Raw genomic sequence first — 144,179 nt, 5'->3', positions numbered from 1 at the left:
TGGTCCCGGCTATTAGGGGTTTTTATAGGTTGGCTCGGTTTGATTCAAAGCTACTTGGCCAACCAAATCAATTTGGCCGGGTTGGGGAATTGATAACCCAAAACCAACTGACTATTGGTGAAAATTGGCCAATTCGGGTTAATTGGTTTAAAAGATTTAAATTTTAAAAATTAAATTTAAATTTAAAGAACTGTATTGACATTATTAAAAAAAATAAAATTTATAATATAAAATATTTTAAACTAGGAAATATGGGAATTTTCCACTTTTCCATATTAAAAAATATAAATTTAAAATATGAAATATTAATATGTATTTATGGTTGGATTGGGTCAGTTTTGGTTGATTTACAAATGGCCAAACCAAAACCAACCTAACCTCTTAGGTTAGCATAAAAGCTGAATTGGAATAAACCAAAATTAAAAGAACCAATCAATTTGGGTCGAGTTGGGTGGGGTTGGTCGGTTTCATTGGTTTGATGAATAACCATACCAGCTATATGGGGTCTTGGGAGAGGGATAGGCTGTATGGTCTTGACCTTAGGCATTTTTTTCTTGTGGTCGTTCTCAAATTCGGAGCTGCGCATTCTCATGTGCCATGATACTAACTAGGATTATTGATGATACCTGAAACTCCGTGGCCAGACTTGACATCTGATTTGATTGATTATCATGGATTCAGATGATGTATTTATGTACTTAGTTCATATTTGGATATTGCAATCTGCATCTTATTTATATAATAATAAATAAGATTTAGATTTGACTCCACTCCATTCGATTTGATTAAAATTTGAATCTGATTATAATATAATATTTATATAATAATATTTGAAATTATAATATATATATATATATATATATATATATATATATATATATATATAATAAATTCAGTTTCTTTATATTATACTTACATTGATTTATTATATATAAAAATTGAAATTAATTAACTTTTTTATTTTTTTTTGTATTTAAAAAAATTAAAACAAAATTAGATTAAATCTAAATCTGATCCAAGTCTGTTAGGACTTGAATTTGAATAAAAAAAATATAGATTTTGGATGCAAATATTCAAAAATCGGTTCGAATTCGGATTTTGCTAGATCCCATCCAAATCCGATGCATGTACTGCCCTTATCCTAACTTATCTTTTAATATAGCCATTAGTTTGAAATTAGGACATTATTTTGGCTTAAACCTTGTTGAAAAATCTAGTCCGTGTCACGAGAGAATTTTGAGCAACTTCATTTTATAGGTTTATATATAGCGAACATGTCCACAATATTCTCATCTTTCAATATATAGTCCTTGTCAAGCACATAGTTCAATATTTCATCCTCTAAGTGAAGTAATATCTTACTTAAAGATGGGTTGAAGAAAAAAAAATCGCTATACAAGACTAATAAGATAAATAAATGAAACACAAACAAAAGTAATTACGTAAATACAAAATAAGCCTAGCTAGAAGAAATGAACAAATTAAGAATTATAATGTTCAAATTTGACATGGAGAGCAGTAAGAATTTGATTTCATTACAAGCATATTGAATGAATCAACCATGGGCTTAGACATAGTAAGATCTGGGTTGGAGGACATACAAATACGTGACCATGACATGAAAACCCACTCTCATCAACCTCATAGTGTAACAACTCTCAAATCGCTATACAAACACATGACCATGACATGCTCATGTACAGATTTCGAGGAAAAGGGCGAGAACCCAGACCCCATGATCTTCACATGGACACGTGACGAAATCTTATTTGTGTTCACCTGTTATAGATCTAACAGAATAACAAGCTTTCCCACTTGGGGAGGGTTTCTTTTCTTCCTACGTGAATTACTTATATATATATTTTGGGATTTCTAAAAATTAACTAATTTTCATTCTCTAATTAATAACCAGATTGTCTGTCTGAGGAAAAAGAAGAAAATTGTGAGATCTCTAACAGAAAAGGGAGTTTAGGATGAGTCTAATGTCTAAAAGATCAAAAAGTGTAAGAGGCAGAAGGAGAGGTGGTTGGGAGAGAGAAATCCACTTGCATTGAGCCTGCTTAATTATGACTTTATGAGAACACCTGCAAGTGTGCCATGCACAGTGGTTTTTAATGAAAATAAAGAGATGATACCCCAAATCAACCAAAATCTACCAAACTTTCAGCTTTGTGACAGTCTATGCATTGGACTGAAAGGACATCGAAAGCATGGAAATTAATAGGAAAAACTAATAATCAGTTTGGAAAGATTACAGATACTAATATGTGCAGGCAAATACAGGTTTAGTAATATAAAATACAAGGTTTTTTATTAATATATTTGCAAGATTTTTAAAACTGAATTGAACAATAAACCAATTAGGGGTCCGGTTCTTAGATCGAATGGTCTGATCATTCGAACTGAATAGATGGCTCATTCTAACAAAAAAAAAATAAAAAAATAAAAATGACCAAGATTGTTGGACGGTTTGAACGGTTCAACTGCCCTAATCAGTGGTTTGATTATCAAATCAACGGTTTTTGGCGAAATAACAGTTTTGGAGTAAAACGGAACTGATCACCTGACTGGTTCTTGGGTTTTCTGATCCAAGCGTCTGATTCAGTTCAATTTTGAAAACCATGCATATTTGTATTTGTACTCTTTCCAAACTAAGACCAAACGAAAAAAATAAATAAAATGAAAATTTCATTTAATATAGATTTAATTTGTACTCATGAAGGTGTACAATTGGAGAACCTAATTCAGACTGATTTAGGTTCTTCAAGCAAAAAGATTGAAACAAATACAAATTCTAACTAGACCTTAGTGCTTCACCCATTTTTAACCCTTAAAAAAGGAAAAAAGACAATGGACCTTACATACGGATTGATGGGAACTTAAATAAGAGCTTTAGACATTTATGACGAAATTGATAATAAGAAAATCAAGCCCTTACCCAGATCTAACGCTTTAAATTAGGGAAAAGAAAGAGAGCTTTGGAAAATTATCATAGGAAGGAAAGGCCAATGAGAACAGCAGAAAGCTGAAATTGATTATTGGTGTATTATTTTAGGTTAAATTTGAATTGCCAGAAGAGGAAAGAAAACGACCTGATGACAAAACAATTAAATACTTTTTTTTAGTAGAAAACAAAACAATTAAATAGGGTACAGACTACAGAATTAAAAAAAAAAAAACTTTTAACATAAAGATGAACCCAATAAAATACTGAAATATCCCTGGCATTAGACCAGTCCCTTCACTGGATAATAACAAAATATATTACAACCGAAATGAGTTGCAGAAGTGGGCACAGAGTACACTAACTCAAGAATTGAATCATTCTACCATAATGATCTTAAGGCAATATGTATGTTCAGGCAAGTGCTGGTATCCCCTCTGTACATGAATAAGGACATGGCCAATTGGACATGATGGGCATGGAGATGATAGATATGGATCATGATCCTTCTTCAGAATTAATGAAGAATGCGTGGGGAAGAGCTGAGGGGGAAGAAGATCCAAACAAAACCCTGATTTATGATGATGCATAAAAGGTGTTGTATCATTCTATGGCATTCGTACCTATATCTAGCATAAGAAACCATGCAGTATACAAAGAAATTGATGGGACGAGAAGAGTTGGTGGGCCTGGCATTAATGGTTAGATAGGTGAGGGCAGAGAGGGAATTTGAAGGAAACGAGAGAGAGAGAGAGAGAGAGGCAGTTCGGATTAAGAATAAGTGTGAAAGGCACGAGTCAGGAGACGAACCATAAATGAGAGGTAAGAGGTGACGAGGCTTATGATAACCCTCATGATCGTCACGTCGTTTTTATTCGCATCTCCCGATAACTCCCAGAATTCCACGCTTCAGCCCTGGCTTTGCTTTGCCTTTTCTGCCTGTCTGCCTTGCCTCTCTCTCTCTCTCTCTAACCCAGTCAACTTCCTGTGTCTTCCTCACTGTCTTCTATTATATTTTAATCTATACCTCCCCCTCTCTCTTGTTTGTTCAATCCCCATCTCTCTAACTCAAATACCCTCCATACAGCTCACTATACAGGATTCATTCCCTTCCCTTGCAGAGAAACACGTAGAGAGAGAGAGAGAGAGTACCACTGGAACCATTACTACCACCCAAGCCAACACATCATTCTCTTGTCTAATTCCTTCACCTACACCTGCAAAATTATTCAGTTAAATATATAGAAACCATTTTCCTCGTAGATAGAAAGAAACCAGAGAGTAATAGTAAGGGAAAGAGAGAGACACACACACATACACACACAGAGATTGTTATTACTGTTGCTGCTACAATGTGGATGATGGGTTGTAGTGATGGTAGTGGGTTTAACATGCCGGATTCGTTCAACAGTCGGAAACTTCGGCCTCTCATGCCAAGGCTTACAACTAACAGCACTAATTCTGCAGCTGGAATAGCTCCTTGCTTGAGTCGTATTCATGGTACTGATCTCTTTGCGTTGAATACTCATCTGGGTAAGCAGTATTTTTCTCCTTTTTCTTTTCTTCTTCCAATGGTCTCATTTCTTATTTGCTCGTTTCCTCAATGTTTGTTCTTTGGCTGTTGGTGGGTTGTTGTCTGTTGCAGCAACTGTAAACGAGCAAAGTAAGAGAGAGTTTATAAGTGCACAACCAGTGGTGAGCTCCAGGTGGAACCCTACACCGGAGCAGCTACGCACCCTTGAAGAATTGTATCGATGTGGTACTCGAACACCGACAGCTGAGCAAATCCAACACATCACTGCTCAGCTTCGTCGCTTTGGTAAGATCGAAGGGAAGAATGTTTTCTATTGGTTTCAGAACCACAAGGCCAGAGAACGGCAGAAACGCCGTCGTCGCGCTGCCGAAGAACAACAGCACTGTGATACCGAAAACTTGGACAGGAAAGAATCGGGTAATACGCGTTTAAAAATATCTCAATCTTTCTTCTATTTTTTCAACCAGAAAACAATGTTAGACACCAAAAAGCATACAAAATAGAGAGACTACACTAGAGAGAGAGAGAGAGAGATCTTTATATTTTTTTATTGGTCGCTTTAGATATGAAGTGTATTGTTTTGTTTTTCTTTCTGTCTACAGGGTCGAGTAAGACAGGCTTTGGTATTGAGCAGACCAGGAATTGGACCTGGGCTCCCCCTACCCTTGCAGAGGTGAATACATCATCCTTGTTTTGTTCTTAATATGAATCTTTAACTTAAATAATTGCCCACTAGAACAAAAACAGAAATCTCTAAACAGAAACAAGGATGATAATAAGTAATAATAAGAAGATTAAGGTTAGAAAAAAGGCCAAATGGAGAAGAAGAAAGAAATTAAGAAAGAAAGAAATGCATAGAGCAAGTGAGCAACAAAAGCTTTGTATGTTGGGAAAAGGGTTTAAAAAGCTGCCCTCCTTCCTTTCTGTCGGGGACTCTTATTACGAAACAAGTTGAGTCCTTTTGAACTTGTAATTCATTCATTCTTTTATTTATTATATTTTATTTTTAAGTTTTTATTTATTTATTTATTGTTCATTGTTTTGTTTTCGTTTTGGTCACTGGTCAGGAAACTGTTTCAATGCAAAGAGCAGCAGTAGCAGAAAGTAGAACAGACGGATGGATTCAATTCGAAGAGGGAGAATTACAGCAAAGAAGCAGCTCGGTAGAAAGGCATGCCACGTGGCAAATGATGCAGCTATCTTCTTCTTGTCCAAGCACCACTCTCATAAGCAACATAACCACAGCAACAACAGAAATAGACCCAAAACTTGTAAACAATCGACCTCTGGACATTTTCAAAACAACCTGCAGCACGGAACATCTCTCTACCCTCCTCATCAATGGCGAAGATCGCAACGGCGAGGAGGAATGTGGAGAATCACAAACACTTGAGCTCTTCCCGCTGCAAAGCGAGAGAAACAATGGTTCTGATGATGCAGAGAAAGAAACGGAGGTGGCGAATCCAACCATGAATACTAACTTCACTTCTTATCAGTTTTTTGAATTCCTTCCTATGAAGAACTGAAGAAGGAAACTTACCCATGTTGCCAATAGTGGTTGGTCATGGGGTTTACTTTGCTATGTATTTAAGGTAATGGGTTATGTTTAGATTTTGTTGTTATTGGAAATTGGGACTGTTCTTAATTAGTGCTTTTCTTGTTAGATCTCATGGAAGGCGCAAAGGTTGGATGTGGGTATTTAGTGATGTTGGTTTTAAGGTTTCCTTAAATTGCATTTTGACCATGATGGCTGGAATGATGAACAACTTCATTAAGAAATGTTATAGGGTTCTGTTTTCACAGGTCTAACTGTCTTCTAGGCCCTATATATAATTAGATGGGAAAATGAAATGATCACATTGCAGTGACATGCAAACAGGTCCTAATAATGAGAGAGAGAGAGAGAGAGAGAGAGAGAGAGAGAGAGAGAGAGAGAGAGATGGTGATGTAGACTTGGGTCCCCCAACTGAGGAATTTGAATGTGAATTTGACGTTAAAGAGTTTGATGTTGAAGTAGCCAAAATTTTGGGATGGAGAAATATGTTTCATTCTGGTACATATATAGAAAACAATATCTTTTTTCTTTTTATGGTCAAGAATTGTAGAGGAAGGGTGAACAAACTTGGAAAACCAACAACAATTTCAAAATCAACATAAAATCTTAGAATAGAGAACCCAACAGCATACCATTGGTCATAAAATCTAGAAAGACAAAAGAGCGTTAAATCCATTCAATATAAGCAAGGATCCATGTAAAAGATCAAATTCTAAACCTTCATTGGTCATGGTGCAAATTCAATGAGTTGATGCCGACTTTGAATTTACCTTTCAACGCGTAGAGGTTCTTGATGATCAATGTCATGAGTACTGTATCAATCAAAGACTTCATCACTTATTCTGAAATGGAAGGAAGGGGCATCTTTTAGTGCATTAAAACAAAATTTTATCATTTCCATTATGGAATTAAACCCAGCCATCTTCTACCAATATTGATGAGGTATGCCTCGCTCTAAAGTGACACTATGAGGAAACCATATGTAGATTCATCTGAGGAGTTTATTAATTACCCACCTCTTGGATTGACGAACTTCTTTGTGTCACACAAGTAGAGAAGCGCATGAGTTCTAAAGTGATGGACAAGTAGTTAGATCTGTAAAACCTTTGATAATATAACCAGGAAGTGAATAAATTCTGCCCATATGATCATCTCAATGTTATTTATAGGAACTGAATCTTTTAGTTCAGAATCAGCTTAGGCTGAAACTAATTTCTTTTAAATTCAATGTGAGGACATACAATCACTATATCTGTTAGGAATGAACCTTTTTTCTGGATCCATATATGCGTTTCCGCTGTTGTTTGAAGATCATTACTTTGTACATTCAAAACAGGTCGTCCATATGGGTGGTTAAATTTGTATAACTAAAAATAGATTATTGTGTCAATTGCACACTATTGGCTATCCGTATGAAAAATAGATTTCTATGATGTATTCAATACTGAGCTCATTATCTTATTAAAACAAGGTGAGGAAATTAATTTGACAAACAGAAATAGCTAAGTCAACGAGCTTAGATAGCCTAAACGAATGAAGAAGGCGACTCTCTGATTGAAGAGAAATTACTCCAAGTCTCCAACTACAACTAGCATTACAAAAACACAGAGATATACAGTTCAGAATCATGGTTATATGCAGTGCACGATGAACGTTTGTAGCTTTCCTTGCAATAGTGAATATAAATATATAAGAGCTATTGCATATGGGTATTAATAAATTTGGCTGAAATCACTAATTTTTAGACATTAGCACTTCATTCCCAAAGCCGAAAGCAGAGATCCAAAATGTGAAATTTCAATTTTCAGCTAAATTTGAGACCCAGATCATTAGTACATCCATCTTGAATTTTGTGCAGCATAAAATACAATATCCAAGGAGGAAGAGGGGGCTGTCCAACAGTGAAGAGTGAACTCTTTTACATTTTAGAAAACAGACTGTTCTTCAGATGGGTAATCCAATCATTAAGACTTTAAGACAACATTTTGGTCTTTTGTGCAAAAAATCAACCCTTACCGCCCGGAAGGCTGAGATCATGATCCAACTATGTCGTTCTCTGATCCTTGATATTGTATCTACACACTGTTTCACTACTGTGTACGCCATATAGATGCATAGGTTTTAAGAACCCAGATTTTGGAAAGCCTGTTTATCGAGAAAATCAGATGGTCATGAACAGGCGATGAGGAGTGGGCTCATCATGGTCTTAATTAGCGACTGGGTTTATCAGAAATGCTATTCCAGAGAAGAAATTAAAGTGGGGACTGAGCCTCCTGTTGTTTGTCTGACTGCGAGGGGGTTGTCTTATTGAGACAGATGAGAGGGAGCTGACGAACCTCTTTTCTGTGGCAATTAATGTGGCCGCTGAGGCCTCTAGATCTTATAAGATCACGGTCGGCTTCCTCGGCAATACGCATTATATGAGTATATTAGGTTCAGTTTCCTACCATTTTACAACCTTACCACCTTTTTCTCTCTACACACAATCAGACACTGGTGCTGTTTAATGACGCCCACAACCTTTTTCAGTTTTCTCATACGATCAGACAGTGGTGATGTTTAATGACGCCCACAACCCTTTTCTCTCTCTCTCTCTCTCTCTCTCTCTCTCCTCCAATATGGGACCAATAGACCATTCTTTGGTTGATCTCCATTGGTCCCAAAATAGCCTGGTACGTAATACCTAATTTTGGGCACCCCCTGTTATAAACTTATAACACTACTCTACTGTTAATCAAGTTTGGGTTCTTAAGAAGCTCAATAATGCTATTTTCCTAAATTTATAAGGCTAATTTGGTTTATGTTTACTCCAAAAGAGCATACTCTTTGAAATGATATAGTACTCCTTGTCAAATGCATGCAATCTGTTAGTTCTATTGAGTTGATTCGATTCACAAATACAAGTGTTACCAAGGAGTATAATTACTAAAAGATTAAAACGTATTCTATGGTCTAACTTATTAATTGATCATTAAAAAGTTAATGCGAAATAATAGATAATAGCAAAAATGAGGTATATATATATATATAAAAGCATAAATAAGACAATTACTAAAATCAAATAAACTTGGAGAGCATCAGGCCTGCTGATGTTTGTTATTTTCTCCATGCTCCCCATTGGTTGAGATTAATGGTCAGATGTGAATCTTCTATAGCATAATATAATATAGAAATACTCTTACTGAAAAGCTTATCACTTTGTCTTTTAGTGAATAAGATTTTAAAATCCTTGATGGGTGAAAATGAAATTGGGCAGACCACTGTAACCTTAAAAAATTTATTATTTAATATAAGGGTCTGTTTGATTTTTAGTCTGCAGAACTGGAACCGGAATTGGAATGGTCCATTCTCATAGTCTGTTTGGAATGGTCCATCCAACCAAATAGTTGGAACTGAAATAAATCAAGATCCTTATTCCCACGAACCAAATGGAGCCTAAGTTTAGAAATATCTTTTGTATTTACATATTACCATTCGTGGGGAAATATTCCTAATATACAGCCGTAATGTCTTGCGGATGGGAGATCCAGATTCTTATCAAACGGACAGAATTTTTATCTGACGAGTCACAACTGAAACCACATACTGCTCGGTCAATGATATTGAGGAATAATGTGGCTTACTCCAGATTCTTTTGATAAATGCAATTTGCGGCAGGGAATTAAAATAGAAATTAAGCAACAAAAGGACTCAACAGGAACTGATAGGGGTGTCTCATCGTATAAATTAATCCTTCATTGAATAAAACCCATAGCCATATAAAAGCTATACATTTTTTGGCTTCATAATCAGGTGAATGATTTCATATATATATACGAACTCCCCTAAATGCTGCTCTTGTGGTATGGTAGACTTTCCAAGCCATAGATCCTTAATGCGTCTGATTGGTATGGCTGGATTTGGATTTTATGGCATTGAATTGATTCAGCTCATCTAGTCCATCACCATAAGGTGAGGGTTGTCCTTGCATGAGCAGACCCAATAAACATACATAATCATCCAATGGATTAATAAACTTGCTCAGACAGATGGTAATTAAGGTGATTAGAATATCTTAAGCATATAATAAGAAGGGACCACCCTTCTAAGTTCTAAGACAGATGACACGTTATGGGGCCCCAGACCACCAGTTATAGCGTTATGGCCGGGTCCTTTGTAGTATTCTTCTCTATCACCATCATCATTATCATCAGAGTAGATCTAAACCAGTATGGGCCAATGGTTTCGCATTATTACTCGACTTATTGGAAAATTCTAATCTGATTTAATTTATACATGAATCCGATCTTCTAGCTAGCATTCACCCATTTTCATTTTTCTAACAGGAATAAATTTTCGTTGCAATGACCAAGCTAGCATGTATTCATGGGTATGAGACCATATATGACTGGGCTGAGGCCAAATGTCTGGTCAATTCAACTCAAAGGCAATAACCCATACCCATCAAAGGCACACCGACAGGAAAGGAATCGTAATTCATGAATCAGGAAAAAGGAAACATGAGTCCTTGGAGGGGATGATGACAGTAGTTGAGCAAAGCAGTGAGATCACGTTATGCAATAGCTGAGGTAGTCCTAATTCCGTAATTTGGACCCATTACGGCATGGGGCCCCACATCCCTATATACATTAAGCACGAGCACTGGTCCAAACTGTCCTCTTGGGTCTACCAGCAGAAGGCCGGCCCATATGAGGAGAATGGAATGTGAATGTGATCTGAGAGGTTAATAGTGAAACAGTGAATTGAAAGGGTGAGGGAAGGAGTAGTACTGACTACTGATGAGTCTGAGCCTGCGCTGCATACAAATTGACAATACCTAGAGATGGGTAGACAACCTCCTTAAAGCCCCATATATGATGAGGTCATCATGGGATATCTTTTTTCTGTCCCTATCTTGCCACAATCAAAGCTTATGCTTTTCTTTTTCTGTGCTTATAAATGATATATACCCCTACCAATTTCTCTTCTCCCCACTTTTTTTTTTTTACTTTAAAAACTCATTAGGGCTTAGAAATGATTCCTGTGTTTGAGAAAATAAAATGTAGTTATGTAGTTAGCTTGACTTTATAAGCTCTTTTTTGCCGTTTACCATAAGAGGAATCCATTTCATTTTCTTGAGGATGTTTAGACAAGTCAGATGGAATGAAATCATTTTATTTTAATTAGTTTCCCTAGCTCGTCAACCCATTTGAAAGTTCAGCGATCGAGCACTCCATGCATGAGATGGTTGGCTGGGAGCTCTACTGCTCTGACATTGTAACATGGAACTGCATGGAATCCATGGGTTTAAACTTCTAATTTTCAGGGGTCTAGAACAGCTAAACAGGTTGATTATTGGAATAGTACTAATAAAATAAAATAAAAAATAATAACAATCATAATAATAATAATAATTGAAACCATTCTGATCAAATAATTTTGATAATAATGACTTCGGACTAATTTATTAAATAAGTGCTGTACAAAAATTATATATACATTAATTCAGTTTCAGAAACACTACTGAAACTGTCTAACAACATGATGATCTAAATTCCAAAGGAGGCTTAGCAATTGGAAATTCCTCTCAACTCCCAAAAAGCAATCAGTTGGGACATTAATTCCTGGGCAACTTCAACTGTTGAGGGAGCAAAACAAATATTAATCTGGTTAAGTAGGGATCCACACCATTCATCACATAGGGGCGACTAGCTGAATTGTTTACATATTAAATCTCATGGTCTATATAAGCCATATTCACCAACTTAACTAACATTTGTTGTTCAAAGTTTTAACCTTTTATAAATAATCTACTTATAAATTAAAGAAGAAGGGTTTATTTTTCAGACGTGACATTAATGTCTTTTTTTTTGTCTTATATAAATCTTGGGGAGAGGAAATTTCAAGACTCTTTTTTGAGCTCCAAATTAATTTTTCGTATGGAAGATTCTCAAGTTAATTGTTTGGAGATGATCACCGAGTATTTATCAACTAGAAAAAACTCCCTTCTTTATTTACTTGATTTCAAGCAAGCAGACTACTATATACAGTTAGTGAATACTGTGTCGAACAGCAGGTTGGCTTTGAGTAGGGTACTCGTATATAGTTTAATTAACCGAATCGTGGCTATATTTTTAAAATTGAACCGGTCTTTCGTTTTTTTTTTCAATATTTCGACTCAAAACCAAATCGAATCACTTGGTTAATTGATTTTTCATATTTATAATATATATTATAAATAAATATATTTATATATAATACATATATATACACCAATTGGTTCGATTTTTCAGTTTTTATGAACCCTTTAACCCTAACTTTGGGGTCAGTCCGGCAGGTTCTGGTCATATTCCAAACACTACCAAGCCTAGACTCCTTAAAAGATAAAAACAAAAGAAAAAGAAGGAAACCTATATACTAATTAAATTGGATTGAGGTGCCCCAAAAATCCAAAAATCCAACCTCGGGAAGGCGAGCAAGCTAGTCAAAGCCTTCAGTGTAAAGTAGTTGAGTTCAATCAATCCAAACCAAGGTAGGGCATGCAGATCCTTTGATAAGTCAAGTTTTGCCACCCCTTATGAAGACAGATTTCAAACCGAATATCTAAAACTCAGGCTAAAGCAAGCAAACTGGAATCTTCATTTTGACTGTAACAAGGAGATGATCATGTCATCAATTTGTTCTTTTCCTTCCTGAGTGTTTGTTCCAGTTTTGCTTTTACCCTTCATTTAGCAACAAAGTGAGAGAATGCCCAGTCCTTTGTTTGCTGCCCCCCTCCTGTACCTTTATCGATCTGGGTTTTACACTTAAAAAATACGAGAGTACCGATCTAAAGCATTCCCTGAAAATTCCTTTCAGCTTTGTTAGCTTGGACAAGAATTTCTTGTCTCTGCTGCTTGGAACTCTCATCAGCAGGCATTCTTTTTTAGGCCACAGCTATACTTATCTGACCACCACATCATGGGGGGTTGGCCTGTAGCATACAAGGGTTTTAGTGCCCCAAGCCAATGTTTTACTGAAAACAGGATCAGACCAAGCTGGGTTAAATTGGAACATGATTCCAATCAGCAGGTTCAATCTAAATGGCCATTTTTACAGATCTCGAAGCTAATTAAACTAGAATCAGGCCCCTAATTTTCCGGTTTGAAGTTGAGTCCTGTTTTCAATGTCCCACGTCATTGGGTGAATAAGGATGATTCAACTGTTTATGCACCTAATTAGACCCCAAATTAAAAACAAGGCCAGGAATAGTCCACACCCACTCTTTCAATTTTGTTGGGGTGGTGTGGGCGCAGCAGGATCAACCGAACATTGAATGAGTGGCAGAAGAGATGATCTCATTGAAAAATGAACTCATGTTGTTGCTGTATAGTGTTTTGACTGTGTAGGTAGGGGTGCAAGTTGGGCCGGGGCCGGGTTAAGTCAGGTTCCCACAGAATCTCCCCTTCTCTCCTTCACACATATGAAATATTAAAAATCCTTTTATATCTCTTCATAAAACTCTCATGTCTTAAATTTCTCTATTAAAACCTACTAATACTCTTCTCTCATAAAATCATTCTTAATCCTTCTTCTATATTCAATTCCTTATTTCCTATTATATATCTTTGAATCTCTTTTGGTTATTGGTTTTACTTCCCATTATGATGTTACGACTCCATGGGAAACATCGTAAAAATGGTTTGACTTTTGACACAAAAGTGATTTGGGCTCTTTAAATTGATTGATATGGACACACCTTGAGTGATTTAATTTGATATGGGCACACTAAGGATGATTTAGTTTGATATGACCACACCACATTTTGCTTCTTGTTATGTGTATGGGATATTGATGGAAACATGAAGAAGATTTTGGTGCTATTTGGTAAATCTTTTTAGGAAAATCTTCTAACAGCCTAGATGGCCAAAAGCTGTAATGAGCTTTTGAGGTCTCGTCTTTAAAGATTCTGACCGTTTGGTAAGTATGTATCCTAGTCTACCATGGTCTATAGAGTTGTTAAGGCTATATTTGGTTTGAAGGAAAAGGCAAGGGATCCTATACAAGATTTGTAAAGGTTTCTTTACCTTTCTTTTCTTTTTCCTACTTTTTCCTTCAAACCAAGCACAACCTAAATGAAAGATTTTAGGTGACAGAAAGCTTATAGATTTTGGGTATTTTGCGTTTTTGTGACCTTTGTAAAGTATAAGCCTTTCTGGATTCTTGTCTTTCATTGCAAAACGGAGAAGGCCCACATTTTTTGTTTTCCAAACTTTGAAAATCCCAAAAGACCATATGGAAAGACATGCCAAACACCCCCTTTGTTATTTAGGGTAGGACTACAAATGGATGATATAGGGCTCCATGGGATGCATGTGACTTATTATAAAACTTAATTAATTAATATTGCTTACATTTTAAAAAAAGGGTAAATTATAAAGACACTCTTATACTATGGGGTTAGTGACAAATACCCCTTGAGCTTTCATTTGCGACAAACTTTCACTTTGTGACAAATACCCCCTCCATTAGAGTTCCATTAGTTAAATTCAAAAAAATCTCATTCAGCTATTTAAAATTTTTAATACTCAAACTACCATTTTCTTATTTATTTGAATGATTTATGATTCAATTAATTTTTTAAAACATAACATTGGATCCTTCATGTTGCTCCAATGGATCCTTGTAGATTTCTGGCTGGATTCAATATTCAAATATTGAAATGATAGAGATTTCTTTCTGATAGATATAAATTAATGTTTTATTTGGTTTTTCTTGATTTATTGGGAAAAGGAGTGGATAATTTAATATATTTCAAGAGGAAGAGAAACATTCATGTGAGTGAAATGGATCAAGAATTAAAAAAAAAAAAAAAATCTACACCGATGAAATGGTTCTTGTTATCTTAGCTGGTTTTGTTTGGAGAAATTAGAGGTATTTTTGGTCACTTAGGGTTTAAGAGAAAAGGGCGAGAAAAAGAAAATAAGGAAAGTTTAAGTGGGCATTTTTAGTAGTTTAACACATTCCGTGGTCTAACTTAACGGTCATGGGGTATTTGTTCTAAAGTAAAAGTTTAGGGGGTCTTTGTCGCAAATAAAAGTTTAAGAGGGTATTTGTCACTAACCCCATAATACATGGAGAGTATTTATAATTTATAACTGTTATTTATTATTTTTATTTACTGTTCATTAATTAACGGGAATTATTGTTAATAAATATGTTCAAGCTTTTGGTTAGGTTAATTAAGCTAATTAAGTAAACTAATCTAATCAAACTAATTGAATTATGTGGGCCGATTTCATCTAAGTCAAAAGGGCCGGATTTGGGACCGTTGACAAGTAAGGCCAACAAAGAAAGGTAAACTAAATGTAAAGTGTTTCCAGGGAGAAGGGAAGACACGTAGTTGTACCAACATTGCAAAGGGAGGAGGGAGCTGCATATAAACAGCTAATCGCTTTGGTTTCCAATATGGAAAAGCCTAAGATTTCAAAGTTCTAAGCACCTTAAATATTATAGAAATAAATAAATTCAATGAATATGAAGGCCCACATACGGGAAATTATAATAAAAAACATAAATAAATAACACTAGTGCTAGTACAAACTAATTAATATAATTGAAAAATGACAAAACTATTTGTTTTAAATTTAGTTATTATTAATTTAAGACCCTTAAATTCCATTAGAAAAACAAAGATGAATAAAAAATTATAACACTAAATAAAAATTAAAACAATTTCATAACAACTAAACATTAAAATAATTTCATAAAAAAATTATAACACTAAATAGAAGCATTATTTCTTATACATGTGTCTACCCACTCTAAAAGAAGTATGAGCTTCAAATAGTAGTTACCTTCATTAGAAAAAAAAAACTATTTCAAATAATGTAGGGTCTATAAAATGGGCTATTGTTTATGAATAAAATTTGATTTAATCTCTTAAATTAAATAAAAAACCCATATATAAAAAAATATTAAATAAAAAATTGACCGAAATTTATAATATAAATAATGGGTGTCAAACAAAATTGATCAAAATATAAGGCGGACATTCTCTAGTTTTTAATTATATAATATTTATACATAAAGTTAAGTCTGGGCTTCATATTTCTTAACCCCAACCTAAACATCAACCCAACCCCAGGCAACCTGACTTGTTGGTATGGTTCAGGCTAACCTAACCCAAATTGCAGACCAATGTGTGACAATTAGAAAAGCACAAAGGACGGATGGTTAATAATTTCCAAATTGTACTGAATTTTGGGGTGGGCAATGGTCTAAATAGGCCCCATCAAGTGATGAATCACAATCTTATAAACATGGGGCACATAGCAAGTAATCTGAGACTAGACCCATTTATTCTTGGAGCACAAACCTCATATAGCTCTGAGATTTGTTGGGACCCGTGCAATGAATATCATTGTCAAGCAAAATTGAACCAGAAGGAGATCTAAGACATTTTCCATTAAGCCAGTCGGTCCAAGTCCAACTCAAGCATTCCTTTTGGGTTTGGTCTATACCGGTTCGGCTATAATCCAAGTTGCCCCCCAATGAGAATGACCAATTTCCTATGCTTTATATTAACTTTCTACATCACAAAAATATATAATATCTAATCACAAACATAATTTGAATGTAATCACTTGCAAATGAAATTTAAGTGAATTTTAAATTGTAATTAAATTGAACTTCAAATTTTAATTGTATAAATTATAGTTTAATGGAATGCTATAAATCATTCAGGTTAAGCCTTGTGTTAACCATATGGGGTTGACTATATAAATCCTATTTCACCATTCCATGTTAAATTATGGGCAATAAATTCATTTCTTATTATTTATACTCAAGTTTTTTTAGTCTACTCTACTGCAATACGGGGTTCAGCCCAACGAAGTAAGCAATTACTAAGTTGGTTTCGTCAATCCATCTTAGTTCGTTTTTTCAAGTTAGCGTTATTGCAGAATTTCTATCTTAGTTTATATTTACCAAATTAGCATTACAGTGTGATTTCTGAATTTGTATTCAATTAGAACTTTCTTTTGAAGAGTTTTAGTAAGATTCTTAAAAGGAATTTTCAAAATTGATTAGGAAACTTCCTTATAGGAGGCATAAGGGTGTAAATAAGTTTATATAAAGAGTATCTAGGGTAAAGATAGGGGAGTGTTTGTTTGATTTTCTCTTAAGTATTTAGTGAAGAGTTGTTCTTCATAATTATTTCGCTTTGGTTATTTTCTTTGAAGCTTCTTTGAACATGGTTTGCTTTCCGTACTACGCCATTTAGTATCAGAGCTCATGTTTGATCATTCTTTGGATTATGGTTCTTAAGAAGAAACAAGTGGCTTACATCATGGAGTAGGAACTCAATAACAAAACACAAGAAGATGTGGTAGAGTTGAGAAAACATGTCGATGCACTTGCTCAAGAGTTGAAATCGCTACGAGAAAACGACTCCGCCACAAGTGTCTCCATTCGTTCTTTTTCATCATCAAGTCAAGCATCCAAGTCAGTTGTAGTTGCGGGTGGTGATTAGAAATAATGAGAAATGGATTTCAATATTGCGATCCTAAAGTTTCATGGTGGTTTCTCTACTTAGCAAGCAACCAAAATGGCTGTAGTTGCAAGTGGTGTATAGAAAAGATGGGAAACATATCTCAAGTTTGAGTTTCCAAATTTCCATGGAGGTATGACTTCAGAAGAATTCATAAACTAGAGTTCCATGGAAGAGTTATCGGTTTCAAAGCCTAAAGGTAAAATTAAATCTTATGACATTGTTGATTGTGTTAATATTGTTGAGGATTGTAACGACGATCTTGTGTGACCATTCTCCTCAACAACATCTATTGAAAATCAACATATTGATTGGAACAAACCTCCAATCTACGATGAAGAACCAATTACTAAGGATGAATATTCCATCATTCATTATGAAATTCTCAATAGTAGAGACAATAGTTATCATCTTGAGGGTTATGATCACATTGTCTTCATGCATGTACATGAAGATCCTTATTGGCAAGCATTGTTGCAATACTCAAAAGGGCCAATACATTCAGATTTTGCGAAGTACAAGAAATATTTTTCAAAATATAAGATATACAGTGAAGAAATCTCAATTCATATTTGAGGCTTACATCGCCAATTATCTATTAGAGGGTGAGAAACAAAGAAGCATGACGGAAGTGCAATAACAAATGTTGGCAACCTCTCAAATGGAAACTTGAATCACGGGTCGGATTCTCTCCAACCCGAAGAGGACGGTGCAGTACAGGATTAGCACGATGGAAGTGCAACAACGATGTAGTATGGGATTGCAAAATTTCTTAATTCGTATTTACTAAGTTAGTGTTACAACATGATTTTTGAATTTGCATTCAATTTAGACTTTCTTTTTGAAGAGTTTTAGTAAGACTGTTAGGAGTGTTCAAAATTGATTAAAAAACTTCCTCATAGGAGGCGTAAGGGTGTAAAGAAGTCTATATAAAGAATAGTTAGGATAAAACTAGGGGAGTTTTTGTTTGATTTTCTCATAAGTATTTAGTGAAGAGTTGTTCTTCCTATTTATTTCGACTTAGATTCTTTTCTTTAAAGCTTCTCTGAACATAGTTTGCTTTCCCTACTATGCCAGGTTCTTATCATCCAACTTGTAACTGATCACTTTTCAACCAAACCATCTCAATCTACCAATAGGGCTGCAAATGGATTGGATTAAATTTAGATATCAGAATACAATCTGACAAGAATTTAAGAAATTTAAATTTGACCCCATATGAATGTATATAAATCGTGGATTTGAACTCTATTCATTTATATATTTGATTTGATTAAAATTAATACTAGTAAATCTTTACTTAAAAAATTAATATTAATCAATAAAGCTAAATACAAAATAAATAAATAAAAATACCATAAATGGACAAAATTATTTAAATTCCAAAATTCAATGTAAGCTAAAAGAAATTTAAAACTAAAAAATAATATTTTGTATATGTATACGTATAATCAGATTTGATTCTAACAAATTGATGAGCAATATTCGAATGAATCCGATTGATTAATGGACCATATTTTCAGATCCAGCTCAATCCAATTATAGCTAAACATTTATCTGAATCCAACTTAAACGAATCAGATTCAAATGGACGAACCATTTACAGCCCTAGCCTTAGCCTGAAATTGGGATAGGTGTTGCTAAGGGTGTCAATGGACCAGTTTTGGACTGGACCCCGTCCAATCCAAAATCAATTTGGACAGATTGAATGAATGAAAAAGACAATGAATTGGACCAATCTAGTTCAAAATATTTATTAGATTGGATTGGACCCGATGCATCCATAATAAATTTATATTAAATTTAGTTGGATTAAGTCAATATCTAGTCCATTGATATAAGATAAGAATATAGGTGTCAATGACCGAATTTGGGTTGAAACCAATATAAATTAAAATAAATTTGAACAAATTAAACATTCCAAACATTGAATTGGACCACTCTAAAATGGTCCAAATTATTCATTGGACTGGATCAGATTGGACCAAATCCAATCCAATCTAGGTGTTGCCCAGGCCAAGTAAAAGTTGGGGTCTAAGGGACTAGCTAGGGCTGCATGGGACTGGGCTAAGCTGAGCTTAAGATGACCTGGGCAAATTGCAAACCTATGTCTAACTGTTTTGCATTGTTAGAGTAGAAGCAAACGACGTCTGTCATTTGGTACTCTGGTGTGACTGACTTTGGAAAGTATGATAGCATCGATACATTCGAATATGATCTCACATCGTCTGTCCCCACTAAAGGAATGCTGCCACGCCGCTTTAATTTTGAAACTCTAATTTAACGGAGTCCGGACTTAAACGGCAGTCTAGACTCCGAAAAAATATTAAATTTTATTAACCCGCCTAATTCTCTTCCGTTTTGTACCTCTCATAAACTATTTTTTTCTTCTACTCTCTTCACCGCCACTACAACCGGTTGCCGCCTAATTCTCTTCCTCCTCTCCTTTCACCGATCACTCCTCCCCCTCCTCCTCCTCTTCTCTCTCTCTATCTCATTCTTTTCTGAATGAATTTTTAAATTATTCTTATGATTTAATTAATTGACTAAGTTTATTTTTATGATTTAACTAATTGATTAATACTTTCCTAGCATTCGTTAATATTCTATCAAAACCCGTACTTATGTAACACCATATAAGTTTTTTAAAATCCAATATTATCCTCATCCCCTTTTCCTCCGACCTTTCTCTTTTCCCTCTGTCTTTCTCTTTTTTGTCTTTGTTCGAAGCTCAACCCCAAAGGGCAAATGATTTCTTAGAACCCACTTCTAAGCAATATAACCAGACCCGTCACCCAAGCTAATGTCATTATAGAGAGGGAGGGGGTCAGAGCGTGACTATCAAACCCACACCGTAGTTAAGGTCAGGCCTTTGCGTACAATCTCCGGAGCGTGACTGTCAAACCCGAGGTCAAGGCCCAGAAATCTAGTGCTATATGGATTTTTTGGTTGCCCCACATCGAACCCCATCTCACTGGCCTAAATGAATGTCTGTCATGATCGCTACAGTGAACAAGAAGAACAGAGGGCTTTCTTTATTATCGATGGAATCTAAGAAGCCCCATGTCACTTTTATGCTTTCTTCCTCATCCATTAAGATCTCTTCAAAATTGATTCTCAGCCTGGGCCGTGCCGATAAGTTCCAGGTTTTCAATCCTTTTGGTTTCGCGATTACTGGCTCCGGGAGTGCTTCCAAGAGCCTTTCCAAAACGGCGACTTCGAGTTTCCCCGTTACGACGACGATGAGACTTTCCTCCCCGAAATCGTTCCTCCCTTCGATGGCCATGGCAACAAGCAGGAGGAGGATAAGAGGAACTATTGCAGGGATCTTGTTTCGTTGGGAGCATTGAAGTGATGCAGGGATCTTGTTCGTTGAAAGCCCCTAAGATTGTGAATGTGAAGGTCAACCCTCACCCAATTCAACAGCCGAGGTAGAGAGAGAGAGAGAGAGAGAGAGAGTTTCTGGCATGGTTTGTTTGTCAGAGTAAGAGTGGGATAGGCTAGAGACATGAAATCAACTTCCTGTAAAGAGATGTTGCTAAGTTTAGTTTTTAGAGTTTCTTTGTAGATCCGAGAGATGCTCAATCTGAGATTTGGTTTGTTTTTCTCCCTATTTTCTGTTTTATGAGCTTCTTCACTCTATGATTGGTGACGCTAACCATTGAAGAGACTCTCAGATTCCCATGCTAATCTTACCAGTTAAGTCGAAAAATAAAGATTGGTCTTTTTCGCTTCTTGGTTTGTCTGAAACCTCTATTGTGTGGGAAGGGGGAGAGAGCGGAGGGGAAGAAGGAGAGAGAGAGGAGACAACTACTTGCAAAGTGATTTAACGAAGGGCAAAACGGAAATTTCAATCTTTCCATTAATCTTTAAACGATCATGATAATTTTTTGAAACGGCAAGGGTAGGGTAGACAAATTTTAAACAGTAGAGATATACTTAGTGAATTAGCTAAATCATAAACTTCTTTCTTCTCCATCGAGTATTAGGGTTTTCTTTCTTTAAGATCCAGCAGCAACCAACCAGTTGGCCGGTTAGGAGCTATACCACTTTCTGGCGTGAAACTTCTGCAACCAATTTTCATGTTCTATCTTTTTTTTTTTTTTTTTTGATAGGTTACTCTCTCCTGCCAGAGCTCGAGGACCCTTGGAGTTCAAATCCATGTGTCCTGTTGCAAACTCTAACTCTAGTTCACCCCTCTGCCCTTTCTACTTAGGGAACAAGCACCATTGTCTGCAGGAGATCTTCATTGAAACTCCTATTCATTCTTACTTTTTGTAGGGTCTCTCGCCTAGTGGGGTTGGTGGCGTCCTTGTAGCTTATTCTGGATTTCATTTTCTTAGTTATGAATTGATGGATTACATCTATACACCTACCGATCTAGATGAAAAGAAGGTAACCACTAAACCCTTTTGCATGTTTTCATGTGTAGACATGGGACATCTGTTTTAGTGAAAGTTTCATCTTCAGAATTCCCCTGTAAGAGTGAATGTTTCATAAATAAATATTAAAACGACCTTTTAGGAGAGTTCACAATAAATACTAAAAATTGATTCATATCTTATATGAAAAAAACAGTGTTTGTGGTGGTTATTTGGAGTTTATTGTTTATTAAATCTCATTATCATTGATAAGGACCAAAATTCTAGTTCAGGCTTTAGGGAAGTAGGGTTGCTCTACTGATAATCTTAAGTCTAAAGCAGAGCAGGAGGAAGAGATATGGCCGAGGGGCATCAGTGGTTGTAATGGCGATGAGGAGGGAAGAAGAAAAGAAGAGTTTATGAGATATATGAAAGGGAAGACATTTGAGCAGGTTAATAAAATGGGTAAATTTTTTAATCTATCTCTAAAGTTTATAGCCTATTGTTTCAGTATTTGTCTAAAGTATCATTACTTTCTCACAATTGATTAAATCTCCATTACCATTAACTAAATCTCCATCACCATTAGTGTCCTTTAACGAATAGATTAAAAAGACTATTTTATCCATCTTTTTTCTTTAAATTTTCAACGTCAAAGCTTACTTTACAGTCTCTTCCACGCCTTTGTTCGTCTCGAACTGCTTGACGCTTGTCTTTGCCGCTTCAAAACCCTACTCAAACACTCACCCCATCAGTCGAAAGAGGGAGAGAGCGCCATCATCGACACGGTCATCGTCATCGCCAACGACGGCGGTTGCTGCAACTACTGAACGGTTGCTGAACACATCTCATCTTTTTTCTCTCAAGAAATTTGAGACAAACCTATCTTCGGCTCACAAGTTGTTCTTCTGTTAATATTACTTGTTCGTCGATTCTGAGCGTTGGGCGCCTCATGTACAATCAACCCGTTAGGTTTGTTGAAAGGACCTAGCAACTCGTTCGTCGATTTTTTGCTTCCTATGTGTGTTTCCGCTGTTAATGAGCTGATGCTAGATTCAGGTTCTCTCTCTCTCTCTCTCTCTCTCTCTCTCTCTCTTCCCGCTCTTCTTCTTCTTCTTCTATCTCACCCCCTGTTTTAGTCTGAAAGTAGGTGCGGCATATGATGATTCTCGCTCTTCTCCCCATCGACCTCACCCCCCTGTTCTGAAACGTAAGTGCGGCATAGGAAGATTCAGTTAGAGGTGTCCTGCCAAATTGGTTGTTTTCATTCCAATTCTGGCTTTATACCAGATGGAAACTTCAACATCAGATGTGGTAGCAGCAGAACCTATGAACTCGAAATTTGGGTTTTTGCATCAACTCATATTTCAACAATCGCCAAGTAAGTTGCTCCAACAGCAGAACCTACGAGCTTGAAATTTGGGTTTCTGCAAATACTACATGAGGAAGCAATGAATTGGGTTTTCGGTTACAATCTCCTATCTGCAGTCGGAATAGATTTATCCGAAAATTTCCTCCATGGCGAGATTCTAGTAGTTTCGTTTGGATTATAGGATCTGGAGTACTTGAATCTATCATACACCTTCTGGGTCTAATTCCGGGAAGCTGAGAGAGAGAGAGAGAGCACAACGATTTCTTCGTGTTTTCCCTTACTGGGCAGAGGAGAAAAGGGAGGGTTTCTTCTCCTATTTGGATCCCTGTGTCTCTGTAACTCTAGCTACAGAAGACATTAGCCCCCACTAGAACAGACAAGCAAGCGAGCTCCCGCACTGGAGAAAATTTCAGGTACCTTCTCTCCCTCGCTTTTAGGAATGGGGTGGGAAGGGTATTATCGGAAAATTTGATAAATATATTAGTTATATGATATCACATATAAGATATAACCGAAAGTTAACGGATGATAGAGTTAGTGAATTGTTAGAAACAGTAAAGTAACATAAGTCAATTTTTAAACGGTACGAGTATCCTTAGTCAATTAGCTTAGCTAAGTTTAAGAAATTTATCCTATTAAAATTTAGTGTTTTTTAGAATCCAGACTGCCGTTAATTCAGACGCTGTGAAATTTGAGTTTTAAAAATAAAAGGTGGCGTGGCAACATTTCAAAAATGAAAGGGAATTTTCTGTCCCCTCCAATGAAAATCAGCCACATCTTTCCCCTTTAATCTACCCCAAATCTCTCCGCTTTCATTCTTCCGAAAGTTGTTTCTGTGTCTCTCTCTCTCATTTCTTCTTCTCCCCTCACCACCGCTGCAACTAACTACCGAGTGTGCTCAACATTTTGACTAAGCATTCTACAATTAATCATGAATTTGTATTTGGCTTCGAAGAGATTCATCCTCTTCTATCTCCAATATTTTTCGTCATGCATGTTGGAGCTCCAACGGCTTCTTCCTTGACTTACCCACCACCCCATTTACCTTCCTCTTTCAAAAGAGTTGTAGACATTGAAGATCTTCCAATTCGGTACTTGTTGTTTGGTGCAACTGGCAGGCTGGTCATGATGATGGACAAGGATCGTTGGAGTTCTATCCAAGTAACCATGTCCTGAAAAAAACCACCCACAATCAAGGTGCATTGGTGGTTACAGTAGGATCATCATTAAATTCCTGATCAACAACACATGGTGGAGTCTTGTTCAGAAATAACCCTAAGCAACAAGCAGAGTGTTATGCCATCAAAATCTTCATGAATAAACTAAACAAGAGAAACCAACTATTTTTTTACAAGAATTAATCTCAACTCTGTTCTTGGGACATCACTTATCACTGCCAACAGTTTAAACATTTACCTCTTATTGATTCTTCAGGTTGGGAACTTGGGATGAGATCCGTCTATGTTTAAAGAAATGCCAAGTCAATGGTCCAAAAACTGTGTTCAATCGCAGGGTGACCATGACCCAATGATACACTGATGCTAAACAAGTTAAGCATCAGGGGGAGCTGTATACAGGTTTCTGGTATACAGAAAATTTTCTGGACTCCGTTAACATTCAAATCTAACTGATACACCGGTCAGGATGAGTTGCGGTGGTTTGATTATTCTGTTCTTCTTGGCATTTTAGTACATCAAAGGGAGTTGTATACAGGTTCCCGGAATACAGAAAATTTTCTGGACTCTCTTAACATTCAAATCTAACTGATACACTAGTCAGCGTAAAACGCAAATAGCTGTTAATGCCAATTGCAAATTAATTCAAGACACCTTTTCATTTTCATTTGGGTGCCTAACTCCCTCCCCCTCGTTTATTCCATTCTTTTCAATTTTCATTTTCATTTCTCTCCCCCACCGTCTGCCCTCATCTCCTCTCTTGTCCAATCGAACAGGCTAGAACTGCCCATTCATTGCAAAGGCGTCTCTGATGGCGGTGGAGATTCGGGCTGTGTATCGGTTCTGTGAAGAGCGGTGGATAGAGAGGGGAAGAGGCATGAATGAGAAAAGGAGTAGAGTTAATTGTATTTGATTAAAGTTTGGAGTCGGTACTCATTGGATTCCTAGGGAACAGACAATGCAAACTCATCATTGTTTGCTGTGTGGCAGTGTTAATTCATTGACCTAAACCAATGAAAAGATGGATGAAATGAAGAGAGAGGAGTTAGAATGAAAAGTGCCCAGACAAATTGCCAATATCCACCAACCAGAATTCGTACGCCTCCAGTCCCCCACAGGCCAGCTTCCGCCCCCAGCACCAATCTGGTCGCTGGCTGGTGTTCTCAAAATGGCAGCCTCAATTGGTTCCATCACGGCCTTGGCACTTGGCAGTGGTCCCTTTTAGCTTCAATTCAAAATCAGCTCTGTCCCATACTGTGGTTTTAACTTGCAATTGGTTGACGATATGTGTGTGTTGTGTCCTTTGTAGTGCCTTCAAAGCCAAAGGACCCTCTCTCCAGCCCGGATAGAAGTTTTTTGGCTTTGAAAAGCTTTGTCCTTTCCATGGATTAATTATTCCCTGAAGAGTAAGAGTGGAGCCCAATTTCAACAATCAAAAAATTTTAGGAGAATGACGTTATTGATGCCAATTTACACATAGGCGTTGATGCATAGAGTGTGGGTTGTTGACATTTTGAATGCTTATAGCTCTATAGTGGAAATCAGAAATTTGTATTGGGCCTATTTATACTTTTTCAAAAACTTTTCACCCCAAAACATTTTCTCTTAAAATGGATGCACTATATATGGTGAAAATTTTGTCATCTTTCCCTTCTAATCTGTTTGTATTTGTCTTCTTTCCCTTCTAACCAACCACAGACTTACGGTAAATGGTAAGGAAGTTTTTTGTCAACATCAAGGTTCAAAGTATTGATAGGTATCGGTCAATACGTTTGTATCGAGAGCTTCCCGATACGCCTCTACAGAGGATGTATCAGGGTTTTGACCGGTTCAAGGAGTAGATGGACCTTAAACCGGCCCCTCTGAATCAAATTAAAAAAAAAACTAAAAAAAAAAAAAACTACTGATACTACCAATGTATGAGACGTATCGATATTTTGAACCTTGATCGACATAGAGAAAATATCTCAAATGTTTCAGCTTGAAAATTTCTCATCCATATTGTCTAATCATAAAAAGCCTAAGGAAAACAAGAGGATAAAAAAGGACATAGACTTATTATAAGTTGATTTGGGCATAGTAGAATGCTTCTTCCTGTGAAAAAGGAAGATTCAGAATGAAGGGAAAAAGTTAACTCTATTGATTTGTGATGAGAAATATTTATAGATAAAGTGCAAGTTGCGATGAGGTGACGTCCCTCTATCTGCGATGAGGTTACAAAGCAATGCAGTTTTAATAGTTTTAATTGTTTAAAACGATCTAACAACTGGACTTTAACAAACTTAACAACTTGACAGTTGTCTAAACAAATTACAATTATCTGTTTGTTTAGACTTTAACACGCCCCCTTCAAGTTGGAGTAGGAGGTGGACGGATGCCCAACTTGGGTAAACAGGAGTGGAATTGATCACGACCAAGCGCTTTGGTGAATATGTCTGTAGGTTGTCCCTTGGAAGAAATATGAGCTGTAGTAATGGACTGTGATTGAATGAGGTCCCGTATGAAGTGACAATCTATTTCGATGTGCTTGGTCCGTTCATGAAAAACTGGATTTGCCACAATGTGCAGCGCTGCCTTGTTATCGCAGAAAAGTTGCATAGGTTGTGAATGGTCAAGTCCAAGATCTAAGAATAACTATTTGAGCCAGACCAACTCACTTGTTGTGGCCTCCATGGATCAATATTCGGCTTCCATTGAGGAGCAAGAGGCAATGGATTGTCGTTTGGACTTCCACGACAAAGGAGAGGAGCCCAAGGTGGTGAAGTAGCCTATGATCGAGTGCCTTGTGGTGAGGCATCTTGCCCAATCCAAATCACAATAAGCTCTAATTGTGAAATTTCTAGAAGATGACAAGAATATCCCATGGTCTGGAGAAGATTGGAGATACCGCAAGACGTGCATTCCCGCATCAAGGTGTGGTTGTTGAGGATCAGACATGAACTGGCTGAGTGTGTTGACTGAATTGCTGATTTCAAGTCTTGTGATGGTTAGATACAGCAATCTGCCCACAAGGCGTCGATATTGTGTTAGATCTTTAATTGGAGGGCCAGTATTAGGTTGCAAATGGTGATGCTGTTCCATAGGAAATGAACTAAGTTGACAATCCTTTATGCCTTTGTCTTCAAGGATTCCTTTGAGATATTTTCGTTGATTAAGAAAAATGCCTTCACGTGTCCTGATGACCTCAACTCCAAGGAAGTAATGGAGGGCTCCAAGATCCTTAATAGGAAAACAGTTGCTGAGGTACTTCTTGAGACTCTCAATGTCATTGAGATCATCACCAGCTAGCACAATATCATCAACATAGGCTAATACTATGGGGGAATGACTGGATTTGTGGAGGGTGAACAGAGTGTTGTCAGCCTTAGATTAATTGAAACCCCGTTTCTTCAAGGCACTGGCCAATGTGTCGAACCAGTTGCAGGAGGCCTACTTAAGGCCATAAATAGATTTGTTGAGTTTGTAGACCCAGTTATCTCCTGGTGGGAGTAGTTTGGGTGGTGGATCCGTGTACACTTCATGCAATTGTCCATACAAAAAGGCATTATTTACATCCATTTGATGTAGATGCCAATGGCAGGCCGCAACAAGGGCCAATAAGCATTTCACAATCACCAATTTTGCTACCGGTGCATATGTTTCTGTGTAGTCTACACCTTCAATTTGGGTGTATCCCTTTGCAACTAGACGCGCCTTGTAGCGTTTGATGCTACCGTCAGGATTTGTCTTTACCGTGAAGACCCATCTACAACCCATAGTTGATTTTTTGTTGGGTAGGTTAGCCAGTATCTAGGTTTGAGTGGCTTCAAGGGCTGCTAACTCGACTGCTATTGCTGTTCTCCAGTGATCAGGTTTACATGCTTGTTGATATGTGGAGGGTTCTAGGTTGGGAATATTGTTGGTGACTTTAGGTGGGTCAGGAGTGGCTAAATGAACCTTTGAAGCATGAAATGTTGGACAATCATAGACTGATAAGTGTGCTGGAGGTCGACGCTCCCTCCTAGGTCGAGAGGGAATATTGGTGGAGATGCCGCCAATAGTTGGTATTTTAGATGGATGATCAATGGTGGGCTGAGTTGTATCATGATTGTCTGTAGGTAAATGATCACTGGACTGTAGCAGTTCGGATGCAGCATCATCCAATGTTGGCAATGGTATGACTGGGTTTTGTATGTCACTAGTGGCAGAATTCTGATATGGAAACTAATCTTCAAAAAAGCGAATGTCTCGTGAGACAAACAATCTGTTCTTTCCAAACTATATACACGATATCCCTTTTGTGCATGAGGGTAACCAAGAAACACACATTTTTGAGCACGTGGAACAAATTTGTCTCTACCTTGCCGAAGTGTACTTGCATAACAGAGGCAACCAAATGTTCTGAAGTGATCATAGGTGGGTGTTTGGTGATACAGTAATTCATATGGTGTCTTACCCTTCAAGACTGGACTAGGGAGGTAATTGATGATGTAGGTAGTAGTGAAAATGCAATCTCCCCAGAATCGTATAGGGAGATTGGCTTGAAATCTTAGTGCTCAAGCAACTTCTAGAAAGTGACGATGCTTTTGTTCTGCCACTCCATTCTGCTGGGGAGTGCCTATGCAGGAACGCTGATGGAGAATGCCATGCTCATTAAAGAAATATTGCATAGGCCCTGAACGAAATTCTTGTCCATTGTCCGTTCGTATACACTTCACATGGGATTTGAATTGTATACAAACATAGTTATAGAACATGACTAAATACATGTATGCATCAGATTTACAGTTCATCAAATAGACCCAAGTAGCACGAGAATGATCATCTACAATTGCGAGAAAGTATCTAGAACCTGACAAGGAAGGAGTTTGATAGCCACCCCAAATGTCTACATGTATTATCTTAAAACAACTATTAGACTTAGTAGTACTAATAGGAAATTGTAAATGAGGTTGTTTAACCTTTAAGCAAGTGTCACAACACTGTTCATCAATATGTGCTGACAGTTGTATTGCAGGAATCAATGCCAGTCGTTCATAAGACGCATGCCCCCAATCTTGAGTGCCAAAGGCTGAAAGAGGCATCAAGATTTGAACATGAAGAGTGTAAGGCTGCCAATTGTGTGATCGGTACAAAGTGATAAAGACCGTCACGCATCTTGCCAAGCCCAATTACTTTCTTGGAGATCAGGTCCTGTAATACATAGAAGGTTGAAAAAAAAGTGCCACATAGTTCAATTGAGAAGTGATCTTGCTGATTGATAGTAATTTGCACTTGAAACCAGGAATGAACAAAACATCTTTCAACTGAATCTCAGGTGTTATGTTCACAGAGCCATGAGATTCGGTGATTAGTTTTCTGCCATTAGGTAGATGAATTGCCCTTCCAACCATTCTGGAGTGGCTTTGATCAGAAAAATCTTTAACGAGACTCATGCAGTCCAAGGCACCGCTATCTAACAGCCAACATTCAGCGTTCAAGATTAAACAGGGATCCAAAGACTTGCCAGTAAAATTGGAGGCTGAGGTTGCATGTTTACTCGCACCTAGGAAGGTGAAAAGTTGCTAGTATTGTTCAAAAGATAGTCTAGGAACAAGGGAAGCGCCACTAGGCACTACCAGCCCTAGCGGTGCAGTTTTAATTGTTTAAAACTATCTAACAACTGGACTTTAACTAACTTAACAACTTCATAGCTGTCTAAACGAACTACAACTGTTTGTATGTCTAGACTTTAACACTTCCCAACCCCTTCTCTTGATACTCAGTTGGGGAATGTTGGCAATGTAGCTCCCGAGGGTATGACAAACTCGATAAAATGGCAGCAAGAAGTCAAACAAGGATTGCATTCAAAGGAGCTTGCATCCTGTGAGTCCAAGCGTGTACTTGCAAATGAGAAACAAACATGTCGCCTTATTGGATTAACAGGGATTTAACAGCTTTATTCTATTAATGGTGATCCAACTAGTTGAACCGGTCAAATATCTAGACTTCCCTCTCTCGTTCGTAATCCCCCACTGTATTAGGAATCAACAGTGACCAACGACCAGCAATAAATTCTTCTTCTTCTTCCCTTTTCTTTTCTCATTTCTGTCGACAACAATCCTCCGAAGTCTGAAGGGTGTCCCAAGACTCTTAACAGATTTGGCTGCTGTGACCAAGCTATTGTTGGCAGATTTCTGTCAGTCTACTTTTCTGCCAGTCTACTTTGTTTTTCTTTAGAAGCTGCTAGCTTGTTTGGTATATGAGCTTGACCTCAGTGTTCGCATGGATACTCTCGTTATCCTTCATCTCGGTGATCATATCTGGAACTGGAAATCAGGAAGTCGACCCAATTAGTGAAAATCTATACTACAAGCAAAGAAGAAAAAGGGAAGAAGAATAAGGAGATGAGGAGGAAGAGAATGCTAAACATGGTTGATGTAATTGCCTGTGGTCTGGTGACAGAATGCTGAGAGACGGTGGGAGGAGAGTTCGAATAAGAGAGGAAGTCCAAAAGTTTGTGTTTTGTTGCTTTTTTTGTCATTTAATGGTCGATTCAATTAGTTGGACCATTGTTATCGTGAATCGAAGGATTCATAGGATGTGACTCGCATTTAAGGCTCCCTTTGGATGGAGTACAAATGTAGACATATAGAGTGCAAAACCTTGTGTTTTGTCTGTATTTATACTCTTTCCAAACTGAGCCTATTACAACTAAACAGAATAGGATGAGCTATACACAGGGTATGTGCGGAACCAGTGAAGAGTGGACATATCGGTTGGTGTTTGGAATTCTTGCTTATTGATTCTGTAGCTCATTCGACTCTAAGGCTGCATTTGGCATTCCTTATTTTAAGGATTTATTTTCTTTTTACAGTTAAAAATGCAGTGTTTATAGGGGCTATAACAAGGAGATGAGTCCTTAAAATAAGGAACGCCAAATGCAACCTAATTAAACAACTTTAAACACGTCTATATAGAGAATTTTTTTATATAGGTGATGTAGCGCAATCCGGTCACTCCTAATTGGCGCTCGCGTGGCTCCTGAGAGGTACCTGAGACGAGAGGAAAGAGGAAGAACTCCCGGGGGTTTCTTGGAGGGAACGCTCCGATACTTAAGTCAGTATTGTGTGCAAGAAGGAAAAGGAAAACGAAGGCTAAGAGTGCAGGTTGCGCAGATGATTCGAAGATACCTTGTTTGTTCCTTGAGAATAAGCCCCTTATAATTGAATTCCGTTGCTTCAGGCCCTCTGACTTCTGACAGGGCAGGTATAACTGCCATTGTCAGTCTGCCACAGCCGTTGCAAGCAAGGCTGAGGTGGCACGCGCGGGGCCGTCGTTGCAGGGTATGTGTCTATTAGGTGCGGGACACCTTTCTAAAGGTGGCAGGTGCGGCGCGAGGGACATGCCTGCTGTCCACAGATTTGTCGGGTACGGCGATCGAGCAGGAAGACCTCCTGTGGTATATCGAACTACCCTCCCACGAATTACCCTGAGTCGGGTTGTCCTTTGAGTGACGGGCCGCCTGTAGCCGGTTATGCCGAGCTAGCTGACCCGAGGTGTCTGTGCCTCGGGGTGTCCGGAGAAGGATCGGTGCGTTCTTGCCTAGGAGTGGCCCGAGGTCCATTGGGGGGAGCTCGGGTCTTAAAAGGGGTCAGGGCGCCCCGAACTTGGAACCCCCCAAAGTGCCTTAACCCCGGGGTGGAGGTGCGGGTAAGGCGGCTTCCAGCGAGTAGTTTACCTGCCGAGTTGCCGAGCTGAACTCGGTGGGACTCTCCCTCCTAGTTGTGCTCACGCTCGTTGCGCTATCATGCTAAGTCACTGTTTGAGCAAGGTCACGCCTACGTGTACCCGTGCTGCGAGGTCGGGCCAAATCACCCTCCATCAATAGGTATGAAGGAATTTCTTACAACTTTCAGATCTACTGGTGGGCTTCTTGGGCAAAGAAGGATAGGTTGGGCTCAATTCGAAAAGAGTACAAATATATTTGTACAATGCAAATACATACAAAATATAAGGTTTTACACTCTACATTATTTATATTTGTACTTCTTCCGAACTGAGCTTTTATAATGAAACACTTTAGAATTAGAAAGAAACTAAAGAAATTCTGCTATTACAACATATAGTTAATTTATTGAGAGAGAGAGAGATAGAGAGTGCTACAACAATAGTTCAACAAACCAGGCTTTTATTCATCAAATTAGCTCTTCTAACTTTTAATTGCAAAATACAATGGAACTAAGACATACCCATATATCCCTGGGAAACCTAGAAATATACTCCAACTCCTAAAACAATATTAATTAATAGTCTTAGAAAATTATAACAGAAGACAACTACAAGATGGACATAAAAAAAGAAAAAAAAATTAAAAACTCTATAATTCCACCAAAGACCTTATAACTAAAATTGTCATAATTTTTCTCATGAAAATAACGTTCACAAGATTTTGGTCTCATTGAAAAACCCATCTAATAGCAGCACTACTGAAACTGAAACCATTCATATTTGTTGACCCCCACCTTAAACATTCTAATAATGTTTACCTATCTAGGACAGTATGGCAAGTAATGGGGGTTCCATAGTTGGGCAATAGCTAAGGGTATATATGTTGTGCTGGGCCAAGGGAACTCAGCCTATGCTCAGATTTGTCTTCATCCTCTTCCTTCAGGGCTTCAGTCATCTGAGGCCAAGGCCTTAGGCCTGGGCTCAATGTTAGAATAGTAAGGGCCCATGGACTTCTTTTCTGGGCCGACCTCAACCATTCTTTTCTGTGAAGGGATGGGGACTTGGTGCGCCCTCCTAGTATAAGAACTCCATGGCTACAAGCTCGGGAATGAGATGGATGCAGGTGCATATGGTTGAGTCTATAACTAACAAGTAACAATGAGTGTCCTAGCAATGATAAAGCTGCAGTCTGTAACTAACAATGAGCCAGGCTTTTGATTTGATTCGAAGAGTGATTATAAAGTACGGATCTCTTGCAGTGTTGTTGTACTTTTCCTAAACTTTCATTTTATTTGCTTCTCTTTTCCTTTTTTTTTCTTGGGTTTAAATTTAAGGAAGGTCTTAATGCAGTCGCTAGTTATCCAACAAGTGAATTTGGATTAACTGAAACTAATGACGAGATTACATGTCAGTAATAAATTCATGGGTCTTACTGTTAAAGATGCGGGTCCCATGAATTTTTTTACTAGCGTAAAATCTTATCATTGATTCTACAGAAAACAGCTAAACCTTGTTTCCAACAAGTAAGGGATAATGTCACACATTTTTTTTTTAATTGGGTTAATATGAAGAAAAGTAGAAATAGGTTAGCAGGAGATTTGGAATCCCCTAAACTGATCTTTGAATTGGGCTATCCTAACGAGAACATATCATTTTTCTGGGGGCACTAAGAGCACACACTAGACCTACAGTTTTGCGAGATTGATCCCGATTTCTTATTTCGGAGGGATGCCAACTGATTGAAATCTCCTATCCATAAAACATTACAATTGCACATAAGAACACTCCTAAACTTGTATGTTGCCATTCACGGACCTGGGATTTGCTCACAACCAAAATTGTCCCAATATACCTATGATATGATCGCATCTCAAGACCCACCATAACATTGGGACCAATCATGACTGCGATATGCAGACACATATCATATTTCGAAGGTGTTGGGACAATTTTTTATTATGAACAGATCTGAACTGTGAGTTTAGGTATTTATCAACAAAATACGCTCTGTTGGCCTTGGCCCCCAACAATCAAAGTTAACTCACCAAATACCAATATCATATGACACGGCACATTTCATACACGCCCCACGACTTTTGTGATAGGTCTCGGTCTCATAATGAGATATGTGGTGTGAGATCACCTTGGTGGATTGTTGAAAGTTGAAACGTGTTTTGTGCAGGAGATGCCAATTAGCATTGCAGGTTGCAGCAGTGCGCGCTTCACATACATATCCACCGTGCATTGAGAACATTTTTCATGAATAATAATTAATAATTATGGGAGATGTTTTTAATGCGAGTTCGGCTTCAACCAAAGGATGATAGGTTCAAATACTGTTTGTCGTTAGTCATCCATCATTCAAATATTTTTTTGAAAAACCTTTTGTTCTCTTCTTTTCCGTGTCTCTCCATTCTCCATCCAAACCTTTCGTTGTGCTATCCTCTTCAACCAGTGAAGGCAAGCTTCTTCCGGCGACCGGTGATAGTGGTCTAGTTGTCTCTCCCTACGGTGATTTATCTGCAACTGAAACCCCAAAAGGCAAAGGCATCACCGGCGAAGGCAAGCTTCTTCCGGCAACCGGCGACAGAGGTGTGGTGCTTTTCTCCCTACGGTGGTTCATCTGCAACTAAAACCCCAAAAGGCAAAAGGCATCAATGGCTTCATCTGCAACGACTTTCATCTGTGAAAAAACTGTGGAATTTGTTGATGATCCTCATTATACAAGGTACACCCTATATATATACAATTTCCTACGCCTGAATTGTGGAGATTCAGTTTCAGTTGGAAATTGCTAATTACAAGTTGTACTAATTGCAAGTTCCCCAAGAAATCTGGGAAACAACTATCCAAATACATCTAGGAAACGTGGAGATTTGGTTTCCCAATACTCCCTCTCAAATTGGCGCATGCAGATTCTGAATGCCCAAATTTCCAAGAAAATATGCGAATTTCTCTTTTCCCAGAGCCTTCGTCAAGATATCAGCCAACTGCTCTGTGGTTCGAACATGGCAAGTGACAATGTTCCCACGCCGTATCTCATCGCGAACAAAATGACAGTCGACCTCAATATGCTTTGTCCGCTCGTGGAACACTAGATTCGCGGCTATGTGCAAAGTTGCCTGATTCTCACAATACAATCTCACTGGTTCATCATGCGCCACCCCAAAAGACAGAAGAAGTTTCTTCATCCACTTCAGCTCACAGCTTGTCGCATCCACCGAATGATATTCGGCTTCTGCAGAGGAGCACGACACAGTATGTTGTTTTTTCGTTTTCCAAGAAACCGACGATTGCCCCAGTAGAACAAAGTAGCCAGTCAACGACCGTCGCATTAGTGGGCAGCTTGCCCAATCAGAGTCACAATAAGCATATAGACGCAAATCGCTATCAGAACAGAACAATATACCTTGTCCTGGAAATCCTTTCATATAACGCACTACGCGTAGAGCTGCCTCCCAATGTTCTTGTCGTGGGCTTTGCATGAACTGAGCTAGGATATGAACACAATTACACAGCTCAGGACGTGTAATGGTTAAGTAGATCAACCGTCCCACTAATCGTCGATACTGATTTGGATTTTCCATAAGAGCGCCCTTTGCCAGTGCAAGATGATGATTCTGTTCAATGGGTACGGATGTTGGTTTGGCTCCCAAGAGTCCACATTCCGAGGTGATGTCTAGGGCATACTTCCGTTGAGACAAAAAGATTCCCTCAGGGCCACGAGCTACTTCAATCCCTAAGAAATATTTGAGTGGACCCAGATCTTTCATATGGAAGCATCGATGGAGATAATTTTTGAATTTTACAATGGCAGCAGTATCATTTCCCCCAACAATCAGTTCATCAACATATATCAGCACGTGCAAACGAATATTGTGTTTGCAATAGGTGAACAGAGAGTAGTCAAGATACGACTGGACAAACCCGAACTATATCAAGATCGTTGTTAACTTCGAGAACCAACATCTGGGAGCTTGACGTAGTCCATAGTGAGATTTCTTCAGTTTGCATACCTTTGTTCGATCCTTAGATGCAAATCCTGGCAGCAACTACATGTATACTTCCTCATTCAAATCCCCATGTAAGAAGGCATTATGTACATCCATCTGATGCAACTCCCACTTCCTAGCGATTGCCACGACTAAGAAAGTGCGGACTGTCGTCATTTTGGCCACAGAAGTGAAAGCCTCATTATAATCTAACCCCTCAACCTGTCTATTCCCGAGAATAACTAGCCGAGCCTTATGTTGTTCAGCCATCCCATTTGAATTATATTTGATCTTATAAACCCATTTACTCCCTATTGCCTTTTTCTCGGGAGGTAGAGTTTCCAATGTCCAAGTACCATTATCCTCTAGAGCCTGGATTTCCTTCCTCATAGCTTCCCTCCATTTCTCACTTTTCATTGCCTCAGAAAAGCTGGTGGGCTTGGCTCCTGCAGTGACTGCAGCTAAGAAAGCTTGATGTCTAGTAGAGAAGTTAGTACATGTCACATAATTCATTATGGGATAGGGAGTCATACCTAAGGACTCTGATTCAGAGTTGGCTTGAGTGTGAATGGGATCTTTCAAACATTGAGTAGTGTAGGTCACGTAGGGTTTCAACAAAACAGACGGCGTGCGATGCCGATGTCCCCTACCAAGTTGCTCTTCTGGTGCCGTTTGTGGTGTTGGATCCACATTAATTCTGTCCTCACTGCCATTAATTCCCACTTCTTGCTCACTCTCTTCTTCTCCGTGCTCCTCCTCTCTTCCATCATCATTATTCTCAAGGCTCCCCCTATCACAGATGTCGATTGCATCACTCCCCCTATCTTTATTCCCTCTGTGCCTGTGTACAACATTATCATCAACTGTGGCATCGACTGGTGCAATGGCTGGGCCAAGTTTGTTTCCTAGAGTGGCTTCTGAACCAGTGACATATGGAAATATATTTTCATGGAAAACTACATCACGGGAGACAAAATATTCACCTCTTTCAACATCATATACGTGCTGCCAACCTTTCTTTCCGTAGGGATAACCCACAAAAACACACTTCCTACTCCTTTCTCCAAACTTATCCTTGTCTTGAGGACTCCAATGAGCATAGCAGAGACAGCCAAATACTCTCATGTGCTCGTATTGAGGTGGCATCCCGAATAGTACCTCATACGGAGTCTTCCCGCCAAGTACAGAAGAAGGTGTCCTGTTTATCAAGTATCCGACGGTTAAGGCACACTCCCCCCAAAACCGAATAGGTAAACCTGCTTGAAACCTCAATGCTCTGGCAACATTCAAAATATGCCTATGTTTTCTTTCCACTTGACCATTCTGTTGGGGTGTTCCAACACAGGAGGTCTAATGCAGAATGCCATGAGTCTCGAAGTATGACTTCAGGCCTTTAAACTCTGTTCCATTATCACTTTGAACAGCTCTGACTTGATTGCCAAATTGGCGTTCTTCCATGGCACAAGAATTCTCAACAATATGTGCTACTTCACTTTTTTCAAGTAGTAGGTAAACCCACACAGCACGAGAATAATCATCAACAATGGTTAGAAAGTAAACGGCACCACAAGAGGTCGGTACTTTATAAGCACCCCATGTATCACAATGAATTAGAGAGAAACAATCATCGACTTTATGTTTACTTTCAGAAAAAATTTCCCTAGTTTGTCTTGCTCTGTAACAAACATCACATGGCTTATCTCTTTCAGGTCTACTATTTAATTTACCTACTTTAGAAAGTGAAGATAATATCTGTTCAGACGGATGTCCGAATTTATGATGCCACAACTCCCATTCACTCATTCTACTTGTTCTATTTGCCCGAACCGGTGCTGCTCCTCTAAAATGATAGACCCCATCACACTGTTCACCCGCTCCAATCAGAGTCTTTGAGGTTTGGTCCTGTATCACGCACAGCTTGTTAGTAAAAGTGACAGTACAATTTATCTCTTGCAATAATTTAGCTACAGAAATGAGGGTGCAGTTCATTTTTGGTACAAAAAGCACATGATGTAAATAAATATTTCCACCCAAATGCACAGTCTCTTCCTTTACTGCAGTAGTTTGCTTCCCATTGGGAAGTTCCACCGGACACGGTGTAATATTCCGAACATCAATCAATAAATTAATTTCTCCAGTCATATGGTGCGACGCCCCGGAATCAATTATCCAATCAGTAGAATTTTTCTTACTGGAAAGTCTTTCAGATTTATGTGAATTCAGAATATTGAGAAGTGTTGTCCATTGGTCTCCACTCAGTCCCGAAAACCCGCTACGGTCATGATCATTTGTGATTCTAACCTTCCGTCCTCCAGTCTCACTTCCCGCTGCTTGGGCAGTGTTTGCTCTTGCCTTGTTTCCTCGTCCTCGTCCACCGAACATGGTGAAAAGTCTGTACGCCTTCTGGTTCGCTGGTCGATGAGCAACGGTCACCTTCAGGTAGTGTGTTTGGTGTGCTCTACAAGCGGTAATTAGAGATTATGACAGTCGCACAAATCCTCCCAACTTCTTGGGTTCGTTGAACTCCGGATGAGGTTTGCGAAAGAAGTGAGGCCACGGTACCTTGCAGAAGAATCCAAGAAAACCCAAGGGCCTACGCAACAGGATCAGATATCGATTGACCGACATAATACACAACAGGAACCATCAACCAGCCTGAACTAGTTTTCAGTTCATGAAAACCAAATCAAACACTTCGCTTCATGCTTCGGCATAGGATCTGTCAATCTCGATCATACTCTGTCGCATTGTGGAAACTAACGGTCTGGAAGGCAGGGTCGAAGAAGTCCTCCCGAAAACAGAGGAGAGAGAACAGTCCGTGTTGAAGATGACGAAACTCTCTCTGGATTTCGTAGAATGCGAAGCCAAACTCTGGTCACTGTCTCAGAGATGGGGACGATGAATCAGTCAGCTTCAAGGGATTGGAAGAGGAAGAATGTTGCCGCTCATTGGAAGAGGGATTGGACGATGAATCAGTAGCTTTGCCACCGCTCAGAAGTTTTGCTGCCGCTGCTCTGGTTCAGACAGAAAAGAGTCCAGTCTTCGCCGCCGCTAGTTCCGCTCGAACAGGGAGAGAAGAGGAATAGTAGCTTTGCCGCCGCTCTTTTCCGCTCAGAAATTTCGCTGCCGCTGCTCTGGTTTAGATGGAAAAGAGTCCAGTCTTCGCCGCCGCTGGTTCCGCTCGAATAGGGAGAGAAGAGGAATAGTAGCTTCGCCGCCGCTGGTTCCGCTCGAATAGGGAGAGAAGAGGAACAGTAGCTTCGCCGCCGCTCTTCTAGGTTGGGTTCGAATGGAGGGGATGAGCTACAATGCCGCTTCTAGGAAACTGGAGTACAGACAAACTCTGCCGACGAATGCAGTGTTGCTCTCAGCAACTTCGTTACCGCTGCTGATCTACAAATTGTAGAACACAGACCTCTCGCTCCCGTTTCTTATTGCTCTGATACCATGAAAAAACTTTGTGGAGTTTGTTGATGATCCTCATTATACAAGGTACACCCTATATATATACAATTTCCTACGCCTGAATTTAGGAGATTCAGTTTCAGTAGGAAATTGCTAATTACAAGTTGTACTAATTGCAAGTTCCCCAAAAAATCAGGGAAACTACTATCCAAATACATTTAGGAAACGTGGAGATTTGGTTTCCCAATAATCTGCGATGGTTTTAAGGCATCAACGGCTTATGAAATACATAGACTCCAAAAACTACCAAGTTTCACAAGGCAAAGCTGCAGTTGAGCTTGTTTCGGGTGCTTCAGCTGGGATACAAACAGCAACAGAGCTCAATAAGGGTACGACCTATAACTTGGAATTTGTACTTGCAGATGTAAACGACTCTTGTGTGGGAGATTTCATTGTGAGGGCGCAAGCAGGATCTACGCCAATGAACTTCACGATGCAGACCAACGGAACCGGCTTGGCCCAAAGCTTCCTCATGACTTTCAAGGGAGATTCAGCTCTAACAAACATCAGCTTCGTTAGCCTAACCACGAGTTAGACAAGAGATTTTGTGTTTTGTGGTCCTGGGATCGACAACGTGGTACTCCGTGCTTCATTTGGGCTCAAACCACAAATGCAGAGTTGGGTGTTGCTTTTATGCTTGGTTTTCCTCGAAGATGTTGTATAGATTATTGAGAAGTAGAGCCAAATCTGAATCTGTTTTACCACTTATTATTATATATTACTGTTATTTTTTTTACAAGTTGTTCCTTGTAACTGAATAATTTGATTTTGAGAACTTGGGTAAAGCATAGCTGGCCTGATTCCTTCGCCTGTAGAGATTGATTGGATCTCATAGGTCCAAAAACTTTTTATAAATTGCACTCCTTCAAAGGTTCTGATGGATTGATTGAAAGAGAATGATTGGTTTAGCAGTTGACTGATGGACATTATTCAATATTTCTGGGTGGATAATGTATTAATGTGGATCAACGAGATCCCCGCTGAAGGAGTGGAATCGCAGGGTATTAGATATAAATGAGTAGTTCTATACATTGAGACATTGTTTCGGTACCAGTAAGGAAAATCGTAATGTTCTTCAGTTTCAAACAAATCTAAAATCTGAACTAATTTCATCGCACGGTTCTGTTACCAATCATCAGAGGATCGATCCTCGATAGTGAATCTATGGTATAGGAATAAAAATCATTTCGTTTCATGTAGCGCCTTAACTCTAAACAACGTTTGCTTTGAATTATTGAAAATATGGAGACACTCTAAACAACGTGTGCTGAAAGCCTGAAACAGGGTGATTATCTTCCATTTCAGAATTTGAGGGACCATGAAATTTATTAGAGAAAAAATGAGGGGAAAAAAGAACGATGATTCAATTATCTGCTCTCTCATTAAGTCATGATTCATGAGCGCACTATCCTATTTATTACTCATTAGTTAGATAATTCAGACAAGTTCTAGAATTTCAGTCCATCATAGTGCAAATTTTCCATTTTCTTGTCATATGAACCCATATCTTCTCTGCACTTGCTCACTCCTTCCATCAACTTGCTTTTGCTTCGCTTTATCGTGTAGCTCATTGATATCTGCACACACGACCAGATCAGACCATATCAGAGACAGATGTTCAGTATGTTGCTGCTTGGACATCCACCTCTTAGAATTTATGATCTTATTGCATTTATCAGTTACTTTCATGATCAGGGGTATAAAATTTGCATCAATATCGAAATGATCGAGTAATAATGAATATGATGGCATTGGAGCTCGTCCTCTGTCATTATACTATTATAGCACCCAGAATTCAGATCGCTGTTCACAATACTTGATTGGCTTTAACTTTCCCAAAGGAAGTTGGTAACATGCTTTGCATATGGCTGTCAACCAGAGCCAAAGTTCCTATTTGGCACACCGTAACACATTGGCTGATAGATGGCAAATTAAGCAATAAGCACTAAACAATAATAAAACCACAAACAAATTAAGCAATTCAATAAACCCAGAAATGATTTTACGTAAGAGAAAAAAAAAACCCAGAAACAAATTAACCCAGAAATGATTTTATAAGAGAAAAAAAAAACCCAAAAATGATTTTAAATAAGAGAAAAAAAGTAACTCAAAAATGATTATAAATAAGAGAAGAAAAAATAACACAGAAATGAAATGATTTTATTATTGTTCTGTTTTAAAATATACCAAAGTAAAATGTAATCGTTGCAGATGAAGCAGTTGATGCCTAAAAACCACCGCAGATGAAAGCCGTTGCAGATGAAGCGGTAGAATGAAGGCACGTTGCAATGATTCATGAGCGCACTACCTTAGTAGGTCTAATGAAGGCACGTATCTATCACTGAGATGCTCTGCGTCCTTCATGGAATGATGGAATGACCCAAATTTCTTTCAGTCAAGGCAACGGGCCAATGGCGTAGGTTGGGATACGTTTTGTCCCCCTGGATGTGTGGATGAAAAAGGAAAGATGAACAATGACAGCCATGATCAAGGTTTAATTATGTGTTCCGCGTCAAACCCAATTTACCCTAACCCACAATCTTTTTGTTAGGCGACAAATCTTGACCGTTAGCTTGGTTTCACTGTCGGTTTCACGTGCTGTTTTAAAATTTGATGTCCACCCATACAAAGCAAAGGGACATTATGAATGTCTGTTAGGAGAGGTTTTAGTTACATGGCATTTTGTTTTTCTTAAATAAAGAAGGTGCCACGTGGCTCCCCTGCTGTAGTGCTGTAAATGGTTCGGGTCAAACCCGATAGCTGTTTCTAATTCCAAATTTTATTACTTACTAATCAAACCGGATCTTGTCCATTAGGCTTGGACATACTTGACTCTGATTCGGATATAGATAATTAAAATATTATATTATTATACTATTAATGAATAAATAAATAAAAATAATGGCAAGCCGTGTTGAAGGAAAAAAAATAACTAGCTTAGATTACACACTTTTCAAATGTGTCAATCTCATGACTTCATAATTAAATGATAAACATATAGAAATAGAGAAAGTACAAAAAATATTTAAAATAAAGAAATTTTGTAGAAAAAATGGCCAAAAATTAATGAATAAAAATGAATTAAACTAATGATGAAAATGGCCAAAAATACAAAAAAAAGGTCAACTGGTCTGGTTGCTTGGGTGGACCACGGTTTGAAAACATTAGTTTAGATACTGAGATATTTCACATAGAAGCACTTTTCACCACTTTTATATTGAAAAGCATGGAGCCTATAAAAGAAGGGTGTTTTGGATGAAAAAATGATTTTTTTTTTTGTTTTTAAAAAACAGTTGGGCTTAGTTTGGAAAGAGTACAAGTGCAAATATATACAGTACAAATACATACAAAATAATACAACATACAAAGTTTTTGCATTCTACACAGAGTGCAAAACCTTGTACTATTATATATTTGTATTTATATTCTTTCCAAACTGAGCCTTAATTTGGTTCTAGGGGTGTAAGCGAGCTGAGCTACTTGAACTTGGCTGAAAAATAATTAAATTCGAGTGGAGCTTGACTTAAGTTGAGCAATTATTTGACTTGAGTTTGGGCTTCCCAATGGCTGATTTGAGCGGTTTGTGGACCTAATCAATCTTATAATAAAACATTAATTTGTAATGTATATTTATTTATAATATAAATAAATATTAACTTTTGATAATTAATCTTTATAATATAAATAAATGAATTTATAATTGAGTTTTCTAATATACTTTTATTTATAATATCAATTTTAATTTATTTATAATCGGTTCAAGTCGAGCTAAGCTCAAATAACTCATGGGTATTAACTCAAATTTAGCTTCAAACTCCAAGTTTTTGAATCAAATTGAGCTGGAGTAGCTCAACACTTTGACTAAACTCGACTAGTCAGTTGACTACAGTCCTAGCTGGTTTCATTCTTTTAACTTCAATCATACATAACCTTTAGTATTTATGATTTTGAGATACTATTACGAGGTATATATCTTTTTAGTCTATAGGTATAATTTCCCAAAATTCCTCAACATCCAAACAATTTTGGTTGCATAAAAAGGTTAAAGCTACACGATTTGTCTCTTTTATGATGGAACAAATAGAGCATTTTTTTTTTCAGGCTGAAAGTGATAAACAATCAACAGGTATCATAAAAGTAGTAACGAATTAGATGCTTATTTATTGAAGGGATTATAATTGATAAAGGCAACTTTTGAACCCTAATATCAATAAAAGTAATATTTTTAATAAAATTTCAAAAATAGTATAAGTTTTTAAAAATAATATTAGTTAAGGGTAAAAACACTGTTCATCTTATTCATTTTCTAATTCATTCATCCGCACCACCACCCACCGTTAAGGGCAAAAACACTTCCCATATCATGCCTTTTTGGCAATATAGATTCTTTCCTTTTAACTACAGAGTTTCTAAATTTAAGCCTTATCCCAACTATGATCTCTAAATTTAAGCCTATTATAGCTTAACAATTTCAGCATTAAATATTCGAACCAGGTATTCATTGTTTTTATGATGAAATGTTGCTTTCCTTGCTAGTTGCATCAAAATAAATTAAAAGGGCTAGAAATCATGGTTCAAATTATTGATGCATCCAATGTGCATCAAATTATTTTAGTTGCATCAAATATTTCTTTCCTCGAAACTTGAAACTGATCAAAATCCGAAACACCTCTTTGAAAATTCGGGCCTAACTGATACGATACGATAGACCGGATACGAAACGTATGATTTCAACAAAAAAACAGAGCGTGTGGTTCGAAATTTACAAACCACCAGCTTCCAAATTCCGTTCCACTGCGAAATTAAATAAAAAAAAAACGAGGAATCCAGAAATCCAGGAATTGACTTCCGTCAGTTTCGCCTCCACCCTGTTTCCCCGTCATTTTCATTTCCGCAAGTCTCTTGGATCTTTCCCTGTCAAGTGTCAACTTGGAAACTATATTTGATCAATAAGTTCAAAAAAAAAATCCTGGAATTGTCAATTCCGGAAATCCTGGAATCGTCGGGTTCAAAATAAATAATGGCAAAATCGTGATATCAGGACAAATTCAAGGCCAATTCGTCGTCTGTCCATCATGCTATCTTCCTGAGAATATGGCAATATGCCTCGCTTCGACCCTCCAAAATAAATAAGGATAACCTTCTCCAAGTCGCCGCTCCTTCCATAGTTCCATCAAACGAAGACGAAGCCAGACAGGGAGACAGAGAGAGAGAGAGAGACGGTCAAATGGATCGAACACGACCCGATATCCCCGTACATACAAGGGAACGCAATAATAATATCTTTCAAGTATCAGGTGGGCATGATCCGACCCGTATCTGAGTGCACGTGTTTTCTGCCCCATCTTTCTCTCTCCTCCCCACAAAGACTCATGTCCAGTTGTCCACTCTCCTTCCTCTGCTTTCTTCTTCTCTCCTCCATGCTCTCTCTTCCCTTCTTCCAAATTTTTGATTATTTTCAGAAAAAAAAACAGGAGAGAGAGACCTGTGATGATGCAGAGACGACCACGAGAACGAGAGATCTCTTCGTAAGGGCTGCAAGGAACGCGGGACAGAGAGATGCACCCGCACAATCGGCTATCGAGCAGCAGCGGCCACAACACACCATCACCTTCACCACCGCAGTCGCCTCTCCGGTCGCCGAGGTGTAGGAGGGGGAAGAGCGGGAGGTTTACAGCAGGCCATCAACCTCGGACACTCGCCCAGCGACTCGCCTGGACCTTACTTTCTTTCTTGCATCGTCGCCAAGGCGTTTTTCTCTTCGCGCCTCTCATTTACATTGCGGGGATGCTGCTATACATGGGCACGGCCTCTTTCGACGTCGTTCCGCATATCAAGCACCGTCTCGCGCCGGGTTCCGTTTACAGAAGCCCCCAAGTGTATGAAAAGCTCCGGCCTGAAATGGACTCCGATAATTCCTCCGCCGATGGGGTTAGTTTCTTCAAGATTTTTCTTTGTTTCTTACTTTTTGGTGATTCAAATTGATGGGTGGAGTTAAAATTTGTAAATGAAATTGAAATGGAAATGATTGGGATCCTTTTTAACTTAATTAAGCCATATATTTTGTGTTTATTTCTTCTGTAATGCTTTGATCTGTATGTGATATGAATTTATGAGTTTGCTTAAGAAATACATGTGCGACGCTAGTCGCTATACTTGGTGGAGATCTGAACAATGAGATAGCTTAGCTGAAAGCACTTATTTATATTTCAAAAGATGGAAAATAATGCTTTTTTTTTTTCGTTTGCAATGAACCATATTGATTTTGATCACGGAATCATATAACTAATTTGCTTGTTTTCTATTTTGTGCTTGGTGGGCATCTAGTTGGAAGTGATAATGTAATAGGTTGGTATCCTATTGAGTGGACATTTAGGTAGCTCAGTTGATGGCATTCTTTGTCTTGGGGTTGTCGACTTCCCAACTTAATGATTGTGAGATATAAAAAGGTGGCAGAAAGGAATTTTTAAGAGAACTTCAGTAACATTAACAAATTCAAGAACATTGAACTAGCAAAGAATGAATACGATACTTTTCTTAATAGTTCAAAGATCATTTTAGAAGATTTTTGACATCCATTGAATTGAAGGTGCTTGCATGCATTTCAAGTTCATTTCATACGTCTGAAACATGATTTGGTTTACGTGGAGATGAACTTCATTAAACCGGTTGACCTCCTATATGAAAGGGGTTGAAGTCATCCTCCAAATTCATGGTCCTATTGCTACTTACATCATGTGATTGTTGGTAGATTTATGTATTCCTATCTGTTTGAAGTTGCTGATGGCTAGTAGCGGCTTCTAAACATGAAATAAACTGTTCAGATTGTTCTTGAACGACAAGAAGAAAAATTACTGAAGCATACTCTTAAACTAAATGTTTCAGGGCAACTATATAAGAATAAGAGAATGGAATAAAATTGGTTATTCTCCTAGTGTAATAATCCAAGTTGTCTCTTCCTAAGTTACTAAGGTTGCATGTGAGTTCCATTCTCAAGTGGGATCGCAAGTTCTGTATGAGAGCAACATTTTTTTCCCCTCTTGTGTCTAAAGTTTCTGCTTTGATGATAGTCAAGGAAAAGTGCATCCAGGGTAATATGACTTAAAACCCACCATTTATACTTGTGTGCATCATTTCAGCAAGATAGGCAACATATTAGATTGTGAGGGAAGTCAGAGAAAACTATGTGAACATTCTGGGCAAAAATGCAATATGAAATATGTGCATGAGGTGTACGCCTCTAGCATGCTTCATGAAAAAAGAATATGAGGCATACACCTCTTGCACCTGAGGCAGTGAGGCGTACGCCTTAGAGGTGTCAGCGCCTCTGGCATATGCCTCAGGGCGTTTGGGGGTGCCTCACCTGGAAGCATGCCTCCAGGCATATGCCTCCCACGCCTTTCAAAACACTATTGTAGACTTTGTAGTCAGAGGAAATTGAAAGACAGTACAATGACAAAAACTTTTAATTTAACATCTTTATCATTGTATTCAACTTCACTATTAATGCTTAAAATGTCACTTTTCTTGAATCTTGATCTATGATAGAAAATGCCACTTTGTCCAATTGAAGAAAATCTTCATCGACTCCTTTAATGAACAATATGGGAGGCATCTATTTTTAGAGTTTGATATGACCAAAGGTGTTTGCAGCCTTTTCATTGTAATTGGAGGTTACTCACTATGCCACATTAAATATTGCAAGGATGACCATCCATTCCTTTTGAAGACAAAGGGCACATCACACATTTTGGAGTGCTTTGGGGCATTTGGAGAGAGAATGGAGTGGAAGAATATTTTTAAGGAAAAGGGGTGCTTTTGCAGATATGTGGGCCCTATGGCCTTTACTTTAGCTTTGAAAGAGTTCAATGTTATGAAGTGGGCAGATACGGACAGGTATTGGAGGGGGATAGTGAACCATTTGCTTATGTATTTTTTGTATATTTTCTAGATTTCATTATTTTCTAATCCGAGGACTCTCCATCTCATTAAGTGTACATTTTTATGAAGCAAACAGTATAGTATTTGTATTCATTGTGCAAAGCACCATATAGAAAATGTGTACAGCGAGACAACAAACAATCTTCCAGCAAAGATAATAAAGCTGGCTTGAATATTTCTTTAAGAGAACAGAACATCAAAATCAAAATATAAACTGTAGTATATCTCTGAACTTCTCTTGTATTGACATCCATGAATAACCCAATATTCTTCTAATTGCATTCTCCAAAGAGCTTTGTTTGTCTTTGAATATTCTACTGTTTCTCTCTTTCCATATACCCCACATCACTGCTAAAAGTATTAAACTCCAGATTTTCCTTCCCTGTTGTTGATCCCACCCACTTTCCACCCCTAAATGTGTTCCTTCAATGTCTTTGGTGACAGCATCTGATGTTTAAAATTCTGCAGAAATAATCATATGCATTCCTTTCTGTAGTGCATTGTAAAGTAGATGATATGCTGATTCTGTCTTCTTCCCACAGAGCACACAGTCCGCTTAATTGAGATGCATTCCCCTTCTCAACATACAGCTGTCCATAGGAGAAAGCCACCTTAGGTGGAGCCTGTGGAACCCAAATCTTTTTATGGGGAAAATTTGTCACTTCATCACTGCTTAGTTTCTGGCAAAAATTACTTCAACAAGAGGTTTCCAGTTCTCTTCCACTTCCATAGCCTGGAATCCACCTCCCCTAGCAGAGGGCTTATGTTATCTAGCACTCTCATTAAATTAATCAAGTTCTTGAGCCCCCAGTCATTTAAATTTCTTCTGAAAACAAGGGACTATCTCACTGTGTTTCCATCACACTCGTACATCTGCAACTCATACATCTCTATTATAAGATATGACAAATAGTTAGGGAACTTTTCCATCAAAACTCTACTGTCAAATCAGATGTCTCTTCAGAAATTTACCCTTTCTCCTTCTCCTCCTTTCATCTTGACTCATTGAAGAAACTTGCCATGGAATCTTCCCAATCCTCTCCGAATTGAGCACCCATACGAGTCATTACTAATTCCTAGGTCCCAATTGAAATTTGAGGTTCCAAACTTCTTTTGGGTAATCTTCATCAAAGACTAATTTCATGTGTTTTTATAAACAATTAAATCCCCTAGCTCTAATTAGATTTAAATTCATGTGTTTTTTTTCCTCTTTTGTTCTCATGAGTAAATTGACTGTGATGGGAATCAACTTAAGGCATATTGAAAGAGAACCAAAGCTGCTCCTCTGCTTATTTGGCATCATATGATGACTTGATGCCCACATGGGATCTGGGTTAGTAGTGGATCAACTTGGGAATATCCTAGAATCTTCAATCCTCCTTAAGATGCTCTTTGTGTGGTTGAGTTTGCTGCTGGATAGAAATTATTTGACCTTTATGTTTCTGGACATCAAGTGTATTTTTGTAGTTTTGTATTTAGGGCTTATATTTGGGGACAGTTCTTAGCCTAGTAATTTCCCTTTGTTTGGCTTTATGTTTGTAATTAGTTGGGGGCAGGTTTAGTTTAATCTAGCTTCTTTTTGTAAGTGTCTTGTTGAGTAAACTAACTTGGGGGGCGAGTTTCTTCCTTTAGAAGCTTCTTTCTTATCAAGTTTGTAAGACTCATTTGTTGAACAGTTTTGGCTGATGAACCAAGAAAACTTCTCTACAGAATTTGGTGTGATTGCCAAGTTGGGGGTGTGATTGCCTAGGGTTTTCATCTTATTTCCATCTTTTGTCTTCTCTTCTTTCTTTTGTTAACTCTTTGTAGAATTTGATAAGACTTCTATAGGTCTTGGTGAACACCAACTTGTGAACCTTTAATTGATTAGGTAAATGTCAACTCTACTAATTCTGTTTAACAGTTTCTCTTCAGGCTATTCTATGCTTTTATTGGTTTTTTTTGGACTTAGATGCATTCTGGTTGATAAACATCCAAAAAAAGGGTGGTTGAAGTTGAAATTTGATGGCAGCAGCATGGGTAATCCTGGGCCTTTTGGAATTGGGAATGTGACAGAGGAGAATGGAACCATATGTGCAATGTTTTCAGATCCAATACAAGAAGCTGATTCAATAAGGGCAGAACTTTGGGCAGTAGTATTTGGGGTGCGAAAAGTGAAAGAAATGGGAGTTAAGTGGTTGATGATTGAAGGGGATTTGAAGGTGGTAGTTGGATGGTTAATGAAGGAAAAGAATGTGATGTGGAACTTCAGAAATGAATTAAGACGGTTCAAATGGTCCTCAAAAGACATGCAAATACAAATCAGATGGGTATGTAGGTTTGTAAACTGTTTGGCTAAACAAGGGGTTAATAGACAGCAAATGCTTTGGGCTCAAATGTGAGGAGGGTGGTTGGGTGAGAATGTAGTGTTGTTGCTTTTTTTATTGTATCCATAACCTCTTTTTGTGACTCTTTTAATTGATTAACTAATGAATTCCTTTCTTTTCTTTTGATCAAAAATACCTCTGGCAAAATGCCAGTCAAGAGTCACAACCACTATTCCATCCTGATTTTGTCATTGACAATTTGACCTTGGTACATGCCTCTATTTATGTCCTTATAATTATTTGCGTTAAGGTTTTTCAGCATAATTTTGATGGTTGAGCACCACTTTATTGTGTTTGTAGGGACTTGGTATATTTATGTATCATTTTTGGGTTTTCCAGCTTTGAGGTTATCCTTCAAGGAAGGCTTGGGTTTGGTCCAGTGATTTTGCATTTTGTGTTTTATTCTCAAATTGTTTTTGTGCATCTTGCTTTTGATTATTTTCTATAAAGTTTTCTTGCTATTGATAAACAAGTTTGTCTATTGTTTTTTCATACAGCTTCTGTTGATCTTCTGTTTACTATTTAGTTAAGATTTTCCATTAACATATAGCTATTGAATTTACTGTAGTTGGCAACTGTGTGGAGACACCCTTATAAAGGCGGTGAGTGGAGGCCATGTATAAATAGGACATCGGGAGGTATGGGCATATACAGAACTAAAATTTATGAGTTCATGCTGATGACTCTTTTGCTTCTATATCTATCTGTCTGAATACTTGTAGGAAAATTTCATTTACTGCTCATGTGGATAAAATTGTTAATAGGTTTTTACTTAATTTGGTTCTAAGTTTTTGGCAGATGATTATGGCCTAAGTGCTGCTTTATATAACATTACAATAAGTCTTATATGCATAAATTATCATTTTGTACAAAACTTTTCTATTTTGGAAGAAATTTTAATAGGAAAGATATCCTTTTGATGAGATACGATTTCACTTTCTAGCAACCTCTGGTTATGTCTATTCATGTGATTGTCATGTATATTTTTCTCAAACTTCCTTGCAGTTTGAGGGATGATTTCTACATGGACGATGTTTGTACATAGGAAACTCTCTTTCCTACATGTCATTTGCTGTCTCAAGTTGTTCTTAAATGCAATTTCTTGTTAGTTTGTGAGAAAATGAAGAGACAAGAGGAAGAACAATAGTCCAGATCTATTAGGGTTGTCAATCTGATCGAACCAACCCAAAAAGAGAGTATTTATATTAAAAAAATATGAATGGACAAATTTGTCCTTACAAAAGAATTAAAGAAGCTGTACACTAATGTACACGCCTACTAAAATACAAGAAAGAAAGATAAAATTACATAAATACCTTGCATCTTCTCTACACTCCCCCTCAAATTGATGTTGGGGGATAAGCATCAGTTTGTCTATAAGAAAATTATGTCGGGCTTTGGTCATAGCTTTGGTTAAGAGGTCTGCAAGCTGTAAGCCTGAGGAGACATGTGGGAGAGAGATATGACCGACAAGGAGAAGATCACGAATGAAGTGGCAATCCACCTCAATATGTTTAGTGCACTCATGAAATACTGGGTTGGATGCAATCTTGATCACAATCATGTTGTTAGCAAACAGGGGGATGGCAGATGAGTGATCAATGTCCAAGTCATGAAGTAGAGCTTTGAGCCAGACTATTTCACTGCATACTGAGGGCATTGCTCTATACTCTGCTTCTGTAGATGACTTGGAAACAGTTTGTTGTTTCTTGCATTTCCAAGAAATCAGAGAGTCACCAAGAAATATTCACCAACCAGTAGTGGAATGACGAGTGTCGGGACAACCTGCCCAATCTGCATCTACATAAGCTCGAAGTTGGGTGGAGGATGAAGATGAGAAAAACAAGGCATGAGATAGGGTGCCCTTGACATAACGGATGATTTCGAGAACAACAGAGAAGTGGGGCTGACGTGGAGTAGATACAAACTAACTGACAAGCTGGACCGCATAGGAAATGTCCGGTCTAGTCATAGTTAGGTAGATAAGAGTACATATAAGCTGTCGATATAGAGTAACATCAGGGAGAAGCTCACCATCATCTTTGCTTTGCTTACAGTTAAGCTCCTGAGGTGTATCCACTTGTTTAGAATCAGTCAAACGAGCAAGTGTCACCAAATTAGAGGCATATTTATGTTGGTTAACAAAATAACCTTGAGGACATCGCTGAATTTCAAGCCCAAGAAAATAGGTGACAGGCCCAAGATCCTTCATTTTGAAGGAGTTGCTGAGGAGGAGCTTCAAATTGTTAATGCCATCCACATTCATCTCCAGTGATAAGTATATCATCAACATATACCAAGAGAAGAGTCAACCCCTATGCTCGCTTGAGAGTGAAAAGAGAGTAATTCGAAGCACTTTGTTGAAAGCCAGCCTCCAACACCATTGTACGGAAGTGGTCAAACCAAGCTGGGAGGTGGTTTACACACTATATGAGGATATAAAGATTTCTTCAGTTTACACACTATATGAGGATCATCACAATAGCTGGGAGGTGGTTTCATGTAAACTGTTTCTTGTAAATGCCCATGGAGAAAGGCATTCTTGACATCCATTTGATGAATTGTCCATTGTCTAATAGTAGTAATGGCCAAGAGTAAACGGACTGTTGTCATTTTGGCCACTAGAGCATAGGTATCATCATAGTCAATTCCATATTCTTGCTTGTAGCCTTGAGCAACCAACCGGGCTTTATATGTGTCTAGAGCAAGGATTTAAATATCGATACGATACGTCTGATACGGGGTGTATCGTATCGGTATCAGATTAGGGCGATACAGGATACATTACGAATGGAAACGTATCCTGTAAATCGCACATATCAGACCGATACGGGTGTGTATCGGCCCGTATCACATTGTATCGACCGATATGCACCGATACTGACAAATACACAATGTCTTCGATTAAAAATGCAAAAGCTGCTAATAGCGTGATTTGAACCTAGAACATAGTGCGTGGCGCCAAAAGCCTTAAACTCTCCATCAAACCACTTGGCCATGCCATGCGTTATGATATTTAACGAAATAAGACAACTTTTATTAATGTCTATCCAATTAAATAATCAATATTTATGTTTAACAACCCCAATTAAAAATTAAAATAAATAATATTTAAAATTAGTATTTTATAAACAAATGGAATAAATAATCTACCAATTCTATATTTACATCAAAATGAGTACCAAAAAAAATATATTTACATCAAAAGATGATTTTAATCTCAAGAAATTTATACAAATAAAATATTAATAGTAGAATAATTACCTTACTACTTAAAATTTATAAATTTGCACATGATATATATCTTACAAATTTTATATATTTTTATAATTATAATTAATATTTTAATCTACATTAAATGACAACATATTTATTATTTACAAAAAAATGAAAATCTGTTTGCAAAATATTCAAGAATATAATATTAAATTGGATTTATCAAATCCACTAATTTAAATTTATATGAAAATTGATTTTTAATTTCAAAAAATTTATACAAATAAAAATTTTAATAATGAAATAATTATTTTAATAATTAAAAATTATGAATTTTCATAGGATATATATCTTAGAAATTTTGACCAATTTTATATATTTTAAGTTAAAATCATATATTTTTATAAATTATTGAATGATAATTTAATTTATATTTGAGAATTTAATATTTGGTTAACTTTTTTGTTAATGTTAAAATGTAAAAATAATAAAATAGAAAATAATTGATATAATAATTAGGATAAATATAACAAGTCCATCTTGGGCTCTTAATTAATGCATTGTATGATATCTGTGCATTATGCTATTAATTATAATATATTTTTATGTACACCATTAAATATATATTTCTTATATATTTATACATTATTTATTGCTATTTGACCATAAATTTAATCTTATTAATGTATTTATGAAATTTGCATGTGTTTCCCTAGTGTATCCTAGTGTTTCATATTTTTCATCCGTATCCATGCGTTTCCAAATCATATCCGTATCCGTATCCGTATCCGTATCCTAATCCTATCCGTATCCAAGCTGTTCGATACATTACTCGATACCGATACTTTAATCCTTGGTCTAGAGTACCATCTGATTTAAGTTTCACTTTGTAAACCCATCGACTACCAATGATGGAGGCATCTGGAGGAGGGTTGACCAACTCCTAGGTATCATTCTCCAATATGCATGAACGTTAGAGTCCATAACATCTTTCCAATGCTTAACTGCTACAGCCTGGTTATAAGACTTGGGAATATCTGTAAATGACAGAACAACTGAGAAGGAGCTATGGCTAGAAAAGAAGCCATAGTAGTCAGGTGGACGAGAAACACAAGATGATTGACGCAAGGAACGGATAAAGGCAAATCAACAAGATGGGAAGAGGAACTTACAACAGTGATGGGTGGAGAGGAATCACCAGTCACTAGTGCTGGTGGTGGAGGCATAGGTAGTGGGCGACCTGGATGCTTCCTAAAATAAATCTGAAGTGGTAGAGATGTGGGAGGAAGATCACCTACAGAGCCAAAATGTTGTAGAACAAAAAAGGATGGTGCAGGTAATTTACTAATATGTGCAAAGAATGAAAGGTCCTCAAGAAAAATGGCATTACGAGAAATGTGCAGTATTCGGACTTTGGGATCATAACAGAGAAATCCCTTGTGTTCCATACACACATAGTTGATTGAGCTGTTAGCTTAGTGTCCCCATGAGGAGGAAGATGGACAAAACAGATACAACCAAAGACACGAAGCATGGATAGATTAGGGGGACAATGAAACAAGAATTGATGGGGGGAAGAATTTTTAAGGATAGCAGTAGGAAGAATGTTGATGAGATGAACATCAGTGTGGGTTGCCTCCACCCGGAAGGTAATGGGAACATGGGAGTCTTGTAACAAGGATCTCACCATACTAGCAATGTGACAATCCTTGTACTCAGATACCCCATTCTGTTGAGGTGTACCTGGGCAAGATCTCTATAACCGAATGCCATGTTGTTTGAGGTAGGTTTGAAACTCACCATTCTCTCCATCAAAGTACTCTCCCCCTGAATCTGACCCCCAAATGTTTATAGTGCTTTTAAATTGGGTTATAATCATAGCATGGAAGTTCTTAAAAATGGGAAAGACCTTTGATTTCTTTTGAAGGAAGTAAACCCATGTATATCGAGTACAGTCATCAATAAACAATACAAAATATTTATAATCCAAACGTGAAATAACTGGAGACGACCACACATCACTGTGAATAAGATAAAAGGTGTAAAAGCATGTTTAGTAGAAGATGGAAAAGGCAAAACATGGCTTTTACTATAGCAGCAAGTTAAACAAGATTTATCAACATTCTTAAAAGAAGTAACAATCATAGGCAAACAACTAGATGAAAATAAATAATCCAAGTTTTTAGCATGAGCGTGACCCAAACGTCTATGCCATAAGTGCCACACATTATTAAAAGAGGTAGGAGAAAAACTAGAAGTAGTAGATAGCAAACAAGAATCTGGTGGAGCTTTCTTATTCTCAAATTCTAGAGCAAACAATCTTCCAAGCCTACGCCCCTTCCCCTTCAGTTCCCCAGTGTGCTGGTCCTAGATAAAACAACCATCACGAGTAAACAAAATTTTATTACTGTAGTGATACAGTGGACCAGACATGATGTTCCTTGTTTATGTGGTTCCGTAAGTTCAGTTTTTTATTTTTTTGTTTCTTGCATTTATGCTTGCTTACTTGTACTATTGTAGGTAGCAGGGCATTTTTGTCCTTTTACCTAATGTTATGTTGAACATATAAATAATACTGCCTTGGGCGGCAGTAAGTGGTTTTCGCCCGTCACTCTCTTGCTCTTCCTCTGCTCTCTTTTCTCCTTTCTTTCCTCCTCTTCTCTTCTCTCTTCTTCTTTGATTTCTGTTTTGTTTTGTACCCAGAAGTTCTGCTAACAGCAGTAACTTCAAGTTGGTATCAGAGTAGGTTTAGGTCTGCTCGTGAATCTCATGTAGGCTCTTCCCAGCCGGCTACATGAGAGTTTAATAGGGCTAGAGTTCTAGTTCTGTTCGTGGCCTGATTCGTGGAGATTGGTGGAGTTTGAAGCCTTTCCCAGGACGTTTCTGTTCTTGGAGTTTGCCCAGCAGTCAGGAAGAATCAGAGAAAAGTTTTGAGGTGAGATTTAGGGTTTAAATCTCAGATTGAAGGTGCCGCCCAGAAATTTCTGGGTAGTTTTTTCTCCTTAACCCTCCAAAGGACTATTACTGAAGGTTGTTCTTTTCTGAAATCTCTGAGAGGTGTGGCTACCTTTTGGAGTTTACTGGACTGATTAGGGTTCTGAAGGTTGCTTTTTTCTGAAACCTTTGAGAGGTGCGGTTACCTTTTTGGAGTTCACTGGACTGATTAGGGTTTCTGATATTTTTGAGCAGTGCGCCCATTTTTTTCTGAACTTTTTCTTGGACCGAATAGTTGCTTCTCCTCTATTCTATCTGCTTTTGTTTCAGAAGGGGAGCCGAGTGTGGTTTTGTTCTTCTTTGTGTTGGTTTCAGCATGGAGTTCTTTGGGGGTGAACAGAATCCTACTGGAGAGGGTGCTGAAAGGGCTGTTAGTATGACTGATAACAACCCTTTTTAGGTTACCACAATTAGGTTTGATGGTTCTAACTATTTGGAGTGGGCTCAATCTGCCATGATGGCAATTGGAGGAAGGGGAAAGTTAGGCTATGTGACTGGAGACACTAAGGAACCAGCCAAGGATGACTCTTCCCATTCCAAATGGGTTTAAGAAAATTATCTTGTGATGACATGGTTGTGCAATTCAATGCAGCCCCATATTAGCAGAAATTATCTTTGGGCAAAGACTGCCAAGGATATTTGGGACAATATGAAAGAGACTTATTCCCAGCCACTTGATGTGGCTAGGGCTTTCGAGTTGAAAATTGAAGTTAACAATCTGAAGCAGGGGGAGAAACCTGTATTAGTTTATTACTCCACTCTGAAATCCCTATGGCATGAGATAGATCACCTTGAAACAATCGAGTGGGGGAGTAATAAAGATGCAGTAGCCTTTAACAAGTTGGTTGAAAGAAATAGAGTTTTTGAATTTCTTGCGGGTCTGAATTCTAATTTTGACATTGTTAGACAACAACTTCTCACTAGGGAAAATGTTACCTTGTCTCAAGCTTACTCTCTAGTACATAGTGAAGAGAGTAGGAGGAAGGTTATGCTTCAAAATTCTCAGACGGAAGTGGCATTAGCAGCTGCAAGACACAAGTATAGTGGTGAGAGGGAGAAAGAGATGAAGAATGAAGGAAAGAAGGGTGTGTTTTGTGAGTATTGCAAGAAACCTAGGCACACAAAAGACACCTGTTCGAAGCTTCACCCGAATCTTGTACCGGAAAGACTCAGGAATAAGAAAGGGAATGCAAATGCGGTTATTACATCAGATGGTTCTTCCCTTCAGGGGTCTTGAACCATTTGTTTGGAGGCCATTGCTGGATTCAGGGCAGCATTGACTCAGTTGGACAATGAAGTTGGGCTTGCAGGATCATCTTAGTTTGTCTCTACTACTACTGCACCTCTTTCCTCCACATTAGCATTTGCCCACTCAGGTACAAAGCCACTGCTTTTCATGCCACCACTCCTGGTTACACTAACCCTACTTGGATTGTAGACTCTGGTGCATCAGATCATATGACAAGTTTGTCTTCATTATTTACTTCTTACAACTTGTCTTCAAGCAGGGATAAAGTATCCATAGCTGATGGCTCTTTTGTTCCCATTTCTAGCAAGGAAAACATTAGAACCTCTGATGCCATTACTTTATCCTCAACTTTGCATATATCTAAGCTTAGCACTAATCTATTTTTAGTTAGTAGCCTTACAAAAAGCCAAAATTGTGCAATAACCTTCTTTCCTGACCATTGTATTTTCCAGGATCTGGTGATAAGGAAGGTGATTGGGACTGGCCATGAGGTGAATGGAATCTACTTGCTCGAGCACCCCCTAGAAGTGATAAAGGAGTTGCGAAGTCTTTTGTTTCTTAGTCTGTGAATCAGATTATGCTTTGGCATAGTAGTTTAGGTCATTTGACTTTTGGGTCTTTGAAAAACTTGTTTCCTACTTTGTTTAAGTCAGTCCAAATGTCTTTTTTGAAGTGTGAGGGTTGTGAACTTGCAAAACATTGTAGATCTTCATATTTTTTGAGTAATAAAAGAAGCAACACTCCTTTTGAAATTGTGCATATTGATGTATGGGGGCCATATCATATTCCTGCTAGGGGGGGGTACAAGTATTTCTTATTGTTTGTTGATGATTACTCCCGTTTCTCATGGGTTTATCTTATGCGTTCTCGAGATGAGGTTCCTACCTTAACCTGTGCCTTCCATCAAATGGTTCTCACTCAATTTGAAGTCAAAATCAAAATTTTCAGATCTGATAATGCCAAAGAATATTTCACTAAACATCTGAATTCATATCTTCTTGAGTATGGGGTTGTTCATCAGAGTACTTGTCCTCATACACCTCAGCAAAATGGGGTAGCCGAGAGAAAAAATAGGTATATCCTGGAAGTTGCAAGAAGTATTATGCTGAATTCTCATGTTCCCATTCGTTTTTGGGGGGATGCTATTAATACAGCTGTGTACCTCATCAACCGAATCCCTTCCCGTGTTCTGGATTTGAAAACTCCCTTTTCATTATTGTTTCCTAAGAAATATTTGTACACCATCATCCCTCTTAAAAGTTTTTGGGTGCACTTGTTTTGTTCAAATTCTAGGACCCCATCGTTCTAAGTTTGATCCTAAAGCTACTAAATGTATTTTCCTTGGCTATGCACAAAATAAAAAAGGATATTGCTGCTATGAACCTAGTTCTGGTTCTTGGTTTGTATCCATGGATGCTACCTTTTTTGAGGATGTCCCCTATTACCCATGTGTTTCTTCTCAGGGGGAGAATAATGAGAAGGATCGCCCTTGTCTTGGAGTTCCTCTACCTATCCCTATTCTTAAAGGAGAGTTGTGTAATGAGGGTGCTTGTCAGAAGTGTAGGGAGTTGAGAGTTTACCACAGGAGGTGGAGGTAGGTTGATTTCGGTGCTCATAATCAGTCCAGGCCAGTTCCTCTCTCCTCTGCAGTTCCAGATTCATGTACTTCTCCCTCCTTGCTTGTTGATACATTAACCTCATCTTCTAATCCTCTACCCCCTCTAGATGATCTTGATCTTCTCATTGCAATCTGCAGGGGAAAGTGTTGGTGCACTTTATCTATTGCTCATTGCATATCTTAGTTTATCACCTATGATCATCTTTCACCATCCTATAGGTCCTTGGCATCTATCTCTGTTATACCTATTCCTAGGTCTCTACAGGAAGCTCTTGCAGTACTTGAGTGGAAGAATGCAATGAAGAAGAGATGGGTGCTCTCATTAAAAATAAGACTTGGGAGCTAATTGACAAGCTAGAAGGAAAAAACCAGTTGGGTGCAGATGGGTGTTCACTATGAAGCATAATGCAGATGGCTCGGTTTAAAGGTATAAAGCTCGGTTGGTGGAAAAGGGGTATACTTAGACTTATGGCATTGACTACCTAGAAACCTCTGCACCTGTTGCCAAGATGAATACCATTAGAGTTCTACTATCCCTTGCAGCAAATTTCTCTTGGCTTCTGTTCCAACTCGATGTTAAGAATGCTTTCCTTAATGGAGACTTGCAGGAAGTGGTGTATATGGAACTATCTCCTAGTTTTTATGATGCTGCTATAGGAAAGAAAGTTTGCAATTTGCAAAAGGCTTTATATGGTTTAAAGCAATCTCCAAGAGCTTGGTTTGATGATAGATTTAGATTGCCCCTTGAAAGGTTTGGCTATGTACAGGCCCACTCCAATCATACTCTTTTCATTAAGAGAAATGGTGCTTCTCTCATCCTTCTTGTAGTGTATGTTGATGACATTGTTTTGACTGGTTGTGATCCTGGTGAGATTTATTCTCTCAAACAATTCCTTCAGGCAGAATTTGAAGTGAAAAACCTTGGTGATCTACACTATTTCTTGGGAATTGAAGTGGCCCGCTCTAGACTTGGTATCTTTATTTCATAGAGGAAATATGTCCTTGATCTTCTTGAGGGCACTAGGAAACTAGGGGTTAAACCCGCATACACACCCATTGAGCTAAATCATAAGATAAGTGCTGAAGGGGGTGAGCCTCTTGAAGACAAAGCAATGTACTAACGACTAGTTGGAAAGCTCCTTTATCTATGTCTCACTCGCCCTGACATCTCTTATGCTGTTAGTGTGGTCAGCCAATACATGCATTCTCCTAGAACCACTCATCTATTGGCTGTGGAAAGAATCCTTGCTTACTTGAAGAAATGTCTAGGCCAGGGAATACTCTTTAAGAATAATGGTCATATGAAAATCGAGGTGTATATTGATGTTGATTGGGCCGGATGTGTTGACGATAGAAGATCGACTTCAGGATATTGTGCTTTTGTTGGAGGTAACCTTGTGTCATGCCGTAGTAAGAAGCAAAATGTTGTTCCCGTTCAAGTGCTGAGGCAGAATACAGGTCCATGGCCCATGGTGTAGCTGAAGTGTTATGGTTGAGATATCTTCTTGAGGAACTAGGGGTTGAGTATGAGAAACTGTTGAGGTTGTATTGTGATAACCAAGCTGCTATCAATATTGCTCATAATCCCATCCAACATGACAAAACTAAATATATTGAGGTTGACCATCATTTCATCCGCGAGAAAGTTGCTTCTCAAGATGTTTGTTTGCCCTATGTTACCTTAGATATGCAGCTTGCTGATCTCTTCACCAAAGCAGTCACCAGAGTCAAATTGGAATCAGACTTGTGCAAGTTGGGAATAGATATTCATCATTCCCAACTTGAGGGGGAGTGTAGTGATACAGTGGACCAGACATGATGTTCCTTGTTTATGTGGTCCCATAAGTTCAATTTTTTTTTTTCTCATTTCTTGCATTTATGCTTGCTTACTCGTACTATTGTAGGTAGCAGGGCATTTTTGTCATTTTACCTAATGTTATGTTAAACATATAAATAATACTGCCTTGGGCGGCAGTAAGTGATTTTCGCCCATCACTCTCTTGCTCTTCCTCTGCTCTCTTTTCTCCTTTCTTTCCTCCTCTTCTTCTCTCTTCTTCTTCTTCTTCTTTGATTTTTGTTTTGTTTTGTACCTAGAAGTTTTGCTAACAGCAGTAGCTTCAAGTATTACCATCATCAACAAGTTGTCCAACAGAAATAAGGCTAGTAGTTAACTTAGGCACAAAAAAGGTTTTAGGAAGATGTAAGGGTGTAGACTTAGAAGTGGACAGAAATAAATCATCACACCCACATATGCGAAGAGAATCACCATTAGCAGTAATAATGTGGTTGACAGAGGTGTAAGGTTTAGAAGACTGACCAAAGAAGGTCCCAGTCATATGGTTTGAGGCCCCGAAGTCAATGATCCACATGTGTGAAGAAGAAGAACACAAATAAGTAGACTTACCAGCCAATCCAATAGCAGAAAAAGCAGAGGAAATAGCCGAGGACATGAACTTATGAATCTTATCTTCAGTCAAATTTCCCTGTGCATTTGGTTTGTGAGCTGATGAGGATGATGCAGTATCAGTTGGAGTTGGTTCAGCTGATGCTTGATAAGCCTTATGTTGTCCTTTCTTGGGGGGCCTGACTGGGCATTCCACAATAATGTGTCCCTGCTGTTTGCAGTAGGTGCAGAAAATTTTCTTCTTGTAATGGGATGCCACATGCCCATATTCCTTGCATTCATAACATTGCATCTTCGAGAAATCCTTCTTCCCCTTCTGTTTGGTGGCCAAGAAGACAATATCTATTCCATGTTCCTTCTTCTGATCAAGTGCAGACTGAGTGAGGAGACAAGTTTCCTCTCTTAATAACTCACCAAGTATAATATCAAGATCTGGTACAGGCTCTCTGCTGAGTATACTAGAGCGTAGGTTTTCATAATCAAATATGAGATGCATAATAAATGCATAGTCTTTCTCTTACTGAGATGTTTCTTCATAGTTTTCACACAACAGTCTGTAGAGAGATCCTCAAAGTGAGCCAATTCATATTCAGTCCAAAGGTTCATAAGAGAAAATATCAACTTCAATCTGATATTGCCTAGGCATATTCGGTTGCTGATAAACCTTTTCAAGGTATTCGAACATGTCATGGGCAGATTTGAGCCCCCTCATCGGAATACTGACATCCATAGTAACAGAATCGAGAATCCACGAAACAACCTATGCATTCCCAGTTTTCCACTATTTCAGCCCTTTGATATCATTGGCATCGGGAATGGATGTGGAACCATCAATATAACCCCACATACCCTTCCCTTCAACAAAATACTGAAAGTGAAACTTCCAGAGAGCATAGTTGCTTCCATCAAACTAAACAGAAATAATCTCATTCTTTTCTAGACCCTTGTTGAGTAAGAACACAAAGCAAAAAAGTAGTTGAAGCGAGGAATATAAGCAGAAAACCAATTCAAGATAGTCAAAACCAAGAGAAGAAATCTCTCACAGTCGAAAGAAAGTGTCCAAGATACAGCAATAGTTAAAAACTGAAAACACAATCCAAAAAAGGAAAGACTGGCTGCTGCCGCCCAGAAGAGATGTATAGATCTCTCTTAGTACTTCTCTGATCTCGATGAAACTTTCACGGGGTGAAGAAGAGGACCAGGCGACACTTCCTTTTAATTTTGACTGCAAACGGATGTCTTCCGAGAGAGATCCAATGAAATCTCTCTTGCTGGATGCATAAAACACAAAAAACTGGTTCTTGGAATGATCAGAACAGTCCAGAACCAATCAATGATGAAGATAGCTCTCAAGCAGATTAGAAGAACAAGTAATGGATCAGAGAACAGCCTGCTCTGATACCATGTTAGTTTGTGAGAAAGTGAACTGACAAGAGGAAGAACAATAGTCCACATCTGTTAGGGTTGATCAATCTGATCGAACCAACCCAAAAAGAGAGTATTTATATTAAAGAAATATGAATGGACAAATTTGTCCTTACAAAAGACTTAAAGAATCTGTACACTAATGTACACGCCTACTAAAATACAAGAAAGAAAGATAAAATTACATAACTACCCTCCATCTTCTCTACATTTCTCCATTACTTATTAAATAAAGAAAAAGAATTTATGGCAGTCAAGAGTCATGTTTTGCATGCTTATTTTTATGTATTTGAGGAATAATAATGCTCTGAAATATGGAGTCAAGGGCCTTTTATGCACAAAAGGACAAAAAGGGGGTGTTTATGCTAATGCTTGGCAATTTGGAGTTTCAGGCCATTTTATTTTTGCCTTTTGGTTCTTAACAGGCCTGTGGCTCTGTTGATCAAGTTAGCAATCATGAGCACTTACCTCATCCCTTTGATCGGGACAAAGTGGTAAAATGCATCCATCAATCTCCCTATTAAGAAGAGGTCTTTGGAATACCTGAAATTATATTGCCTCCTAAAGAGAAAACCCATTTAATTGTTTTGTCCCTTTGAGCGGATGCCCTATAAAGTCTTGGGCAAAGAGTGCTGAAACATTGCAATCTAATCAGCATCCTAGAAATGAACCTTAGATTCCAACTCCAATGTTTTGATAAAATTGATTAATTGAGAAAGTTGGCCAAATCCCAGTTTAGGCACCAAGTTATTTTGTTGTTGATATTTGTTGAGGGCAAGGAGACTGTTGGATGCAGATGGGTTTACACATTTAAATATAAGGCAGATGGAAGTATAGAAAGGTACAAGGTCAGACTTGTTGCAAAAGGGTACACATAGACCTATGGCATTGATTACTTAGGGACCTTTGCACCAGTTACAAAGATGACCTCTGTTTGGATACTTCTTTCTCTTGCTGCCACATACTCTTGGCCCCTGTTTCAACTTGATGTGAAGAATGCTTTCCTAAATGGGGATCTGCAAGAGGAAGTGTATATGGATCTTCCTGCTAGCTTCTACAGTGATGCTGAAAAGGGAAAGGTATGCAGGCTTAAGAAGTCACTTTATGACTTGTAACAATCTCCCAGAGCATGGTTTGACAGATTCAGAAAGGCCTTGATTGCTTTTGGCTACACTCAAACTCAATCCGATCATACCTTGTTTGTGAAGCGAAGGGGATCTTTGGTGTCAGTCCTAATTGTTTATGTGGATGATATTGTTGTCACAGGGAATGACCTAAGTGAGATTGATTGTTTGAAAAAGAATCTACATAAAGAATTTGAAATTAAGGATCTTGGAGAACTGAGATACTTCTTGGGCATTGAAGTTGCAAGATCAAAACATGGAATTTTTATCTCTTAGAGGAAGTATGTCTTGGATCTTCTTCAAGAGACAGGGAAGCTTGGAACGAAGGCAATCAGTACACCTATTGATCAGAACCACAAAATTAATGCATCAGAAGGTGAGCCAATAAAGGACATTGGGAGATATCAGAGACTTGTGGGTCAGCTGCTATACTTGTGTATGACAAGACCAGACATTTCCTATGCAGTAAGTGTGGTAAGTCAATACATGCATGCTCCACGAGTCCAGCATTGGGAGGCTGTTGACAGGATTCTTGCTTATCTGAAGGGACACTCAGGCAGAGGCATATTGTTTACTGATCATGGACAGTTGAAATTAGAAGCTTATACAGATGCAGATTGGGTAGGATGCCTTGATGACAGGAGATCCACTTTAGGAGTATGCACCCTTTTGGGGGGTAACCTTGTCTCGTGGAAGAGTAAGAAACAAACAGTGGTGGCAAGATCAAGTGCTGAAGCTGAATATAGGGCCATGGCACATGAAGTTTCAGAACTAATCTGGATCTGTTCCCTATTAGGAGAAATTGGTATACAGGCAAAAGAACCTATGATGTTGTATTGTGATAACCAAGCAGCAATTAACATTGCCCATAACCCAGTCCAGCATGAACGAACTAAGCACATTGAAGTGGATAGACATTTTATCAGAGAAAGAGTGACTTCTGGGGAAGTTTGTCTTCCATACATTGCTTCTGATCTGCAACTCGCTGATGTTCTCACAAAAGGTGTTGCAAGGAACAAGCTGGAGCATGATCTACGCAAGTTGGGAATGTGTGACATTTACTCCCAACTTGAGGGGGAGTGTTGAGTTGGGCCGGAGTCTAGTTATTGGGCCCATTTGTTTTTATACTTTTTTTAAGTTATTAAGTTAGGAAGTTGTTGGGCTTGGCCCATTAGTTTATGTTTTTAAGTTGTGACTGTTCAGCTACTTTAGTAGCCGCCCTACTAAGGGTGTTCTTGTAATATCTCATTCTTTAAGTTAAGTATAAATTATAATGAGGGGTTGGCGGCCAGAACTAATTCAATTCTGGTTGACTTCCTATTCTTTTCTTATCCTCTTTTTTTCTCTACTGCTGAAACTCTTCATCTTCTTCTTCTTTCTCTTCACAAGGAATTCATCTAAATCTGCAATCAGTAATTTTTACTATATTAATATGCTGCCATAAAATAATAGTTTGCCTCACTGGCTCCACTTGAGGTTTTTATTTTCAATGATAAACTTTTGCATGTATTAGTTTGGTGGTCTGGTATATAAACTTCATGGTGCTATCTAAACTTGTTGTTTTGATGAATACATAATGAAACTCACATATATACATGTTTCTACAAGTTTCTGTATGGGTATTTGTGTTATCTTTTAGAATACACTACTTACAATAATCGTTTATCAAAATTTTAACTAGAGTATATTTCTGTAATTGTAGGTTTACCTGAGTCAAATGGCTACATTTATGTTGAGGCAAATGGTGGCTTGAATCAGCAGAGGACATCGGTTGTTCTCATTCCTTAATTGTATTTCATTTATTATTTTATTAATCTTTTATTGTTTTCATGTTTTTTTTTTCTATGCCATGGAGGCTCAAAATACTTTTGCCATTACTGCCATGTATCTTACAGATCTGCAATGCAGTTGCTGTTGCCGGTTACCTAAATGCAACACTTGTGATCCCAAATTTCCATTACCATAGCATTTGGAAGGATCCTAGGTTTGTCAGTAACTTATTCTTTTCTCAATCTAGTCTGTAAAATGGGGGTAAACATTGAAGGTTATTCTAGTTTTCTGGTTGTTGATCTAAATTTTCTATGTTTTTTCTTTTGATCGTTGAATAGTAAGATTCATTAAATCATAGCATAAGAAAATACAAGTTAGAGAGAGGCACGAGATGCTACCTCCCCTTTAAGAAAGGGAGATGGAGCATTCCATCCATCCTTTAGGTGATTAAACAAAACAAAGATAAAATTACAGAGAAGCCCAATACAAAGTAACCCAAGAAATCCCTTGTTTATCAAGAGAATCAGCCAAGGCATTTGCTGATCTGCCCACTCAGTGAAACCTGTCATATTCCTTGTGAGCCATTTAACCTTTTATAAGACATCCTTAAAGCCCCATGTGACAGTATCTGAGTCAGCCAACCATCCTACAACCACCTTGGAGTCTCCTCCAATTTTTAAGTTATCCACTCCAAGTTGGTTTGCAATCTGTATCCCTTGTACAGCAGCTAGAAGTTCAGCCCTTGTAGAGTCTCCTATTCCCACTGGGCCTGGAAAAGGAGAGAGAATGTTACTGCATTCATTTCTCAGAACACCAACAGTGCCAGACAGAAGATTTCTGTGCTGCATATCTTTTTCTTTGATTGTAAATGAGATATTTTATTATTTTGGGAGTGACTGTTCAGCACACCCTAAGAATTCTTAGCCCCACAGTACAGTTGGGGTAGGTGCCAACTCGGAATTGATGCCAATACACAGGCAGGTATTCGTGTTTTAGGGTGGGGGTGTTTGTCATTTTGAATTGTGTAGGGTTGCAGTGGAATTCAGAATTCTGCAGTGTGGTGCAGTGTACTTTTCCGTATTATTTTCTCAGTAGAACGTTATTTGCAGAATGCCTTCATCCCCCCCGATCAGCAACCATAAAGGAACTCATTTCTTTTGATAAGCAGTAAGAAAGTATTGTATTAATATGGATATGAAGGGGGGACAGAAAGCCCCCAAAAACTGTACAATAAGCTATACAGAATGGATGTATCAGAATCTCAGTTTAGAAAATACAAAAAGGTGACTTGCTAAAGGGCAGCCTAGTGCATGAGGCTCCTGCCAATGCGGGGTCTGGGGAGGGACAGATGTACGCGGCCTTACCCCTGCACATACAGAGAGGCCGTTTCCAAACAAAAGGTGACTAGCTGTCAATCAAAAAATAATAGAGCACCAATCATCCTTAAAGACTTCAACCTCTATGTGAGCAAACTGAGGCAAAACTTTGGCCCACCAAGTGAGGGTCCACTCAATATGGCTGATCACTTCATCCACAGGGGAGCTCTTACTTTGAAAAACTTGTGCATTTATTTCGCTCCAGATATTCCAACAAACTGCAAAAGATAGCTGGTCCCAAAGGATCTTTCCCTTCTTCAAAAAACCCAAGACCCTCCAAGAAGATAAAAGGCCTTCCAAATTTGAGGGTGCAACCCAACATCTGCAGAAAAGGCCCAAGAAATGGCATCAGACAGCAAAGGAGAAAGAACAATGTAGCAAAAGGTGATTGAATGATTCTGAAAACTCCTCACACAGGCTGCAGAGAGGGTCAACCACCATACCTCTCTTCAATATTTGATCCGCCGACTGAATTCTATCACAAACAGCGGCCCATAAAAAGAAGATTATCTTGGAAGGAACTTTGGCTCACCAAATCCAAGATCAGGAGACAGACTGGGGCAAACCAAGCAACAGACTATAGTAGGATTTGGTAGAGAAACAGCCTGACTTCTCCACCTAGATTCTAACATCTTACTGCAGAGGATTTAGCTGCACTTCAGTTAATTTTCCAACAACTCTCCTGCCAAAGACACCTCCCAGTCATTCAGGTTTGTCCTGAAGCGAGGCACCTGGATCAACTGTTTGCCCACCTGTCAACAGCAACCTACAAAGCTGGGAACACCGAATTCAGAGGTCTGTCACCCATACATCAGACTAGAAAAATATGTGTTCTCCATTCCCTGGTTTTAATTTGATATGTTTATCAATCCATGGGAGTTATACCATATTTACAACAATCACCTGTCTCCACAAATGATTAGGTTCTTCACCAAACCGCCATAACCACTTACAAAGCAGGACCCTATTTATAAACTTCAATTGCCTTAATCCAGCACTGCCAGCTTCCTTACTCCAGGCACTTTACCATCCCAGAGGGGGTAGTAAACAAAGAGAACAAATAGGTGGGAAGACATGAGAGTACACTCTGTATGAGAACCAACTTACCTCCTTTAGACCAGAGTCTATACTGGAATCGCTCAATGACTGGATCACAAATGGATTAGTAATTATAGCCTGCCCCCAACAGAAGACTGAGGTATTTCGTCGGTAGTGAGCCCACATTTACAACCCAACGAAACTGCTAATCTTCAATCCAGTGGGTTGGTAAGGTCTCCTGCTGGTTGTAGTGGAGACTTGGGGTTGAATCCCGCTTGCACCTGGGTTGGGGGATGGGCTACCCCCATTGTGTAGCCCTTAAGAAGAAATCGAAAAGACAATGCAAAAACAACATGTCCTCCTGCCTTGCCCTAGTGAAAGTGATGGTATCGTCAGCAAACTGTAACAGAGAAACTCTTGGACCATCATCTGCAACTGAGAAACCTTAATGTGTCCACCCTCTTCTGCTTTTTTAATCAACCTGCCCAAAGGGTCCACCACGAGGGTAAAGAGAAAAAGCGAGAGCAGGTCTGCTTAATGGATACTATGCTCACCAGGGAAGAAATCAACAGAGGCACCATTAATTAGCACAGAATACATTGGATCTGAGATGCAGCTAGAAATCTACTTTAGCCAGAGAACACCAAAGCCCATTCTCCTCAAGATGTAATCCACAAACTGCTATCTAATATGACCGTAATCTTTTTCCAAATCGAGCTTAAAAATGACTCCCGGCTTCCCCTGTCTAATTCTGGAGCCCACACATTCATTTGCAATCAGAGGCCCATCTAAAATCTGCTGACCATCCACTAAGGCTCCCTGAAATGGTAACACAAACTTTCACACTACTCTCTGGAGGCGATTAGCTAATAATTTTGACATCAATCTGTAAAAACTCCCAATTAAGCTTATTGGACGATAGTCCTTCAGGTTAGCAGCACCCTGCACCTTCAGAATTAGTGAAATGAAAGTATACTTTTCTGCATGGGGCAAACTACAATGTGCATAAAAATCCTGAAGAGCCACCATGACATCTGATTTGATGATCTGCCAAACATTCAGGCCCCGGTGCCTTGTCCCCCTTGAGATCCTTGAGAGCTTCCAACACCTCTGCTTCATCAAAAGGCCTCCTCTCCAACCAGTTCCTATCCTCATCAGAAAGCTGCTGAAAATTGACCCCATTGAATTGGGGCCTGTACCCTTGTCCATCAGAGAACAGAGACTTATAGTAATTTATTATGTCATCTGCCACCTCACTTTCCATCTCTAACAAATCCCCATCCACTCTGATGCTTGTGATTGAATTCCCCACCCTGTGGACACCTTCCTGGGCTTGGAAAGGTAAGGTCTCAATGTATCCATGCCAGTGAAAATTTTCAATGACATTCTGTTTTAATTAATCCAGTTATTCCCTTAGAATGGATCAATGGAGTGAAGCTTGAATTCTTATAGGCTGTTAATTGTTTCTGAGAACAATTCTTTATATTCTAAATGCACTTCTATTACAAGATATTCTTTCTGGAATTATGGATTACATTGCTATTAGTCTTGGTCTGTCTCCTATGCGATTGACATTTTTCCATTAGTTTCATGGATGAAACTTCTGAACTCTTGTGTTATTTTTGCAGCAAATTCCATGACATCTATGATGAGGATCATTTTATCAGTACCTTGGAAAATGATGTACGTGTGGTCACTAAACTGCCTGGCTTCATTATGGAACGATTTGACCGCAACATGAGTAATGTTTATAACTTCAGAATAAAGGCTTGGTCTTCCATTCGGTACTACAAGGATGCAGTTCTTCCAAAGCTTCTTGAAGAACAGTAAGTTAAAATATTCTTTTTTTGTATTTATTTTCTCTTACACGCTCACTGCATATCAAATGCAAGTGTTGCTTTAAAATGGCATACATTCCCCATCCTATTTCTGAATCCCTTTTTCCAAGGACAATTCCTTACTTTGGAACGGAAGTTATCTGTTCGAGTGAGTGTGATATTGCATGTTATTTCTGGTTGTCTGTGACCATTTGTTGATATGAACTTCACAAGATATCTTTAATTATGTGTACCAATTAGTAAATGGTTTTGTTTACAGAATTTAATATTTATACTTTTCTTTTTCAATGTATAGTAAATCTATATGTGTAGACCATAGTAAGGAGATCTATGAGAGAGTATTACTGTTTTGTCACAAAAGGGAAATAATATCAGTTTCCATATAGTCCAAACAGTTCATAAATTCCCATTGTCTGGTCGTGGCCTTGTGCTCAATGCTTTGAAAGCTGTACCAGTGATGCAGATAAAGAAGCCAGGAAAGAGTCCATGGAGAAATAAATAAGTTTTCTGATTCCTATAATAATATAAGACTTTTTTGGTAATTTGGATAATAGTATCTTTTAAACTCTTTTTTAATTTATTTTCTAGTTTATTGGTGTCTTAGGAATGGGTTTTTAAGTCTTAATGTCTCTGTTCTAGTTTCCGCTTGAAGTTGGTATATCTTAGCATAATGTCTCTGTTCTAAGTAAGTTTCCTTGGCCTGTTCCCAAATCTCACAAGATGTATCAGCCCATATGAAGTTTTTCTTTACATGTGGCAGCATAGAACCCAAGAGCCATGACATAACCATACTGTTCTCTTGATCCCATCTATCATGTTCAGCTGTACCAGATTTTGGTTCTTTAACTTTCTCATTTATATAACCAGCCTTTCCCCTAGCCGTCACATACAGTTTGATGCCTTTGGACCATTCCAAGTAATTGAGATCATCAAAGGGAGTGATAGACATCGAGAAATTTATGCAGTCCATTCCTCCATTCAGATTTCCTTGGGGAGAGGTAATACCAGAAGATGCTGAATCTTCAATAGACATTGGGCTCACTGTATTACTGCTTATTTCCCAAAGACAGAACTGAGAAAACTGAGGTTCTGTACCTCTACAGCACTGTTATTAGAACAAAAAAAAAAAAAAGTCCAACAAGCCAACCAAACAGAGGATAATACTTCAAACAAAGAGAACAGCAGAACTTCAGCCATCTTCGAATAAAGAGAGGCTTTAATAAACTAGTTCAGTGGGACTGAGGTCAGAAAACCCCAGCCGAATAGCTATCAGCTTATAGTAACAAAGAGAACCAGTCTCTACAAATCCAAACTGTAACATCCACAGTTATAGCAGCATACTGAAAACTAAATGTAACAGTACATACCTGGAGTACATCAATAAACTCCTGACGCACAGTCCATAAGAGAGAGGGCAAACCCCAAAGAATACTATTCACTGCATTTGGCTGCCACCAAAAACACCATAGAACCTCCTCTTGGTACAATGACCAAGAAAGAAAAAGAGAAAACACAAAAGCATGGGCCTAGTTCAGTCCGATGAGGCTTTGATTCTTCTTCCAGTCAAAAAGGAGATTTCAAATGAAAAAACTCAATCCGAGAAGCCTGAGCCTGGATCAGTGCTCTGATACCATGTAGTCCAGCAAGAAGAAAAAGAAAAAGAAGAAGAAAAGGAGAAGAGGAAGGAAAAAAGGGAAGAAAAGGTTCTATTCCAAAAGTTCCAAGGCCGGCAGCACCTAAGTTAGTATTTATACTAAGGGCGACAGCATACAGTAAAAAGATAAGAGAAAGACAAAATTACCCTTGTGGCAATACATAACACATTTCAACACTAGTTAATCTGCATCTAGCAGAGAAGGTATATCTCCTACTCCTTTTGCTCTAATTTGGTAGTTCCCTCCCTCATGGAAAAGAGATAATCTCTTGCACATCTGAGATCCTGGTTTCCATCAAGTGTTCTTAGACAGTGTATCTTATTGTTATTTTTTGATAGTTTGACAATTTGAGCATGCGTGTAGTCTCAATTTATTTTTTACTAACCCTTAAGAATAGTTTTGAGACTTTAGCATGAAACTATGAAAATACTCTGGAGAATTGTGAAGTAGAATCCTATTGGAAATTGTATTTAATTAATTGATTTATTATTTTCTGAAAATTTTGTTTTTTGGTGAATGGATAATGCAGGATCATAAGAATTTCTCCTTTTGCAAATCGTTTGTCATTTGATGCTCCTCCAGTTGTCCAACGCCTTAGATGCTTAGCAAATTATGAAGCATTAAGATTCTCAAAAGCTATAGCAACATTTGCAGAAACTTTAGTTGCAAGGATGAAGCTAAACAGTGCAAACAATAATGGAAAATATGTTGCAGTGCATCTGCGCTTTGAAGAGGTTAATTTTTCATATGAAAGAAGCATTGTAATTTGTCATTGTAAAATTCTCAATAGAATCTTGGTAGGAAGCATGGGTAGTGATTATTCTTGTTTACAGGACATGGTTGCTTTCTCTTGCTGTGTATTTGATGGTGGGGAGGAAGAGAAGCACGACATGAATGCCGCAAGAGAAAGAGGTTGGAGAGGAAAGTTCACAAAACCTGGTCGTGTTATAAAGCCTGGAGCTATCAGGATAAATGGAAAATGCCCCCTTACCCCATTGGAGGTAATACTCTTTCAATGTACCCATTTTTCCTTATGGATCTGTTTGTAGTTTTTTGTAAAGAACTTCTGTTACACGCATGCTGTTATGCAATGCATCTTTTATTTGCATTCACAGTTTTCTATATGTTGCTCATGTGGCCTTTTATGTTTCATTCATATATTTTGATTATACAGGTGGTGAATAGATTTAGTTCTTTTGATATTGAATAGTGATTGAAGATGTAATTAACAATCTATACTTGGCCTTTAAAGGTGATAAACATATATGTAATAATTGTCAAAAATGGTCTTGTAATATACACATCAATTGTGAAAAGTGGTGTTATAAACTTATAATAGAAACTTCACAAATGGGACAATGTCAAGTTTCCCTTAATGGTTTCACTTTACATTTTTTGGGTGCTTCATGTTTCTTTTGTTCTTTTTCCTTTTTCTTTCTAGTGTAGCACTTAATCAGATTATAGTGTGATGGCACATTGGTATAGGACCTTCTGAAATCAGGTCTAATGCTGGACTAAATGGTATGGTAAAGCAATTTAAGTAAACAATAAGAAGGCAAAAGTTTGGGAGGGAACTAGAAGTCATGGGATATCTTTGCGTTATTCTAAATTGCAATATTAATAGTGTTGTACCTTATTACATGCATCAATGGGCATCTTGTTGATTCACTAACAACTGGTTTCTTATTAATTTGAATGCCATCAGGTGGGGCTGATGCTTAGGGGAATGGGTTTTGATAACAGCACATCGATTTATTTAGCATCTGGAAAGATCTACAAGGCTGAGAAAACTATGGCTCCACTTCTTGAAATGTTTCCCCTTCTACAAACCAAAGAAACACTAGCATCTGTGGAGGAGTTAGCTCCATTTAAGGTATGGATGCTAATGGCTTCTATTTACAGCACACACGTATCAATGGTCCTTTTCAAGGTCATTACTTTAACTTGAGTTGCTTCTGCTTCTAGAACTACTCTTCCAGGATGGCTGCTTTAGACTACACTGTTTGTCTTCACAGTGAAGTATTTGTGACAACTCAAGGTGGAAACTTCCCCCACTTTCTAATGGGCCACAGAAGATATTTGTATGGTGGGCACTCTAAGACAATCAGGCCTGACAAGCGAAAGCTAGCATTACTGTTTGATAATCCAAATATTGGGTATGTTTTCATTGACTAAGTGTTCCTTTTATATATATGCATTGCAGTGAACCATTATCCATAGATTAGTGCCTTAAAGCTTATTTAAGTGCTTTGGTTGTCTATCCATTTAGGGACATGGATAAAGGGAAATAAGAGCTAGACATTATTGTGATGGATAGTAACTTTTAGCCATTAATCAAGCATTTCTTGAAGAGTGCAATTTCTTTGGATAAAACAATAATGTGAGTGTTTATCATCAGTAAAAAGAATGAATTGGGTGTGATCTAATAAAAACAATAGTGGGAAAAAAATAAAGAGATCTGCTAATATAGCTTATTTGTGTAAGCTTGTTAAATATGATTGATTTATTCAGTGTCTTCATTAAGATATTCTATCTACATTGATTTATTCTATTGTCTAAGATGTGTCAGTCATGTAGTAAATTCTTCTTTCAAGTCGGGTGTACCCAATTTGACGAGTTTAAACAGCACTATTCTTGGTCCTCAGGTCAGGCCCATTCAAATTTCAACAAATCCTCATCCTGAGTCTGCCTAAGTTGCACCTTTTCCATTCCATCAGGTGGCAGGTAACTGATCATTTATATCTTTATCCTCTTCCTGTTCAACTCCTTAAATATTCAGGAATTTCGACCTGAACCTGCATGCTCCTAACAGTTAGTTTCATATCAGCTTCTTCAGTGATACATCAATAGGTTTTGGAATCATTTTAGAATGTAAATAAAAACAGAAACTACTATAGATTCTCATTTATGAACCAGTAAAAAGCAGATTATCCTCTTTGAACGGTGAAATTATATTTTCAAGTGATGGAAATCAATCCCATGAGAGAGATGTTAGAGAATAACCAATTCAGGGACCTCACCTAACAGATTAAGCTTTTAGGTTGAACGGTTCCTTGAGATGGTATTAGAGTCTGTTCGATCAAGTGATCTAGTGTTCGATTCTCGTCGTCCCCATTATAATTAATTAAATTTCAGCACAAGGTATGGGTGGGCCTGTGCTTGTCCACGTTTCAAGCCCGATGGGCTTTTGCGTGAGGAGGCATGTTAGAGAATAAAAACCTATTCAGGGACCTCACCTAACAGCTTAGACTTTTAGATTGAAAGGTCCCATGAGAAGAGACATAAAAAGATTCTTGATTAGACTTTTTTCTTAAAGATTTCTAGTTTATACTTCTTGGATTCTCTTTTAGTTAGAAGTTACAGACTTACAGTTACCCTTAATATAGACCAACTTAGGGGGTATTTGGTAGTGTGGTCTCTGTAAGGTGTGGTGTGTTTGAATCCACTGTGCTCCACTTTGTTGTAGTTGAAAGCACATGGTTTGAACCACACCACACTCCATTAGGTGTTCTGCACTGTGGTATGGATGTATTGTTAACAAAATATATCTTTAAGCTCAAATGACTCAATGAATTGATTGAATTCTTCTTGCTAGTTGTTACATGTTGCTTGGTACTATTACTCCCATAAGAGAACCTAAAAACATCGCCATGGAAATTTTTCATTACCCAAACAAATCCATCCACCACATTCTTTAATTTTAATGGCATTGTAAATCTCATCACCGGTTCCTCCAAACACTTAACTATCTGCTCTTGTCACATTGTTATTATTCCTCTAGAGGAGGCACCCATGACCTAATTAATACCTTTCCATCCCCAAATACCCCTGATTCAACTTCTACCCCCCTCATATAATTTGGTTTCCTGGATCATCACAATGTCATTTTTTTCTTTCCTTAACAAAACCTCTTTAATCACTTTCCTTTTAGTGGCACTACCCAATCCTTTTACATTTGAAGTTTTTTTTGATGAATAATGAGTGATTTTATTAAGAATTAGAAATATAAAAGATACACAGAAAGTTCCCAAAAAAGAGGCACGAGAGGCAGCTTCAGATCAAAACAAAGAATTACAGTTTAGCCCCAAACATCTGATTCCTATGCACCCCTTGTTTAGCTAGTGAGTCTGCTATCCCGTTTGCAGATCTTCTTTCCCATTGGAAATGGACTGACATATTTGTAGTTAGCAATCTGAAGCAGGCTGCTGTTTCTGGTTCTTTTAACCACTGGATCACCAGCTTAGAGTCACCTTCAATTAAAAGCTGTTCACAATTCAGTTCTTTGGCAAATTCAGCTTCTTGTAACATTGCCTGAATTTCTTCATTAACTGAATCCCCTACTCCTATAGGGCCAGAATATAGAGTGATAATTAATTTAAACTTTTCAAATTTTAAGGTTGTCATTCTTCCTTCATCCATCTATGGGTCGCAATATAAGCAATATTTGGCGAAATATCCCCGATATATCCCATTTTTCTAAGTGGCGATATGAAATTTTCTAGGAATCTTTTTTTTTTCCTAATACCTCTGATATTTTGTTGATATTGTTGAAGATTAATCAGTTTTATGATGTTTTTCTGAGTAGATGTTTTATGTTAGTTGTTAGGAGGTGGGGACCATAGTAGTTATGTGAGTCCAAATTTTATTATGTTTTTGAGTCATATATGTTGTTTTATGTTTTGCCGCCCTATAAGGGCATAATTGTCTTTGTACTATATTATTTTTAGTATAAATAATAAGTGAAGGGGGCGGCTAGATTATTGCTCTCTTTTCTTTTCAACTTCTCTTCTTCTCCTTCTCTCTTCTCTCTTCAATAAACTACTTTTCTTTCATTTTTTTAATTCAGCAGATTTCTACTTGGTATCAGAGCATCGACTAGGGTTTCTTGAAGCATTTTCATGCAATCCTAGATTAGCGACTGCATGAAGTAGTAAAGGGCTGATCGATCTACTATAGATTGCCCAGTTCTTGGATTTTTTGGTGGGATCTAGTCATCAGGAAGGTGATATACTGTTTAGCATCAAAATCGGGAAGAACTGGAGTACGGGGAAGAGTCCCAGAAAAGTTGGACTCTTTGTTTTTGATCTGATCTTGGGTGCCCAAGTATTGTTAGTTTTCTTTTGATTTTCTGAAGAGGGCGGTTTGGTTTTTGGAATTTTCTGAGCCTCCTAGAGTGATCGATTTACTCTTCTCTCTGTTGGGAGGCATAGGGAGGAGAGAGATTTCTCTCCAGCTAGGGTTTTCTTCTTCCGGAAGGGTTGGTTTCTGTGTGTGTGATATTAAATTATTTTTGGAAGGTCTCCAATCTATTTTTTCTTACTATTGAACTATTTGAAGTAAGATGGAGAGTTGAGAAGAAAAACAACCTTTTGAGAAGAAAGGACTGTTTAGAAAGTTGCAAAAATTCAAAAGAAAGTAGTAGAAATCAGAGTTCAAGAGGTGAGAAGAAGAAGAAGAAGGTGGCAGCAACTTGGGTTCAGAGAGAGAGATTTTCGAACATAATCTCTTCTCTTACTCCCTTAATTCTATTTTATTAAGCTAAACTTTAGTAATTTACAGAGAAGCCCCTAGTTGGGCAGAGAATTAAAAAAACATAGCATAAGAAAGAATAAAGCTCAGATTAAGGCCCATTACAACAAAGAACATAAAAGATAAAAAAGGATAAACAGCCTATGGGTCATTCAGCCCATCTTCTTTACACTCCCCCTCAAGCTGAGCATAGATGTCAATCATGCCAAGCTTGCCAGTATCATGCTGAAGTTTAGCCTTGGGAATGCCCTTGGTGAGGAAATTAGCTAATTGTCCTTCAGAGGTGATGAAAGGTAGACACACTTCTCCAGAAGCAACTCTTTCTCGAATGGTGTCTGTCAACTTCTATATGCTTAGTTCTGTCATGTTGCACTGGGTTGTGAGCAATGTTGATGACGGCCTGATTATCACAGTATAACATCATTGGCTTATCATGCTCAATACCCAGTTCCTTCATCAAGGGTCTAAGCCACAATAGTTCAAAAACTCTATGAGCCATGGCTCTGTATTCTGCTTCGGCTGAAGATCGAGCAACAAGTGATTGTTTCTTGCTTCTCTAAGAGACAATATTACCTGCCACCAAGCTACAATACCCAGAGGTAGATCTTCTGCCATCAATGTTTCCGGCCCAGTTAGCATCTGTGTAGGCTTCAAGTTTCATATGGCCATGCTTAGCAAATAGAATTCCCTTTCCAGGGGAGCCCTTCAAATAACACAGAATCCACTCTGCTGCTACCATGTGAGTATCCCTAGGAGCATGCATGAACTGACTGATGCAACTGACAGCATATGCAATGTCTGGCCGAGTCATGCATAGATAAAGAAGTTTTCCAAGTAGTCTCTGGAAGACTCCCTTATCTTCTAACAATATTCCATCTGAAGTAGAGAGTTTATGGCTCATATCGATAGGAGTAGCAACTGGTCTAGCACCCATCTTCCCTGTTTCAAAGAGCAAATCAAGAACATACTTTGTCTGAGAGATAAGGATCCCTTCCTTGGACCTAGCAACTTCTACGCCAAGAAAGTATCTCAATTCCCTAGATCTTTGATCTCAAACTCTGTATGAAGGAAAGATTTGATATCATTAATCCTTGAGACATCATTATAGTCACAACATTATCACCAATATACACAATCAGGTAAACGACCAAGGATCCTCTCCTCTTCACAAAGAGGGTATGATCAGACTGTGTCTGTACATAGCCAAAGCTAACAAGGGCAGCCCTAAACCTTTCAAACCATGCTCTAGGGGACTGTTTGAGTCCATAAAGAGATTTCTTCAGTCTGCAGACCTTTCCTTTCATATTTGTTTCATGCATCTCTGGAGGAAGAGACATATAGACCTCCCCACGTAACTCTCCATTCAGAAATGCATTCTTTACATCCAGTTGATAAAGTGTTCAGTCTGAGTGTGCAACCAAAGATAGAAGAACTATCACAGAAGTCATCTTGGCAACAGGGGCAAAGGTCTCCAGATAATCAATCCCATATTTCTGTGTATAGCCTTTTGCAACCAGCCTAGCCTTGTACCTTTCAATGGTGCCATCAACATGATATTTGATAGTAAAAACCCACTTACAGCCTACTGGATCCTTCCCTTCATGCAAATCAACCACTTCCCAAGTGTCATTCTTGTGCAGGGCATCAATTTCTGTTCTCATAGCATCCCTCCATTCTAGAATAGTAAGAGCTTCTGACACAGACCTGGGAGAGAGCAAACTATAAGAAAGGTGTTTGGAAATGCAATGTGTAGTACACTTTCTTTTTCCTTTCCTAATAGCAATGGGGATATCAAGGTCTGGGAATGATGGCTCCAAAGGGGCTGTAATAGTACCTGTTGTCTCATCTGTAACTAGAAGTGCATGAGGCTCATGTGTTGGAGGGGAAACAATCTGTTCATTTCTGGTTCTTTTCCATTGGTACAACCTAGGATTAAAAAGCGGGCGATGAGGTAAAGGAGGAGGAATAGGAACACTAGAATGAGAGTGAAGTGACTGATCCTCCCTTGACTCATTTGAAGGAGGAAGAGACTCAGCAAAAGACTCAATTGGGACAAGAAGAGGAAGAGCAAACACCTGTGACATCCATTGAGACATACCGAGTGCCAGTCTTCGGATCAAAACAATAGTAACCCTTCTGTGTGGGGGAATAACCAAGGAAGATACACTTGTGGGCTTTTGGTTCAAATTTATGTCTCTGGACACTTGGGATATGTACATAACAAGTGCAGCCAAAGACACGAAGAGGAATAGGAAAAAGATCCTTGTCTGAATGAAGAAGATTGAAGGGAGACTTAAACCCTAAAACCCTGGATGGCATACGGTGTATAAGGTAGGTAGCAGTGAGAACAACATCACCCCAAAATTTTGTAGGGACATGTGAGGCAAATAGAATACTTCTTGCAACTTCAACAATATGTCTATTTTTTCTTTCAGCAACTCCATTCTGTTTTGGGGTCCTAACACAGGAGCTTTGATGAATAACCCCTAAATCAGTGAAATAGCAGGTCAAGTTTTTCTCAAAATATTCTTTTGCATTGTCGGATCTAAAAATTTTAATTCTGGTATCAAACTGGGTTAGGACAAATTCATGGAATTGCCTCACAAGTCTGGGAACTTCATCACGGGACTTCATAAAAAATACCCAAGTGAATCGAGAAAACTCATCAATGAACAAGATAAAATATTTGTAGCCACCCATAGAAAGTAAGTGGTAAGGCCCCCACACATCAGAGTGCACAATATTAAAAGGAGAAGATCTTTTATTACTCAGAGGATAACTGTTTCTACAATGTTTTGACAGTTCACAAGACTCACAATGAAGACTGGACAAACTAATTCCCTTAAATAGTTCTAGGAATAAATGACTTAATGCAGAAAAAGAAAGATGACCCAAACGAAAATGACATAACATGACTCGACTGATGGACTCTGTAGATGTAGACCCAAAAGCAACTTTTCCAGGTTGTTCATGGCACTGTCCAGGAGTATCCAGTAGATATATTCCATTCGCCTCACGGCCACTCCCAATCACCTTCTGAGACTCCAGATCCTAAAAAACACATAGTAGGAAGGGAAGAAGGTTACACAATAGTTTAATGACTTAGTTAGGCTACTTACAGAAAACAAGTTTGTATTTAGTCTGGGTACATGAAGAGCAGAAGGAAGAGCCAAGGAGTCTGTAGCCTTGATGGTTCCCTTGCCGGAGATAGGGGCAAGAGAGCCATCGGCTAGGGTGATTTTGTCATGTCCAGGAAGTAAATCATATGAAACAAACAAAGTAGAAAGGTTGGTCATATGATCAGAAGCACCAAAATCAATAATCCAAGGGATCCTACAATTACCTAAAATGATTGTATGATTGGCAGAAGCCCGTATAGCTGAGTGAGCAAATGCAGAAGAGGTTGAATTTCCTAGAGGGTTGGAAGAAGAGGTCACACTCTCTAGGTGATTGATCATCCTCCCAAACTTCTCATATTCTGCCTTCATAGCTGCTAACTGTTCACTAGCTGTCATCTCTTCAGTTTGGTATCTGTCACTATCTAGACCAACAACAACATTGGCACTCCCTGCCTTTATATTATCAGACTTCTTCTGAAACCGAAGTGGTAGGAGCTCAGGATGCAATTTCCAGCACTTGTCTTTAGTGTGTTTTGGCTTTTTACTGTACTCACAGATAATCTCTTTCTTCCCTGAGCTACTCGGAGTCCCTACAACCCCCTTGGGTTTCACTCCCATATTAGCAAAGTGATCATTTAGACCAGCCCCTTGGACCTGGACAAGTCTTCTGCTTTCTTCACTACTTACCAAGGCATATGTTTGAGACAGTGAGACGCTATCCTTGGATAAAATATTTTTCTTTGTAATGTCGTACTCTGGGTTTAGCCTTGTCAAGAACTCAAACACCCTGTTTCTCTCAACCAGTTTTCTATAGGTCTCAACATCCTTAGTGGTGTCCCAGGCTACAGCTTCTATCAAGTCTATTTCTTGCCATAAAGACTTCAGTGTTGAGAAGTATACAACTAATGGTTTCTCCCCCTGTCTCAAATTCTTCACATCACTTCTCAACTTGTAAACCCTGGCCACATTTAATTTTTGGGAATATGTTTCAGCAACACTATCCCAAATTTCCTTTGCTGAATTCATCCACAAATAGTGTTGACTAATCTGTGGTTGCATTGAGTTCACAAGCCATCCTATAACAGTATAATTTTCTTGCATCCACTTTTCATATGATGGATCATCTTCCGGATGAGCCTTTTTGCTCCTGGAGATAAAACCCCATTTGCCTCTACTACAAATATGAATTTTTACTGATTGTGACCAAGCCAAATAATTAGTTCCATCCAGTTTGATTGTGGTCACAACCAGTAGAGAGTCTACAGAGGCTCCCGAAACTTGTCCGGATTTGACAACATGCTTGTTTTCAAAGTCTGAAGAGTTCATCTTCTTAAATACTTCAAAAATGACTTCAAACAATTTCGAATAACAACAAATGAAGACAGAACAAAAACTATGTTGTGAGCCAACCTCTATGTAGCTGTACCAATAACCTGTGTCACACCCGGAAGTTGGGAGAAACAGAGAAAACTCAGCCGCTCCTTGTAGACTTCACAGAACACCAATCCACTTGATTCAATCTTCAAGAAGAATGAGAAGGCCTTTAGTCATTGAGCGCCTAGGTCAAACTCCCTCTGGGGCCCGCAATCAGATTTCTCCAAAAAATTAGGGTTTTGGGCAACACACTTGAATCTGTTAAGAGGACAACAAAACTAGTCTCCTTCTCTCCAGAAACCACTAACAACTGGGCTGAAATAGGTTTCTTTAACTATTCATACGATTCAGTTCTCCATACACATTGTGTATGGGGGAAAAAAGGTGAAAAAAAGGGAAAAACGAGCTTGCTCTGATACCAAGAAGAAAAACAGCCTTTTGAGAAGAAAGGATTATTTAGAAAGTTGCAAAAATTCAAAAGGAAGTAGCAGAAATCAGAGTTCAAGAGAGAAGAAGAAGAAGAAGGTGGCGGCAACTTGGGTTCAGAGAGAGATTTTCGAACATAATCTCTTCTCTTACTCCCTTAATTCTATTTCATTTAGTTAAACTTTAGTAATTTACAGAGAAGACCCTAGATGGGCAGAGAATTAAAAAGACATAACATAAGAAAGAATAAAGCCCAGATTAAGGCCCATTACAGCAAAGAACATAAAAGATAAAAAAGGATAAACAGCCTATGGGCCATTCGGCCCATCTCTCTACAAGTTGGAATACCGAGATGAAATCTACCGGTACTGTGAGACTGGGTGTTGGAGGTAGTAGTGATATTTTTGGGTCTGGGATCATTAGTACAGTAAAACTTGATGATACTAATTATTTGGAGTGGGTACAATCAGATAAGATGGCTATTGGTGCCTGTGGAAAATTAGGGTATCTCACTGGGGAGGAGAAGAAACCTGATACAGACTCTTCCCGATGGGTGCAGGAGAATTACATGGTAATGTCCTGGCTGTGTAATTCTATGTTACCTCATATTGCAAAAAAATTCCTATGGGCTAATACTGCTAAGGAGATTTGGGATGGAGTGATTGAAACCTACTCTCAGAAGCAAAATGAAGCCAGAGCCTATTAGTTAAGAAATCAGGTTATAAGTATGAAATAGGGAGAAAAATCTCTTGCTATGTATTTCTCCATGCCGAAAACCCTATGGCAGGAAATAGATCACTTAGAAACTGTGATATGGGAAAGTGTAAATGATGCAGCAACTTATCATAAACTGCTAGAGAGGAATAGGGCTTTTGGGTTCTTGGCAGGGCTGAACCCTAAATTTGACATTGCTAAGCAGCATATTCTTTCTAGGGAGGGTGTGACACTTTCTCAGGCCTATGCCGTTGTCTCTGGAGAGGAGAGTAGGAGGAATGTAATGCTGAGACAGCCTGGGGTTGACTAGTCGGCTATGGTTGGTACAACAAAACCTAAGCCGAATGGAGACAGGGGGAGTAGTAAGACTAGAAGGGAAGATAAGAAGGACTTGGTGTGTGATTATTGCAAGAAGCCTAAGCATACCAGTGACACTTGTTGGAAGCTTCATCCAAATCTTATGCCTGCTCGGATAAGGAACAAGATTACAGGAGACTCTTTGGCCCCTCTTTCCCAAACCGATTGGAAATCCATTGTAGTAGCAGTAGTGAGAACAGAATTGGAGAGATTTGGACAGCTTATGAGTAAGAAAGATTCACCTAGCTCTAGCCTTCTAGATGGGAGACTCTTTGGCCCCTCTTTCCCAAACCGATTGGGAATCCATTGTAGTAGCAGTAGTGAGAACAGAATTGGAGAGATTTGGACAGCTTATGAGTAAGAAAGATTCACCTAGCTCTAGCCTTCTAGATGGGCAGTAGAATGCAGGAGCCAACTACACCACTTCCTTTGCACATACAGGTAGTTCATATGCAACTGCAAATCTTGCATCCACTTCAGGTAAGGAGGGACCTCCCTGGATTATAGACTCAGGAGCATCTGAGCACATGACTAATGCCCCTACCCTTTTCAGTTCCTATCAGTTGTGCTCGCAAATGGTTCACATATGCCCATTGTTAGGAAGGGGACAGTTAGAGTGACCAATGACATAAGTCTGTCTTCTGTTTTACATGTCCCTAGACTTCATACCAACCTACTGTTTGTTAGTTCTTTGACAAAAAATTTGAAATCTTCTGTGACCTTTCTTCCTGGTAATTGTGTTTTGCAGGATCTGGAGTCAAAGAAGATGATTGGGAGTGGTCGTGAGGTGAATGGTGTCTACCTTCTAGATGAGATTCTGAGATATTAGGGCCATCATGTTAGCAACAGCAGTAGTAGTGGGTCAGAGTTAGTGAAACAGATTATGCTTTGGCACAATCGCTTGGGACCTCTTTCTTTTAGTTATTTGAAATGTCTTTTCCCAAAGTTGTTTGAGTTTGTTCAGTTATCTACTTTGGAGTGTGAGAGTTGTCAGTTAGGAAAGCATTGTAGACATTCTTTTAAACCAAGTAATAAAAGAAGTACTTTTGTTTTTAATATTGTTCACATTGATGTATGGGGCCATATCATATCCTTTCCATGGGAGGATTCCGTTACTTTTTCTTATTTGTGGATGATTATACACGATATTCTTGGATATATTTGATGAGATCACGTGACGAGGTTCCTAACTTGGTACGACAATTCCACCAGATGGTTCTAACACAATTTAGAGTGAGAACTAAGGCTTTTAGATTAAATAATGCCAGAGAATACTTTGAGAAGGACCTGACCACGTATCTCTTAGAACATGGTGTAGTTCATTAAAGCAGTTGTGCATATACACCGCAATAGAATGGAGTTGCTGAGAGGAAAAACAGACACATTGTGGATCTGGCAAGGAATCTTATGGTGTGTGCTTCAGTTCCTGTGCAGTTCTTATAGTTGTGCATTTGATTAACCGTGTTCCTTCATGGACTTTGGGGTTTAAGGTGCCATTTAGTCTTCTTTTTCCAGATGGGGAGATATTTCATATACCTTTAAGGGTTTTTGGTTGTGTTTCCTTTGTTCACATTCTTGGCCCTCATCGCAAGAAATTGGATCCTAAGGCCAAGAAATGTGTTTTTTTTTGGGTATGCTCAAAACCAAAAGGGGTATTGCTGTTATGACCCAGTGTCGAGGAGCAGATTTGTCACTATGGATGTTACCTTCTTTGAATCCACCTTATGTTCCTCTGTTCCTCTTCCTGATTCTTTGGTGCCTCCATTAGTTCAGCCAGCACCTACACCTCCAGTTTCATTACCTGAGCCACTACGGGAAACTTCACAGAAATATCAGCGCTGGTAGATGATGGTTGACTCCACACATCCTCAACCCACACCACTTTCTATCAGTCCTTTTGAAACTTCATATTCGGCAGACATGGTTCCAGGTATTCCTCTTGAGCCTGAGCCTGTTATGTTTTCTGATGATAATGTTCTTGTCCCTAACACCATTGTTGCAGCTGATCCCACTGACCTTGATTTTCCCATTGCACTTCGTAAGGGGAAGAGAAAGTGTATAGCCCATTGCATTTCACACCATCTTTCCTACAGTGCCTTATCACTCTCTTTCTTCCCTGGATTTTGTGTCTATACCCAAAATTGTTATTGAGGCTTTCTCCAAACCTGAGTGGAAAACAGCCATGCAAGATGAGATGGATGCTTTGGTTAAAAACCAAACTTGGGAAATAGTTGATCTCCCCCTAGACAAGGAGACGGTCAGATGTAGATGGGTATTCACAGTGAAGTATAGGGCCGATGGAAAGATAGAGAGGTACAAGGCAAGGTTGGTAGCAAAAGGGTGTACTTAGACCTATGGTGTTGATTATCTGGAAACCTTTGCACCAGTAGCTAAGATGAGTTCAGTCCGTATCCTTTTATCTCTAGCAGCCACCTATTCATGGCCCTTGTTCCAGCTTGATGTCAAAAATGCCTTCCTCAATGGTGATTTACAAGAGGAGGAATATATGGACATTTCAATAGGCTTTTATGAAAATGTTGGTAAAGGAAAGGTGTGCAGACTCATAAAATCTCTGTATGGACTGAAACAGTCACCTAGAGCTTGGTTTGATAGGTTCAGAGGGGCACTCATCCGTTTTGGATACACACAGACAGTTTGATCACACCCTCTTTGTGAAGAGGAGAGATGCTCTGGTGTCAATTCTGGTTGTGTATGTGGATGATATAGTGGTGACAGGAAATGATCTGGAGGAGATTGATGATCTCCAAAAATCATTGCAGCAAGAATTTGAGATCAAAGATCTTGGTGAGCTCAGATACTTCTTGGGGATTGAAGTTGCAAGATCCAAGCATGGGATCTTCATTTCATAGAGAAAGTATGTACTTGACCTACTGCAGGAGACTGGGAAGCTGGGGACCAAACCAACAGGCACTCCTATTGATCCAAATCACAGAATTAATGGTGTGGATGGTGAGTTGGTAAAGGATGTGGGGAGATATCAAAGAATGGTGGGCCGACTACTATATTTGTGTATGACATGACCAGATATTTCTTATGCTGTCAGTGTTGTGAGTCAGTACATGCATGCACCACGGGTTCAACACTGGGAAGCTATTGAGAGAATACTTGCATATCTAAAAAGGCACCCTAACAGAGGCTTTCTTTTCTCAAATAATGAGAATCTGAAGCTAGAATCCTATACAGATGCGGACTGGGTAGGATGCTTAGATGACAGGAGGTCTACATCAGGAGTGTGTACCTTTGTAGGTGGAAACTTGATCTTTTGGAAGAGTAAGAAGCAAGCGGTTGTGGCAAGGTCAAGTGTAGAGGCTGAGTATAGATCCATGGCTCATGGTGTCTCAGAACTTCTTTGGGTTAGATCTCTTTTGAGTGAGATTGGGATGAAAGCAGAGGAACCTATGATGTTATACTGTGACAATCAGGCTGCAATCAATATTGCCCACAATCCAATTCAGCATGATAGGACAAAACATATTGAAGTTGATAGACACTTTATAAGAGAAAGGGTAACAACCGGAGAAGTCTGTTTGCCTTATGTCTCTTCAGAGTTGCAGCTGACTGATGTTCTCACTAAAGGGGTGGCAAAGAACAAGCTTGAACATGATCTACGCAAGTTGGGAATGTGACATTTACTCCCAACTTGAGGGGGAGTGTTGAAGATTAATCAGTTTTATGATGTTTTTCTGAATAGATGTTTTATGTTAGTTGTTAGATAGGAGGTGGGGACCACAGTAGTTATGTGAGTCCAAATTTTATTATGTTTTTGAGTCTTATATATGCTGTTTTATGTTTTGCCGCCCTATAAGGGCATAGTTGTCTTTGTACTACTCTATTATTTTTAGTATAAATAATAAGTGAAGGGGGCATCCAGATTATTGCTCTCCTTTCTTTTCAACTTCTCTTCTTCTCTTCTCCTTCTCTCTTCCTTATCTCTTCAAGAAACTACTTTTCTTTCATATTTTTTAATTCAGCAGATTTCTACCGATATGTCAGTGATATTTCAAATTTCATCGATATTATTAAAAACTTTTTGATATTTCATTAAAATCATCACAATTTTTTAAAAGTATTTTCCTAAAAGAACCAATGGAGAATTGTTGATTGGATAATTGGCTTACCCTTTTCATATGATTCACTTACTAAGTCATTACAGTTCAAAAGGAGAAGAAAAATGCATATAACTACAAAAGAGTATTCTCAATCTAATCAAAGCATATAGTAACAAAAAAGACAAAAATCAAAATGACAAGTAATTGACATATTTAATGAAAAGAAGATGGCTAAAAGGCTAAAAGAGAGATAGAGAAAGATACCTATTAAAGTCACTTAATTTTCTCTTATTTGATTTATACATTTTTTTCTATGGGTTTTTGAGCCTTAAATGCGCAATTATAATTCTTCTAATGATTCCTGATGTAATATTAGCTATGTGCTGCAAGGGCACTTTTGTCTTTTCCATTTTTTATATTGTACGGTCACCCTAATACATAAATAGATGGACTTGCGCCGCCAGCCAAGATTTTGACTCTAAAAACATTCTTCTCTCTTTTCTCCTTCTCCTTTCTTCTGTTTTTCTTTCTCTTGATTGAAACCATGGTATCAGAGCAGGACGTTCTATGTAAAAGGTTTCTCTTCTGTTCGAAGCTACTCCAATCGCACATCTGGACTGAGAGTGAAGAAGACAAGTTTGATCTTGCCCTGAGAACACTTCAGTTGATTTTTCTCCTTTATTTTTCAATAGAAACTTAAAAATCACATCTAGTGAGTGGCAGATGATTGATTGAAGTCTTCTTAGAGGTCGCCAGGTCGATAGTTGGTTTTCTTTCTCTCTCTCATTCCTTCCTGGACTGCAACTTCCAGAATTCTGTCGAACTGATCAGAAAGAGACTAAGTTCTTTTTTTATTGGTTCTTGGTACTGTTACCAATAACATATTAAAATCTACCTTAGATGAATGGTGTAGGTCTGTTCAACTGCCTCTTGTGGGTCTGTGATCCAAGTCTGTGTGCATGGAGAACCTGTGTAGGTCATGTGTGACCTGGTTCAGATGGAAGGGTACAGCAATAGTGCTGTAGATGTTATGTGTGGCTTAAATTAGCATTGGTGAGGTTGGTTTGACCTGTGAATGTGTGACAGTTCTTTGCCATGGCATCTGAGGACTCTGCAACTTCTGGAACCTCTTCCAATCAAGGAGGAATGAATAGTAGTCATGACTCTATGAGTTTTCCAACAACTATTACTCCCTTAGATGGCAGAAATTATTTGACGTGGTCCAAGGAGATGCGGCTGTACATCACAGCAAGGGGCAGGTAAGGCAGGATACATCAATGGGAAAGTGAAGGAACCTAGGGCTGGTACTGCTGAATATGATAAGTGGGACCAAGAGAACTGCATGATTATGTCATGGCTTTTGACTACTATGTTACCATCAGTTAAGCAGAACTTTATGTGGGTTGAGATAGCTAAGGAAATATGGGAACAAGCAAAGGCAACTTACTCAGAGCAGAGGCACTATGCTAGAATTTATCAATTGCAAAGCCGAGTCTGCAACATGTAAGCATGGTTTAAAGTATCGATACGATACGCCCCGTATCGGGCGTTTCGCATCGTATCTTTCGAAAAAGATACGGTTTGAAATGTCTGTTTCCAGGTGTTTCGGATCCCCAATTGTTTTTAATAATAAAAAATATGTTTTTAGCTTCCCAAAAAATCAAAATTTGAAAAAAAAAACTAAAAAAAAAGTGTTTCGGAGCAAGGGGAAAGAAGTTTATCAACCTACTATTCTGCTCTCACATCTATCTGGAAAAGAGTTAGATTACTACCAAAGCATTGATTGGGAGAGTGAGAAGGATGCCAAAGCCTATAAAAAGTTAGTTTCATAGCAGCGGGTGTTTGCTTTTTTTTTGGGACTTAATCCCATGTATGAACCCATTCGAATCCAGATTTTGGGCACAAGGATCTTCCGTCTATCCAAGAGGTGTATGCACTAGTTCAATCTGAGGAAAGTAGGAGATCTGCTATGAATCCTCCTGAAGGGGAGACCATTGCTTTAGCTGTAACTTGTAAGAGGTAACACTAATTCAGGAAGAAAGGGGGAAGGTCAAAAAAGGGTTAATGATAAAGATAAATTGTGGTGCACTCATTGTCAGAAATCTAGACACACCCGGGAGACATGTTGGGAATTGAATGGAAAACCGAAGTGGCCATAAGAACTAAGTAAGAAATTAGCACAACAAGAGAGCAAGAAGCCAAATCAGAAAAAGTTCACTTCAGCTAACTTAGCATCTCATGAGCCATAGAGCGGATGTACTATCCTGAATTCCTAGGATTGCCCCCTAGTTCAGATCTCAAGGAAGATATTATCAATGCCTTCCATTACCATTTGGAGCAATATGGTAGGGTTCTCAAACAGGTAGATTCTGGACCCACTCCTTCAACATCTTTTGTGCTTCTCCTCAAGGGGAGAGTTCAAGTGATGAGAAACAAAAACAAGTCTTATTGCCTTCTCCTCTTGGCCCTCCTCCATTTCGAGTCTTTCGTAGATAGTGGTACAAAATCCAAGGCCGAGGTCAACAAAGTTCAATAGATACAGAGCATCCTGAAGCTGTGCGACCTATGCCATCGGATTCCCAGGGGTTGAATCCCTCACCACATCCAGGTACTATTGTTCTAGTTGACATTCCTGAACCTATTGATATTGACACCTCCAATTGTGATCTAGACCTTCCTATTGCAAAAGAGGAAGGGGATAATGCACCACACACCACCCAATGGCTCATTTCTTGTCCTATGAGAATATTTCACCCTCTTTTCGTGCTTTCCTCTCTACTATTGACATTGTTCCCCTTCCTAAGAATTTCGCAGAAGCTTTACTTGTACTTGAGTGGATAAATGCAATGAAGGAGGAGATCAATATGCAATTGAGGAAAAAAGAGATTGTGGGTTTACATGCTTGAAAATGTTTTATATGTTTGATTTTATTTTTAAATTCACATTTGAATATGCTTTACATGTTATGTTTATGTATTTTAATTTTAGATAATAGGTTTTTTAAAACATTTATTTTAAAATTCGAAGTTTATATTTTTTATTAATATTATGCTTAATATTTTTTATTTTTTTGCATTTTTTGGCATTTTTTTTATTTTTGCACCTTGCTTCAAAAAGGCGTGCCTCGTCTTGTGCCTTGCACCTTTAAAACACTAGGTATTTTCATCTCCTAAAGGAAATACACCCTGGATCTCTTGAAAGATATGGGAAAGCTTGGAGCAAAACCAACCAACACTCCTATAGATGTAAATCACAGGCTTGGGGACTGCAATGATGAGCCCATAGTAGACACAAAGCAGTACCAAAGGTTAGTGGGCAGACTTCTGTATCTATCTATGGTAAGACCTGACATTGCGTATTCAGTGAGAGTCCTTAACCAGTTCATGCATGCTCCCAAGGCTGCACACTTAGAGGCACTAGACAGAGTTCTTAGATACCTAAAGAAATTCCCTAGGACAGGTCTCCTATTCAAGAAGCATGGGCATACGAGAGGTTGGGGTTTACATTGATGCAGATTGGGCCAGTTCTGTGAATGATAGGAAATCCACTAGTGGCTATTGTGCCTTTGTTGGGGGAAATCTTGTTACTTGGAGGAGTAAGAAACAAAGTGTGGTGGCCAGATCTAGTGTAGAAGCAGAATACAGGGCCGTGTGTCGGTGTGGCAGAACTACTATGGATAAAAAATCTCCTAGGTGAATTGGGTTTTCCTCTAAATGATCCTATGTCACTCTATTGTGATAACAAGGCTGCTATCAACATTGCAGCCAATCCTGTTCTCCATGATAGAACTAAACACATTGAGGTTGATAAACACTTCATCATGGAGAAATTAGAGAAAGGAGAAGTATGCACTCCCTACATCAGCTCTGAAGAACAACTTGCAAACATCCTTACCAAAGGATAAAACTCCATGCGGCACTATAACCTTTATGACAAGTTAGGGATGATTGATATCTATGCCCCAACTTGAGGGGGAGTGATGTAATATTAGCTATGTGCCGCAAGGGCACTTTTGTCTTTTCCATTCTTTTTATATTGTACGGTCGCCCTAATATTTAAATAGATGGACTGGCATCGCCAACCAAGATTTTGACTCTAAAAACATTCTTCTCTCTTTTCTCCTCCATCTCCTTTCTTCTGTTTTTCTTTCTCTTGATCAAAATTCCTTATCATCCTCTACATTGAACTTAAGTCTCTCTATTATCTTTCTCTTCTTCCACTTTCCTTCCTCATTTTTTCCTAAAATAAACTCTAACTTCCTTTGGGGTGCTAACCTATAACCCCATCCTACCAGATACTTCTTCGATAGGCCTCTGCCCTTCATTATCTACATTTTCATTGCAAACCTCTTGCTCTTCCCTTGCCTGAATATTGTGCTCATTCTTACTTCCCTCCTCTCCGCTAGTTTCCCCTTGATTTTCTTCCATTACATTACTAACTTGCTGCCCTTATCATGGTTAATTTCCCCTAATTCCTCTCTTATATCCATGCTGCTACTATTTTTATCCTCCATTTCTCCCTCCCCTACTACTTCTCACTTATACCAATTCTTCCCTAATGGGATAATTTGATAAGATAAAGTTTTGGATGCTGGATTATCTGCACAAGCCACAAGACTCTTTCTGTTTAATGAAATCAGTTGTAGTTGGAGACTCCATAGCTGCTCTGTTTTCTTCCTCCAGATTGTTAGTGTTGCCTACCAAGTTGTTAGCCTTTTATACAGAAAAAGGGTTCCATAGTGGTCTAGAAAATTTGACCTGACTGGCATTTTATCTCCCGCTGTTCTCTCAGTGTTTATCTCCTGGCAAGACTCCTCTACCACCATCTGTACACCCAGCATTCATCCCTGATTTAAGTAAATTTCCTCCTCTTTTGGGAGCTTGGTGCTTCCCTACTTCACATTATCCAGCTTTTGACCAATGCTTCTTCCTCTTGCCTTTGTCAATCAACTTCAATCACCTCAGTGTGAATCTCTTGGCCTACATTACCAAATAAACCTTCCAAATTGTAGTCTTGAATTTGGTCCACCAATTTATGTTCCGTTACATTTGCGCTACCAACACTTGGTTCATCATCTTAACTACTTTCTTCTTCTCCATCTTGTATTGCAAATTAATCCATCCTTGATTACTTGCCTCATCATTGCGATCATCTCTGTTTCTCGAATTCCACAGATTAGGGTGCTCATGCTTTGCAACTTGGCATAGAATCAATTTCAGTACCAGTTGACCACTGGTACTGATTTATCCTTTTTTTTCATGATCAACATTGGGTCAGATGATGATAGACATTTGTTATCGTCTCCCATTGACCCCTTTTCAGTCACCCCACATGAGTACTTAAGTTATCATGCGAGCCACCCTCAGCTGCTTGACTGGCCCACCTCTTCACCAGTTCAGTAACATTTTGTGGTCCCCACACCTGAAACAACTTGGTTTTTCTTTATAGGGTAAAAGACTTAAACATCCCCTGATATTTATGCTAAATACTATGACTTCCCCTCTCTTTTCAAATTGGATTGATACTTCCCTTGTTGGGTGAGGTCACTGGACAAAGACCTCCCCACTGTTTGCAAATTATCAAGATCCATTTGTATGTGATATAAAATGTGGCTGAAAATTTTTTAAAACCCCAAATTTGCCCTTTGTAATCCTTTGGCCATGATTCAGGAAAACCACCCAAATCCTGAGAGTGTATTCCTCCTCTATGTTCAAGAACCATTTTCTTGCCATTGGGACTGATGGACCGTCTGCATTTTATTTCGTCAAAAATCCTGATCACTAATGAGCTCTATCTTTTCTCTCCCAAGTCCCATCTATTTCTTCTTTTTTAATCCCATAGTTGCAGGAAGAAGGAAGAGAACTTCACAGAACAAGAAAGACCACATTTACATTGAAAAAATCAAGAGGTGGAGCACCACCACCACAACAGAAGAATCCCAACCTCCCAGAACAGAATGTGACCTCAAAGCACCAGCCAACACCCATCCATAGTTCCATAAACCGTCATACCAGAGGGTTAGCCTTGGCAATTGCATTGCAACTCGTAACCTTGAAGTAAAATACAGGTGTGCATCTTTGGGTACCTGTGCTCTCTGCAGACTTCTGCACCAGCACTTGAACCCTGACAGTCCAATTTGTTTGTTAACACCCAGACTTGTTCTTCACCTTCATCAATCCCTCCACTCAATTTCCATCAAATTCAAAACCAACAATGATGATGACAAAGCAGAGGAGCCCAAAACAGAACAATTATCAGAGGACAGAGGATCCGATTGTTGTTGTGATCTTGTAGGGTTAAATTTTCTCTTTTATCACTTTGTTTACAGTTATATTTATAAGTACCTCATTCATCAATAGGGCCATCACGTCCTGGTTCTATCCTGTGTTATTCTTTTGGTGGTTTTCTTTAAAAATTTAAAGAATAAAGAAGGGAGAAGAGGTTTTAGTCCTGTGAGAAACTAGAGGGGAGGTACAAGTATTTATGATTAACCTCCCTCTTTTACCCTTCTTTTTACCACCTCCATGTAACCCACCATTGGATTTGTTTAAAAAAGTTTTGAGCTGTGTCGTTCCTTTCCCTTTGCATGCCTATTCATTTTCTCCTATTTTACCTTCCCACACATCGTTCAATACCCCCATTCCTTTTCTTCCACGTGGCCTCCACCCTTGCCATGTCATCATCATCTTTAACATCCTGCTCATTGCTCCAAAGCATTGCTTCAACTTCCAACACTAACCATACTTTGCTCCATGGCTGATCAACAAGCAACTCCATTAGTTGAGGGATATTCTCCAATTTTGCTCCAAAAATCTTGATCTTTGCCGTGTGTAAATTTTGAGTGTTTACTGCTCCAAGCACCCCTCCATAGGCAACTGCAATTTTATTAAAAACAAGTTCCATCAACTGATTAAAAGGTATTCCCGATATTTTCAACATAATTCTACCTTTATCTTTTTCACATTGCAAGAAGGGCACCATTACTAACCCTTCCTTGGTGTCTATGTAATAAAATTATATTGAGAGATGAATTGACATTCTAAACCTTGTGAAAGTATTTGGCAACAAAACTAGGTTTGAAAAAGCCAAGTTAAGCCATACTTTTCCCAGCTCAGTCTTGGCTTCTCAGAAGCTCATTTTCTATCAGCTTGGCTCGCTTAAATTCAGTTCATATCTTTGAAGTTATTGGGCAGACTCAGCACCAGATATCAAAATTAAAAAGCCGATTCTTAATAACATTGTATTTATACATACACATATACATAGAACATACTCAATTCTCAGCCTTGTTTGGCATATGAGCTCAATTCTCTGATCAAACAAGCTCATCTTGTAAACCCCAAAATGAAGTTCAGGTTCAGTCTCAGCTCAAACTGGCTGGGTTCAAGAATAAGGTGAGCTAGCCAGTGTTTAAAAGTTGCACCTCAGCTCATAGGCAAGGCTCATTTTGTGGAATGTGCTATACCTGAGCCCATGTGCACCTCACCCGTTTTGTTGCTAGATTCTAATGAATTTACCTTGAGTTTGATGTTTTAATTTGCAATTTACTATATTGTAGATTGTAGGAATGTGTTTGAAGTTTAAACGTTTCAACTCATGTGGGATTTAGGCCTATATGGCTAGAAATGTAATATTAACAACATGATGACCTAACTAGTATAGCTAATAGCTTTTGGAAATATGTTATTTCTTTTAGAAATTGGATTTGCATGTTCTTATATTTTCTTTAACCATTTTTTTCCCAAAAGTGGCACCTCACTTTTTTTCTAGTGTCAAGCTCGCCTTGCACCTGGAGTCTTAAGGCTTTAGGAACCGCTTGTGCTTTACACTACTTGCTTTTAAAACACTAGAACTAGCTTAACTCATTTATGGCCCTAGACAAACTGAAATGACACTTTTCATAGTCCACTTTTAGGTATTATACACTACATATTACAGGGGAATCAAGGTGGGGCAAAGCAGGGTGCACATGAGGCCCATTGATCCTGCACCTCCAAACTGGAGGGGGTGCCAAGTGACCAGCTTAACTACTGGCTCATTGGCACATTTCCGATACTCAGGAAAAGTATTTGTCACGCTTTTATCTTATTTTGGCTCTAAATAGAGGAATTGGATGAAGGTATTTGTTACTATTCCCTCAGTCCCTCTTTCTCAATACTGATGAATGAAAGAGCATGTGGAAATTTCAGAAATATGAGAATAAGAAAGGGGATCCACTTTCCTGTTTCTATCCATACGTGTGGAAGCTCTTAGTAGAATGGTAAAAAGGGCCACTATAGGAGGACTCATAGAAGGTTTTGCGGTTGGAAATGAGAGGGTACAGGTAGCTTTATTGCAATATGCTGATGATACACTTTATTTTGCGACACATCACCAGAACAGTTGCAATATGTAATGGCTGTGCTTATATGGTTTGAAATTGTATTGGGGCTGAAAATCAATATGCATAAAAGTGAGCTAGTGGCTTTGGGGTAAGTGCAGCAGCTAGTTCAATGGGCGGAAGTGTGGGGGTGTAAAGTGGGAAAGCTATCCTTGAAATACTTGGGAATGCCTCTGGGTGCAAGGTGTAATTCCAAAACAAAAGGGAATTGGGAGCCAATTATAGAAAGAATTGATAAAAGGCTGGCCTCTTTGAGCCATCGTGACACCATTCACAGCAGTGGTAAAAACTACCACTAGGTTTTGCAACACGTCATGGGAGTGACCTAAGCTTCTAAACACAGAGAAAACTAAGGGTTTTGGGGTTCTCTGTGGTTCTAAATAAGTCAAACGAAAGAAGAAAAGGATAGAACGCCTGAAGGCAAACTCAAGCAACTTGTGTTTGAAATCCAAAAAATTTGTTTACAATCATGTGGTCAGCCTTTATAGATTTCCAAATTCAAATGGTTAGGCACCTTTTGGCGCTCAAATTTGTTCTACAAAATGGATAAATAGAGCGGTTGATGGAACAAAAGGTACAACTAATCCTAGGGCAGAAATTGGCAGTTTAAGTGTCAGCTTTTCCTCATATGGAGAAGGAAACTCGGGTGGGATTCGGGAACCTTCAATCAATCCTACAGGTGCTAAATTTGGAAAGGAATTGAGAAAGGGAGTAAGGTTCAAGATAGTAAATGGGGAGAGTTTGAAATTTTGGAAGGATGTTTGGTGCGGGGAAAGATATCTGTCTGTCTGAAACTTTTTAACAGTGTTTTAAAAGGTGTGAGAGGAGTGAACCGGATGGTGTGAGAAGAAAAGAAAGAAAGGAAAGGAAAGGAAAAGAAAAGGAAGGGAAAGAAAAATTACAAAAGAGAAGATAAAAAAGAGAAAAGAAAGAAAAGAATAAGGGAAGGGAAGGGAAGGAAATAGAAGGGGAAAGAAAATTTGGGGAGGGTAGAGCCCCTTCTTAATATAAGACATCTTTCATAAAAAACAGAAAAAAAAAAGAAAAAAGAAAAAACAAGATTGAAATCCTCCTTCCTCTTCTTCCTCCCCATTCCCCTCCTCTTAAGGAGGTCTATGCCTCTTACATCCTAAACTATGTACACCTCACGCCTCCAGGTAGTGGAATGCCTCACTGTCACGGGGGTAGTCGTTGGGACCCCGTGCGGCAATCGAATGCGACGAGTAAGCCTAAGAAACAAGCAACAACACAAGAAAAGGCAACAAAGATGGCACACGAATTAGAAAAGGCTACTTGTATTGCATTAATGGATGGCAAGCATAAGCACACAGTTCAGTGTCGAGGGGATCTCATGCTTAACCTTTACATGCTCATGACTCACTCGACTACCTACCTCCCCTCAAAGAGTACGTTAAGCTTTTGGGGGAGTGACAATAAGAAACATCAAAAAGGTGAAAAAGCATACTACAGTATTACAATATTGCCATTGGCAATCCCCCATACAAAAGTACATGCATAGCCCACCCATGACACACACTTGGACGCTAGAGTGGCGGCTGTAGGCATGGTGGTTGGCACTTGATGGCGCGGCGAACAAAACACTTGTTACAGTCTCCCCCACTCAATTCAGTCTTCGTCCTCGAAGACTAGCTTCTGCTTGAGGCTTGAACTTGTTGTTGGTGAAGGAAGGTTCTTCGACTGCTCCACGAACCGGGTTTCTTCCAAGGCCCAGATAGTAGGTTGGGTAGATTGCTAGTGGATGTTCTTGATGGTGGGAAAACCTATGGCTAGTCCCTAAGTTAAGTCCCTGCTTGGCTGCTTCAAGGTAGGATTTTGACTTGTTCCTGATGGTGGTAGGAAAGTTGGTGGCCAAGGCTGGGTCAAAATGGTATTTTGGATTGTTAGGGTGTTGGTTCCCATGCAATTTTCCCCAAGGGTGACTCACAAGGCTACTACAGGATTTATCTTGAGGGATGTTGTGAATGTGGTCCCTAAATGGCTTGGGTGGCACTCGCTCTCCCCGGTGGTTGCGGTAGTAGATGTGGGCAAGGTTTGACACGGCCTTGGGTCTTCTTCTGTTGGGCCCACCAATTGCGGGCGCTTGCGGCTTCTGCTGCGAAGTCAACTTCTGCTGATGTGGTTGGTGTTGAAGCTGATGTTGATGCTGATGTTGACTTGGGCGCTGGCATTGGCGTTGGCGCTGGAAATGGAACTGTCTTGGAGGTGACTTCTTCCTGGTGACGACTTCCCAACCAGTTCCAGTGTCGATGTGAGGTACTTGACAGGGGTTCTTCCTTGTTGACGTAGTGTTGTCTTCACGGTTGCTGGTTTCTTGGTACAACTACAAGGCTGAAAGCTGCTTCCCAAGTATCTGCAAGGCTGATGAGACAGGAACCATGCAAGGGGAGTGTTCGTCCAGGATAAGCAAACTGTTGATGTGTGGCATAAGTGCTGCTTCCGCCTGCGTGAGGAACTCCACTCCAAGAACAACCTGAAAATCATCCAAGGGAACCACAGATAGATTGATGGGTCCTTTCCATGGTCCAACTCGGAGTTCTACTCCACGGGCCGTGCCCTCTACTTTTTTGGCCCCGGAGTTGACAGCCTTGACCCACCCAGTTTGTTTGGTGGTGGTCATGCCGAGTCGCTTTGCCTCCGCAAGCGAAATGAAGTTGTGGGTGGCCTCAGTGTCCACCAAGGCTTGGGTCGGCCTCCCGCCGAGGGTGATGTCTACATAACTCAGCCCCTTGTGGGCTTTGGTGGGCCGCTTGGATGTGGCCTCTTTCTTGACCATGGCGTTGATGAGTTGGAGGGCGCTTACTCTTGGCGCCGCTGTGGGTTTTTCCTCATTGCTCTCTTCACTGTCACTGAGTTTGGCGATGAGGGCAGTTATTTTCTTTCGGGTTGGACAGTCACTCGTCCAATGCTTCCCGTTGCAAAGGTAACAAGGCGCAGGAGGAGGTCTCCTAGTGGATTGGTGGCCCTGATAGCTTGGGTTTCCTTGTGGCTTCTTCCCATGTTGGTAATTGTAGGGCTTGTCCGCGGGCACTGGCTTCTCCTTCATAGAGGTTGATTGTTGATCTCCCCCACTTAGACTCATGGTACTTGGGCTGGATGGTCTTTGCACATCTTCCTTAGGTGTTCTCAGATCAACAAACTGCTCAGCTACGGCCATGGCGGTGGCGAGGTCCTCAACCCCGCGTCGTTGGAGTTCGAGCTCAGCCCATGGCTTGAGACCATCCATGAAATTGAACAGGAGATCCTTGTCCGACATGTCAGAAATCTCCAGCGTCAAGGCCGAAAACTCCTAGACATAGTCATGTAGTGATTCTTGGTGTCTGAGATTCTTCATTCTTCGGCATGCCATGTACTCCACATTTTTTGGGTAGAACTGCCGCTTGATCTCACGCTTGAATCCAACCCAGGTGTCGATGATGCGGGTTCCACGTTCAATGTCTTGGCAACACCTATGCCACCATAACATTGCGATATCAGTCAAATACATAGCAGCTGTACGTACCTGAGTTTGGTTGTCAATGATGCCAGTGGCGGAGAAATATTGCTCCAATTGCCACAAGAAATTGTCAAGCTCCCTAGCATCCCGAGCACCCGAGTAAGGTGTTGGCTCTCGGATCTTGATGTTCATGGAAGCTAGGGTGGAGGGAGTGCTAGGTGTGTTGGCCACTGCCCTTTTTAGGAGAGTCTTCTCATCTCTCATCTCATCCAATTGCGCTTGAAATCTGTCTAGCAAGCCCTTTAGGCTGCTTTGGGAAGGCCCAGCTCCCGAATTTTGTATGGTGGTGTGCATGTCTCTGAAGGCGCCATTGAAACGTCCTTCTAGCTCCACCGCTGCATTCTCAACCGTCTCTAGGTTGAGGTGGAGTTCATCAACCCGATCTCGGGTTTCTCCCACTATCACCTCGCAACATAGGAGGTGCATGTCCACGGTAGCTAGTTGGTCGACTGATTTGTCGTGCTTGCTAGCTTTAGTTGTACGGCCCTTTGGGGCTTGTGTCTTGGTAGGTTCGTCAAGTGGAGCTTCATCAGTGTCGTGGGCTTGAAGCCGCCCATGTGGTGTGTCATCGGCAATGCCACGGTTGCTCTTCATTGTGTTGATGTAGGGACGAGGACAAGGTCCAGAGTGTGTGTAGGAGCTCCTGCTCTGATACCAACTGTCACGGGGGTAGTCGTTGGGACCCCGTGTGGCACTCGAATGCGACGAGTAAGCCTAAGAAACAAGCAACAACACAAGAAAAGACAACAAAGATGGCACACGAATTAGAAAAGGCTACTTGTATTGCATTAATGGATGGCAAGCATAAGCACACAGTTCAGTGTCGAGGGGATCTTATGCTTAACCTTTACATGCTCATGACTCACTCAACTACCTACCTCCCCTCAAAGAGTACGTTAAGCTTTTGGGGGAGTGACAATAAGAAACATCAAAAAGGTGAAAAAGCATACTACAGTATTACAATATTGCCATTGGCAATCCCCCATACAAAAGTACATGCATAGCCCACCCATGACACACACTTGGATGCTGGAGTGGCAGCTGTAGGCACGGTGGTTGGCACTTGATGGCGCGGCGAACAGAACACTTGTTACATCATGTCATGCTTCCGCATTTTAAAACATTGCTTTTTGAATTGGTGGCTGATAAAGAAGTTACAGTTGTAAACTTTATGTAGATGCAAGAAGTAACGTGGTTGGGTTTCACAGTTCAGAAGAAATCTCTTATGGACTGCTTACCTAAACAGAATACAAACCAGAGACAATCTCTTATGGAAGGATATGCTATTGGATTCAGCTGATTATGTTTTGTGCGATGGATAGTTGGAATCGGTGAGCCACCTCCTATTTCATTGCAGTTTCTCTAATAAATTATGGGCCAGAATGTTACATTTATTACAAGTGCAAAGCTGCTGTCCTGGATCAGTAGAGGAGTTTGTAAGGGGATGGAGGGTGGAAGGATTGAGTGAAAGAGGAAAAACTCGTTTGGAATAAAATTCCAGTTGTGGTTTTTTGGTGCATATGGCAGGAGAGAAATGGACAGATTTTTAAAAGCAAAAATAGCTTTACGGATTCTGTCTTTTAGAAAACCCTGGGAAAAATGTTTTCTTGGCTTGCTTGTCATAATCTTTTTAATAATACAGGATATAATTCCTTTTTTTGTACATGGAAACCTTTTTTGTAAAGAAAGGTGGGATATTCTGATAGGGCATATTTTATATAGCCCGAGTACATCAACTAGCTGTACACAACTTTTGCTTTCATTAATACAACCATACTCTACCTTCTCTCTCTCAAAAAAAAAAAAATCCTTATTTTGTGTTATTGACTGCAAAATATCATCTAGAAATGAAATGCAAACCAGGTAAGTGTGGTCTTGTTAGGTTTGACATACATTGGAACTGCCTTTTTCTGATACACTCGTCTTCATCATCATCCAAGCTTTATCCCAACTATATGGGGTTGGTTACATTAGTCCTGTTTCACCATTCTGTTCTGATAATGTCATATCCATTGTAACATTATGAGCATTTAAATCATTTCTTACTACTTTGATCCATGTTCTTTTTGGTTTACTGTTAGCCCTTTCAAATTGCAATAAATCATTTTTCCTTATGGGTGCTGTTGATGGTCTTCCATGCACATGTCCAAACCATAATAGTTTACTTTCTTTCATTTTATCACCTATTAGAGCTACTCCTAGGTTCCTTTGAATGGCTTCATTTCTGATCCTATCCTTTCTAGCTTTTCCACTCATCCATCTCAGCATACTCATTCTTCCACATTTTTTTGAAAGGTGAAGAGATAATATTGTATTGATAAAGATGAAAATGGGGCAAAAGAACATATCCCACCTGGATGTTATAGCAAGATGGCCATTGACCAAAAGAAAGCATAACTAAAAGGTAAAATTATCATCCCAAATGATACTATTCCAGAAAGTACTACAAATAGAAGAAGAAGAACCTATGAAGTCTTTGTGGATGGGTGCCCATTTTATTTATTGGACAGAAGAATTGGTACTGTGATTTTTTTAATCATTTCTTCAAGTAGTTGCTTATGGAGATTTATTTATGATTAATAAGTGTAGCATCTGTGTTATGCTGCTGGATTATGTTGCAGATGGAAGACCTTCAAACACAATATGCTGAATATGCGGGCTCAGAGTGATGCCAAAGGAATTGAGCTCAAAAGACCAAATGACTCGACATACACCTTTCCATGCCCAGATTGCATGTGCCGCATGAACAAGTCAGAAGAAGTCAGATCGTCATCAGTTCCCTGATTTGCTTCAAATGAGATTTTGATGGATTCCTTTTTGTTCCTGTAACATGGTGTGCAGATCTCATTATTGACTCATTCTTTTTGCTGGTATGATTCTTTCATTCTTCCTTTTGGCAAGAGGCAGCACTCAGTCAAAATTTCAAGATTCAGGGATGCTGTAGAGCACATTGCTCTCACATATACTGACATACATTCTTTTTTCGGGGAGGGAGGAGTTTGCATTCCCATTGTATATGCTGTTGGAAGAGGACAAAAGCAAAAAGGAAGAGTCTTTCATTGCAGCTTCCCTGGAACTAACTGAACAATCAGCATTTTTTTTTTCCGTTAACAATGCTGCAGCAAACAAAACATGCATTTTGTATGCACCAATTTTTTCTAGTGCTTGTATATTGATTGTTTTGAACGAGAACCACACATCTATAAGACTGAAAATTACCTTTGTATACATCGTCATGTATATTGTATGAGGATCAAGGGATTGAATTTTTCTGGGGCCATCTTTTCTTATTCAATGTAACATTTTCCTCTTTCATTTATTTATTTGTTCTCTTTTTTTTTATCCTTCTGTGGGGTCTAATCCAATAAGTTGAACTTCATAAGCTGTAACCTGTAGCGTGGCCCAGAAGTCAAGATCTCCATTCTCCAAAAGAATAGTGTGTGTGGTTCAAAGATGTAACTAATCAACTGCTACTTCTTTAAGCTAAATTACATATTTCATCTGACAGAGATGAAGAGCATGCTTGGATGCAGGGATTTGAACAGTCTTGCCATTTCTGTCATGACTCTTCGAGGAGAAACTGCATTTACGCAACCTCCATTGTTAGTATTTTACTAGAAGGGTCTCAAGGTCTAGGGTTCACTCTTCCATAATGACTAGAAGTCCTCGAGAATGAATAGGCTATCCAGCCAAAAACAGACTTTATGAGGTTATTTTTGACAAATTCTGCATGCAGCTACATCGGAACCCGAGGTGTTTTTGACGATATTGAAAACACTTATTGGAGTATCTACGTCTCTTCTGGTCTTTCCCAACAACTACAAAAGAATGGTCATTGTGGTCGTGGTATTAGCAGAATAACCATGTTTGCCATGTTTTAAAATTTTGAAAAATAATTAGGGACAAAATAGACATTTATGCACTTCCGTCAAGAGATAACAACACTGCCCTATTTTTCCATCACAGTATGACTGTATGAGTGGTGAAATAGACATTTGTGCACTTCTGTCAAGAGATGCAGCAATGTCCTGTTTCTAGAAAACCCAATACCATGTAAGTGCAGTCTCCACCCCATAGACACTTGTTTTGTCCCCTGTCCCCACCAACAAATGACCCAGTTGGTGGGGTTTCTGGCTGATTGTAGGGGATCAAATCCTTCACCCTTTCAAATTTTAACAAAAACCTAACCCAAATCCTCCAAATTTATACCTTAAGCTATCCCCATTATATAGCCCATTAGGGTTAAGTACTCCGTAACCCAATACAAAATTCTGAGTGACAGCCTCTTATAATCTATTAATAGCCCCTTCCTATAAAACACATCCTGCCCGTGAATTTGATATCAATTCACGGTCAGGATTCATCCCCACTACAAAATTCTGCTCTAGACTGATCAGTCATTCTCCTTAAAATATAAAATATTTAAAAAAAAATACCAAAAAAAAAAAAAAGGGACCAAGCTACATAGCAACATCTGGTACAAATGCCACGAGACTGTAAATGTAAACAATCAGGCATTAAATGAGAATGTGGGTCGGTATTTAGAATCCATGCATCTACAATAGTTCTGCCTATGAAGAGCTTTGTCCTAATTATCAATATCCTCCAGACAAGGGATCCTTCTCTTCACTTCCTCTGAAAGCCCATATGCTCTGAATGTGGCCCACTTCAACCCAAGGCTAGATGATGATCCTGATCCACATGGTTGTGCTTTATTACATGTGATGTACGTCCTTTGATTGGAAGCCACTGAGGTCTGAGGGTTTCTCACTTGCACATGGACATTGGACCTTTGTAAAAAAAAGTTGGCATTTATTCCTCTTAAATTATTTCTTTTATGGATAAATTTTGCAAGCCTTTTTTTTTTCTTTTTTTGCTTAATGGCAATATGGACATGGTACTAGTAGCGTGACTAGACATGAACTCTGTACAATAACTATAATTTATTTTTCCCTGATCAACTTGTGCTCTCATTTATTAACAACAGATCTATATACCTTCATCACATGTACATATATTTAATTAGTTTAATTAATTACCCTAAAAGTTTGTAGATCTCTGTAGATTCATTAGACGACAACTATGCCAATGGAATCTCTGCATCCCAAGTTTGATAGCTCGGGAAGTGTGAGAGTAGGGCTTTCGGATTGGTTTTCTTTCTTTTTTTTTTTTTTTTTTCTTATTTGCTTGTTTCATGGAGCTAAAGGCCTAAAGGCTAAAAGATATGCGATGGGCCTGATGGCTTTAAAGTTTAAACACCTTCAGTACACAGTCCACCGACATATGCATCAATCTGGACCCTCCATTTTCTGGGCCTTTTGCTCAACACAAAAAGTTAATTGGTGGGCCATGCCCAGTTACAGTGCTTATCGCCATTGTGTTTTATAGCTTTATCTTTTGTCATGGTTAATGCCTTAATGGATGCTTGGCTGTATCCAGTATAAACGCATGTATGTCGAAAAGAGGAAAACTTTTAAGTTTTAACACAGTTACAGTTTTGACCAGTGGTATAAGTGCAAGAGCTTCAATTGGGCCAACTTCAACCCCAGCCCAACTCGAAAAAATGGGATCGAGTTGGGTTGAGTTGAAGAATTGAAGATAGTATTGAAAATTGCAAATTTAATATAGAACCGGAGAAGTTAAGGTTCATTTTTTGGGCAATTTGGACTCCACTCAGATATGAAATGATTAAGGGTATTTTATTATGAAATATTATCGCATACAAGTCGAGTTGCCCAAATTGAATGGGTTCGGTTCGGATGAGGGTATTGATTCAACCCGATCCAACCCGGCTCTGAAGAAGTCTGACACGGTGTGTGATTCCATTGAGTCATTGGAATGTGAATCGAATATTATTTTTTTGAATGCAGACACAGCCTTCCCCACTGTCATTCTGACAGCATCGATAATGGTGAGTTTTGTCATGATCACAGTCCCAAAGTCTGACTCCTATCGGCATTTCTCTCTCTTCTTAAAGATGAAACTTGAGAGAGATGGAGGAGAGAGCCGAGGTGAGGTGAAGTGGTGAACCCTTTTGATCCCTCCATTTCTCATCTTTTTTATTAGCCTTTCCTCCATTTCTTCATCCTTTTTAAAGTTTTAATCTTTTATCTTTTATCACTCCCAAGGGCAGAACGCAGAGGGGCTCTCTCTCTCTCCCTCAGTCCTCCCACCAATCCAAACACCCACTTCCCCCTTCCACCCTTGGCCGGTTGGCCCTTCTCTTTTATTTATAAATCTATATATGAAATGAAAACCACTCTAGTCTAATCTACAGACAGAGAGACTGAGAGACAGACACAACACCAAAGAAAGACAACCTTTCTCCTCCAATTGCCTGAACTCAGTCCTTCAGCATCGCAGTTCAGCCATATATGGAAGTGATGCTGAGAACTCTCCTTGCTTTGCTCTTTTCCGCTCTTATCTTCTGCTACATTTCAGGTACTCTTCTTCTCTCACAATGTCTCTACTATATACTTTGATGTCTCATCATTTCTTTCATTTCAACTCTGTAACTGGGTTCTTGTTAATGAAACATTAACACGAGAAAATGTGCTGCTTGTGCATCTGGGTCTTCTCACACAGCTTATTTCTTTAAAATCTGTCTTTAATTGTATTATGCTAGAAAGAACAGCTAATAACAAGATATGTTTATCTAAATTCTTAATTTTATATATGGTGGTGTTGTATGAACAGTAGTAGAGGTCTCAGCAACCACAATTGCACTCTACAATAAATGCTCGCATCCAGTATGGCCAGGCATTCAACCAAGCGCAGGCAAGCCCATCCTTGCTCGGGGCGGCTTTAAACTCAACCCCAACCAAGCCTACTCCCTCAAAATCCCCGCCGGTTGGTCCGGCCGCATCTGGGGCCGTCAAGATTGCTACTTCGACGGATCCGGCAGGGGCCACTGCGCCACCGGCGACTGTGGCGGGGCTCTCTACTGCAATGGTGTGGGTGGGGCACCTCCAGCCACCCTGGCGGAGATAACACTGGGCGAGCAAGATTTCTACGACGTCAGCCTTGTAGACGGCTACAACCTGGCCATCTCCATCACCCCATTTAGAGGAAAAGGGAAATGCAGCTACGCGGGCTGTGTCAGCGATCTGAATCTGATGTGCCCAGTGGGGTTGCAGGTGAGGTCTCACGATAACCGACGAGTGGTGGCGTGTAAGAGCGCCTGCTTTGCATTCCAGTCTCCCAAATACTGTTGCACCGGGACTTACGGCAACCCACAGTCATGCAAGCCCACTGCATACTCAAGGATCTTCAAGACTGCTTGTCCCAAGGCTTATTCCTACGCCTACGATGACCCAACTAGCATTGCCACTTGCAGCGGTGGGAGCTACCTAGTCACTTTCTGTCCTCACCGTTAGTCATCCTCCAATCCAATTCCAATACACTACTGATGTCACGAAGACACTAATTTTCCTTTTTAGCTTGGTTTTATTTACTCTAATAGCTATATTATATATGAAACCATGCGTGCTGAATTTGATCAATATTTTTACTTTTAGTCTAGACTAGACTCTAGAGTAGATTCTTATACTTCCTTAATTAATTCAGACATTATTATAGATGTATTTGAGTAGAGTAATAGCCTCTATTACTCCCTTTTACTAGTGGGTATTATAATTATCATCTCCACTTCCACTTGTCTCAGTTCTCTAATATTACTTAGCTTATAATGATCAGTGATGAAAGAATTATGTGTTCATTTACCTAGCTGATTTGAGTGTAATCAATAACTTATAAAACATCCCTGGCCCATCATGTATTCGATCTGATGGCATTAATCCAACGGCTGAAGGGGCTTTTGTAGAATAGCTACCCAAAACATGGGTTGATTCTTTCCCTGTGGCAGGCTAAGGCAGGTCAGGAAGGGTGGTGGTGTGACGTGTGAGCAACAGCTGGTGGGCATGTCAGATGAATCATGTGATGGGGCCGGGCTCCTGAGATCTAACAGTGTGGAGTGTGGACAGAGGTGAGGTAAGGACTGAGGACTGAGGAGGTGGGTGGGTGAGTGTGCTTTGGGATGACAGCATCGACGACTGTCTCACCTCACAGTGAAGTCACAATGGGGTTTGGGTGGTGGGTGAGGAGGGTTGAGACTTCTCAGAGCATCCAATGTCGATTCCTAGCTAGCTAGGCAGGACAAATTGACCATCTGACTCCGATCGAGTGCAGTAACAAATAACAATGTAGAAGCCCAGTTACCCAAGCAAGTTTATTTTTGGTTAGGTTCACCGTTCATGAGCAAGGTGTAGGGAGGGCCATTATCAATTTACCATTACGGGTTTCAACTCTCGAGGAGGAGTTACTAATAAGACCGTGAAATGAAACATGGCCGAAGATTTACTTTTAAATGGTGGAGATGTGATCTGGGTCGGTCTGAAGCCATTAACTTGTAATTTGTCTCATTTTAGGAATTGGGACCCACCATTGAATGGACCCCAATGACAAACATGGCTATGTTGGTTTGGTTTGGTTTTGATACTTGTGGTAATTGGTAGGTCATATATGGAGCTGGAAGTCTGGACTCTGGAATATGGGACAGGAATTAAGGCATTGAGTGGAGGTCCAACAATCAACATCCATCTGCCTGTGCCCTCAACCTAAAAAGTCAAAATCCCCCCCCCTATTTGAAACATAGGCCAAGAAGCATCTAATGAAGGTCCTACAACAATCTTGTTTACTTGGGCACTAAACCAGCCGATCCGGATCCCTGATGAGTTTGGATCTTCTGATCACAGAATGCTGGACACATCCTGTGCACAATACACTCCAGTTTGTATCTGATGGCCACATCCTGTGCACAAGATAGTGAAGACACTACAATGAATAACAATATCAAGTACAAAGACATTACCCATGTACAACTATAGGGTCTTATAGTCAGTAGATCTACTAGATATAGGCTCAATTTATTTTTACCCTCTCCCCTTCACCTACAACTAAAAATACGGGTAAAATCCTGTATGCGGTATCACAAAATACACAATTACACATTATAGAAGAATCAGGAATGGGGTAGAGTAGGGTGCACATGAGGTGGGGCCCATTAACCATCCCTTTCATCTGAGGGATGCTAAGTGATCATCTTGGTTATTGGGTTATTGACTAACAAAAAGGTGTTATTTTTATTTTTTAGTGTAAATTATATAGCAAGACAGTTTACTTTAGCATGCCTATTCTTACTCCATTACCCCTACCCTGCATTCTTGTTGATTCTCTACTTTCCCCTTCCTACCACTCTCATTAAGCCATGTCACCTTTCTTAACCCAACTATCTAAAAATATCCTAGAATCTCTTTCTTAAGGTATCTCTTCTAAGCCATTATGAATGTATCATGTTACCCTACTCCCCTATCAATTCCTAAAATCTCTCCCCAATCTATGCCCACTCTCTCATTTAAAATATTCATATTAATTAATAAATAGTTAAACATGGTTAATATTAATCCAACCCATATTCAATGAGTATTTAATAGTGCTATTACCAAAAGTTGATAAATATGATTAGTAAATTATCAAAAATTAATAAATATTGTTATTATTTAACTCATCATGATTTTTTAAAGTATTTTGGGTAAATACTATTATATTCAAGTTAATTAACAGCATTTTATATAAATTGAAATCTCTTTAACTAATTTAAATAAATTTGAGAATTATATTTAACAATTATCAAAAAGTATGAAATTTTAGTTATTGCTATTATTATAGTTAATAACCGAATGCAGATGGGGGAATAAAATATTATAATGTTGGAGAATGAAATTATTAATGAACTTATATTGGAAAATAAAGATAAAATTTTTGAGAGTTTATTTAAAATGTATTAAATAATTATTGAAAAATATTGGAAATTTTTTTACATTTTATAGATTTTGGAAAACTTTTGAAAAATTATGTAATTTTCATTGTAAATTGTTAAAGATAAATGAGTATAGGAAAGGGAAAACTGTAATTTAAACCAATAATTACACAAATTATTAAGATAAATTAGTATAATATTGGAAAGAGGAAATTATTTATTAGTTTATATTAGAAAATATAAGATAAATTAATGTAATTTTGTAAGTAAACCATTTAAAAGAAAATAAATTATTTAATAACAATTTTAAAATAAATTTGAATAAATTTTCAAAATAATGCAAATGTAATAATTTTTTCAAAATTTTCATAAAATTATAGACAATTTAGTGTACTTTTAGAAAAATTTACCATGTGGCTAATACTCAGTATATCCTTTTGATCATTTTTGTCATCAAATTGAATATTTGATTGACGAGGAGTAGGTGCATTCATCTGACACTAAGGACAAAGGGAAATTCGAGGATTCTCTGTCCCTAACAAGGAGTGGGTGCCTTGCCTTGAACCCGCTTAACACTAGAGACAAGGTTGGGATGGGGTAGAGTGTCTTGACTACGGGGTGGGGACAAGGATGGGGTGCGCTGCTTTGAACCCGCCCCATTGCCATTACTGTATAATTGTTAATTGTTAGAAAAATTAATAAAAATGTTAGTTTTTGTAATTATTTTTATTTATTTAAAGTCAATCAAAATTTCATTTAAAAATAATGAAAATAATAAAAGTTATTAAAATTACTACAAATGATTAATAATATTAAATTTATTAAAAAATATTTGTTCATATTAAATTCACAATAATTATTTTTTGTAAATCAATATTAAATTAAAAATACAATTATTAATTAAATATTAACAATAACTTTGAATACTTTTAATTAATTAACAACAAATTTTGATTATTAATTTATCAATTAATTAATAATAAATAAAATTATTTAATTTTTCATATTTTCCCATGCATCACACGGGTCCCCGTATATAAATATATATATATATATATATATATATATATATATATATATATATATATATATATTGGACAAGGGGATAGATTTTTCTAACTTTAGGAATGTTTTTTCTTTACCCATTAATATCACTAAAGGCGACACTTTCATCCAAAATCTTGTTACCAAAGATCTAGATTATTGAATTTGTGCGTTCAGATCAGTCAATAAATCTTAGAAATCTTAGTGGTGTTCAAATAGTTTTAGTTTACAAATAATCTTGGCCATGGAACTATTAAATAGCTAACTATCCTGCTATGTATCCTCCGAAGCATTCAATAAAATTCTCCTTTTTCTACCAAAAAAATAATAAAAGGATTTGGACCATCAAAGTAATCTTTCAATATTATTAATCTTGATCATCCAAATAATAAAAGTATCGATATGTATCGGCCTGTATCAGCCTGTATCAACCAATATGTATTGTGCTGGTGATTTCTCAATACGCCCCTATAGGAGTTGTATCAGGTCAGCCACTGGTTCAGAAAGTAACCGGGCCATGAACTGACCCCTCTGAACCGATTTCGAAAAAAATAAATAAAACATAGAAAAAAAACCACCAACACTGGCCGATACACCAGTAGGGCGTATTGGCCCGTGTTGATATTTAGAACTTTATAATCAACACAAAAGTATAGAAGCTATCAAAATTTTAGGCCTAACTCAACTAATCAATCCTGGCCATCCAAGTGGTATACCAAGATTTCTTGGGATAGCATCTCCCTGATTTCTGTGTGCAATTACATAATTGTGTTGGATTTTGCATTTGATACCTGGGTTTGGGTCAATGGAGTTGAAATCAACCAATTGGGGTTGTATGGAATTAGTATCATATAGAGGTCAATGGAAGGTTTGATTTTCTTTAACTGTGACATTTTATAAGTGAATTTCATTATTGTTGGGTCAGATTATTGATCTCAGCGACAGTCTATATGGCTCTAAAATTGTCATAAAAGAACACCTTTCGATTTAATGATCCATTGGGACAAAAATGGGATAAAAATGCTCCTTTTAATAATAGATTTTTATGGATAAAATGATCATTATCTTATTTTCTTGGAAAATAAAAGAACATGGATAAGTATTTCCCAGGAAAATTTACTTGCTCAGTTAAGTATTTCCCAGAAAAATTTATCCAAATAATTACATTTACCTAAGTAAATAACTTACCGAAAAGAGAACGGGCCTAAATGATTGATTTTTTTGGTGGAAAGATTCCTAGTGGATAATTATAATGTTTGGGGTCTGATTGGATTTCTAGGGGTTGTGTGTCTCAATTTTAGAATTGAGCCTAATCTCAACTCCATAAAATGCAGTTTGTGGGCTTTAAGGCCTAAGGACAATGGGTTTATTTTGAGGCGTCCTTTTTATCTTTGCGTGGAATCTTTTGAGAGAATCTAGGGATGTTTGAAGAATTGGAAGGTTTTGGGTTTAAGGGTTTTGACTTTGAGATGGGTTTAAGCACCCAATAAAATTTGAGTTAAGGCTGCAAACGGATCGGATCGGATTCAGTAAGAGCATATCCGATCTGTTAAGAAAATTGGATTGATCCGAATCCAATAAGGATTCGTTGGATTTTTAAAAGCATGAATTCGAATCGATTCGATTAAAACTATTTTATATTATATAATATTAATAATATATTCTATCGATGAATGGGGGACAATGAACCTCAAATCAAAAACTTTGTATACTTAAAAAGCACAGGTAAACTAGCAGCATCTCAGCAACATCTATTTCCCCATGAATTAGATACCATATGCGAAGAGTATATGCTATCGGGAGAAACGAGCTCAAATGCAAAAAGCTCTCAACATTTACAAATTTACATCACCCCTCACCTCTGTGCCCAGCAACAAAGTGAGGCCAATGGGAAGAGCACACCTCAAATTACTAGACCTGTTTATGGGCCGGGCCGGGTCGGGTTTGGACTGGGTTCATTCTGTATTAACAGATTTTTCTAAGACCCGAGCCCGAGTCTAGCTCGACCATCGGGTCTACAACAGGCCTGACCCTGGCCCTCATAAAAAGCTCGAAGCCCGGGCCTGGGCCTGAGCCCAAAATTTTGACCATACTCTTACTACTGCTGAAGTGGTTGAATAGAGAGAAAGAGAGAGAGAGAGAGAGAGAGAGAAATTATAAAGAAAATAATAAAAAATGTATATATTAAATTATAAATATATATTTTAATAAATATTATATTATTTATATATTTTATATAATATATAAAATACATATTATATTTTTATAAAATATATAATATTGAGTTGGGTCGGGCCGGGCTTTTTTGACAAATCCTGAGCCTGACCCGAAACACAGTTGGGCTTACTGTGTTAGGCCCGAGGTCAGACCTACGGGCCTAATTACATGACCAAGCCTGACCGGGGTGCGGGCCGGGCCGGGCCGGGCTGGGCCATCGGGCTACCCGGCCCATGAACAGGTCTGATCCTGACGCTCTCCCTGTGTTTAAACGATTTTTTTTTCTTATTATTGCCTATTGGTGATTGATTGGACAGTTCAACTATTTGAGTCAATGATGATTCAAAAACACTATTGAGATTGGCCTCCATCTAGGCAAACCTGTGCCCACACTGTTCCTTTTCAACCTTGCATTGAGAATCTCTCTGTGAAATAAAACATAGAAGTACAGAGATATTCTCAATTCAAGGTAGTAAAAACTGCTAAAACGGGCTTTGCCCTAACTGAAGTTGAATTCCTACTGAGATTGGCCTCCATCAGGGCAAACCTGATGATTACATCTTAAAGATTTTATAATAGAATATGACTATATAAAAGAAGCTGGGTACTGATACATCTTAAGGAGTAATAGGCATGAAAACTACAATCGGTAAATCTCAACAGATGTTAGTGGAAAACACAATTCACCTTTTGTGTTTATGATTCAGAAATTCTGTTGGACGTAAATAGCTCAGGGGATTTATCGCCATCATGTCCAGTGACCACACTGCCAGAGCTACAACAAGATTTGAAAGTCTAGATGAACCAGAACCTAAAGGCAACCTTAATGGTGAATCCAGAACTAGTAAAATCTTACATTAACAAATTTAAAAATTCATTAATAGAGATGATGCTGGTTTTTGGCTTTTTTTGGTGTTCTTGTTAGAGAATAAAAGTCTATTCAGGGATCTCACCTGACAGTTTGACCAAATAGTCTAATTTTCGATTCTCATTAACTTTAATATAATTAATTAAAATTTTAACATAGTGTGTGGGTGGATCTATTCTCGTTCATGCTTCAAGCCCAATGGTCTTGGGCGTGATCTTTTCTGTGAGCATAAATGTTAGAGAATAAAAATATATTCAGGAACTTCCCCTAACAGGTTAAAATTTTTAGGTTGAATAGTTCTTTCATATATTTGTTCATCTATACTGTTGGTAGGTTTTATTCTTTTCAAGAATTTAGATCTGATTTATATCTATTTGTTTTTAGACAGGCTAAACAATAGAAAAGAAAAGAAAAAAAAAACAAAACAAAGACGTCTGATGATCGAATTGCGAATGACTTTGGTACTGTGGTGAATTTTTGTTCCAACTGGTTCCGAAACATGTCATTTTGAATACATCTTATTTTAGAGTGTGGCATATTGTGGAACCAGTAATTCTTGGTTCTGGAATACAAAATAACACCAGTTTTTGACAACCATTGTTTCTCCTCTTCTATAACAAACCATACTTTATTGCTTGGTTCAATACATTTCACTTGATAACCAATACATTTTAAACCCCAATATTTTGAAACACAAAACACCACACCACTATATACAGAACACCATCAAAGAGTGTGGTGTGTTCCAAAATGCACAATTTCAAACACATGTGAATCTAGTTTTATTATACATACATACATATATATACATAACATATATATGTACATACAAACAGGTATGCATGCATTTATGAATGTTTATATGATAAAAATATAAAAAATTTCTATTTAAGGAATTAAATCATTGATATTAAATAGGTTCATATAACTTTTTAATAGACAGGCATGATTAACACTCCAGCCCATGCTTTGGCCCAACCCAAGTATGTCAAATTTCTATTTGGGCTAGACCTGGATTGAAACATTGGACTTGACCTCGGTTTGGGGCCTTAGGCCCAATTCTTCAAATTGGGCCTGGATTGACCTCAAACCCAGCCCGGCCCTTCCAACTTGCACCACTACCTTATAGAGTTTTGTAGATTTTCGATAAAGTGAAAGGGGCTATAGGGTAGGTGAGAAGCACATGGGCCAAGGTTTCTTTTTTGAGTAAATTTTTTAAACTATTCATTGGCTATATCTTTATTATTTAAAAATTGACTTACGCTATTCTTACTATTTTTGAAAATTGACTAATCCTTATGTTTCATTAACGTTCGTCAACGATGATCTGACAGAAACGATTTTACCCTCAGCTATAGGTTACTCAGATTTCTCCCTCTCCTCAAATCTGAGTATCTCTTAAATCTCATATCTGGGTTCCACCGAGTCCGCACAACTGCTGTTTCTCGGTTTCCAAGTTAAAACCAGTGGATACCGCCCAAGAATCCCTGCCCAACCCTCACCGAGCCCAGTTTGCTTAGGATTGCTCAGACTTCAGAGAAGAAGACAATGGCTTTGCACCTCGTGCTCTGATTCTTCTTCAAACCCTGCAACCCATGGCATCATGGCATCGTCGGAGACGGAAAGAGTGAGATGGAGAGGAGGGATCTCTGCAACAAAACCTGCAACCCCTGCAACCCATGGCGTGAACAACCCTTCCTCTTCTTCTTCTTCTCTTCACCCCTACAACCCATGGCATCACGGCATCGTCCGCGACGGAAAGAGGGAGATGGAGAGGAGGATCTCTACAACAAAACCTACAACCCATGGCATGAACAAACCCTTCCTCTTCTTCTTCTCTTCACCCCTGCAACCCCTGCAAACCAAACTTCTCTTCACCCAATCGTTGGGGTCGGGTTCAGCTCCACCACCGTCGTCAGCTCCGCCACCGCCATCGTCGTCTACGTTCATTTTTAGCTTCAACAAGACACGACTCTCTTTGGGCTTTGGATTAAAAACTGCTGACATGCTGCATGTGCCACTGTAACAGCAACTAACAACCACTATAACAGCTCCGCCACTGTCGTCTACATCGACCCCCTCCGGCATCGGCATCTTCGTGGCAAGATTAGCACTAGGTTGGAGATTGTTTGAAGGACTTGGGCGGTATCCACTGTCTCCTCTTTTCTCTTTCTTTGTTCTTGTGTTCCGTTGAGATTACTTCAGAGCCGAATTGATGAAGAAAGAGTTCTAATGGAAACACGGAAGCTCTTTCTAGCATATCCGCTCAGGAGCTCTTCTCTGGTTCCCCGGTGTTTGTTTCGCTTTTTCTTTTTCTGGGTAGTATAGTTGATTTTTTATGGAGGCAATAATCAGATTTGGGTTCCTTAGGCTCTGATTCTCTAGAAAGAGATGGAAAAGATGGAATATTCCTAAAATATTCCACTTTCCCATGTTTGTTTTGTGAGACGCACGGAAATGGGATGGGAAAATAGGGGGACGCACTTTCTCAAAAACTGGGATTCAGGGTCGCACAAAAACAGTACGACCCCGGTGAGAAAATAAAGGGAAAGAGTATCCGGTTTGCTTGTTAAAAGAGTTTGTTGTCTGTCTTCTCCACTTCCTCTGCCCAATGGCAACGTCCAAGCTTCCGGTGATATTTTCAGATAGATGGTTGTCTCGTTGTTACCTTTTCAACAGTTTTTAATTCTTCTTTATTTTTTGAGCTCCAAAACCCAAATAGATATATGGTGCAATCACAGTGGGCCTGGCTGCCATGGTTTCCGACAACCAATGCTCTCTCTCTCTCTTCAGCGTTTGATTTCCTTCTACCATTTTACTTCGATTTCTCGAAAAAACAGAGCACTGTTCTTCTCTTCAACTCTCCATCTCTTACTCTATGTTATCTCCCCTGTCTACTACATGGATATTACTGTTATTCTAATACAATGATTTCCACCAAATGTTTCCAAACACCACTATCGTTCCTTCGGTTAAAATTGTGATTTTCATAAATTATTTCCAAATGCACTCAACTCATTCTGATAATTAATTACTATCAGAATTTATCCAATTATAGAACAAACAGATGCCCTTCAATTGTAACAGATACAATGTTCAAGCCCAGAAACCAATAAACGAATCCCAACTTTGGCAAGCCAGTAGTGCTGAAGCCCACCTTTAAATCTCCTCTAAACCTGAAAAACTACAATCACCCACCATATGTTCGACCAAATTCCCTGTCAAACACCTTTGCTTGGAACAGTCTCATCCAAGCCCATCTCACCAGTCGTGGTCCCTGTCATCTAATTTGGAGCCTATGGGCACTTGAAATCACTACAGGAAGAAAAATAATTTATGAATGATGATACTATAGGACAAAGTGGGTTAAAGTGTCTTCTCACAAATCCCATTTCATGGATAGCAATGGTCCGTTGTTATTTGAAAAATTATGGATTCAATGAGAGTTTGAGACTTTTTAGAGGGACAATTGATTTATAGAGCTAAATAGTTTTATTTTCAATTCTGATTTATGTCATGTTTTCTCTCAATAATTTTCTCATAAACCAAATGATGAAAAATGAAGATTTCACACTTTCTCATCCTATCCCATCCCATCCCATCCAAATCATCCTGCAAACCAAACAGAGCCTTAAGGACTGAACCAGTTCGGTTTGTTGCTCAAAGGAAGAAGAGGTAGGGATAAAATTGGAATTTAAAAAAATATAAGTCACTTATATATGAATTTAACAGAATATTAATGGATGCAAACTAAGGGTAAAACTAGTCAATTGTCAGAACCAATAAGAGTAGCATCAGTCAATTTTCAAACAATAGGAATACATCTACTCAATTAACTAAACCATAAAGGTAGCTTAAAAAATTTACCCTTCTTTATTTTTGATAAATATCATTGAAACCCACCTCACAAATTTAATCTTGACCTACCTCCAAGACCCCACTTTCATTTGGGTTATTATCAAAACTCCCTTTCACTTTTCCTCAGTTCTCTTAAACTTACTCAAACTTATCAGAGCCTCCAACACCTCATCAGCTTTTATTGTTTAAAACTTACCTTCCCTTGTATAGGTTTGGGTGGAAATGCCAATGTAGATGAGGAGCTTGGCGAGTTGGCGCCGAGAGAAAGGCAAGGTGGAGGGCCATGGAGGGACGATGGAGCTGCTGCATGTGCAACGTTAACGGTGCTTGCCCCAACCATGAGCAAAGACGGTTTGTTGCACAAAACCTTCGACAACGCCTCTGTATCTCAGTAATTTCTACTCTTTTTTTATTTAATTCTTGGTCTGTGACTGTACGAAAGTTCTTGTAAAGTACCAAAGTCACTTAATTCCGATGCATTGCCTATAGTTTTAGGTTTCAATCTACGTCATGAGCTTCACTGTCACATGAAAGCACAAAAAAACCCGTCCAATAGGGCGGGAATTGCCATCCTTCTTGCCCAATCCATCAAATAAATTGCGTTTCCTAATTTAGGTTTGAGAGTAATAGAGCTGACAAAACATCTTTGGGAACTTTGGATCATCTATAATAGAAATTGAGTTAAGGCAGGCCTCCACATGTCACCGCCCACGCGGCTACCCTTACTTTATATTTTCAGTCTATTTCATTACCAACAGTTACGTAATTTAGTTGTCGCGTAAAGTAAACTACCTTGCTTTCGTCTTCGTCTTCGTCTTCAGTGCAGCCTGCCACACTAATCCAAGGCTCCAAGCCTTCCGTGTCCCTCACTCTTTGCATTTTTCTAAGATCAAAATCATTGGCACCGCCGATTACAAGTCTTCCAGTCTCTTGGGTGGGCCATGACAGCAACCAAACACTGGCCCATTCCAATCAAAGCCCACGAAGGACTTTTCCTTTGGCAGTTGACAGTTGGCATAGCCCGGTCGTTTGTATAAGCATAAGCTAACTCAAATCTAGATCTAGAGCGAGACTCTTCTCCTTTTCCGTACAATACTTGATGTTCGAGAAAGATTGAGCTTGGGCCCACTAACTGACTGGTCCACGCTGCATAACTGAACCGCTCACACGAGTCAGAATCCGGTCCACTGTATAGATATATTATCTGTTTGGTATAGTTTCCGTTGTTTAAATAAATATTTATATTTAATTTGTTTTTAAAACAGAGAAAAAAATAGTTAATAAATCGTTTATAACAGACCAACTTTTATTAATAATATCAATAATGCTGATTTGATAATAGACTGTAGAGTGTATAACAGCCCGTTGGTGTATTAGCTGGTTCAGTGACGCGGAATCGAATCCCGCAACCACCACTTTGGGGAGAAAGGGAACGATGGGGAGGTTTTTAGTGGTGGCTTAGCTGCATTCATTTGATGGCTGTATTAAAGGCTGTCTGGCCAATAACAATTTCCCACGGGTGTGGATCTTACACATTTAATTAGCTGACGTGGGGCATTATAATTGGTTGAACGATCCCTAAGACAGGCATTAAGTGCGCCTAATCCGGACTAGCAAAACTGAGATCAGAGATGAGAGAACTCGAGCTTTCAAGAATTAACTTGGATCGGATTTTGTTATGAATTTCTGTTTTAGAGATTCAAACACCAAAAAGTGAAAACCCTAACCCTAATACTAGCAGGTCACTAACAAACGTGTTACAGAGGTTACCATTACCAACAAGAAGCTAAGAGCAGAAAAAGATAACAAATGAAAACCTAGAAATTGAAAGAAACCTGTAAGAAGAAGAGTAATTCGATGTATTGAGATGCACAGAATATTGATTATACAGAGTAGAATCATCGGGAAGGAGCTTTGCCGTTGGTCATCATCAACTTAAACTCCTCAAAGTTGACGTGTCCATCGCCGTCGACATCGACGGAGTTGATCATCCGAGAGCAGTCTTGGAGCGAACACTTCTCTCCCAAGCGCTTCAACACAGTATACAACTCCTTCGCCGATATCAACCCGTTCTTATCCTTGTCGTACAAGTTGAAAGCGTCCTTCAACTCCTTTAACTCATCCTCCGCCTTTGTGTTGCCAGTACCGTTGGATTTATGAAATTCAGCGAATTCTTTGAGATCGATGAAACCGTCACCGTCAGTATCGATCTCCGACATCATGCGGTGAATCTCCTCCGGCGACGTGTCGGAGCCAAGTGCACCTAAGACATCGCGAAGCTCGGTGGAGGAGATCTTGCCGTCGCCATTCGCGTCGAATCGTTTGAAAACTTTCTCCACTTCGTCAACATTCTGTAGCGACACCGAAGGAGGAGGAGGAGACTTTCTAAACATAGTTCCTTTGCCGCTGCTGGGCTGCTCCCACAACTTCGGGTTAGCTCTCTCCTTCGCTCTCTTCTCTCTCTCTCTCTCTCTCTCTTCTCATCACAATTGGAACCTTTTATTTGTGTTTCTGTTCATGGAATCGGATCTGCTCCTGACAAAGCGCTCCTCACTCTGACCTCACAGAATATTCAAGCCGTACATCAAGAACATTATATTATTATTCATGGGTGATGTTCCTAATATACGGTGGAATGTGACTGTCAGGTGAGAGCTCTTTGTAAAGCTCAGTTATTATGGTCTTAACGCGTTTTGGTCATTTCACTTTAACGCGGTTTGTTGTTATTGTATTTTTCTTTTTTTTTAATATTTGGGAGGCTTTTACGTTACAATTTGCGTCGCCAGAGTTTCCTTGTCTTCCTATGGAAATCGAATGACGTAATGCCCATCCGCGTGGGATCCATGAAAAATTAATTAAAAAAGGGAGAATGACGGTTCCATGAATAAAAAAGTCCATACATTACGTGTGGACATTTTCAAGTTAACGCGTTGTATGGAGTACGATGATTGGCTGAGAGAATTCCAGGTCTTCTCTCTTTTCCTGGCTGAATCCGGAATTCCTCTTCCGTGAATAAAAACACATAAATAGGATCAATGTTCTTGATGTGCCGATGCAATGTGAGGTAGATATGAGGATTCTACAGGGTGGAGGTAATTCTAGCTCTGTTTAGGCCTCTAATACTAGTTTGGATTTCCTCTTCAGCCAAATTATAGCCACACATTTCCTGTATTGGTATGTTTTTGTTCACGTAGAGATGTTTCCTTGTAAGCACTGTGAAGTGAGTCTGAGAAGGAAATGCGAATTTGCCTAAGATTATTTTTTGATCTCTTACCTCTCAACACACTACAGCCATACATCTCCCGTAATTGTATTTGTATATTATCATTTATAGGCAATATTTCCGATGTACGGCTATTGTGTGTAGGGCTCCTCTGACTGTAGATAGGAGATCCGGATTGAGATGGGGGTGGGGCCATATTAGATCAAATTATAAATGGATCGGCTGTGGATATCTTAAATTGGAACGGATTCGATTTTAATTGGGAGAGATGAATATTATCAGACTTCACTCAAGTAGAGCCCTAGAGTGTTATAGACAGTCCGGAATTAATTTGTATTGATAATTAGAGTAGAGTGTTGCAAAATTGCAGTTATACCCAATGTTCATTTCGGCATTAGAGAGTAAATTGGATATGATATTGGTAGTGGTTTGAAAATTATAAGTTAGGGGGTGTTCGAGAACATGGTTACTTTTGTTTTTGAAAATAAAAATAACTGTAACAGAAAATTTGTATTGTTCTTAATAATGTAGTAATTGTTTTTGTTTTCAAAATTAAATCAATTATGTTGTTAAAAAACCCCTTAATCATTATATTTAAATATTAAAATATTTAATATTATTTATTTATGTATATGCATACATACAACATTCAAGGTCAGTTCTAAGGTCTATCTATGGAACCAGTTCTTTGAAATAGAGCTGGCAAATTTGACCCCAACCCACCCATGCCCACCCAATTCAACAGTTGGTCAAGATGGGTCAAATGACCCATAACGGTCAAGGTCGATTGGGTCAAGGGTGACCCTTCACCCTCTCTTTAGGAAAATTAGGTTATTCTCCCAAAACTCTCTCTCTCTCTCTCTCTCTCTCACACACACACACATTTCGTCGATCATATCCATAGGTAGATGCCACACCACCTCTTTCTCACTCAGATTGCCACAGCACCACCACTCTCCCTCTCTCTCGCTTCATTTTCAGATTTCCGGTAGGTGGATGTCGTACCACCCCCCTAGCACGCTCGGATCTACCGTAGGTGGATGCCACATCGCCCTTTTCTGCTTCAGATTGTCGTAGCACCACCACTCTCCCTCTCTCGCGCTTCATTTTCAGATCTTCGACAGGTGCATGCCGCACCACTCCTCTGTCACGCCCACATCTTGAAGCTCAATGCCGCACCACCACCCTCTCTCTTTATCACTTAGATCTACCTTTGGAGGTTGTCGTCGCACCACCGCTCTCCCTCTCTTGCTGACTTAGATCTTCGATTCGAAGATTTGAAAGAATGAAGAGTCAAAGACTATCATAAAAAATTTCAGCGATTTTTTTGTGTTTTGAAATATTTTCAATGGCTTGTAAACTCTTGCAATTGGAAATGTAAATCCCATCAAGAGTGCTACAAATTTATGCAAAAATAGTTTTGTAAATTTTTATCTCTGAAATATTTTTTGAAATTTTGCTTCAATATTGTGTGGATGCATTGTCCATTTTTGCTCGATTTTTTTTGAAAAAATTTATCATTTTATTAGTTTGTCTACATTTTTTTACTTTTTTGATATAATATATAATTTTCAAATTTTATCATTTTATGTATTTTTGCAATTTCTGCTTTTATCCCATCTTTATATTTATCTGATTTTTTGTTTTTTTTTTCAATTTTCTTGTATTTTTTAGTGTTTTGTTATAATTTCCATTGTTTTTATAATTCATTTTTTTTTGCATTTTCTATTTTCTACAATCTATACATTTTCTGTATTTTTTGTTATTTATTTGAAATTTCTTTGTTTTTCTATAATTTTTGGTGTTTTCTACAAATTTTATTTTCTGATTTTTTTTATTTTATGCAATTTCTGTAGTTTATATAATTTAGATTTTTTTTGTTTTTGAAATTTTTATTATGTTTGCAATTCTATAATTTTCAATTTCTTTATATTTATGCATTTTATATATGAAAATATATTTTGAACTTGTTTTCCTTTTTCATGTTTTTTAGTTGAAACATATATGTGTGTATATTTTACATTTTTCTGTAATTCTATTCACATTTTTGCATTTTTTTTTATTTTCTTACAACTTTCCTATATTTTTCTGCAATTTTCAATTTTATTTGAAAAAGTTGAAACTTTTTATTTTTCAATTGAATATGTTTATGCAATTAAAACAAAGAAAAATTAAAAAGGTTAAGGTATTGCTTTGAATTAGTGGGTCAAATGGATGGGTTAGGGTGGGTAAGGGTCAGAGTGGGTCACACCAATATGGGTGGGTTGGTACTCAACCCAACCCACCCATTTGCCACCCCTACTTTGAAATAATAATAATAATAATAATAATAATAATAATAATAATAATAATAATAATAATAATAATAATAATAATAATAATAATAATAATAATAATAATAATAATAATAATAATAATAATAATAATAATAATAATATTATTATTATTATTATTATTATTATTATTATTATTATTATTATTATTATTATTATTATTATTATTATTATTATTATTATTATTATTATTATTATTTTCCCTTTCAAAGTTTTGACCTTAAGTAAAAATCTATCATAAACATTCTATAATTCAAATCTATATAATTATTCAATCTCGAAGAAAATAAAACATAATCCATAAACAAAATAATATGACATAATCATTATTGATACATAATCCAGCTTCACACACATTCCCCAATTTGCTTAATTGTAATCTCAATGCAAATAGAATACAATCCACAACCAACCTAAACAATACAACATAATTGATACATAATCCATCATTCAAACCCATACACTAGGTTCAAATTATATCTAAGCTAGTTCTACCAAAGCCAATCAAGGTCAACTCTCCAAGTCAATTTGGGTGGGGTAAACTTCTAGACCCTAGAGCTGGCTTAGGTGGGATCGGTTCCAGAATTTGGAATTGAATCATACTCAAGAATTGATTGGAATCTAATGAGGGTGGGTTTGACCCTCTAGTGACATTGTGACACGTGGCTCCACAAAACTGGCAAACGACAACTCAACACCACGTAAGCAGATTTCAGAAGCACGATAGACACCTCGCCCCAGTTGTTGACTCCTCAGCCTCACCTTGGTAGGGCGATCTATAATTAGACCGGACAACGCCAGGTTGGCATAAGAGGCGACCTGCCTCCACCAATCTGGTAGTGTGACTCACTGCCTATGTGGCAGAAGCTTTTTTTTTGTGAAAACGGGTCTTGGAAGAATGGGCATTTTTTCTTGAAAATCGGTCCCAAAAAACACCCACACTTCCAAACACCATGCAAATTTGAGGAGGGGGCTAGGTTTGGTGTTGTGTTACTCAAACAGTCCGTATGGGAATTCAGTTCGGATTTTTTTTCAGTTCAGGTTTATCACCAAATACCAAAAAGAAATAATAATAAATAGGTAAAATACAAAAAACTCCCTTGAAGTTTCACATGAACAAAAACCTCCTTGAACTTTAAAAAACTTGACAAAAACCTCCCTTTTGTCATTGACCCAAACGGGAAATGTTTAACCGATGCATAATTTTTTCAAAATACCCATTTTACCCTTTTTATAAAATGGGTTCTCAAATAACTAACTAGTGAATGTCACTGATTGTGCTAAACTCTGCTCTCTCGTCTCCTCTTGTCTCGGAAGGAAGGTTAGGAGTAAAAAGGAGAGCAATCAGCAATGGCCCCATCTCAGTTGGTGACATGATTCAGATGACACTCTTGGTTACTTCGATGAGAACAACAACCTCCAAAAGGTTTCCATTCACTCCCTCGCTGTCGGTAAAAAGCTCATCCTGTTCGGCGTTCCCGATGCTTTCACCCCAACCTGCAAGTAACCGAATCCCCGTTCTCCGTCATCAATCCTTGTCTCTTTCAGCTCAACCCTTGCTACCACTTAACTCCTGGTCTTGTTGCTTTTATCTTTTCAAAAATGTTATCTTCCCATCTGTGAGTAGGGAGGTAAGGCTATATATGGGGGTCTCTTTGAAAGACAAAGGAAAGTCGAGAGTAGGAGTAGGCTAAAGACTGGCGCAAGTGAAGAGATAGAATAATGATCTCGTTATGAGTTGAACCCCTATTTATAAGGAGAGATCCTGAGGTCTTGATAGGAATGAATTAAAAGTGTTTGATTCCCATTAGGGAAGGGGATATTAGATTTGGTGTTAGTTGTTAGGGAACACCACTATGGTAAGTGATGTCACTACTTATCTCACGTGCCCTTTCTAATCCTACTGGGTGTTCTGTCACACACGTTATTAGTGAAGCACATGTTTCTTCACTCATTTTCTGACTTGCAATGAACTTGATCAGCTCATCACAATTGTGCGATGGCTTTGAGCTCATCGCAAGTCTGTGCAGGTCCTGAACTCATCACAGTTCATTTAGTGTCTTGAGCTCATCATAGACGTATATCGATTGTGAACTCGTCGCATGCATTCCTATGGCATTGACTTAGCACCTTCTGTGTCTCCACGGTTGTAGCGATCAACATATACCTACACCGTCAAATCCTTTCTTTGATGGGACCAGGCCTCTTCTGATCTAATTGGGAAATCGATCCTTATTATACAATTCTACTTATTTATTTAATTTTGTTGAATAAAGAAGATATTGATACTAGTATTTTTGCCTTCTATGGTTGGATTAATGATGGATTTACTTGAGTCCCAAATTCTGCAGCGAGGGCCTCTATAGATTTCTTTAATGAAACAATCCCAGGGTCTCCATCAGTCCTGGCCCGTTCAACCTGCTCCCTCTCCCTAACAACATCAGCAATCGCTTTCTTCAGTTCCCCAATGTTCTCACCATTTATTCCTTCTCTCCAGGACACCATCACGCACTACTTGTATCTGTCGAATCTTGTCACGAGCCTCTTCATTGCTCTTCTCCAAGTCTTCCACGATCGACCTCAACTGATCCACTTCCTTTTGTTTCAAAGTGATATCCTTACTAGCTCTTTCCCTATACCTACTAAAATCGTCATTGAGCTAATCCATCTCTTTGCTGTCGTGTCGACTTCATCTCCACAACTTCTCTCCATCTCTCCTCATCCCAGACATTCTCTTCCATCTTAGCTTTGAAGGCAGCACCCTCGGCGCTCACTTGTTCATTCTCTCTTCGAATTTGATTCTTAAGCCGCCCTGCTTGTTGGTGGAGTTGAGAAGAGACGGAAACCAGAGTAAGGTGCTGCTTGATCTCAGCACCTATCATGGTGTAATCTGCTCTTCACTAGCTTGTTATTTCAGTACCCATTTTACAAAAGGGTAAAACGGGTATTTGAAAAAGTGTTATGCATAGGTTAAACGTTTTCTGTTCGGGTGATGGAAGGGAGGTTTTTGTCAAATAATTTAAAAATTTAAGGAAGGCTTTTATTAAAATGAAGCTATAAGAAAAGTTTTTATGATTGTCAGATACTTCAGAGAAGATTTTTGTATTTTACCCTAATAAATAACTAGCAGAGGGGCCCTACTTTGCAGGGGCTGGAATGGAATGGAATCGTCGACCCATTGATCCGGTCCTTGGCCAAAAACCGTTGGATCGGTCAATAATCCGTTGACTCGAGCAGTTGAACCATCGACCCATTGACCCATTCAATGGTTTTTGGCTGTTTTTTTTTATTTTTTTAATTGGGAACCATCCAGGCAACTGGTTCCATTTTATCCTAATCTTGGTCACTGGCCAAAAATTGTTGAATCGGTCAACGACCCGCTGACCCAGGTGGTCAAACCGTTGACCCGTTCAATGGTTTTTGATCATTTTTTTATTTTTTTATTTTTGTTGTCAAAACAGGCCATTCGTTCGAACCGAATAGTCGAACCGTCAACCCAAAAACCGATGGCCAGAGCAGTTCCGTTTTCAGGTCGTATGAGTCACACATTTGAATGACATAACACGTATGGTATTGCTTAATGGACCTCACACACTCAATTTTTTGCCTATATTTTTTTTTGCAAGAACGGGTTGTCCATTTTTTTTAATTGGGAACCGTCCAGGCAACCAGTTCCGTTTTACCCCAATCCCAGTCCCTGGCAAAAAATCGTTGAAACGGTCAACGACCCATTGACCTGAGTGGTCGAACCATTAACCCGTTAACCCGTTCAATGGTTTTGGCCATTTTTTATTTTTCTTTAATTTTTATTGTCAGAACAGGTCGTCCATTCGAATCGGATGGTCAAACCGTTAACCCGAAAACCGGTGGCTAGAACGGTTCCATTTTCAGGTCGTATGAGTCACACGCTCGAATGACATAACACGTGTATGCTACTACTTAATGGACCTCACACACTTAATTTTTTGCCCGTAATTTTTGTTGTCAGGATGGGTACCGTCGACCCAAAAATCGGTGGACAAAATGGTTCCATAATTTTTTGCTTGTAATTTTTTGTTGTTGGGAATGGGTTGTCCGTTCGAAGCAAACGGTCGAACCGTCGACCCAAAAATCGGTGGCTAGAACAGTTCTGATGCAGCATGATCTGGGCACTCCTAGCTGGCTGAAACTTGGCTCCTAGTTGTAACAGACGGTACCTGAGATGAAGAGGAACGTGAAGGGTTCCCGGGGAGCTCTCCTGGCGGGAACACTCTGATGGCTAAGTTAGAACTCTGAGGAAAACTCAAAGAAGACACAGAGAGTTAAGAGTGCTAAAAGTGCTAGCTTTAATACTTTTGCTTCGTGAGGGTCAGGGTCCTTTTATACCAGAGCTCAGTCACATCAGGCGTAACCGCCACTGCCCTAGCCGTTACTGCCAGGGCTAGGGTGGCAGGTACAGGCTGCTACTACAGGGTACGGACTCATCAGGCGTGCCATGCTTTTCAGAGACGGCAGGCAGAATGCCGCCTGGCAAGGGCTGCGGGCACTGCCACCAGATCCGGCAGGTACGGATGTCAGGCAGATCTCCCCTGCAGTCTGCCGAGCTACTGTACACCAAACCACCTGGGGCAGGTTTGCCTTGCACCGAGGTGCCGAGGTACGCCGAGGTGCTCGCACTGGAGGCGAGCCTTAAGAAAGTACGAATAGGAGTCTCGACGGTGGTGTCCCGAGGTGTTTCTCCCTCGGGACACTTAGCAAAAAGCCGGGGTGCTCCCTTCTTAGGAAGGGAGAGCGCGGAGTCCCTTAAGAGGAGCTCGGGTCCCTTTGCACGGGGGGAGATCGGGGTGCTCCACCCTCAGGCTCATGGCGAGCTGCCACACCCGCCGAGTCGTTTGGTCGGGCCTCGGAGAGCTCGCTACGCTGAGTTGTGACCAGGCTGTCGCGTTGAGTTGTCACTTATGCCAGGTCATATACACGTGTCCCCGTACAACAAGGTCGGGCCAAATCACCCTACATCAATTGCCCCCCACTCCCCGTGCTAGGGGTTCTGACCCAGTGCGGGGAGTTTGCGGTCTGCCGGGTGGATTTGGCTCGGGTCCTGAGCTTTCGTATCCGCCAGTTCATCGATTGGACCGGTTCTCTGCTTGGCTCTACCAGGCGCAGCTCAGGCCGCGTACGGTCTACGCACCAACGTCACGCGACTTATGGATTCCGCGGGACATCAAAAAACGCGCTACCATGACCCTGGACAGGTTCAGACCCTCCACCATGACCTTGGAGAGGCTCCGCCACCTTATTCAACAGTACAACCTACCCTGATGAGGTCGTAATCTTCCGGGAGCAGCTCATAGCCGGGCTGCGCCTTCCCTTCCATCCCGAACTCAATCTGAACTCAATCCACTTCAATGTTACGATAGACCAGCTTCACCCGAACTCAATCCATAACGTGGTCGGGACCATCTCCCTCTGCTACGAGTATGTCCTCCCCCTTAGCTTGGACATATTCTGTTCTATCCTCACCATCAAGAAGAGCGCTTCATGCGTTCTCCCCGAGCACAGGAGGGCTTACTACTTGTCCCCTCGCCCGGGGTTCAAGTTGATGCATAAGCTTCCTAGAAAGATCTCGGCCTAGAAGCAAAACTACTTCATAGTCTGAAACCCTGCGGGGTGGCCCTTCCCTACTCACTGGAGGGCAGCTATCCAAGACCCCGGCATCATCCTCGACAAGAAGACTAGGGAGACATTCCAATCGTCGGCTGAGGTCGGTTGTAGTTTCAAGGATTACATCACCGAGAGTATGCTCATCCAGGCCGGCTTGAGTCCGGGTAGGTAGTTAGTACCTTAGTTGTCTGGCCTGCTCCTTTCTTTTACTCGAGTACTAATGCCGAGCTCTGTTGCAGGTCCCATAGAGAAAGATAAACTTAAGGGAGATCGGTTCTTCAAGCACATGAAGGGGAGGAAGAAGCGGGCTTCTAAGAGAGCCCGTATCGAGTCACCACTAGCCCCCACTCCCGAGCCCAAGCTTCTGCCGGCTCCAACTTCCAAGAACGAGCTCCCTAGGGCTCCTCCAATTATTGACTTGGAGGAGTCCATACCACCTAGGGAGCCCGAGACCTCGGCCGAGCCCGCTATGAGGGCAGCAGCTGAGCCAGAGGTTGCCACCGGGGCTGCTAACGTAGCAGCTGAGGTCTCCGCCGAGCCCATTCGTACAGCCGGGACGGCGGTCTCCAGCTCGGGGAGCCCGGATAGGGGCCGAAGTATCTTGGTCCCCCAGTGCGGCCTTCGAAAAAGCAAAGTGGTCGTTTACAACGAGGAAATCTTGGTCTGGGCCAATATGCTCAACCCTGTTCAGCTCGGAGCCCAGGCTGCCACCCACACTATGGTGGTAAGTTCTCTTCTTTTTCTTTTTCCTTTCTTTTTCTTTTATATATACTTTTCTTCGGTACTAACTAACTTCCTTTGTTAGGCGAACTCCGTCGTGCACGCCCTTACTCTTCAATCCGAGAGGAACCTGAAGCGGGCTCTGACCGTCGAGGAGTCTTCCCGCGCTGCCCATACTGATCTACGGGCAGCTCGCGAGCAAATCCACCGGTTGGAGAGCGGCGCCAGGGCCTAGAGGGACATTATTATGGTGGAGAAGGACGAGCTAGCACGCGAGAAGGGCGTGCTGAGGGGTGAGGTGGAGGCCCTCAAAGCGGAGCTGGCACACGAGAAGGGTGTGCTGAGGAGCGAGCTAGACGCCCTCAGGGCAGAGGCGGAAGGCCTTAAGGAGAATAAGAATGCCCTCTTGCACGAGGTGGAGTTCCTCAGGGCGGACATCGAAGAGAAGACCGAGATCTTCACTCAAGCGATAGAGGAGACGATGATCAAGGCTGTCACGGAATACATCCAATTCGATAAATTTGTTGTCGTCTTGGGGGAGGCCTACTGCAAGGGGTTCAAGCTCAGCAGGTGGCTGATAAGGTACACGTACCCCGAGCTTGACACAAGCGCCATCACCACCTCGCGAATCACGGATGAGATAGCTCGTCAAGCCACAAAGGATCCAGATTCAGAAGAGGAGGACGGTGACGAAGAAGTGGACGCCCCTAACCAGCCCGAAGCTCCTGAGGAGGTCTCGCGCGGAGATGAAGAGCCCTCGAAGTGATTGCCTTTATATTTCGAGCCTGCGAGCTCAGTCTTTGTAGTTGTTTTTTCTTTTTGTCGATCTCATTGTACAAAACTTGTTAATGAAATTGATCTTTCTTTTCCAAGTGTTGTTTGATCCGAGCTATCATGGTTGAGTGTGCGAAGTGATTTGACGTAGTAGGGCATTGTGAGGCATATGCCCGAACTGTCTTGTGGCGTGCACCGAGGTGATTGACATAGTAAGGCACAGTAAGGCATAGTAAGGCATATGCCCGAACTGTCTTCTGGTTGTATGCCGAGGTGAGCTAACTGTCGCGGAACCTGTTGGTCTGCTTGCGCCCTCGATACATCATGTACAGTGGTGCCGAGCTCCTTGGTCAGCTCGGTGTTTTAGCCCCTTAGAATTCGTTCGCGTCATAGAGGTGGCTAGGTTATTATGCCGGAGTCTGTTAGTTCGGCATTTTGGCCCTTGAGCCTTGAGAGACTCGTGGTCTGCTCTCGGAGTTTTATTGCGCCGAGGTCTTTGTTAGCTCGGCATTTTGGCCCTTAAGCCCTGAGAGTGACTCGTGGTCTACTCAGTTATTTATAGGTAATACTGCCTTAGGTTGATAATATTCCATGCCCGAGGTACTTGTTCCCCTTCCAGGGTTTCGAGCTCATACGTTCCTTCCCCGAGTACTCGCTTTAATCGGTAGGGTCCTTCCCAGTTCGGATCGAGCTTGCCAACACCGGGCTCAGGCACCATAACCTTACGGAGAACCAGGTCGCCAACGCGAAGAGTCCGCTTTTTTATCCTGGTGTTATAGTACCGAGCTACCCTTTGCTAGTAGGTCGCGGTCCTAATGTATGCGAGGTCCCGTACTTCTTCAAGCACGTCAAGGTTGGCGCGTAGCTCGTCTTCATTCGCCCTGTCATCATGCGCTTCTACTCTCAGTGGGGGAACTTCGATCTCGGCTGGAATGACTGCTTCAGTGCCATAGGTGAAGTTAAATAGGGTTTCTCCTGTGGTGGTCTTTTCTATGGTATGATAGGCCCATAATACACTGCGCAGCTCGTCTGCCTATAGTCCCTTAGCTTGGTCTAGTCGCGCCTTTAGTCCACGGAGAATAGCTCTGTTCGTGACTTCCGTCTGACCATTTGCCTGAGGGTGCATCACTGAGGTGAAGTTCTACTGAATTCCCATGTCTTGGCACCAGTTTTGGAATTTGATGTCTTCGAACTGCTTACCATTGTCGGAGATCAGTACCCGAGGTAATCCGAAACGACACACTATGTTCATCCAAAAGAAGTTTTGCACATTCCGGGCTGTGATTGTTGGGAGAGGTTCAGCTTCGACTCACTTCGTGAAATAGTCAACTGCTACCACCAGGAACCTCCTTTGTTCTGTAGCTGGTGGGAATGGCCTGAGTAAGTCAATCCCCCATTGTGCAAATGGCCACAGGCTAGTGAGGTACTTTAGGTCGGCGACAGGTCAATTGTGGATGTTGGCATGCTTCTAACACTTGTGCATTTTTTGACGAGCTCGGTCGCATCTGCCTTCATCATTGGCCAGTAATACCCCTGTTGTAGTGCTTTCTGAGTGAGGGTTCTACCCCCCAAGTGTCCACCGCACAGGCCCTCATGAGTATCGCGGAGGACAAGCTCAGCTTTAGAGGGTCGTAGGCAGCGTAGGTAGGGGAGCGTGTAGGATCTTCAGTACAGCCATCTGCCTATCATGACGTATTTGACTACTTGACGCTCTACCCTTTTGGCGGCATTACGATCTGCGGGGAGGGTTCCGTGTAGCAGGAAGCTCGTGAGCGGATCAATCCAGCTTGACTCTGCTTGGACAACGGGAGTGACCTCCTCTGCCCCCCTTGAGAAAGCTAGGCCGAGGCAAGTTCTCTATGTACACAGTCCTCATGGTGTTATCACCAGTGCTGGCAAACTGAGATAGGGCATCGGCCTCAGCGTTCTCTGATCTCGGGATTTGCTGGATGAAATGTGACCGGAAGTTGAGCAGAGCCCCTCTTACCTTGGCTAAGTAAGCTACCATGGTTGGCTCACGAGCTTCGTACTCACCCATAACCTAATTAACCACGAGTTGGGAATCGCTGCAGACAACAATGTGCTTAGCTTTCACTTCCTTTGCCAGATCCAGTCCGGCCAATAGCGCCTCATACTCTGCTTCGTTGTTGGATGCCGCAAACTTAAAGCGTAGTGCGTATTCCAGTTTCACACCGCTTGGCTCATACAGAACGATCCCAGCTCTGCTGCCCTACCAGTTTGACGAGCCATCGACGTGAAGGATCCAAGGTTCCTCGTTCCAGTTCGCGCTTGGCCTAACTAGGAGAGATATCACGCTGTTTACTACTTCCCAACACTCGAGCTCAACCAGCTTGGGAACCCCGGGCTCACCCATACCGGGGGCCTTGTGTTCCACCGGCCTGGGGATTTCGGAGCTAAAGGTGCATTCTGCGGTGAAATCTGCCAAGGCTTGGGCCTTGATAGCAGTTCGGGGTTTATACTGGAGTTCGTACTCGCTAAGCTCGATGCCCAATTTGTCAATCTTCTTAAGACCTCGGGCTTGAGCAAGACTTGCATCAGAGGTTTGTTGGTAAGGACAACGATGGTGTGAGCTTGGAAGTACGGGCAGAGCTTTCGGGTTGCTATGACCAATGCATAGGCTAACTTTTCTATCTCTGGGTACCTTGTCTCTGGTCCCTGCAACACTTTACTAACATAATAGACGGGTCGTTGGACCCGATCTACTTCTCTTATTAGTACCAAGCTGACCACCTCGTCACTTGCCGAGAGGTATAGCTCTAAAACATCACCCTCTTCGGGTCGGGTTAAGACTGGGATGCTGGCGAGGTGCCTTTTGAGCTCGTCAAACGCAAGCTGGCACTCTTCGGTCCATTCGAAACCTTTGCTCTTTATGGCCTTAAAGAAGGGTAGGCAACGATCTGTTGACTTGGACATGAAGCGACTCAAGGCGGTTAACCGGCCGTTCAACTTTTGAACCTCCTTTAATTTCCGCGGTGGTCTCATTTCTAGGATGGTTTTGATTTTGTCCGGGTTGGCCTCAATGCCTCGCCGGTTAACGATGTACCCTAGGAATTTACTCGAGGTGACACCGAAGGCACACTTGTTCGGATTTAGTTTCATATTAAATCTACACAAAATTTAAAAAACTAAATGTAAATCTTGTATTAAATCATGTGAAAATTGGGTTTTGACGACCATATCGTCTACATAACACTCTACTCTTTTGCCAATTAGTGGCTCGAACAGTTTATTTACAAGTCTTTGAAAAGTTCTCCCAGCGTTTTTCAACCCGAAGGGCATGACCTTGTAACAGTACAGGTCGAACTCGGTTATGAAAGCAATTTTCTCTTCATCAGCTGGGTCCATCCTGATCTGATTGTAGCCCAAATAGGCGTATAGGAAGCTCAGCAACTCGTGCCCTGAGGTCGCGTCCACTAGACGGTCAATCCTGGGAAGTGGGAAGCAGTCCTTTGGGCAAGCTCGGTTCAGGTCGGTGTAGTCGATGCACATGCGCCATTTACCGTTGGCCTTTTTCACCAGAACGGGGTTGGCCACCCAGCTCGGGTAATGAACCTCCCTGTTAAAATCGACTGCAATGAGCTTCCCGACCTCCTCGTCGACTGCCCTTCATCGCTCTGGGGCTAGGTTTCGTTTCTTCTATCTAACGGGTCTAACTACAGGATCAGTGTTGAACCTATGAGTTATAATGATGGGGTCTATGCCGGGCATTTCTGCCTCTGACCATGCAAAAACGTCTAAATTTTCGAGTAAGAAACTTACCAGTTGAGACCGCAGGGGTTCCTTAATAGAAGCGCCGATCTGAAGTACCCGAGTTGGGTCCTCTACCGAAGTTGGGATGGGGATGGTCTCTTCGGTAGGCGCGGCTTGCTCCGCAAACTGCTCCGTAGGTCACTCTAGCTCGAGGTCGCCTGCTACCTTGGACTTTCCTTTGAGGGCGGCTACGTAGCACTTGCGGGACTCGAGCTGGTCACCCCACGTCACTCCGATTCCAAAGTCTTTAGAGAACTTCATTTCTAGGTGGTAGGTGGAGACTACTGCTCGTAAGGCGTGGGTGATGGGCCGACCTACTATTGCGTTGTATGGGGAGGGGGTCGCGACCACCACGAACTCATGGCTGAGCCTTACCACACTAGACCAGGTGTCGACCTCCACCGGTATAGTGACTCTCCCTAAAGGCCTGACCTCCTCACTGCTGAATCCTACAAGTGGAGTGTTTGCGGGCTTTAGGTCGCTTTCCCGAAGCTAAAGCTGATCGAAGGCTGCATTGAAGAGAATATCTGCCGAGCTGTCCGAGTCGATTAGGACGCGCCTGACCTCGAAGTCGTTGATCTTAATCTTTATGACGAGCGCGTCATCATGGGGATAATGGACCCCTCACGCATCGTCTTCAGTGAAGAAGATCGATTCCTCAATCCTTGGCCGCTTTGGGGGGTTAAGCTCTTCCCTGGCGGCCTCACAGGTTGATGACTGAGCTGCTGCCGAAGTGCAGCCCGCGACAATTGATCCTCCGACAATTACATGGATGGTTCCCCGGACTGGTCTCTCATTAGGAGGCTGCCTCTGCAGCTGTTCTGCTTGTCTGCTGGACTCGGGAGCCTCTTTACTCTGCTCCCCATGCCGACCTGCTTTATTATTATTATTAAGCTGTATAAAATTTCTCAGATATCCACGACGGATAAGTTCTTCTATCTCGTCGCGGAGGTTCTTACAATTTTCGGTACTATGACCGTGATCTCTATGAAAACTACAATACAAGTTTTTATTCCTAACATTGGGATCGGCCTTAAGCCGAGGTGGCCACTTCACATATGGGGCATCCTTGATCACCATGAGGATCTCAGCCCGCTTGCGTTGAGGGGCGTATAATCCTTTTCTGCTGTCGGAGGTCGGAAAGGCTGGATTGGCTTTGCCCCCCGAGCTTGGTCCTTCTTCTTCTTGCTGTCACTTAGAGCTGGGGGCTCCGGTTCCCTTTTACTTTTTTCAAGGGCCTGTTCGCCCTTCTGGTTGATCTCCTTCTCTGTCCCTATGAATCGATCTGCGAGTTCAAGGAACTCGGTCACGGTCTTGGGTTGGTTGACAGCCACGTGCCACTTGAACTCGTTGTGGGTGATGCCTCGCTTGGCCACAGTGAGCCGAACTGCGGGGTCTAGGTTGGGTATCTGTAAGAAAGCATCGTTAAACCGCTTGACGTAGTTCTAGATGGACTCTCATTCCCTTTGGACTATGCTAAGAAGGCTTTCTTGGGTCATCGGGCACCTTTTACTGGTGACGAAGTGGGAGGTGAAAACCTGTACGAACTGCGCCCAACTCCTTATTGAACCTGGCGCGAGGTTTCGGTACCAAGTGTGGGCTACCCCTTTGAAAGTGGTGGAGAAGGCCACGCACATGCAAGACTCGCTCGCTCTGGCCAGATGCATCTGGGACTGAAAGGCGTCCACGTGGTCATTGGTATCGAAGGATCCGTCGTACTTGTCCAGAGGGGGAGCTTGAAGTCCCTTGGCATGGGGACAACAAGGAGCTCTGGTGACAGGGGGGAAGGAACTGAAAGAAGCGGAGTAGCTTTTACCTCGCCCGAACTTACCTCTACCTTGCCTTTGCGCTCGGGCAAATCGCGGGTGGCAGTTCGGCGAGCTCGGCGACGCCTTCGCTGCTTCTTAGCTGGCTCGGCGTTGGTGTTGCTGGCCTCGGTATTACTGAGCTCGATAGGCCCAGGGAAAAGCTCGAACGACTGTCGGTAGCTACGAACAAAGGGACCTTGTTCCAGGTCGTCGGCCAGCACTTCGAACCGGTTTTCGGCAAGCAGAGGTTTGAACTGCGAACGCTGAGGTGATACTGGCCTAACCGGCTGGGAAGCCCCTGACCTAACTGCAGGCCGCGAGGAGGGGGTAGAGGGTCTTTCCTTCCTTCCTTGGGATGATACCGAGGTCTCTCCTCGGCGGGAAGGAAGTTCACTTCAGCGATGAGGCTTGGTTGGTTGTGCAGCTGGATGCCGAGGAGGGAGTGAAGGAAACTGTTGCTGATACCGATATTGGGAAACTTGGTGCAACACTTGCTGCTGGTGGAACTGGAGTTGTTGGAACTGTTGCATCTGAGTCTGCGTGGCTCGCATGCACTGCATCAGATCCTCAAGCTGACCTTGCTGGCCACCGGAGGGAGGATGGTGGGTTCAGCGAAGGTTGTTCCGACTGCAGAAGGTAGTGGAACAGTCACGGGTGCCACCATCTGAGGCACATTTAGACTTGGAACCCCGTCCACAAAGAGGGGGACGGTGAACTGCCCGATGCAGACGGTGGGTAACTGGGGTTGTTCCTCAGAGGTGTTCCGGCATCCGGCGTTGTTGGAGGAAGCCATAGGTGTTAGTAATGCTAATGAGTTCTTTGAAGAGAGTTGCATAGAAATTAAAGGAAGGCCTTTTGAAGCGTTTCCCACAGACGGCGCCAAATGATGCAGCACGATCTGGGCACTCCTAGCTGGCTGAAACTTGGCTCCTAGCTGTAACAGACGGCACCTGAGATGAAGAGGAACGTGAAGGGTTCCCAGGGAGGTCTCCCGGTGGGAACACTCCGATGGCTAAGTTAGAACTCTGAGGAAAACTCAAAGAAGACACAGAGAGTTAAGAGTGTTGAAAGTGCTAGCTTCAATACCTTTGCTTCGTGAGGGTCGGGGTCCTTTTATACCGGAGCTCGGTCACATCAGGCGTAACCGCCACTGCCCTAGCCGTTACTGCCAGGGCTGGGGTGGAAGGTACAGGCTGCTACTGCAGGCTGCTACTGCAGAGTACGGAATCGTCAGGCGTGCCATGCTTTTTAGAGACGACAGGCAGAACGCCGCCTGGCAAGGGATGCGGGCACTACCACCGGATCCGGCAAGTACGGATGTCAGGCAGGTACGGTTGTCAGGCATATCTCCCCTGAAGTTTGCCAAGCTACTATACACCGAACCACTTGGGGTAGGTTTGCCTTGCACCGAGGTTCCGAGGTACGCCGAGGTGCTCGCACTGGAGGTGAGCCTTAAGCAAGTACGAACAAGAGTCTCGACGGTGTTGTCCCGAGGTGTTTCTCCCTCGGGACACTTAGCCAAAAGCCGGGGTGCTCCCTTCTTAGGAAGGGAGAGCTCGGAGTCCCTTAGGAGGAGCTCGGGTCCCTTTGCACGGGGGGAGCTCGGGGTGCTCCACCCTCAAGCTCAGGGCGAGCTGGGCCTTGCTTCTCGGCGAGCTGCCACACCCGCTGAGTCGTTTGGTCGGGCCTCGGCGAGCTCGCTATGCCGAGTTGTGGCCAGGCTGTCGCGCTGAGTTGTCACTTATGCTAGGTCATATACACGTGTCCTCGTACTACGAGGTCAGGCCAAATCACCCTACATCAAGTTCCATTTTCGGATCATATGAGTCACACGATTGAATGACATAACACGTATGATACTACTTAATGTACCTCACAAACTCAATTTTTTGCCTATAATTTTTGTTGTCAGAAGGAACCGTCCGTTCGAACCGTCAACCCAAAAACCGATGGCCAGAACAGTTCCATAATTTTTTGCTTATAATTTTTGTTGTAAGAACAGGCCATCCGTTCGAATTGGACGGTCGAACCATCGGTTGTCAGAACGTTATTAACAACATTTATCAATAATAGTAAGTAATTATACTATTTAATTAAATAATCATTAATGATAGTTTTGGTAATATTATTTAGTTATTTTTAATATAATAGTAAATATTAAATTTATGAATAGGATTTATTAAAAATATTCATTAAATTAATAATTACCAAAATTAAATTAAATTAAATTAAACAGTATTTATCAATAATAGTCAGTAATTATAATATTTTATTAAATAATCAATAACAATATATTTAATAACATTTTTAATTATTTTTCGTATAACAATAATTAGTAAATTTATTAACAGTATTTATTAATAACAATACTTATAATTTTAATTTAAAGTAAAATTAAAGTAAATATCTATTTACTAACAATATTTATAATAACAGTAATTATTAATTATAATCACTAATTATATATTTATTAAATTACTGTTATAATCAGTAATTTATTAACAGTATTTTTAATAACAGTGTTTATAATTTTAAAGTAAATATCTAATTATTAACAATATTTATAATAACAGTAATTATTAATTATAATCACTAATTATATATTTATTAAATTAGAGTAATTAATTACTGTAATCTATTAATTAAATTACTAAATTGCTCTCAGGTGAGAATCTACTCGCACGGATAAATTCCATTTCCTATACGAAGAGAGCACCCTATAAGCAACAACTGGAGTCACTCGATCACGTAAACATGCTTTCTGAATCATGCTTAATATCCAACTGAAAAACATGAGAATGCTAGCGCGATCCGGCCTCTCAGCCACATCTTGCTATAGCTTCACTAACGTGCATGCAATTAATGGCTTTTGCGCATCAATGCTTTTGGAGTTGCTTTTTATCTGTCGGAAGTACTTGTGAATATTCACAATGAATGAACCTTTTGGGGTGTGTCATATGTGCATAACCAATCGAATTTGGTTACATATTAAAATATATGTTTCACATATTATTTATATGATAATTAACCAATCAAAATTGGGTATCCTGAATTCTTGTTGGATATATTTGATGGATAAGAATTGAATTCCAATATACCCCTGTCCCAATTCAATCTGATTCATTTGCAACTAGTGATCCAACCATCATCCTCTGCTTGTTTAAAATTAAATTTTGTCGTAGCTCCACGGTTTTGGGGTTGTGACATGCTAGTTTATAATTTCAATTTTATGTAGTAAAATAATAATAATAAACCTGAACTGTCATAATATATAATAATAATAATAATAATAATAATTTCAATTTTTTTCTGTATTTGGTGCCACTTTTGTGGTCCATCCACCCACCTTAGGTTGGAGTACAGACAAGTTGGGCCGGGTTCAGTTTAAGCCCAACCTTGATAACAATAACATTTTGTTAATAAAAGTTACTCTAGTAACTCACTGAATCCACCCCTAAGAAAATATTATATTTCTACCACTCCGAATTCATAAATTGGAATTCAAAGATCAAGACAAGTTCTTTTAGCAATGTATCTTTTTTGTGAATTTTCATCTTAGATCTTTCCTATAATTTTTGGCCTATTTGATTTTTAGGGTAGTGATTAATTTATTTCTACTACTCGTAATTAATAGGAATTGAAGCAATTTCCTTGCATCTGCATTTTCAGAGGAAACGTGGAAGCCATGTGCTTCAGATTTAGATTTAATGCTGGAAAACGTATAGCAGATACGTTGCATGCATGTGGGTTATAATTATAGAGAGGGAGACAGAGATCACATGTGTGTTTTGAAGGCCAGAATTACGTATGCTATATGCATGGGGGATCCATCACTCTTGTGCGTGGTTTTGTCCATCACTTAGATGGAATCGTATCCTTCCCAAATCCCAACCAATGAGCATCTGGCTGACTTTGTTCTTTTATATATAAAAGTTGTGGTTGTGGATACTTTTCTTTAAGCAAGTAACCTCCAGCATGTTGCTGGGACCATGGGACCATAGGCATGGCTATAAACTCCGAGAGACCGAGACAGGGAGGGACTCAATAAGCCGGCCAGTTGATAATTTGTTATAACTTGGTTAAGGTTTTGCTCCAAAGCCCAAATAATTATTATTTTTCTTTTTTTTTCGGTACATGTGATGCAGATTAATTTGACCCCATTAATGGTGGCAGGGTAGACGTGTAGGCCCACAGATATTTAATACACTGATAACCTTCAAAATTTTTAGCCCCACCGTTATAATGGGCTATTAATAGACTATGTGGGCTGTAATTTCAGAATTAAGTATGCATCCAATATCTAAGTTATAACATTCAAATATGCAAGATTTTAAAAATTGATCTGGAATTAGAATGGTGTTGGTCACTTGTTTTTGGCTCAGTGATTCAACTATCTACTTTGAATGAATGGCATGTTCTAAGGACCAGATTAAGGGTGAAACAAATCCAGTTGTCTGGATGGTGCTTGGACCAAACCGTCTGAACAGTCTGGATCAAGTGACTAATTGAATTAGCATGGGTCATTGGCAAAGAATCGGTAGTATGAAATTTGAGCAACAAGGATCAATTCTTAGCTTTAGTTTTGATTTTAGAAAAAAAAAATTAGTTTCAACAATTTTTACAAATCGAAACTTAAAAGTGCTTAAAATCACAAAATTTATCTGAACTAATTCTTTGATAGCATCATAAACCGGTAGCCTATGAATTTGAAAGCTTGAACCAAGATATAGGACCCCCCCTCCCCCGAGGTTAACCGGACCATTGGTTAGTGTTTTTCTTGTTGTCAGTTTCAAAAAAGAAAATTAAAACTACTTGGTTTGAAAACAGATTACTTCTAAAAAAAAAGTTCTTGTTCATGTGTTTTTTGTCTTCAAAACTCAAATCAAAAACATGTTCTTGAATTTCTGGTTTTGAAAAATACATTTTCTTCTATTATTTAATATCATGTTCCATAAATCATATAATTTTTATGGGTTTGACTATGATATATCCCGGAAATATATGAAATTGAAAAAATTTATCACCAATCAACTAGGATCATAAAAGAGGTGACCAGTCAGGTGGTATTAATCAAAATTCACGGGAGTATTTTGCTTGGTCAAAGCTTTTCCATTACCATAGATTTTCCCAATTTCTATGCTAAAATATTGTTTTTATTTAAAAAAAAAATATTATTTTGATGGTTGAAAAAACATGTATTGTTTTTTGGGATAAATTAAAACAATTTGTTTTTACCTTTCAAAACAAAAACAGTTCAAAAAAAATGTTTTTGTATGACAATTATGCAAATAATTTGAAACAAATTAAACCATTATTTGATGGTTCTTTAACACCATGTTTCATAAATCATATAATTTATATACTACAAAATTTGTTTTTGCTTTAAAAACCAACTCGTTTTTGCTTTTCAAAATAAAAACAGAGCTCAAGAACATGTTTTTACGCTAAGGGCTCGGCTTTAACCCATTTCGTGAAATAGTCAATGATGACAAGAAGAAACTTCTTTTAATCAGCTATAAGAGGGAACACACCAAAGAAGTGGATTGTTGATTGGTGTTTAGGGGACCCCGGGCTAATGAGATATGTCTGAGTGCCTCTAACAGCAGTCATACTTCTGAACTAATTGATGAAGTCTATTTGAGAGCCTTCGCATGACTGCAGGTTGAAGATGTGTTGACCACTAGGAAGCCCATTAACAGGATGATCCTTGATTCTGCCCATCTTTACCTATTCTTGTCTGTTTAGAATTTCATCTTGGCTATGAATGACAAAAAATGTGAGCTGAACCAAACATGGCCTAAGGGGCTGTTTTACAACATGAATGTTTTTATTTGCATTTTTTTTTTAAATTGCCACACCAGAAAAAGAGAACAAAAATGCATTCTTAAACTCTGTTTTTTGTTATTATTTTTAAATGAAAATCTATTGGGTTATAGAGTTACTTGATAATTAATGATTTATTTTTATTATTGTTATATAAATTCGTAATAATTTTTTATTAATTTATAATTTCATTTTTATTTGTTATTATTAGATAAGTTTGTCTTATTTTTAATAAATTTTAATTTATTTTATTGACTTATAGTTTGTAGAAGAAGATGAAGGGTATGGATGTGTAAAACTGTGATTATATATGAAAAAAAAAATTAACGGACAGTGAAATGGCCCTAAACCAAACATATATGGCCTATTGTTGTATTCTTTCAATACAATCCATAATAACTGAAATTGAACACTTTGTAGGATTTCCACATCGTTTACAGTCGAGGGTAATCTTAATTAACACTTGTGTTAAGAACTCCAGTAGGCATTTGGTCCTGCATTGTGTAAAGCTTCCCATTACCAATCCTACCCTTCATCCATTCTTTCCAAAACTCTACTAATTAAGAAGTGATTTTATTCAAATAATATTATCCATTTCCGACACTAATTGGTCCCAAATGTTTCCATTAAAAGACAACTTATCCCACTCATCAATGTTGCCCCGTTTCTAAAGCAGTGTTCGCATCCTCTGTCGTTGGTTGCATCTCTTCTATCGCTAATCCATTTTCTTTCCCACTAACGGGACAGGAGGTCTCCATCTCATCACTTTCATCTAAGACACTCTTCCACCATTGAATGAAATCGTTTGCAGGTGGTGGAAGAGTGGGAGATGCCTCGTTATTAGGCATTTCTCCCGCCGATAGATTAGTTGTGCCCGCAATTGTAGAATCAGCTGAGACCTTGTTAAGCATTTCTCCTGATTGACTCGTAGTCCCCAATCCCCATAGTGGTAGGATCATCCAATCGTCCAAAACCGTCGAGAGATTTTTGAGAAGGTACGTGGCCGAGGCCTGATAGCTTTGATCTTTTCAACTGTGGTGTTGGCTTTCTCCTCTTCTTCTCTGGAGACATACTTCTTGCTCAACCGCGTTTTGCGGTAGTTCTTTATATCGTTTTCTGTTCTTCAGAGAAGTCTACCGGCAATCAATGACCATCTGAGAATTAAAAAGAACAGAAAAATAATTTAGTTTCAGCTTGGCTTAGTCTGCTCTTTCTACTAACCCTTGAGTGGAACTTGAGCCAGTAACAAATATATGGCCAAGCTAGCTATAATATTCGTCCTTTGCATTTCCATTCTTTTTCTCCATTGGCTCAGTTTGTAAAGAGTACAAATACAAATATGCAGCAAAACCTTGTATCTTGTATTATTTTCTATCTATTTGTACTGTATATTTGTATTTATACTCCTTCCAAATGGAGCCATAAGACTTGCTGTATTGACAGTATCGATTGCCAATCACTTAAACTTATTTCTGCAATTGTAGCCATGCATGGCTATTTTACAGCTCTAAGACAAAAAAGACACTGTGATGGGCAACCAGAAACTTCAGGGAAAGTTTTAGCAATTTACCCTTGTTAAAAGAACTTGAGGCAAAAGGAGTTAGGGGTGCAGTTTGAGTAGGCCTAATCTGGGCCCTAACCAACTCAACTAAAGATTTTGCATAGCTTAGGCTTGAGTTTTCAATTTCAAGATGGTTATAGGCCAAAAAAACTAAAGCCTAACTTAAATTCAGGTTGGGCTTGAGTTGAGGCCTTGGGTAGCCCGAGCCCGATTTGACCAATTTGAGCCCACTCAACATTTTGTGATATACACATCTATATATTATCAATATATTCTACCTAGAAACTGAGCTACAAAGCTCAACACGTCCAATCCCAAGCCTAGCTCAAGATGTTGGGTTAAAGCTCAGGTTAGGCCTAGGTTGGTAAGAGAAAAATTACTAGTAATTTTCAATAATTTACTAACCTAGGACTAAGTTTTCCAGCTTAGGCCCAACCCGAGCTTAACCTAACATCTTGGGCTGGTCTTGGGCTTGGATATATATATTGAGCTTAATAGCCCAATTTCTAGGTAAAACATATTGATAAAATTGGGTTGGGTCAAGTTTAAACTAATTGAGACCTCAACCCAAACCCAAACTGAGTTTAGGTTAATTAGCCTTAAGTTTTTTGGCCTAAATCCAGCTTGAAGTTCAAAAAATCAAGCCCAGCTTGTACAATAGCTTGGGTTGAATTGGGTCGGGCTCGAGTTAGGCCCACCCAACCCAAGGTACACCTCTAGTTCCTTTTGCCTCAAATTCTTTTAACAAAACTCGTGCATCGCAGGGTCCCCCTAGTAATTAATAGCACTAATTTTAATTTATAGTTTCTAATAGTAATATTAATTACTAAGAATAGTAATATTTTATGGTATTTTTTAATTATTCACAAAAATAGTGAATAATTACTTTTAAATTTTATAATTAATATTTTAAAAATATTAATAAATTTATAATTATAGTCAATAATTCTAAATTATGAATTAATAAGTTTTATAATTCTTAAATAACCAATTTAATTATTCATGAAACGATTATTAATTTTTAAATTTTGATATTAATAAAACAATTAATTATTATTGGTCAGTAATTAATTTTTTGGTAATATATCACTAATTAATTAATCATGAATTATTAATATATTACTAATATTAATTACTAAAAAGAGTAATATATTTTGGTATTAAATTTTGGAAAATTTTAATAAATCATGGATATAAATAATAGATTTTAAGTGAATTTTGGTATTTTTTAATTAATCCCGAAAAGAATTAATTATTTTTGGTAAACTATTAGTAAATTGTCAACAATATTAGTAATTAATCCCAAAAACATTACTAAAATGAAAATGATTAGTTATTAAAAATAGTAATATTGTTTGGGAATTTTTAATTAATCACAAAAATAATTGATTTGTTTTGGTATGATTTATAATAAAATAAAATGAATTTTTTAATTACAAACAATAGGTAATATACCATTCAAAGTAAATGGGTTGTAATTGGGTCAGATTAATGAAAACTAAACCATACCCAATCCAATAAACCACATCACTTTAGTTAAATGGATCGAATAGAGAGAGAGAGAGAGAGAGAGAGAGATCTTAGTTAGAAGTAGGGAAGTGGGGATTAGTTAAGAGTATAAAAAAAGTT

At 39.3% G+C, this 144,179-nt stretch overlaps 4 protein-coding genes across 9 annotated transcripts; 3 read left to right on the top strand and 1 right to left on the bottom strand.

Annotated features, from left to right (window-relative positions):
- The first annotated feature begins 3,790 nt into the window (after positions 1-3,790).
- On the top strand, positions 3,791-6,243 carry LOC104601368 (WUSCHEL-related homeobox 1-like). Its single transcript, XM_010264698.3, has 4 exons — positions 3,791-4,477; positions 4,590-4,895; positions 5,081-5,151; positions 5,546-6,243. The coding sequence occupies exons 1-4, from the start codon at positions 4,297-4,299 to the stop codon at positions 6,002-6,004; spliced, it is 1,017 nt and encodes a 338-aa protein (XP_010263000.1). The 5' UTR covers positions 3,791-4,296; the 3' UTR covers positions 6,005-6,243.
- A 38,514-nt stretch (positions 6,244-44,757) lies between these two features.
- LOC104601090 (protein ESMERALDA 1-like) lies at positions 44,758-102,372 on the top strand. 6 transcript variants are annotated; one of them, XR_002023609.2, is made up of 12 exons: positions 44,772-45,527; positions 50,472-50,541; positions 65,636-65,703; positions 65,829-65,917; positions 69,746-69,943; positions 72,140-72,344; positions 72,444-72,611; positions 73,316-73,483; positions 73,576-73,766; positions 74,256-74,334; positions 101,389-101,497; positions 101,715-101,852. XR_002023609.2 is itself a non-coding variant. In XM_088901291.1 (11 exons), the coding sequence occupies exons 2-11, from the start codon at positions 45,156-45,158 to the stop codon at positions 101,875-101,877; spliced, it is 1,692 nt and encodes a 563-aa protein (XP_088757417.1). In that variant the 5' UTR covers positions 44,758-44,893; positions 45,059-45,155; the 3' UTR covers positions 101,878-102,372. The 6 variants fall into 6 exon arrangements, 2 of the variants coding, with proteins under 2 accessions (XP_088757417.1, XP_010262705.1); XR_016084071.1 differs by having other exon boundaries at positions 101,389-101,611; positions 101,715-101,839; XM_088901291.1 differs by lacking the exons at positions 74,256-74,334; positions 101,389-101,497 and having other exon boundaries at positions 44,758-44,893; positions 45,059-45,527; positions 101,715-102,372.
- A 2,610-nt stretch (positions 102,373-104,982) lies between these two features.
- On the top strand, positions 104,983-106,740 carry LOC104600952 (thaumatin-like protein). The gene is made up of 2 exons (XM_010264161.3): positions 104,983-105,534; positions 105,790-106,740. Exons 1-2 carry the CDS (start codon positions 105,468-105,470, stop codon positions 106,467-106,469), a joined length of 747 nt encoding a protein of 248 aa, XP_010262463.1. The 5' UTR covers positions 104,983-105,467; the 3' UTR covers positions 106,470-106,740.
- Positions 106,741-118,544: 11,804 nt separating this feature from the next.
- Positions 118,545-119,472, bottom strand: LOC104600815 (putative calcium-binding protein CML23). The gene has a single exon (XM_010263976.3). The coding sequence runs from the start codon at positions 119,288-119,290 to the stop codon at positions 118,796-118,798; it is 495 nt and encodes a 164-aa protein (XP_010262278.1). The 5' UTR covers positions 119,291-119,472; the 3' UTR covers positions 118,545-118,795.
- Between the last annotated feature and the right edge of the window lie 24,707 nt (positions 119,473-144,179).

This window comes from Nelumbo nucifera, chromosome 3 (genome assembly GCF_055504915.1).
Source record: "Nelumbo nucifera cultivar China Antique chromosome 3, China Antique-T2T, whole genome shotgun sequence".
In the NCBI taxonomy this organism is placed as follows: domain Eukaryota; kingdom Viridiplantae; phylum Streptophyta; class Magnoliopsida; order Proteales; family Nelumbonaceae; genus Nelumbo; species Nelumbo nucifera.
This window is presented reverse-complemented; position numbering and strand designations above follow the sequence as displayed.

What these genes read in the sequence shown, in the direction of transcription:
- LOC104600815 (XM_010263976.3), bottom strand. Translation starts at nt 119,290, where the DNA reads ATGTTTAGAAAGTCTCCTCCTCCTCCTTCGGTGTCGCTACAGAATGTT.
- LOC104600952 (XM_010264161.3), top strand. Translation starts at nt 105,468, where the DNA reads ATGGAAGTGATGCTGAGAACTCTCCTTGCTTTGCTCTTTTCCGCTCTT. An exon ending in TATCTTCTGCTACATTTCAG is followed by an intron (nt 105,535 to 105,789) that starts GTACTCTTCTTC and finishes TTGTATGAACAG; the next exon opens with TAGTAGAGGTCTCAGCAACC.
- LOC104601368 (XM_010264698.3), top strand. Translation starts at nt 4,297, where the DNA reads ATGTGGATGATGGGTTGTAGTGATGGTAGTGGGTTTAACATGCCGGAT. An exon ending in TGCGTTGAATACTCATCTGG is followed by an intron (nt 4,478 to 4,589) that starts GTAAGCAGTATT and finishes TGTCTGTTGCAG; the next exon opens with CAACTGTAAACGAGCAAAGT. An exon ending in CTCCCCCTACCCTTGCAGAG is followed by an intron (nt 5,152 to 5,545) that starts GTGAATACATCA and finishes GTCACTGGTCAG; the next exon opens with GAAACTGTTTCAATGCAAAG.
- LOC104601090 (XM_088901291.1), top strand. Translation starts at nt 45,156, where the DNA reads ATGCACCCGCACAATCGGCTATCGAGCAGCAGCGGCCACAACACACCA. An exon ending in TATAAATAGGACATCGGGAG is followed by an intron (nt 50,542 to 65,635) that starts GTATGGGCATAT and finishes CTGTAATTGTAG; the next exon opens with GTTTACCTGAGTCAAATGGC. An exon ending in CCAAAGCTTCTTGAAGAACA is followed by an intron (nt 69,944 to 72,139) that starts GTAAGTTAAAAT and finishes TGGATAATGCAG; the next exon opens with GATCATAAGAATTTCTCCTT.